Below are 119,337 nucleotides of genomic sequence, written 5' to 3'. Positions count from 1 at the left end.
GTTTTTTGAGTAAGAGGAGGATGAGGATGAGGAGTAGGCAGTAGGAGAGTAGTAGGAGGAGGAGGACACAGGACACAGGACAAGGAGTGGTGAGAGGACCAGTCAGAGGAAATAGAATTGTCACAGATGAGATCTGGGACGCTTTGGTCAACTACGTAATCAACCATGGGTTGAGTCTACAGGAGGCTGATCCAGCCTAATTTGAGCCGCTACACTGTAGCAGGTGTCACTGTTCTCTGTACACTGTTCTCAAATGAGAAAAGGTAGGAGGACGAAATCACCTGTTCACACAAGAAAAGGAACATCATAAACATGGTCACTTTTGCGACACCTGCAACACCACATCATCACTGATAATACAACATTCAACAACATAAACACTGGGTCGTCCACTGAAGCGGCATCAACTTCGGCTGAAACAGCTGTACAGAGTGCCATTTGAAATAAACTCTGAAAGAGTGAAACAACTGCACTATGAATATGTTCAAGTAAGTTACATTTTATATATAGGCCAAGTGGGTGGAGCAGTAGAGTTTTCTTTGAGTTTATTAGGCAGACAGGATTAATGTGTAGGATTTAGTTCATCAGACTAGTATGACAGGTCCACAATCTCTGGTCCACAATCCAGAGCAGAGGGTGGCAGTAATGCACCTAATACGCTGGTTGCCAACCGCTGTCATAAACCAAAAACAGTCCCCCCCCCCCAACTGAGTGGTACATCCTGTCAGCCATGGTGTTTCCTATCTATACTGCGGAACATAGCAGCTCCTGGACGGACTGTTTCACCCTGATGGTCTGCAGGCTCCACTTCACTTAAGCTGCCTGTCAGACTCACTGCTTCTTCCCACTTTAACCTGAATAACAAACCGGGACTCGGTGCTCTGATTGGATCCGCATGGAGAGATGTGGATAACGTTAGCTGGAAGGCTAGCTGGCAGTGCTTCCTTATGATCATGCTGCAGTGAACGCTCTGCTAGCCTCTCAGCTAACGTTAGCCCCAGCCCTGGTTTGTTATTCAGGTTAAAGTGGGACGAAGCAGCGGGTCTAACAGGCAGCTGAGTAAAGTGGAGCCTGCGGAGGAAGCACTGGGACCATCAGGGTGAAACAATCTGTGGAAGGAAGCACAGTCAAGCGGCAGAGAATGCAACAAACCGGCCTCTCATAATCGGCAGAAATGTCTGATGCCGATATTTAATTTTAGAGCTTTTATCGGCCGATACCGTTGACGTGCCGATAATATCATGCATCCCAAATAAAGAAAATAAATAAATAAAAGTATGTACTGATGAGGTTGGTTTCAATTTCAAGTTCTCCCCCTTCAACCTACTCTCCTTTCCTGGAACCCTACTTAGCAGAGGAGGTCCATCAGGGCCTACAGGTCCCAGGTGATGTCGTCATATCAACCAATAAGCGCAGGTATGTCTTTGTGCTGTGGGGCACGCAGGGCTCACGCAGGCAGGCATTGTAGAAATTAACGAAGGATGGATTTTATTTTCCAACGAGTGGTGAGTCCCGCTTTATTAATTATCTATAGAGTTGATTAAGATTGTTGTTGGCAATGCTCAACTTTGCTGCTGTGAGATATATGGGCCAGATTCTCTTTCAGAAAATCTTTCCTTTCATTGTTGGCTGATTGTTGAGCGACATAAGTGAACGTCTACCATTGGAAGACTGGGTTGGCAATTTTGCTAATTGATGTGTGGGAGAAATAATGAGGTTAGTGTAGTTTCAGCTTGTTGAGCCGGTGTTCTGACAGTTTGCGCTACCCGATCTATCTCTACCAGTAGCTTGTCCTGTCATACTAGTCTGATGAACTAAGCCTCTCACTCATGATGACCTGCCCTAGCAAAAAACATTGTTTAGTAGCTACTCAGATGAGATATGTGTGAGACGCAGTAGCTCATACTATCAGGTAGGAAATATCGATCAGAATGGACTATTATGATTATGTTCAAAAGTAGAGTAGCTTATATTGAGCACCCAACACGTACACACAAACACATTTATCACTTATTTTTATTATTATTTGCTATCTCACAAGCACATGCATTTTCTTTAGGAAATGCAACTATTTTTTTCTCTATTCTCTGCATTTTAACCAAATGTAATTTTCGTTTCCATCTGCAGGAACAGATTTCAGACAGTCATGATGTGCCCATCGGAGACAAATGTTGCACTACACCTGAGGAGAATAATAGTGGTCAGACATTTCTCAATAGAGGATAGAAGACTGAGAGTACTAGTTCAAAAATATTTCAGACAATCAACCATATACAGGGACAGAAATTATGCTGACATTGTCACTTTCTGTGTCAGGGTTGATCATGTTGCAGTCTATGCAGAAGTCTGGAAAAGGTAAACAATTTATATTTTGCATTTCATAACTCAATGCCTCACATAAAATAGAAAGTCACTGGGATCAGCATCAAAACATTTAAATAATTACCTCCAGTTTCTCAAGATTCTCCTGCTGTATCTCTGCTCATTCCTTAAGGGCTCAATAACAAGAAGGGCCTTTCCTGACATTTCACAATCTGTAACACATTGCAGTTTATCTGTTTTTAAGTCACATATTTATGTGGAATATTGTTCAATATATGAATATTGTTAGATTTACACACCACAAGAATCCAATGCCCTCCTGTGTTGTATGGACACAACCACAAATGGGGGAATCGTTGGGTCTCTGTATATTAAAGAGTACGGTTTCTTTTATTTCTTTCCCTTCCAATTTCCTCTGTTTTCCTGAACTACTTTTTCTTTTCTGGTTGCATCTCTTTTCCTTCCAACTTCCTCTGTTGTCCTCTGGCTTACTTTAGATTGAGTCCATTTGATAACTGATGGTCTACAAGGCCCATCTGACATTTGGTCTCTGGCTTTGAGTTGTATCGTTTCTGTGGTGTCTTCCTTTAAGAGGCTTCTCTTGTATGGTTTTATTTAATTTATGTTGTATGTGGTTTTCAGTAAATGTCCGTCCTGGTTAGTCAGTGACACCATCTTCCCTGATATGTTATGAATAGTGTATGGTCCAGAGGGTGATAAGCAGCTGTCACACTCCGTTTTATAGACAGCAGGTCACAAAGAGAGCTGTTAATCTGAAATGAATAAATAAATGTGTTATATTATTAAACAGCCGCCAATAGTCCAGCATTAAGAACTGCAACACAATAGTGAAATAGCATTTCCAGTAGGGCTGCGCAATACAGAATTAATTCATATCACAGCATTCATCACAATTGATTTTACAGTATACATAGTAGGACTGAAGAAATTAATGATTAGACATGAATTACTGCACAGCCCTAATTAAGAGAGGAGCAGAGCTTTTGTTTGGAGAGCAAAATTTGGATATTGGCCTCATATACCATAAGAATTGATGTATATATTTGTTCAAAGTCTCACCTCATTAACAAACTCTATTCCTTGATCAGAGAGAATTCTGACTGGGCAACTGTGCCTGTAAATGATAGAAACAAGGTTTCTAGCTACTTCCTGAGCAGTTTTAGTTTTTAATGGGAATGCTTCCATCAACTTGTAAAAATAATCTGTGGCTGTCAAAATGTAAATATGGCCATCAGATGTCTTCAGAAGTGGTCCTGTGAGGTCAATACCAAGCAATTCCCAGACCGATGAAACTTAACAAAAACAGAATTGGATATACAGTATAAACCTCTGTTTGTGGTGATTTAGTAGGGTTTGGGGTTATATGTTTTTCAATTTGCCAGCGGGTAAAATGTTTATATACTCTGATTTATGTTTTTTTTTTTTACATTCTTCAGTAACTCACGTAAACGAAAATGCTCATTTACCTTAATACTTTCCAGTTTAGCATCAATCACATGTGGTTTTACAACCCTTTGGCACTGATCACATTCACTGACCTAGAAAAATGAAGGAAAAAAATAGTGGGTTTGTTGAGGGTAACCAATAAGAAGTGTGAACAAATTCAAAGGAAAAATGTAAATGTGATATGAGGTAGTAATAGTTACATTTGATTATTAAAACTAATAGATGAACAGCTAATCAGGACAGCAGGGCATTAATTACTGACCCATTTCTCAATGTCAGTAGAGATTCCTAGCCAGTAGAATTGACTGGACAAAGCATTTCTTGTTTTAAAAATCCCAATAGGGCTGCTATGGAATTCGCAGAACAGGGTATTGCACTCTGCCTTTGTCCTCACAGCCTTCCTCTGTCCATAAAAAAGTTCCCCATCTACATCAAGAAAAAAATAAAGCTATGTTAGGTCTTGTTTTTATGTATTTATATGAAAAAATGTACTTCCAACATTTTATTACTGACTAGAAACTCTGAACTTGGCCGCATATTGCCGTAATGTCTGCCTCTGTGTTTTTGTGTATCCCTCTGGATACTGACCAAAAGCAAGAACATTTCTTACTTGGTCATACCTCTCTAGTATAGCTAGTTTACTTATCATAAACTGTTAGAAACAACTGAAAAATAAGAAATATTAGATTTTTTTCTTGCTAATTTTAGAGATACCATTTGAATCTAATCTAATTTCATTTAAATTACCTGTAGAAGACCACTCTTTCCACCATGAAGATTCCAGGTAGCTTAAAATTACGGGCGTGTCCTTTGCTCTGCACATGTACACATTGTGTTGGTCATTCTGAGCAGTAGCTCTATTTGTCAGTGTGGCAGGGTGGTGCCGTAAGTTGCCTCGACAACGCCACCAGGGGAATTTCACCCCTGGAAATTATTAAATTGGCAGTTAGCTACAAGCAAATAAGCAAGACACAGGTTCAATAATAAATTCCACTTGAGCAGAGGACGTGTTCAATTAAAAGTAATTTATTAAACATAATATGAGAAAAAGAAACAAACAAAAGGTAATTCATTAAAAATGTCAGCCACCAGGGCGTAACCCAAGAATTAATGGCACAGTAAGGGGAACCAAAAAAAGGGGTTGGAGACAGGGTTGGGCAGCAGGGATATTGTTTCGATTTTAGTTGTTGGCGATGAGTGCACTTTAGCCCCTTTTATACAGCCCTTTCAAAGCAGGAATACTGTGCCTGTAATCCGCCTCGCTGCTCTGTATAAAAGGTACAGACACAGAGCGGGGGGGCAGAGTTGCTCCACCAATAAGCTGGTTCCACAGAGCTGGATGGACTGTGTGTGTAAAAGGGACAGCATGGCAGGACATGGAGCTGACGCTGTTGTGTGAATACGGCCTAACGTTACTAGCGCTCCCTCTCTTCATTCACTCTCTAGCTCACTCGACCACAGCTGCTCTCTCACTCTCTCTTTTTCTCGTCTTTTTTAAAAGACGGGAAGCTGACAGAAAAGTCTAACTTAACTTTTATCTTTATAAAATGAAGAGAAATGTCCTCCCCTTGTCCTAGTAACGTCTTTGTATTTGCTCATGGCAGAGTTTACAGTTCTGATCAGTCTGATCTCCGTCACACCTCTGAATACGGAACGCCGGCATGCTATGTAAAAGCACACACGGAGGTGTCTTTATGCTGGCTTTGTGTTGTTCACTGTAAAAGGCAAAGGCGGATCCTCTTTATGTATAATGTGGGTTCTCTGTATAAAAGAGGCTTGTGTGTTTGTGTGTGTGTGTGTGAGAGACCACTGAAGGCCCAGTGCAAGACCCCATGGTCCGCTACTGCTATTGATAAGTTCTTTGTTCTTTTCAGAGTGTCACTGGAAGGTATATAACCACCAAACCTACCGATGCACAACTCTCCTCCAGGCGATGGAAGAGGCCTGTGGTGACATGGATATGGAGGCATGCCAGGGCTGGATACGCCATTCAAGACAGTACTTCCTCCAATGTTTGGACAGAGTGGACATTGCATGTGATGTTGATTAGGTGCTGTGGCCAGATGCACATCGAAGATGGGATGGACTGTAATTGCAATATACTGTATTTCGTTTACAGTACAATAGAGTAACTGTGTTCGTCATCTTCAGTTAAAGTAATTATGTCTGATACTGTTACAATTATGAGTATTGAGGATAAACAAATTTGTTTCCCCATTACATTTGTGTTCATAGTCTAGCCTGCTACAAATGAAAATGCCAAAGACTCTAGATGATAGTATTATATACTCAGTACATCAGTGTGCAGTTGGCATGTAGAGAGAGCTATTTATTTGGTGTTTGTGTGTAAAGTTGCAATGCAAAAATACTATTTTTAGAAGAATTTATATAGTTTTGAATGAAGTGTTGCAAGAGCTGTACTCTATGTTTTTGGTTTTCGACAAAGAGGGCCCTAGTTTCAGAAATTGTGTTTCAGCAATAGTAAAAACTGTAATTTAACATGTATTAGCTACGGAGGATGTCTTCAATGTGCTCTAAGAATGCATTCCCAAATTTCTGTGTGAAAATTTTCTAACTGGGAGATATACACATACTGTAGACTTTCAACAGTATGAAATGTTTCTTCTTTTTTCTTGTGTTTGAGCTTCTGCTAGCTGCTATTTTCATCTGTCATGTATGTTAGCTGGAAATATCCCATACAAATGTACTTGTGAAAAAGACCAAGTTGGGCTGTTTCTATGCCGACCATGTCCATAAGCTATTACATTATAACATTGTACCAGTTTATTGTCTGTTCTCTCACAGTACATCTTCAAATACTGTCACAATGGTTTTGTTTTTGCTAACCTCTAGTAGTTTAATTTCTCACCTTGCTGCAGTGATGTAGAGGTGTACTGCAGGACTCTGTGACATCACTGTTGGATGTGGTTACAGTGCAACAGTGCACACTGAAACGGACTCAATTTTTGTTTTTTACCAGATAGGGCAGTGCAATACTGCTTAACAACCTGGTGTTAAGGTACACTTCATGACTTGAATGAGAGAGGAGAAATGCTAAAATTTCATCGCCTTGCCTGTAAGTAAACCGAAATCTCAAAAAATGTAATGCTTACTGGTGCCAATATTTTGTCTTGAAGAAAACACTTGGAAATGGGAGCTAATGTTAGTAAGACACCAATCTAATTTAACTTTATGTTAGCCTTAGTAGGTCTAACTCAGCTGCCAACACAAACCTCTATATTTAATGTGCGGTATGAAAAGGCAGTTAAACTAACTAGCTAAGAAATGTTTCTGCTGTGCCAGCTAGTTCTTACATCACCTATCGATTGTTTATCTGCCAATCTTCAATTTACAACACAACCTTGAATTTACAACTCTTATATAATTAGCTGGCTGCACTGTCAACATTAAAACACCTGGCCAGTTACTTATGATCTATCAGACTACGGGAACACAGAAACTCATAAATAAATTAACATTAATTTGTTCATTTATGCTCTAACACTAGCACGTGCAGAGAGGGGGCATGAGGTGCCCGAGCACCTGCCCCTTTGCCCCTTGATGTCAAAAGTGCCCATTTGTCAAGGAGTATTTTATGTTTAGCTTTACGCAGACTGACCATCACTTTACAGCCGTTAGCTCAGACCGGCTTCCTACCTTTCTGTTGTAGCTTTCGTTTTCCGTTTGAACATTGTATCCCCCTATGACACACAGAGATACTGTTAACAAGGAGCGACCATCAAACCACCGCCCATTCCTCCTAAGCGTTTAAAACAAACGAACCTTCCGTGCTGACGCTAGCAGACAGACTGGAGCTGCTGTCATGAGACAGACAGTGCAGACGATGAAATGTGACATTAACTGACATGTGCGCCATCAAATGATAATAATGTGTTTGACAAAAGACAACGAAGTAAGTAGCTAGTAAAAACTCTTTAGTGAAGAGTTTTTTTTAAATTTGTCATTACTGTTGTTTTAACAGTCCAGTTTATCTGCTGCTCCTGCTGCTTTACATCACAGTAATGTTAATGTAGCTTTATAGTTTGGATAGCTTGACTGCTGATGTATTCCCACTGTGTGTCGTTTTGTCCAATTATTGTAATTAACACCATACAAGTTAAAGTTCTGCTTCATGCTCTGTCAGACTTTTAAAAGGAAGACTTTTTACATTTTCAGAGTGAGTGAAGGAATCAGGAGGGAGGAGACAGAAGTGAGGAAGAATCACAGGATGTGATGGTGTTGAAAGAAAAACAAGAAGGAAGTAAAGAACTGATTCAAAATTTAAAGAAACCGTTAGCTTTTAATACAGATACTAACACTACACAACAATTTTATTAACATGTTTTCTTAAGCTGTTAAAAAGTTGTTCACCTCAGTAACTGTAGGTGAGATGCCAGCAAAGCAAACAACAAAGCACCCCCCCCCACCCCCCCAAATCTTTACTTTACTTTTTTTCCATTCCTGAGAAAAAGCATGTTTGGAAATAACTGAAAATGACAAATCCCAGCTCAGTGGATGTTTCTTATTGTTTTAAACCTTGACGATGTGCTGATTAGAAGTAGAAGTAGCAGAAAAGTACACGATATATCTGAAAAAATCCAGTGGGAAATAATCACAATTCATTTTGTTCTCATTTTGGTTGGCAAAAATTGGTCTAACTGTCTCTTGCACTACTTTAGAACTCTGCCTCTTCATCATTTTTGCCATATTTAATAGTCTATAAAGATTCTCCCCTTTTCATTCCAGTTTTTGTATGTTGTTTTTGTAAATATGGGATTTGACAAGCTAAATGTTATGCTGTGGATCAGAGACTGTCACCGTATCAAAAGCATATTCTTTGTTTAGAAACAATATGTATAAATGCTAAATGTCTTTAAAGGAGCAGCCTTTTCACCACTCAGGGTTTTTTGTTTTTGAAAGCAAATTATTTATATGCAGCTCAGTCAAAAATAAGAAACTGAGTTCTTTCAGACAAAAATACTTGAAGCCTTGGGCACACACACACACACACACACACACAGAGTGTAGAGAGCGAATCATAGCCCCCCCCCCCCCCCCCCCCCCGATTAGGAATGGCCTAAGGGAATATTCTCAAACCCAGTTTCTTTCCAGTCCTGCTGCTCCAGGGAAGACAGAGTTGGATGAAATATCTGAAAAATAGCTTACATATATATACATTAAAAGGGTCCTGTTCCTCTCACAATATTTATGTACAGTTTCACTGTAAAGACAGAAGATTGATTCTTCCCCCTGCAGGGCCACAGGTTAGTGGGTCAAACAATGATCAGCCTATTGGCTACATAGTAACTTCACACTGCCATGCTGCTAGGGGAAGCAAAAACTGAACAATCTGACTGAAACATGCTCTCTTTTGTGCTGGAATAAATAATAGATTGACCGAGTTTCTTGGAACAACCTGTAAGAAAAGAGGTAAGTGGAACATACACATTTATGCAGTCCTTAAATATAAATGCAGAGTAGCATTTTGCTTGATGTTAGGTTTCGATCACATTATGAGATGAAAACCTCATGTAACACTAAATGGCAACTTTTAAGGATCAGTGAAAAGAACATCATCCCCGTTTTAGCCTTACCTCCATGCTTCTTATGAATTGATGTAGTAGAGTATGACAGGGTTATAAAAGTAACTTTGAACTCCAAGTTCATTGAGACTTGCTTGCATGCTTTTTTTTTACTCAAACCCCTTCATGATAATGTGTGCCATTCTCAACTATTTAGTAATCTCTGTCTACATCATATTTTTTTAAAAGAGAATGCAAGTACAAACATACATTTAAGACAAGCTGTATGTTTAAACAGTGAGGTAAATGTGGTGATTAGACCAGATTACAGCAATGACAAGCATCTCTAAACATAAAGCATTGTTACTTTTTTCAAAGAGAGGTAAATGGGCAGTAAATTTTTGTGACATGTAGTCATTTCATGTAGTAGATGAGTCATTGATAAGAAAGTGGCCTTCTCTAGCAGCATCCTACACTGTGGTTCCGGCCAGTTTTGGTTCATGTCCAGTCTCAGTAATTAAGGTAGCCAGCCAATTCTCGTGATAATGTTGTCTTTTTAATTATGTAACTGCCTGTTACTTTGGATGTGATATCTTCAAGATAAGCCTGACTTTGGACCGCGAAAGTCCTAAGAGTGGTTGGTGCATTCTCTTTTGTCTAACTAATTTTTACAAAATGAATGCTCATGTTATTGGATATATATTTGGGTACTTTTCATTTTCCCATGCATTCACAACAGAGTCAGTCTGTGGCACCTAGGTGACACTGAGCCACTAACACAGTGGGAAAGTCAATGTTTAACACAGCTGCTGACATCTGTTTGAAAGACTATGCACCACAGCAAAAAAGCTCTCTGATAAAACAAATCTAGGACATAATCCATGGAGAGAACTTTGTAATGTTGGCAGAATCAACATGAGAGGCTTTAATTGCCCCCACCCATTTATCAAAGCACATTAGGAAGACACATGGACAGGAACACTCACAGTGGACATTATTTTATGAATATGCATATAATGCTGCAGAATGAAGATAATAATAATAATATAGTATAGTCTGTTGCTGTGCACAGGATACAATAGCTGGTATTACCCCAGTCTGACTTCATGAGGATGTTATACAGTGTGGGATAAAGTCTACTGTTTGTTTCCTAGGCTGGAAAGTGTTAAAATATAGTCTGAAGTCTGGAGTCTGGAGACACAAGATTCTGGAAAAGTGTTGTATGAAAATATAGCAAACGTAAAGTATCACATGAGCTAAAAGATTTTTCTCATTTCAACTGCTTTCAGTGGTATGGCATAGTCCTCTTTTTCCCACTGAAAGGTCTACCCACATGCTGGGAAACCTAATACTTCTGTTACCTTGACTTCAGGGCTGAGAAAGGCTGCCTCAAAGGGCATGTTCATCTAACAAGCCAGAGTTTCATTACTTGGCCATATCTTTTTCTCATGGCAGCTCCTGACCCAAATGTTTCTTCAGCACAGTTCACAAAGTTGCTCAATCCACCACACTATTGTACTTACACTATGTCATGTTTTTGACCTCTCTTGATATACTTTAGGTACTCTTTCATGCAATTTTCACATGGCAAAAAAGTGGCTCACATGTTTGTGATATAGATAGCTGCCAGGCAGCAGTATCAATAAGATAAATGTGAAGCCAAGGGAGAATAAAGCAGCCATTGATCAGTGAAAATGCTGCCTGAGGAAATGTTTTTTTTGGGGGGATTGAAGACCAAGCTCTTGTGCTGCTTTTATGTAACAAGCTGCAGTGTGGTCACGATGGCTCCACCAGTAGCAGGAATGTCCTCCTCTTTGTCTAGAATGGCGTTGTCATTCCATTGAACAGGAAACTAGAATTCATCGCAGCCAGTTTCTGTGGGATCACTTCAGCTGGGTATGAATGATACCTCGACAGCTGTTATAGGAGAGCTGTATGCTGTTGTTGCTCTGATCTAAGGACCATCTGATCTGGGGACGTCTTTTCTGGACTTCGACTGGCCAACTGTGTTGATGAAGGGGGCGTTCCTCATGCTTGTGGTCAAGGAATGCAGCACAACAATGGATCATGGATAAGCTGGAAGAGCACTCTTCATTGTTCCTATGGTAGGAGAAACAGAAGACATTCTTACAGCATGGCATTTATACGTTAGTGATTTAAAGCTTTACAATTTCAGCTCCTCGGTGACATGATGTATCTCATGTACACTATTCAAGGTAAGCACCAGGATTTATTTTCTATCACTTGACAATGACCCCTAATCATGTAGGTCTGTGTGTTTTGGCCACAAGAGTTTGAAGTTCACCGCTAGGTTATAGTAACATTGTCCTCTGAGCATACAGAGCTGCAATGTACATGCTTTTACAGAGAATTTCAATGTAATAGTTTCTGATGAAATAACCAAAGATTCTATAAGACAGAGTTTCTGAAACAAGTATCTACCCCCTTGAGACACATGGCAGGAGGACACTGTCTGCAGCTCCCTGCACATGGGCCACATTTACCCTGTGACTGACAGTCAGATGGATTGCATTTACTCTAAATAGGAGAAAGTAGGTGAAACATTGTTTAACACTTTTATTTAAAAAAACAAAACAACATACAACATACTTGTGTTTGTAGTAGGCCATATAATAAATGACTTAAAGCAAAGTTGGTGTAAAGTCCACTAAAGTGAGCACTGTGCTGTATATGAGGTGATTAAATGTGTATTTGAAATTTGAACTTAAATCCAGACTGCTGCAGGGAGGCTGACCACATTATCAGATCTGGCCTGAGACTGGTTGTAATGTTCTCTGGTGGGAAGGTGAGCTTCTAGTCTAGAGTGACCTTCATCTTCCAATCCTGGGCTGTATCCAGTAGGCTTGATTCTTTTCTTGCAGTTGACCTCTTTGGTACCTTTCCTGCTTGTACAAAGGCCATGGTGCTTGAGAAACCAGAGGTTGGGGGAGAGAGGGCATTGTTGTTAGTCCTCCTTTCTTCCAGCATTAGTGCCAGTTGCCGAAGGACCTGGTTGTGCCTCCAGGTGTAGTGTCCTTGGGCGAGGCTGGTCTTACAGCCGGTGAATATGTGTCATAAGGTTGCTGGTGTTTGGCAAAGGTGACATGATTGGTCTTCCCCAAGCCACTGGTTTTGGTTCTTGGGACTAGGAAGAACATTGTAGATGGCTCTGATGATGAAGCTAAGTCTGCCTCCTTCCATTTCCCAAAGATCCTTCCAGGGAAGCTTCCAGTGTTCAAGGTTTTCCCATCTTGTCCATTGGTCCTGTTTTGCTTGTGAGACTGCACATTGTTCTGCCTCCTCCTGCTGCTGTATCTCTTTTACCAACAACCCTCTCTTCTGGGCAGTTGTTGCTTCGTGCCATGTGGGTCTATTTGTGCCTAGCCCAAAGCTACCTCCTCCGAGGTGTCAATCAAGTTGTTGCCTTTCAGGTAGATTGCCATCCTTTGTGCAACAATGCTGAAGAAAATTTTCCCTTAAACATTCAGAGGATATTCAAGGCATTCTTCTCTTTGGGGATTAATACTCCCCCTGTTCTTCGCCATGCTTTTGGGATGTTTTTCTTCTGCAAAACGAATTCCATTCCCATCAACCTCAGCTGTACTTCAGTGTGTTTAGTGCTAATTAGAAAATGTTAGCATGCTAACATGATAAACTAAGATGGCAAATGTGGTAACATCAGCATGCTAGCAGTATCATTGTGAGCATGTTTGCAAGTTCAAAGCACCACTTAAAACAGCCTCACAGAGCCACTAGACTCTTAGTCTTCTCTAATATCATGTGGGATTTACTGTTGGACAATTGGACAGTGGACCACCTTGATGAATAAATGCACATTTTAATTAAGAAAAATCAGTCACCTATATTAAAACCTGTCTGTTAGGAGAAATACATTTTGATACAATTTGGTTAATTGCTGCCTTCATTGGTTATCACTGGTTATGTTAAATGTAATGCTGATTCTGCACAGTAGACAGTCCAGGTTCCTCTTGTTAAAGCAGTGCCTTGTTTACTCTCAGGCGAACAATACTAGCAAAATATACACATGTAGTTAATTTTTCTCTTTCCAGTCGCTGACCTCAGGTAGTCATGATGACATAAGAGAGAGAGATAGAGAGAGGGAGGGCAGGACTGATCAAAGTTAATCATTTGTCAGTGTTACTATCACAGTCATGTCTAGGTATATGTTAGGTTAGTAGACTACCTGTAAGCATTGGACACACAGCCTGTACTCGAGTGAGTATGCCCTCTTGGTCTGCTATTAATGTAGAGATGGGGGAACTTTTGGCATTTATTTTTTTACTCCATGTCATGGTCTGTTGGTATTTTACCAGGCTGACTGTACTTTGTATGTAATGGCACTTTTCCCAGCTGTCACCCACAGAACTATCTGAGTGGACATTTCTCTTACTTATGGCTATTTTTCTCTCTTCTTACATGGTCTTATACATAGAGTAGGATGTATGTAGTATTTTTTGTTGTTGTCTGTTGTAATGGAGAGCTCATGTTACAAACAGGTTGTAAAATTATTTCAAACACCTTGTTTTTTTCAACATTTTTTTATTAGGTAGTGAAGCATGACAGTAATTGAAATGTACTATAATTATATAATTTGTGGATATTGTTTCCATTTTCTGAGTAGAGGAAGTAGTCTTAGACAGATGATACTATAGAAGGATAGATTCAATAATAAGTCAATATATCATCTGCTGTCAGCATATTCTCCTCTCCAATAATTTCAGTCAATATGTTTGAGAAAAATATAAATAATCATAATCAACACCTAAAACCTTCCACTGTTAAGGCCCCATCTGTAATAATTTTGATAGTATAAATTTGAGGTATGCACTAGAGCTTGTTAGTAATTCAATATTAAAATGTATTGATTTTCAGCAGAATCATATTGTTATTATTGTTATTATATATCAGTATCTTATCGTATTATCATGTTATTATCTTATCATTCTACAAGTTTCTTTCATACAAATTAATGATTATGTATTATGTGAGTTTGATCTGATGCAGTTCACAGTGCACTGCTTTAAATATCAGTTTGATTATTTTACTGCATCATGCGATTTTGTGCACACATATATCATGATATCTAACAATATCAAAAATGATCCTTAATCAAATTGTCATAGTGAATTTAACAATATCACCCAGCACTATATACAATTGAAGAGTTTAAGTTATAGATGGAAAACTTTTGCACACATTTCAACTTATTATACACATTGTAGGTCTTTTTTGCTGCTGTATTTACAAACATTACTAATGTAACAAACCCCCAACAGCATCAGACAGCATTAATAACTTATATTTAGTTGTTGTCTAGTGCTTAATTGAGGTTGGGAGTAAGCAGCATGTCCTCTAGCATGCTTTGGCCAGACATCATTAAGACATCATGAAAAATTACAGCAAACTTTTTAACCAATAGCATGAGAGAGTAGATAGTTCACTTTATATTCCTAATGTAGCCTTTCTGTCTGTGTGTTAGGTTATCTTTAAAGTAGCATTATGGTCATTGTCTAATCACAGAGATGAGAGGGAGGTATCAAGGTCAATGCCCATGGCTCCTGATAACTAACCAAAATAGATTTTAGTTATTGGATGTTACACAGACAGAAATACAAGCTGACTCTTTTGATGAGCATCTTCTTCTACTGCAGGTAATGTTTGCTGATACAGTCACATTATACAGTACAATCATTGTACAGTAGCTCATCAGCAATGTGCAGTTATAGTCCAAAGTGGGATGCTAAAATACAGACGAAATACAAATTTGATGCGCAACCATCTCCTCTGAGTAATTTGCATGCATTTTGTCTCATCGTTATTATCAACTTTATCAAATACTTACTGTATTGGATTTTTATTGTACCCAATGTTTGTGCTACAGATATGTTAAATTTGACAAACACAATTCACAGTTTGCTCAATTGTAACACTGGAAGTTTTCCATGTAGTAAGTAGCCTTTGAGTTAAGATTTTCTTTTTAAAAATGACTATTTCCAAGGACAATACTACAAACATTCACACTCAACTATATTCAATAAGTTGATAACGGGGCCTCAGTAGTCACAAAATTGTCACAAATGTTAAGACAAACTGTGAATGGATGTCTTGTGTGTTGGTAAAGTACTGACACTGTTGTCCCATTGCACTGTGGTTTTATAGCAGTTAAGGCTGGAAAAGAATCCCTGAACACTTTGGACACACACCCTAAAATAAATAAAAGATCCAATCTGAGTGTAATTGGTACAAAGTGTACTCAACACAGATTTCAGTTTCCAGATTAGTGATGGGAGTTTTACTGACCCTTAAATCAAAAGATTTTGTCAATCATGTAGTTTTAATAAAGCGAGATTTGATGACAACTATTTGATCTGTCAGGCATCTTCACTTATTTTTATGAATTCCCTCCACAGCTTGTGGCTTTCAATCCTGCTCCTCAGGACTCAGAGTCCTGCTGGTTTTCATTCTAGTCATCCAATCAGGGACTAATTTACATTCCGGAAGCTGAGTGAAAGCTATTAAATGTAATTAACTGTGCGGTAGGAGGGGAAATCTGCAGTACTATAGGACACTGACTGAATTCTATCAATTATGTGTAAAAGCCTTTCTTCTGGATGTTGGCTTGGCTTTGTCACTGAAGAAAGTGAAATTCACTTAGCTTGAAGTAAATCTTACAGTCCAATGCCCTGCACCAACTGTGTTTAGTAGGAATTCTGCTTATAGTGTTTACATTTATACTGAGATGGACACTTACCAGTCTTCATTTAATTTTTGCATTTTTTGTAATAACGGGCAGTTTCAATGTTCAGTATTTTTGCGTGTTTCTGTTTTCATGACCACTAGGTGGCAGACTCTGTCTTTCCATTTGTTATCTAGTACACTTTGCCACCATTGTGGAATTCAATACTGTGGTGCAGTACAAACTCAGACCATTGTTTCTTTATGTTGTTGAGTAATTGGGCAGAAATCCAATGCTTCAAACTATAGTCAAGGCTCTTCTGTTGGTAAGATGTCATGTCATGTAAGGCAAAGTTTTTGCATGTTGGAAAACTGATTTGATGTTGTTTCCTGTTTTATGAGTAAATCCTAAACTTGTGATGTGTAATCCTGTGCACATGTACTGGCCGTATTGCCTGTCAGCACATAGAGGCACTGTCATTTCCTTTTCAGCAGATGTCTCTCTCAGTAGTTTCTATAATAAATTCCACTTCCCCCCTCTTTGTTGTGAAATATGTCTTTTCTGCCCATGGCTATTTTGTATGAGCTTGATGGCTAATACTGTATGATATGACCTTCTCATTTAAGGTTGCTGAAACATGAAGATGGACAAATCACAGAAGGACGACCCGGCTGACCACAAGATAAACGACTCTGGGAAAAATGCTGGAACGGTTAGTGTAATTAGTGTAGTAAAGGCCAAGCCTATATCTTGCTGCCTTAACGTGCACTAAATGATGCTATATTTTGAAATGTTTGACTGGATTGACAAAGGTCACAGCTTTTTTGACGTTATTGCTATTTGCCTGTTTTGTCATACATGAGTTCATTCAGTTTATATAGGTTTGGACAGGATGTATTTGTGAAGATACTGCACTTCCGTGAACATATATATGACCTTTGTAATTTACGCAACACACATTTCTGTTGTGTTACCCAAAATCCTGCCGTTGCTTGAGGCTTTGACAGCTGCTGAAACAGAGGCCCTCTCTGACTAATGACTACACAGCTAAAACTACACCGAAATGATTCAAGTAAGAAGAAAAAGACATATGTGTTGATGTATGTATTGATGAATTAAAAAAGTGAAAGTGATCACCTTTCACTGCTTGATATATACCTCAAAGGTGATTAATGCAATATAACAATCAACGGAATAGTTATAGTTCAGAGTATAAAACATTAACTGGTAGGATTATCTGTTTGCATGCCACATGGTAAATTCTTGTTACTACTCTGAAATATATCAAATATAATAAGATTTATTTATACTGTGGAGAAAATCACTTCTAAGAAACTTATTATTATTATTATTATTATTATTATTATTATTATTGTTACTTCTGTCTCAACCCAACCGGTCAAAGCAGATGGCCGCCCACCTAGAGCCCGGTTCTGCTTGAGGTTTCTTCCCGTTAAAGGGGAGTTTGTCCTTCCCGCTGTTGCCAAGTGCTTGCCCATGGGGGAATTGTTGGGTCTCTGTAAATTAAAAAGTACGGTCTAGACTTTCTCTATGTGAAAAGTGCCCTGAGATGACTTTTGTTGTGTTTTGGCGCTATATGAATAAAATGGAATTGAATTGAATTGAATGTTTATTAAGGAAGATTTTCTTAATCCCATTCCCTCACAACTAACATTAGTGTTACAACTAGTGTTTTGATCCCGCCGCCCAGGGTGTGCCAATTTTATTGACAGCTCCCTACCAACAATAAAACCACTCCTTAAAGATAACACAGCCAGTTGGTTTCCAACCTTCCAAAGTATGATCCTGGACTACAGGTTTCAGTTGTGCCAATAGAGCAAGGTCCCAGAGGTGATATTTTCATACAGCTTCATCTGTTCAGTTACTGCCCCCTCTCTTTCTTCACACAATTGGACTGACTCAGCAATAACAGCAAAGTATTATTGTTGGTGTTGGTGGTACCCAATGCCTTCACTTTCATTGGTAGCCTTCTAATCTCGTCCACTCATCTGTCAAATGTAAATGTACTGTTGAACACTGTTATTACAAACTCGCATGGTGAGTAACATTCACTAAAACAAATTTATATCTAGGATTAACACTGTTAGCAGAGATAGGCTAGAGGAAAAGTACTGTTATTTCCTTACACCTCCATTTTTCCATTTTTCTGGACCTGCACTTTAACTTTTTTAGCTTTTCTTTTTCTGCCAAAGATCTCTAACCATGATTTTGCACATAGAGGGGCTACTTTTCTTTTTATCAACTCAATGAAACATTGAAAGAAATTGTATCTTGCTTGTAGTTACATTTTTTAGGTGCCTAATAGGGGCCATTTTCCCCAAACCTGAAGAACACCATTAATATTTACATTCATTTATATAAATCAAAGCTGAATATTCATACTTGTGTTCCTGCCTACTTTTTGTGGGATGTGAGATGAGGGGAACATATTTCCTCTCTCTACGGGAGCCTTAGGAGAACAAATGTCACAAAGAATCTATCTGATGAATGAAAAATATAATTGGATATGTGAATAAATAATACAGTGAGTTATGAATATTAATTATTAATATTAGTAATCTACTGATAAATTGATGGCAAAAATACATTTCCCTTGATCTCCAAAGAGTAATTAAAATACACGTATCATGAATTCATTGTACCTTCCCTTTTATCTTTTGCTGACTCTTTATTTTCTCCATCCTAGTAAATGTTTGATATGTCATCAATTTTACATTTTCCCGTCACACGTCACAATATTTTCTTTTTTCCATGTCGCATATGTAATAATGAGAGAGACCAAGAGGCGTCTCCAAAATGCCAGATTAATATCTCACTGGCTAACCACTGTGTCCAACAAGTACTCACCCTCATCCCCATATTTAGAAATGCCTTTCTGTGTATCATAAAAGCAACAAGGAAAAATGATAAAAAAAGTATTATATAAAGTATTATAAGGAAAATAGAAAATGTTCTAAGAAGAATCCAAAATGGATCATCTTTTCAAAGATGAAATGTGTGTCATATCCATTTGGAACCACTTATTTTAGTGAAGATGTTTGAAGAAATGTCCTCCTTTGCCTGTGGTGTCCCTTTCAAGAAAGTGACATCTTCTCTCTTCGCTGGTATGGAACCTCCCTCGGGTTCACATGATAGAAGAAAAAAATGTAAGGAAATCCTTGTGCATGGATTGCTTAAAGACCCCCTCCAGACATGTTTTAAAACATGTAAAAATATTCTGCTTGGAATAATAATTTGTGTCTGAAGTGGTTTTCCACAACAAAGCTCAATTACCTAGTTAATTATTAAAATGGCATCTCCTCCTTCTCCCACATTGAAAAATACATAATCTATAAATAGGCAAATATTTTTCATTTCAAAAGTTTAACTGCTGGACACACGATGTCTCTTACTTCACTGAAGAGTCCATTCTCAGGCTTCAAGTTTCTGCATCACACTTGTTCAAAACTAGTTGTGATATCACAAATCATAGTTTTAGGTGCACACCTTAAACTCAAACTTATGGTGAGCATAGAGAAAGTTTCCTCCTCTAGCAAATGAGTGTTAAGTGTGTGCAGGGAATGCAAAAGAATTGCTAAATTGAGCACATTGATGTATATATGTATGAAGTATCACTGTGTCCTGTTAATGAAAGTGTGCGAGTGTTATTATTAAGCATTGCAAATCAGCTAAAAAGCTGGCATGCAAAGTAATTTGTGCATCAACAGCTGAAGACAAATTGAACAAAAATTGCACAGTAACCAATCGGGAAATATAAAGTGTCCACTTAAGTTTCAAAAAGTCATTGTCATTTCACTGTGTAGCTGGCTTTGAGGGTATGAACCACTACAGAATCGATGATAGTGGGAGGATAAAGTACAGGTCAAGAGGAGTGTAATACCAAATAATATGTGTATGAATAATCAAAAGGAACTGTCCAGTGTCTACTTTAGACTCTCTACTTTAACTGGCTATTATGTGCAACCTAATAATATAAAATAATAACCTAATAATATAAAATAAACCTATTTTGTACAGATTTCTTAACTATGCGCTCAGTTCACCAATCTGTGTGCTTGGTTTAGTAATCAATGTGTACACATTTCCACATCATTTTTTATGCCATGTTACCCTTAAAAGGAGGAAAAGGTACCCTGTCAGGTCATCAGCTGTTATACAAGCAAGAGAGTGATGTGCTGTGTAGTTCAGTCACTCTGTGGACTAGCAAACACTTTTTATTGCCTGAGCCATAGTGAGCCGTGAGCCATATTGCCTTGAGATTGGCATAACAGCTCCATAGTCTTGGTGCTTTTCGAACATCCTGACACACACACCATCATTTCTTTTTCAAAGTCTGTAAGATCACGCTTTAAACCAACTCCTGGGAATTCATTATCATGCAAAGCAGGTGTGGTGAAGGAGATGCTGTTGCATTGGCCTGTTTATGCGGTAACATATGCAAATAGAGAAGAAAGGACTCTACTGGGGCTGAGCACTTCTGGGACACATGTTACAAGTGCATATTGCAATCATACAGTGAGCTCACACCTTTTAAAATGGAATGAAGATATATTGGCAGAAACAACATTGATTTAACACACCGCCTACGCAGCACTAACTATTAGTGGGTTGCTTCCAAGTTTTCTCACTGTTAAAAATAAATACAGACACCCCGCTACTTCCAGCAGCCACGTTTTTTCACCTTCACTTTCAGCTCTTGCAAACACTTTTTCTCTGTTTTGCTTCTGTTTCTTTTTGGTTTTACTCTGTTTTGCCTTGTAATGACTAATTACTAAATCTGTTTCTTTCACTCAGACGTTGATCCTTTTATTTCAGCTTTTTCAGAAAGTAATTTAACAGATCAAATCACATTTTATAGGCTATACAGTGTAAGCCATATGCCAAACTCCCACACAGAGCCTTTTCATAGCTGTAAGGGCCTAATTTTGTGCTTTTACACAATCAGTTTCACTTTATCACTTATTGCTGATGACTGCAATATCATCTGATCACAAATGTGCAGAGGGACACAGGTTGAATGAACTGTACCTTCTGTAGCTTTGCTTCCGTACATTTTTACAGATAACATCCACTGCTCATCATTATGAGCTCTTGTCCTGAACTTTGTCTTCATCCTCTCCTCCTGTAGCCTTAGCCTCAACCTCCTGTACTCTGTTCTCCCTTAACCCTCCCACTAATTACCCCTACTGCGTCCTGTGTATAGCTGTGCCTCCAGGTTGTTGCTTCAGCCTGGGGCCTGTCAGTGCAGGGTATAGGTTGATGCTGTACATACAAATAAACATTCTTTGTCCTGAGTCACACAGGTGTTGATTTCTCCATTTTTTTTTTTTTTAATGTATTTTTTGTTCTGCCTGGCTCATTTACTCTCTCTCTCTCTCTCTCTCTCTCTCTATATATATATATATATATGTGTGTGTGTGTGTGTGTGTGTGTGTGTGTGTGTGTATATATATATATATATATATATATATATATATATATATATATATATATGTATATTCACAGCATACTTTTAATCTAATAATAGAACTATGTATTTGCAGTTTCACTCACTTTTTCTAAATGATCAGTTATGTGTCTCCCTAGTAGCATAAAAGGTTTGATGATAGCCACAGAACATACATTTAGAGTACAATTCATGCTCCACTATTATTTTCAGCCAGTGCTCCTTCCCTCACCCTATGTCAAACAGAGCATGCACACATCAGAGTGAACATGTCATGTGTTGTTAGTATTGGTTGTTTAAGTAGTGACATGCTCAAGGGCAAAGTGAAGGGAATAACCCAGTTTCCTGGCCCAGATACCTGGCGCTATATGAAACGTGCTCTGTTGAAATTCCCCTGATTTGGTCTGAACTTTACATTGATCCAAAGCAAGGTGACTGACCATGAACGGGGCCTCTAACATGTGTTTGTATGACTAATACAAACCTCTGTGTGTGCTCTCTCATTAACAGCCAGTCACAGCGTGTCTGTTGAGTGCAGCCTTCTTCAGTGCCCTGGGGTCATCTTTCCTTTACGGGTACAACCTCTCTGTGGTCAACGCGCCAGCTCTGGTGAGTCAAACTGTGAGGACGTCTTGTAAGCCTTCTCATGGAGAACCATGATTGATTTCTCATGTTTTCTCTGTTTGTTAGCAGCATGAGAAATCAATAAACATTCATTTAGATGGTGCCTCAGAACCAGGTTTTAATTAAGTTACGCCTGAATGAGAATACTGAGTTGTCTCCTATTCTCAATTGATTGTCCAAAATGCACACATTCAATCAGATTTTATAGACACTGTCATAGTTATAGTAAACCCCAGTACTAAGCTTTTTCACTGCTGTAGAGTCGACATTTACTGTAATTCTATTGGTTTTGCAGTAATTTACTGCAATTCTTGTCCGTTAATTACTGGATTAATGGTTTCACAGTTTCCCACAGTTTTGGTACACACACAGAATCCAGTGAGCCTCAACTTATTGCAAGACCAATTGCATAAACTTCAGTTCCATAAAAAACAAACAAAAAACACCAGATAGTCTTTTCACATAAAAATGAAATTGCCCACCCATCAGTTACATACAGCCAGCTCAGTAATTGTAACACTTTGTTGTTCAATATGACTTTCATCCCACATGAATACAAACACTGAGAGGGAACTTTTAATCTTAATAATCTTAATAATCACTTCCAAAGGTTTCATTTTATACAAATACGCTAGCTGCTGGGTTTTGATTGATTCACATTTTTATTGTGATCCCACTTTTACTCTCAGGATGGAGAAGAGGGAAATGTAATCAAAGAGAATAGGAATATGTTTACTGGATTTTCATTGTTAGTGCGGGGCCTTTTATCAGAGAAAAGACAAGACAAACATCAGCAGAAAGGCAGTTATGTGTATTTAGCATTACTTACACAAGACTAAATATTTTCATGGTGTGTAATTCCTCTTTGATTGGTGAAACTGAAATTGCAATTTTTATGTATCGGTCTAGTTGAGTGGTGCCACTTTTGGATGAGAAACAGCATTTTCAGAGGTTACACTTCAGTCTGGCCTTGTGTTTATTTGATGGTAATTAGAGGCCCCAGGGGTCATTTCATTAGTATTCAAACATTATAACCCTCAGCTCTGCAGCTGCCAATACAAGTACAGGGAATGCTGCAGAATATGCAGAAAGTGAATTTTAGTTTTTACTTAGAGCTTTATTTATGTCACTGTTTTGGTCAGAAGCTGTTATTGATACAGTAATTGGTAAAACCTTGAATAAAATTAAGCAGTAAAACTAGCCTAATATTTAAAAAAGTAAATTTGCATGATTTATTGTTCAAAAAAACTCTTTATTTATCTTATACTAGCCCTTCATGCAGCCGCTCAGCTCAGCCTCTGTCTGAAACAGTTTTAGCCCCCCTCTCCCCCCCGCCCCTCGGCAGACTTCTGGATCGGGAGGCTACGTAAACAAACAGTAGTACTAGGATTTCACTTTTTTTTTCACAGAACAGTGGGGTTCTTCTTTTAATTAGGGTTTGTGTATATACGAATTGAGCAAACCAGACATCACAATGCTGCCCATGATTGGTGAGGTGAATCTAGTGAGCAAGAGGAGGATGAAAGTGAGGAAACCTGATAGTTCTGACCTGTGAGCCTAATTGTTAATTGGGTGATCTCCGGCATCAGGGTTGCCCTAATGCTGCACTATGCAGTATTTGTGGTGCAGAAGAGTACAACACCATACAATTTATGTAATAATACCCAATACCTACTGTTTATCCTCAACCCATCACCAGCAGTAAGTGAATGGCAGAAAGTACAGGTTCATGAAAGAGGCCATTTATCAAACAAGCATCAATACGTCGCCAACACCTCTGTACTAATATGCCCCCCTTCTTTAGCGTGTCCCTTTCCTTTTAGCCTTGGCATCCTAGCTTCATTTTGCTTTTTGAGAAATGGCCCGATGAAAAACACACCCATCTCTGTTCCGTATCTTTTTTCACAGGACACTAGACACTGAAACAGTTGTATTTACACCTAGAGGGATGACTCTCACTTTGCACCATCAACCTGGTAGCTTCACTTCTAATAAATAGCTCACTTTTGTCTCAACTGAATCCCTCAAAACCTGTTCATAAAACCGATCCTGCAGATTTTTCTTTGCTTTCATTTTTCCCTGCCCATCCAGCTGAAACAGTCTGATCTATGTGCCATCAATAGATGTGAGTATTCAAGTTGTTTCAGATTGAAAATTTGACATTGCACAGATATGAGAATGCAACCAACTATAAAGTTTCAAGAACCTAAAAACTTCCATCCACACTGTTCTTCAGCTCAGTTTGCAAACTTTTAATCACCTTTTAAATGATTAAAGACAGTTTAAATTAGTTCTTTCACTGTTCTTATTTCTGTTTGCACAAAATCTCTTATCTGTGAAATTAGTTTATCTACTTCCAGGGAATTAGCAAGGTATTTCGTCCAGTAATTCTGGTTAATTCAGTGGCTCCTGTCAGAGTCCCAGCCACTGCACTGCTGCACATGCAGCTAATTCTCCAGTTCATTTGTATGTTGAGCTGTTGCTTGTTGTTCATGCTCTTCCAAAGCTTCTGCTCACCAGGAACACAAGCTGATTATTAAGCTGGTGCTGGCTCCTCTCTACCGCTGCAGGGGTCCACTACTTCTCCTGCTGTCAAAAATAAACAAGCCACTTCCCTCATTTATGTTTGCCAACTATACCAGACTGCAAAGATCAATCAGTACTGCACTGTGTGCTCAAAACATTAAGTACTGCACTATGTGCTCAAACTGTCCTCAGCTGTAAATGAATGACAGAAAAATTACAAGTTCAGCATGCCATTACGTTAATCTGTCTGAATAAGAGCCTGAACCACTTTTACGTGAAAGTAAGACTAAACAAAAGGTTTAAAAAGGTTTAATAACAACTAACTAAAGCCTCAATAAATTGTACATAGCATACAAACATTGCATATACAGTTTTCCCCAGGCACGGCAGGTCTACCTTCAACAGTGAGCCCCTTACATGTGAAATATTGTGTGGCTGCAATGTGTACTGCGAATGTTAAAGAATGTTGCATTCCCATTCCCATTAAAATTCTAATAATCTTGTGGCTTTTAAGATCTTTGAGACTATATATGTTTTCAGATGACAGACTTCTTCGCCAGCCTTTCACAGAAAAAGCAGCCAAAACTAACACTTGCTATTCACCTACTCATCATTCTAGTCTCCCCTCTCAGTCATTGGGAATGTGATGGAAATCTAGCCAGCAGGCACCACTGGTTACATTAAGATGCACTTAAGAAATCGGGTCAGCTGCCTGCAGTTTTTTTTTATGATTTTTTAAACATCATGTATATGAGAAATCTGGTTTCTGTAGTCAGGGTAATTCAGTTAGATTTCCCCTGAAGCCCTCTTGGGCATGCACATGTACATGAGACACCAGGTTTCCAATCGGCTGTTTTACATATGCATGACAAAGGCTGCAAACACGGAAAGTATCTCTGTGACAGAAACACAGAGGGATGAAAGGAAACATAATTACACAAAGAACGAAGTGATGCATCCATGTATTCAAAATAATTCAAACTCCAACATTCTTTGTCCCCTGGGAAAGTTCCTTCAGAGGATTGCATTATAAAACTGAAACAAAGACAGAGTAGCCTCTAGAATAAGTTGTTTCTGCAGCTGAAGGGAAGTTTGTGTCCCTAAAACGCATTTAAAATATGTAAACCATGGTTTCAAAATATGGTTGAGGTAGGGGAGAAATGTCATTACTGAACTGCTGCCTGCATGTGTTTTTTTTTAGTAATCAGGTTACTGCAGTACAGTGCATTTAAATCTGATTACCTGTGAAACCTGATTTCTCACGAACCTGCTTTCTTGTGTGCATGTAAACACAACTGCTTGTGTTTAGAGGAAATGGTGCGGGTGAAGGACAGGAATGAATATTTGTAGACATTGGTGATTGCTTTAGTACACAGGGAAGAAGAGGGTAGGCACATTATTGACTGAGCATAGTGTGTATTTGCAGGGAACGATTAAGTCGGAATTTGGGTAATCATTAATCTTTTCCATGTGAGATGGCGGACTGATCTGTGATGAAAACAGGGAGAGGGATGATGAAAGTCCTGTGGAAACCTTAAAAATGTAAATGTTATCAAACTGGAATACGGAATACCAAGAAGCATTCAAACAGTCAACAAATCCTCTTAAATACTATCTAAAAGGTGTAGGCTGAAACCAAAGCTTATTATGCCTACCTTTCTACATTTACCAAGACACTAAGTACTTCATTATATTCCCCACTTCATACTCATTCAAAATAAAGTAAAGTTGAGCAGTTTTAATAAAATAAAAATAAATAATTCAAAAAATAACAGGAAAAATCTTTAAACAAAGTAATTCAATTTCACTGACCAATGTAATTATATAAATACACACACACACACACACACACACACACACACACACACACATATATATATATGTGTGTGTGTGTGTGTGTGTGAATATATATATATATACATATCAACTCTTTTTGGAAGTAACTTATAGTGAGTTTTACACAATATCTGAGCAATTTTATAGTCTACAGTATCATCAAATTTCTGTATCTGTAATTTGAGAAACAGGGCTGGAGGGTTCTCGATAAGTACATCTGTTGATAATTCGTATGGCTCTCTTCTGTAGAATGAAAATTTGATTAGTATGAGTTTTACATGCAAATGAATGATACATTTGAAAGGTCTCTCTCTCACATGTTCCTCCTCTGTTGCAGTACATTAAAGATTTCTACAACAAGACATGGATTGAGCGATACGGGAAGCCTGTTGCAGCAGAAACAGCCACCCTCCTCTGGTCTATCACAGTGTCTGTATTAGCTATCGGAGGTCTTCTGGGAACGCTGTCTGTCTCTTTTCTCATCAAAGTATTTGGAAGGTGGGTTGAGTTTCATTTATCACTGCAGCATTTCTCATGCAGTCCTACTGGTCTGGGACCTATATCATGAAATGCTAATTGTGGGTTAGCCAGCTAACTTTGGGTTTAACATTTACATATCATTAAGCTGGCTCTGTCTGTGTTGTGGCTCATCACAATGTTAATATGTGCAGTTAACTTTCATCTTTGATCAGTTAACTTTCAATGTTAGTTAGATCAGAAATGCAATATACAGTAAGAAATATTCTTACTGTATCAAATCATCTAAATAGTTTGCTCCTCTTAGATATAAAAGTAGAAATGATCCAGTACTCACTTCTAAATATGAAGTCTGGGACCCAAATTGACCCTTGTGTTCAGGCAAAACTAGGTTTACCTGAACTTTTTTGATGAGATATACTTCTCTGCCAGACCTGAAAGAAATCTTCCTGCGGATACACTGCGCTTTTTCTCTTTTGCTCTTCCAGTCTTGGTTCAAATGCAAGATTAACCTTTATCCCAGCATATGACAGGCTGTACATGCATTTTTCATTGCTTTTGCACTAAATGCAACACTGTCTCTTTGGAACTAAGGAGACAAAGCCAGAGTATGTTGTAGTCTACTCCCTTGTTGCTTCTTTTTCCTTGTCAGGCTCTCAGCTCTCACTTTCTTTCATTCACCTCTATACCTTATGCACTTTCCTTCTCCTTTCTCTCTCTCACGAAATCTGTCTGCGAGCATCAACTCAATGCGGGAATTGTAGTTCTAAATATACATAGGCACTTATACAGCCCTGGAAGTGGCTGAGTGGCTTTACTTGAGGGATTTCCACTGGGGTTATTCGTATCATAGATTTACTTATGTGGATTTGATTTTCTTGTCAACAGCTGCTCGTTGCCCCTACCAGCTACACAGCTAAGATTCAATACAACAGTCCTGCAAAAAAAGCTGTGAATCTTGGAATGTTCAGTGTTAATTGAGATCTTCATAGAGGCGTTGATTTAATGTGCTGATCCAACATATTTTTTTATGGCCTAAGTATGGTTAAAAATTGGACATATTTTTTTCTCCATGCCTTTTGGGGCCTCCTTCCATTCTTCAGTTGTTTTTATTATTTTAAAGGTTTATTGTTTTATGCATAATTAAGGGTTTAATGGCACACGAAATTCACGATTCGGTATGTACCTTGGTTTTTGGGTCGCAGTTCAATATGTTTTCGGTACAGCAGAAAAAAAAGAAAGGTAGAAAATAACATGTTGGTCTTTTATTTTGAAAAATGTGAATGTCCAACAATTGCTCATTGGTCAAAACTATTACTGAAACAGTTTAGTTAGTTTAGCTGCAGTGGAAAAGGAAAACAACATTTCTGTTTCCTACAAGAAGTCAGGACACCTGCTGACAACTGTTTTGTGCTGATTTATGGTCTAACTGTATATAAAGTGGTTGAAACTAGCTCCACCTCCAGCAGCTACAACAATAAAATATGGAGAGCCCTTTCATTCAAAACCCCACCTATGCAGTTACCAGACACCACCTAGTCATCGTGCGCTGCCACCCAGTGGACATTGCACCACCCAGCCAGGTAGCGCTGATATCCAATTCAACATCGTGCACTACCCAGAAATTCAATCACCTCTCTTAAAACAGAAGTAGAGCAAGAAAGGCCAAAACAAAGTTTGGAAATAAGCTAAAATCTAAGGCGGAAGAAATTGGTATTATTAATATTAATGTGTGCCCACCAGTCTGTTGGTCAATTGTACCGTCATAGCTAATCTCAGAACCTGAAGTTGAAAGTTGAAAGAAATCAAGAGATATAGTCAAGGAAGTTAACCACCTTGTCATCTGCAACAAGAATGGAGTTCATATTTACAGATTTATACAGATGGATCAAAGGATCCAGAGAGTAGGAAAGTGGCATTTGGTGTAATCATTCCTGAATTAAGAATTAAAACAGACATAGAATTTCAGATCAGATGTCAGTATTCACAGCAGAGATTCTGGCAATATTATGGGCACTGCAGTGGGTAGAGGACAATAAACCAGACGTCACAGAGAGGGCAAGGAATGGGGAGGCACAGTATCGTCTCACTACAGAGATAATGGAGCATATTTTAATAATAGTGTTGCACTCGGTCAGTGTTATAGGTCTCTCATTTGTCTTTCTGACAGCAGAATCACTACAGGGTAACCCAGGTAACCAGGCTACCTTGGCTAAGCTGGCTAGCGTACATCCATGAGCATATTACAGCTAAGTGGTGCGCTGCCAAAACGCACTCTAGAATTATTGTCCTGCACGTCGGACTAAGTGGATTATTAAACTATTTTGAGGGTAATTGTTTGGGTCACGGAGCGTATTCTTTGTACGACTGCATGCACAGATGGGATGAACACACGTACTGTTACACCCCTATGCGTAATGTATAAATATTCTACATCTACAAAAGGAGACCTACTCAAATAACCCAAATATGATGTTTTTCTTTATTGTAGATGATAACTATTTTCAATAAGGAGCCATTTGCTTATGTTGTCACTCAAGATTCCTCAAATTCACTCAAAAGGAAAATACAGCTCTCTCACATTTTCTGTATCGACAATGCACTTATAGACACTTAGGATCAGTTTACTGTGCTCATTATAAAAGAGTGCACTTTGTTTCCCTTGTCTTTTGGATGGAGTGTGATATGACAGAACAAATGTTAGTTGTTTTCCCCTCATCCATGTGCTCATCTCACCTAAATGCTTTGTGAATAAGACAGCTGGTCCTATGAAGTACCAACAATGAAGAAAATAGATCGGCTTCATTTTTCAGCCCCGGAGGTTGCCGCTTGGATTTAACACAATCTGAGAGTGACAGAGCGCTAGGTGCTACGACATGATACGCGCCACTAAAGGCACATTCAGCATAAATACATAGGCTCGACATTAAAGCACACAATAAATAATAATACAACAGCTCCACCAAAACATGAAAAGAACACTGCACAGTCACAGTACAACATTATAATAATAAATAAATGTGTCTTGCCTTCATGTAGTTAACAAGCTTACTTACGAAGGAGTTTGCTTTTCTCCACAACCTCTCAATCTTTAAGAAAAGACTAAAGACCCAGCTTTTTCGCGAACACCTCTGCACTTGGTGGACTGAAGGTACAGAAAAAACTAAAATACAACAACAAAAAAAATCTGCTTCTATGCAATCTATGCACTCTATGCATTGCCTCGGTGCACCGCCTGTTGGCATCTATGTCCTACTGGACTCAAACTTAGCTTTATGGCACTTACTTGTGTTGTTCTCTCCTGACTAGATCCCTGCTTGTGTCGTATCAGCTCTCATATGTACGTTGCTTTGGATAAAAGTGTCTGCTAAATGAAAATTGTAAATTGTCAGTCACATCATCAGAGTCCAGCTTCATTAGGATCTCTTTCTCCTGAAAAAATCGTATTGAGCATCCTTTGGAGCCACACATGCACATGCTGCTCCGCTCCCCCCTCCTGCTTCAGTTGCCTCCAGCTCCGGTAAACCTTTTTGTTGTTTATCGTCAGTTTCTGCCACAAGTCCTGTGTCCAAGTCTGATTCTTCGGCCTCCTCTTGTTTGTCTCCCTGGTCTGGCTCTGCCACAAGTTTAGTGTCTGTGTCGTCACCCACGCTAACGTTAGCGCTGCTAACTGAAGCAGCACAGTCGGTGACCCCGGCTACACCTGTGGAGGCCTCAGCGGTGGCATGTTTCGAGAATAAATCTGTTATTTTTGCACATTTTTCATCCTCAGCCAGCAGAGCTTACCTTGTACCTTGCATTTCTTTAATTCATTCATTCATTTTCTTTTAACTTGGCGTAAATTTCATACCCGCTCAATTTCCGATTTCTGCCCTCTCCTGACCTTTCCACTAGCTACATCGAGGGGATTGTAGGAGAATTTGTTTATTAAAAGGTACAATTTGGTCAATCTCAAACTGCTGCATGCATAGAATATTTTTTTGAATCAAAATCATCACAGACAATTTATTATTATTTTTTATTATTATTATCATTTTTAATCAATGCAATGACCCATTCTGAGCAGCCCAAACAGCTCATAGTCAGCCAGCCCTGCTGGCATATGCCCAAATTCCAGATGGCCAATCTGTCACTGCGCAGAGCTGTATGTCCTTCTATCCTCCAGGGCTGGACTCTGGCACTGACAATATCACCTCAGTGCTCTGAAATAATATATGTTCAAAGGAATCTATTATCCACTAATGATGAGAATGTCACTCTCGGAGCAGGAGAAGACTCATGAAGCTTTTATTCTGAGTCATTTAAGAAAATTAAGATGCCCTTAAGATTCACCTTGGATCTCTCTGGTGGCAATCCACACTATGTTGATTAGGCTAAAATTTATTATTCATTCTCTCTCCATAATCTCTGCTAGTTTTGCACAATGTCTTGGAAAGGTTGAAATTCAGATGCCAGGGAGAAGAGTTGAATTTATATTAGCAGATGAGGACAGGTAGAGCAGTCTCAAAGAAAAGTACTGAATAACTGGTTCATTAAAATTTTGCCAGTGTAGCTAAGGTTAACGTTTTTTGTTTTTTTTTAAATATGTAATGCCTGAATATTTGAACACAGAATAATCTTTCATGATGAAGACATCAGAAAGGAATAACCAAACAAAGTAAGTCAACGAATAAGTGTTTTTCTTTTTTTTTTTGGCACAGTAAATCAGAGTTTTGTTAGATTTAAATACAATAAAGAGACACAATCAACTCTCTAATAAGCAAACAATTGTGATTAAGATACTGCTGCTGTAGTGTGTGACTGATTTTGACATGCATAAAAAGGGCTGCTTTAGTCATGGCTGAGTGAAGATGCTATCAATTCAGACCAGACTGCTCTTGAGACAATCTCAAGTGTGTAGGAGTAGACCTCAGTGTGAACAGCCTCAACCTCTAACATCAGACAATAAAAGTTTTCTTCATAATGATCCTGCAACAAATCCTAAGTTTATTTTAATCACCAATGGACCAGTCACATCCTGCCAAGCTCCAGAGCCCTGTCTACTAAGACATGGTGTTCCCCTCAAATTCGCCTGCAACAATAAAGTGTTAAAGTAACAGTAAAGTTTATTGCTTACAGGGAAAGGGGAACCAAATAATTACCAACACATAACGCAAGCCAGGAAGCTGATCAGTTTCTGTCCCCCAGGACACAAGCTGAACCCCTCTAGAGATTTCTGCAGACAGACGATTCATCCCCGCACTAAACTCTATAGTCCCAAGAAAATTAAACCTGCAGACAGAAGAACGAGCAACATTAAATATGTGCACACCCAGATACACACAGACTGTCATATGAATGATTATATCTTTAAAGTAATAGTTCAACATTTTAGGAAATACACATACCAGTTTTACACTTAGGGTTTTGTACAAATTAAACAAACTAGATATAACATGTTAGTTAGTGAGCTTTAGAGGTGCTGGTGGGTGGATTTTGTTACCTTCGTACAGAGTCAGGCTAAATGTTTCCTCTTGTTTCCAGTCTTTACGCAAAACTGGCACCAGCTACATATTTACCATACAAACAATGGTATCGATTTTCTTGTCTTACTCTCAGCTAGAAAGCAAATAAGCATTTCCCAAAATGTGGATCTATTGCTATCCAGTCCTATTTGATAAATCATCATTATGTAACATTGATATAACATTAACACTATGTCTTCTTCTTTCTCCACACACCAACCTGTCCAGGGTCACTAAACATGGATACATATCACTGCCTCTCATATAAACATCCAAACATGCACACACACACATTACCCACACATACCCTACTTAATCTAATCTAATCTCTACTCCCGGACTCTTATCATATCATCACATACATTATCGTAACTGCTTTATGTTGTTGTCTGTATGTCTGTCCACCCTCTGTCCATCATAGTCTCTACTCTTTTTTTTACCACACTATGTTATGTTATGTTTCAGAAGTTGGATTACTAACCCTAACTACAACTTTTTTTTTGCCAGTATGATATTTTGGTGAAGAAAATTGGTGAAGTGAATAAATATACTGTACTTTATAATATACCTATATGGCATTTTGTACAGGGATTATGATTAGTTTAAAGTGTGTGCAGGATCATTTTAACCTGTGCCTGTATAGTTGTTTTCTTATTGCTTTTTCTAACCAATTTCTCTCCTCGACTTTAGAAAGGGAACCTTGCTGCTGAATAACAGCTTTGCTGTGATAGCTGCTGTGCTGCTGGCTCTGGGCGAGAGGGCAAGATCTTTTGAGATGCTCATCATTGGCCGGCTCATTATTGGGGTGAACTCTGGTAAGTGTTTCTTTTACTAGGCTGGAGAAGCAAAACAAAACAAAACAAATGATTTATCTGTCAGTGTGGAGCACAACAGTACAACAGTGGAGGGAGAAACAATCAATGGAACAATGTAATCATGTAAATGAAGTACAAACAAGACAGTATTTGGACTGTATTTTATGTTTAATAAAATGTTAAACAGAGAAAGTTACCTGTATTCAAATTTGTGTGGGTGTGAATTTCTGGGTGGCATTCAGATTCTTGAAATCACTCTTGTTTGTTTCATGAGACCATGGTTGCCCATGTTTTTGTTCTGAGCATTATGGGAATGAGGTTTTACAGTGTATCAAGATCTGCTTGTTCCCTTTGAAGGCCCAGCACTCCCACACATGCTGCTTTCACTTACTCTGGATAATTAGACCTCTGCTCAGGTTGAAGGTTGTCGGAGGTATGCTCTTGACTGTAATCAGTTTTGATTGTCATCGATCAGACCTTGTTACATAACTATTACATTGCCGTAGTGCTGTTTGCATTAGTCATCACTGACTGACACATCACTATAATACTCTTGGAAAGTTGAATGTTTTCCCTGCATTGTACAAGTTCCCACAGCGTAGGTATGAATTTAATTTTGGTTAGCTGTCTTTACTAGCTTTGTCATAAAACTGAATTCACTATAGGCATGTAATAGCCTTGGCTTTGATCACAGCTAAATAGATCTAACAGCTGCCAGACAAATAAACACACTTTAACCTGAGTTTATTAACACCTCCTTAGAGCAACACTGTCAACTAAAAAAAATGCAAGCAACTTTCCTACAGCTTCTAATGAAATCATGACATTTACAGCATAGCTTTGTAAAGTAGTTTATTTATCTAATGTCCTTATGGAAAAGAAATCCTGAAAGTGCAAATTATTTAGATTAATTTAGACTTTAGGTGTACCCAGATGCCCAAGGAAAATAAAGAGATCAAGATAGCTTACTTATCAAATCTGAATACACTATTTTATGGGCAGTAAGCAGCAAGACCCTGATTACAGGTCTAAGTTTCACTTCTAAGTGCACATATACAATCACAGAGGATGAGCAGAAGATCAATGCTCATTCATCCCTGTCATGGTAGGTTGTGTTGCCTGCAGATACAAATTTTAGGGGGATCAACTTGTTACAGCAAATTGTCAGGCAGTAGGGATGTGAAGATTCACTGATTTGCATCAGTGCACCGGCATTAATGTTAACAATGCAACTGCCCCAATTGCAAAAGTGTGCACTGGATATAATTTGAGATGAACTTGAGAAGCAAGATCATTGGCAATACATCGAGATGCATAACGCATTGGTCTCAGTGATGGAGGTGTACATCCCTATCAGGCAGTAGCTTGACTTAAACCAGCTACTGGCAGAAATTCAAAACAAGTCTGCCTAAGTCTTCTGTGGACATAATAGTGACATATAGTTCAGTTTTGGTAATGATTTAGTACTTAATTAAAAGATCACTTGAATTGGCAAACATTATATTTGCTTGAATTTGTAAATTGTCATATGAACAACAGTAGCCACCACAGCATCAATGTCCATAAGATGTGTGTTACCTGAAAAAATATACACATTCACTGCAGAGCACGATCAATTGTTTACAATTTCTAAACCATGGAAATTGATTTTTGCAAAAAGCTTTCGAAGGATGAAATGTTCTATCAATCCTGACCATTTCTAATCTGCAGACCATCCATGTAAGTAGCCATGGGATTGCCCCATGCCCCATCCTGAGGAACAAACACACCACAATCACGTGCATTTCCATCACTGACATCACTGACAGCATGGACGTCATGACAGCTCCCCAAAAGTGAAGCTAAAACATCTTGATCGCCTCCTGGTGGCTGGCTGCAGTATAAGACATAAATCCCCCCTCCCCACCCCCCCCTCCCGCACATGGCCTCACTTTTGCAGAGATGCGTAATGGAGACGCATCATCCATATTTATATACAATAATTTACCTGGAAAAAAACAGACAGACTGAGCCACTCGTTTTGTTTAGGCCAGTTATGTATCACATTAAATGTAAATCTGAAATATTCATATCTTAAAAGATTTTAACCTTTTGTTTTTTTCTGACAGGTATAGCTCTCAGTGCCCTCCCCATGTATCTGGGAGAAATTTCCCCAAGACATATCAGAGGCTTCATTGGCCAGTTCAACTCCATCCTGATCTGCTTGGGAGTGTTCACTGGGCAGGTGCTGGGACTGCCAGAGCTGCTGGGCAAGGTCAGTGTTGTTGGAAATTATAGAGTGTAGGTAAATAGCCATGTAGTATAAGCCATATCACCTTTATAGTTCCCCTTGAAGACTGTTTTGAAGGCTGTTTTGTGAGATTTTTCTATTACTGGAGTCAGACAAATTCAGACAAAAACTGGGACAACTAAGTGGAGCTGGGTGGTGCAAATGAGGGTCAACCATCACAGCAACCACCACATTTTCCTCCACAAGATTTATTGACTTTGCATGTCTAGAGAGACTTTTTCTCTTGACTTTAATGAAGTCTGCTTTAGAGACAGCATTCATTGATCAAATAGAACCTGCATCTCAAGACATTTCTGCTTTGCCTTCAACATTCAGCCATTGTGGATGCTGTCGGTGGGTTGATTTGCATTCATTCAACATTATGTACTGTCAATTAAAAAAATTGTGCAAATTCACAGATCATGACACATTGGCGAGTTTCACCAGTAATGCCCGAGCAGCTGTCATTAAGCGTGACCATTTTGCATGGCTGTGACTCTTTATAATGTACATATTATTCGTTTATCACATGTTCCTGTAAACCATCATCAGCAGTGATATCTCACACATTAAACGTCAGAAAGGTAATGAATTATTTAGTTTATTGTGCCCATATTGAAACAGACTTTACAAGGTGCTTCACGATGAATGACAAATGCAAAGAACATTTACACAGTGAAATAAAACGACGTATAAATGAATAAAATGACAATAAAAGAATAATAAGTGTGATCACACAAAATTAAAATAAAGTTTACAAATGCACCCTTGATTAGCAAAAATTGCTGTGTACTGTACACAGCAAAAAGACAATCACCCAATCAGTAAAATTGGCAAACAATGTTGTATTATTTAAAGTTCATCTCTCACCTTTTTTTTCATCTCCACAACATCATATCATGTAGACAACCATGTGTACTCCTGGTCTGAAGTATGTGTGAAGTGCGAACATTCTCCCCCTCTTCATTTACAGATACATTACTGCTGTTTAGGAAACGGTGTATTATTTTTGTGCATATCCATTGTTTATACATCTCGCTCTACCTGTGTGCTCTATACAACACTGCTTTAGCACGACCTCCTCTGCACTCATCCAACAAGCCTGGGTGTTCTTAATCTTATCAGCTTCCAACAACACCATCCTGACATCCCCTTGGTTTCACACCAATTCACACCTTAATTCCTCTGACTCTGATGACTCTCTCACATGGCTGTCATGTGACCTCAGTGACTCTCATGTGACACTGAGGTGTGAATTAGGTTTAATTGGCAAGGACCTTCCATACGGAACTGATGAAGTCTCATGGATGAGTGTCAGAGATCTTCAACTCTACAGCTCCAATCCAGCAGATAGTTTCAACTTGACATTCAAGCTTGAGCTGGTACCGGAGAAAAAAGAAAGCACCTAAGGATTTCCCACCACTTTTTCCTTTCCAACTGAACAGTGCAGGCTGTCTGACAACACTTTTCCCATCAGCTAAACGCCTTCCTCGGCCACTTGAGGAATAGACTCATGTTATTACCTTGCACAGTATATGATTGGTTCTATTTGTCCCTCGTTTCAGTAATACATCTGCTGGAATTATCAATCACACCTTGTTTACCATGGAGGAAATGTTTAACACATTCCTACTATTTACCTTAATGCCCACCATACACAAGTTTAGCCATGTTGACGGGCCTACTGCTGTGGCGTTTTTCACAATCTAATTCCCATCTATGCATTGGCAATGCATTATGTGCTAGATTTTCAGTTTACCCTTTTAGAACTGAAAACAGACATTAGCCTAATTCACATATGCTTTGAAAGCCAAATTCAGTTGTGTAATGTGAAAAGAAAGCTAGTGATATAAAGCTTTCTTCTCCTGGCACATTCTGTTGACTTAAGCTTTCTGCTTACTTTTGGCACCATATTAAAAAAATAATGAGTGAATGCATCTCCTCTAAATTGCTTTCTCAAATTCTAAGCATTCAATTATATCTTTTGGCAGTTTAGAAGGTGTGAGGATCATCAGCGGCATTTTGTGACTTGTTGCCTAAAGGGTGATCTTGAATACCTGTTGCTGCTCATTGAGGTTCGGGCCAAATGTATATATCACTAATCCAGACACTGTCATGGAGAATGAAGAGAGATGCCCTTTCACAACCGACAGTGCAAGTAATGACTGGTAGTGCTGAAGTTTGCAATATAAGTAAACCCCAGTAAGCTAGTTATTTATGTCAAACAGAAAACATAAGTTGACAATGAAAGAGAAACATATAGTAAAACTTCAGCATAAATGCTTTTTATGAAATTAAATTATTGGTAATTTAGAGGCCTACCTTTTAGCTGCTAAAGTGGCAGGTAACGTTAAAGCTAAAAAAGCAGAGGGAGAAAACACTGAGCCATCAATTTAATAACTTTATTTCTTTACTTTATTTGATTTGTAAATGTTTTCCAATGAAAGGCACTGTAGATGAGGAGAAGGATGAAATTACTTACCAGAAAGATTGTGGTATTTTGCAACTTGGATTAGGCTAAGAAAGATCTTATACAAATACTTGCAAAACTAGTGACATTCCCATTGGCCTCAGCTGCACATTGTGTTTACTGCTAATTAACAAATATAAGCATGCTATACTAAGATGTTTAACATGCTCAACATTACACCTGCTTAACATCAGCATCCACATTGTCATTGTGAGCATGTTAGCAGGCCAATGTGAGCATTCGGCTCAAGCAGAGCCACTAGTTTGGCTGTAGACTGTTATACCCCTTTAGAACAGCAGACTAATGTGTGTTGGACCTGCTTTGGGCCCATTCCTATTAGACAGCTGTCACTGGTTTATTAATCTTGTTTTAGTAACAATTTGAGTTTGTCCAGTCGTAATGAAATGTGTCCAGGTAGGCCCGGACTCACTTGATTGGAAAACATGGCAGAGAGAGAGAGCCGTCATTGCTGTCATACACATAACGCATCAACACAACATTCAGTCAGTGTCTGGAGTGCATGGTTTAAAGAGCAAGCGCCAGGTAACAACAGTCTCAACAAATATCAGGACATGTTTGGTTTTCCTTGAGGTTTGTCATTAAGTAAGTCATGTAGAAAACTTTCTTCTTTCGCTCATAAGGCAAATTGTGGTTTGCTAACATCTCCATTGAAATTTTGTAATAAAAATGATGGACAATCAAGTGAGTAATGCTAAGAAAACAGAATACCTTCATAGTGAGTAGATCCTGTCTTCTTGACAGTGTATTGGTAGATGAATGTGATTTATAAAGTTCTGCCGGTACATCAAACACAGTCACTGATATTTCTGCATATCTCCTGAGACAAGATGGCGTAGGACTGTATGGCATCTGGATTTGTCTGTGCAAATGTTGGCACACCAAATCACACTTCAAAGCCACAAACAACTACTCTGCATTCACATCCTGTATTGTTTGAGGCTTATCCTTTGTGCTGTAACATATGTGCATTCCAGCAGTGCATTTGCTTTCATTCCAACAATAATTATTTAAGAGCAACAGACATATTTCTAAGCCAGTGAATGTCTCATTTTGGATGAAACGCTCCTTTTTATATAATTTCTATAGACAAGTCTATACTGCATGAAGGCTTCAGTATTTCTGTGATTAATCTGTTTTCAGTCTCTGTTTCTTATCCATTCTCTCTAAATCCAAGACCAAACAATTGGAAATATAATTTTCTTTTGACCTAAAGGGAATGGAACAGAAACATATTGTGTTTCTGCTGCGCTTCCTTGTTTCGGATTAAAAATGATTGCCACCTTTTAAGCCACTTTGATGTCTGACCCTTGAGTAGATACAGAGTAAAACCTTTCCGTAACCAAATTTATTCTTTCCTGAAGCAATCTGTATTTTCAATTTCAAATAAAGTGAAGGAAGAAATCAATACTGTTTGGATTTCAATGTATGTCTTGAACTGTGAATCAACTCGTTCTTGCTGTTTTGTTCAGAAGATCTGACCAAGTTGCGCGAATGTTCTCATCTTCTATTTTTTTCCACTGTCACTAGCACTGACATTTACACATGGATGTAGAGGCTCAGCTTCTCGCAAAGCAGATCATTTTTAATTTATAAGTACTGGTCTGTCCCATGAATCATTTCAACCTGCAGACCACCTTTATAAATATCATATGGAGTTGTGTGTCTTCACGCAGCCACTGTTATGTATTCATATCACCTCCGCAATACCCTTCAGGCCAGCCTGTTTCCTTGTCATTTAACAAGAGCATCACAGACATACAGTATGTGACATATCTGATGATAATGCCACCATGTATGGTCTTTGCTGCCCTTTGCTTATGAGACTCAAACAGGTTTCCTCTCAGTGGAGGCTTCTGTTAATAGGATTCAGTCTAAGATGTCAGTTGTTGTGGGGTGCTAAATATTGAAAAGCTTTGACAAATGATTAATTACTCTAACATTCATGCTTAGCGACCGACCTCCCAGTAGGGAAACATGTTTATTCCAGCATTACAGCAAGAGCAGAATTTTAGCCAGTTCATCACTGAATGCCCCTGAGACACTGAACTCATCAGCATGTCTCAAACGGCAGCTTCCACCAGCGTGGGTAGATTCAGTGGCCTTAATGGGGCCTCATCTATACAATATCCTCAATCCAAACCATATGTGGTTTCAGAGAATTGTGTAAATGGACAAAAAAATCAATGGTCACTCTAGTGCAATTAATTTCAGTTGGTATGGCTGTCACACATGGTGTCAAAGATCATAGTAATGTGGTCTTGTAAATTACTTAATTTGCCTGTAGGTACTGTGTATGTGTATGCTTTCAGCTCTTGGTGTGCACACAGCGAGGTGCAGACCAGTGTGACCTTCAGTCCATCATCAAAATTAAAAACACAATCTACAACTCATCTCAAGAGTCTTCATCAAGGTGAGGTTGTTTCCGGTTTCTTTATAACCATTTATTATATATACATATATATGAGGAAACTGGAAACAACCTCAGACACCACCCAGATAAAGGCAAGATACTGCAGGTGAAAACAATTAGAAAATGTAATTATTAAAACTGAAAATATAAAGTCATTATTTGTAGTTATGTAGTTTATATCAAACTGCTGCCTCACTTGAAATATAAGACTATTAAAGATATGCTCAGGTTTCTTTTAAGTACGTTATCACTCCATATTAGCTATGCCAGTGGAATACCAGTTCCCCCGACTGTAAGGAGGACTGCTTTGATATTTTAAGAACGGGACAGCACACATCTGCAAAGGCCAACTGTCAGTTTGCTCTTCTAAGAGAGCATCAGGAAAATAGGCTCATAGAGAAGGTGACATTCATCATAAACAGCTACAGGCAGAGGGATGATGGGCTTTTGATTTGCTGAGATTCTGGTGTCATGAGGTTTTTACCAACCAGGCTCTCATTTTTTGGGAGAATTCACTGTGGAAATAGTGTTGAGCTTATCCTATTTACAGACATACAATAACTGCAGAGAGATTTTTCTGCCCCATTACCTGAGAGATTTTTATCTCTCAGGTAATGGCGCAGACTATTCAGCCATGACAAAATGCATGGTGCCACTGCAGAAGGAATGTTCTTAGAGTGGTTTGAAGCCATTCTCATACTTTAAGTTTTATATCATTTGGCATGCTTATACATCACTGGATTGATAAAAATGCTCTTACATATGTACTATTTTCCAGGAAAACAGAATATTTGTATAAATATCAAATAATCTTTAGGTGTCTTCCTGTAATGCACCCTGTAATCCATCATGTGTTACTGTAGTCTCCAACCAGCTAATATTAAGTGACAGCCAATTAAACCTCACTGCCTGCTGTGGAAATAAAGATCTGCAATTAACTGTTGCTGCCTTCACTAAACCTAGTAAAGATTATTAAGGAGCAGGTTCATTTATCACCTGAGAAAAGGTTTGGCTAGCTAAAGTAATTAAGACTGACCTAACACAGATAATATTAGTTTGTATAATTGGAAAAATCTGAGATGTTGTCCACCTGACATTTCCATTATCTCTATCTGAGAAGTTACCTTCTCACTCTAACCCCCCTCTCTGGTTTTTGCGGTGGTCCTCCTGCAGTAGCCGTTGGGGGATGCTACCATGAAATGAACATTCTCCTCTGCTCGATCCTCTCAGCTCCCGACAACAAAGATGTGTTTCATCCTTTGCTTTTTTCTAATCACACGATAACAACGTAAACCCTCCAGCCTGCATTCTCACAAGAGATAACTGAGAGGAAAAACTGCAAGGCTCTTGGAACACAACAATCAACCATTTGTCTGCTTTGTTTAGTTTACTGTAAACCACTGTCACTCCAGGTCACAGCTGAGCTGTTTGAGCAGTGATTTGTTTCACTAGGGATGATGGGATCAAGGCCCAAGAGGAAGACAGCTTGGCTCACCCAGCTTATCCCAGTTAAAAAAAAACATTTGATTGAAACCATAACGTGTTCATTTAGTTCATACTGTAAACTGTACTGTCACTGTTTGTGTGTGAGAGAAGTACATCTATGCTATGTGTCATGACCCATTCTGCACCTACAAATTATCACTCTTCAGTTGCCTTGCAGTTGCCAAGTCAACTGTAGATTTCCATGTATATCCCAAACAGGCACAGTCCAACCTGATTATTAGGTACGGTACAATTTGGATGGTGGTGTGAGATGCATTGCCTCTTGTCAATTTTCTAGCTTTTTGGGTTAAATAATTAATTTTCCAGTGCATTAAATATCATATATCCTATATTATATTTATATCTATATATATACTATATATATTTTTATATATGTTTAACAGCACAGACCACACAAAGTGTGTAGAATATGAATTAGATTTTTTTTGTCTGTCAGAGCAGCCTCCAAAAGGTCTAATCTATTCGCCCACTCTCATCTCCAGCTGGGATAAGACGACCTGCAGCTCAGCATCAGTGAGACCTAGGGTTTGTGCAGCATTCTTACAGAGCTTACCCAGGATTTAGGGCACAGAGGATTATAGACAAGTATTGGACTGTTACCAGTTAAGACAAACCTGTTTTATCAGTCAGATGAAAAAAAGACATACATCTTAGATTTTTTAAATGTTCCAAGAAATATCTCTAAATGGCCTTATTGAGACAGTTATGTTTAAATCCACAAATAGTTATCACATATTAGACTCTGCAGTCCTTCTATAGGCCTTTGGAGAATTTAAGCATCTTTCAGCTCACTGTCTTGGTTTTACAGCCAGCAACTTTACTGTTTTGGTTCACTCTGACTGCCCCTAGCAACCTTATTTCAGCAGTAGCAGGCAGTTATTTACAGAGCAAAACTGACTGTACACTACCCGCCCAGCACCAAAAACAGAAACAAGTTAGTAACTAACAGCTAAAAGGAGAGTGGACAGAAACATTACTCCAAATGAATGCTAATGTTGCTCAATGCCTGCTGGATGTGTTCAGGCAGCTGTTAACACATTCACCATTTTGTGTTTACAGTTCGTTTCACAGCCCACAATTGCCCCCCCACCCCCCACTATGTTTGAAGGTGCATTATACAATCGCACATGGAGTTAATTAAGGGCTTAGGCTGCACTGTAGTTGTTAAAGAAAAGTTAATTACATGAGCTGAAAAGTTTAAAAATTTTATTTCACATATAGGTTATGCAAATGAATCCCTAACTGACGTTTTATGAGTTGAGAGCTGACATTTAATCTCAAAAAAACACCTCCTCTCACAGTCTCTGCATAACTATTAATATTCCCCTCCCATTTACTCAATTGCGGTCACGAGGCATAGAGAGTTTATTTACATATTATTGTATAAAATAAATAGGGATTGTGCATTCTGTCATCATTTCTAAGGGGAATGTTTTGAATGGGGTATTCTTGTACATTATACCTGTGTGCTGTATGTGTGACACACCATTAGTGGTGACAGTGTGATGTCAGGTCAGTGATCTTATCTTTCATCAACACAGACCAATACACAAGCTGCACTTAATTTTAACCACAAGTCCAGGAAGATGAACACTGTTTGTAAAATTCTTATGATGCATTCAAGGAATACTTTTATATTAATAATAACATATGCTAAACATTCAGTAGAATGGCATTACTGAGAAAACTGTGACATTTGTAGTAAAAACGTGATAATGAATGAATATTTTCCAAGATGGGCAATTTAAAATGCAAATCCTGAATGACTCAAATGCTCTTTACTGTTGTTATGTATGTTCTGGAAAGCAGTCCACTGAGAAGACTGTGTTTCATATCTGCTTTCATAAATCTACAAGGCTCTGATAAATGTTTACCCTCCGAGGCATTTTGTGACGAAATCATTGCATAATGGAATTGAGACAATCTACATGGCCAACGTCATCCTCATGATTCCACTCATGTTTGCTTGTTTGTCTTCTCTGCAGTCTCTATGAGCACTTTGGAACATAGATGTGATACAGAAACAAAATAAACAGTTCCTGGTGTTTCTAAGTTGGAAGATGTTTGGATCTCATACATTTTACTGTATTGGCTTTTTAATGAGCAGATCATTTTGTTCTTTCCCTGTCATGGTAGTTACTGGGAAACTGGCCAACTCAGTTTTTGAGTTTATCACAGCTCTTAAAGCAGGAACGCCCTTGAACAAAGTCACTTCCAAGACAAGAAGGAGGTGCTACTTAAAAACACCTCTTTGAGTCAGCTGTAACAATCATACTCTAAATGAACCTACTATAGATAGTGATATAGGTTGAAAACTGATTTTGAATGTCTATTTAGTTTTATTTAGGGAATTCACATGTTCCTTTAAATTGCTAAACATTTCTCATATTCACCCTTTGAATACACTGCATAAAATACTATTATTGCTTTTCTAATGCTAACATTGGCCTTATATGTCTGACAATCTGTTAACACATAGTACAGAAGCATTTAACTCATAGAGACGTAGAAATGTCTTACTTTAAGGAAATATATGCATGAAGAAATGCATTATTTGAAGCCCGCAGATCTTACACTAAGCTTTCATGTTTTAAGCATTGCCATAAGCATATGCCCCTTTTTCTACAGGCATGGTAACTCGGTGTTATCTTGCATTTAAATGATAATCACAACTGCTTGCATAAAATCTCAATGAGATAATGATGTGCATCCAATTACACAACAGCTGTAAAATACATCTGTTTTGTACAACTTTGTGGCTCTTCCATGTCTGAAGCTTTGATGTAGATCTTTTGTTGATGTTTTGACTGCAGGAGTCGAGGTGGAACCACCTGTTTTCCTTCTTGGCTTTACCAGCAGTGCTGCAGCTGTGTGTGTTGCCCTTCCTCCCAGAGAGTCCTCGCTACCTGCTGATGGAGAGGAGGGATGAGGCTGCAGCAGAGAGAGGTATTGCATATGTAACAGAGACACATGGGAAAACCCTCTCACTGAAGTACATCTGCAAAATGCATGCAGGCCGCTGCACTGGCTTTAATGTTATAGCTTATTTGGATTTGTAATGTCTGTGTGTGTAACTTTCTTTTCTTTAAAACAATAATACGGCCAATGTACCATTACACAAATTACCATATGTATAGGGTGATAGAGTTATTGATCAAAACCATTGACTCATTGTCAATGTTTACAGATGCTGACCCATGGCCCATGCTTTGTGTTTGCAACACCCTTTAACCCTTAATTTTTCAGTTACAAAGCAGTGCGGTCATGAGTGAATGATCAGTGTAGTAACACTTACAGTGCACATGACTAAACATAAAATGACAAAGCAGCCAAAGTAAACTGCACATCAGCGCCATTGCAGTGTGCAAACAAAAGTCAATAAAAGCCACTCAATTAATTTCTCTTTAATACTTCATGTCTTTAAAGATCTCCTCCATACATGTTTACCACATATAAAAATACTTGGAATAATGATTTGTGTCTGATATGGTTTGGTGCAGTGAAACCTGATATGGTGCCGCTACACTAGAAAAATTGTAACCAACCTACAGTATATGGTCTAAATGTTTAGTTATTGTTCTGAAGTTCTTGAAGTTAATCCAAAGACATGGAACTCAAAGAGTTTGTAAATCAAACCAATGCAATGTGCATGTAGCATGTATGATTTAGGTGTTTGCTCTTATACTCGCCTAGTCTATATGCATCCACTCACTCAACCAACATTTTTCATTTCATTTTGAGACTTTGTAAGGGGATGATCTTGTAGAAAAATGTGACGTCAGATATGACTTTGATCAGCTTGGTCTCTGGAGTGTTTTGAGAGCTTTGATGTCTATGTCCATACATTATAAATGGATACTCTCTGAGGGTTTGGTTGCTTATGTTCTTTGTAAACTGGAACATCCTCGTTTGTTGCCTATGAATTCAAAGTTGTGCAAGAGTTCATCAAGGTCAGAGAACTTTGTGTGAAGCAGTACTTGTGATGCTGATAAAAGTCATGATAAAGTAATTGAATTAATTTGAACACACAATTTTATTCTGTGGTACTACTCATTTTATGGCATGAACTAGATTTGGTTTGTCTTAGCGTAGCTATGGACTGTAACTTTCTAGTAGTACCAAAAATGCTACAATGCATCCAAAACACAACATAAATGTAATATAGACTGAAAAGCCAAGGATGAAACATCATTAACAAAGAGTGAAAACATTTAATGTCTGACTAAATGTTGTATAGTTGTTGAACTTGTCATCACTGCACATGGCACCGTATGTGAGACATTATTATATCTTGGTGGCATCTGTTCACCTGTCTCATTTATTCAAAGAGAATAACCATACCTGATGGAAACATAATAAGATATGAAGAACAATACATGGTGCTTAAACCACAGGTGTCCCATATAGCAGGTTTCTTGATCAAAGTAGGAATAGAATTAATGAAGAAAAACTGATTTGACAGAGAACTGATTGAGGCCAGTGTCTATATAGTAGAAACTACTGTAGGAAATTGGACCAAATTTGAGAGCTATACACAAAAACTTTGTTAGGCCAGAGCTCATGTATCTACAAGAAGCAAACAAAAGAGCTCAAGAGGCATCCAAACTAGTTATAAGCTTAAACCAGTTATTCTGTAAAAGAAAGGATGCTTTAGAAACCCAGGAATGTTTTTATTGACAAAAATAATCTGGCGTATCCCCTCTCTATCTCTATTGACAATATATCTGATACAATCTTGGCAAAATTACTGTATTTTTACATTTGCATCTCAAACAAAAAAAAAAGCATCACAAAATATTTGATTTGCAACAAAAGCAGCAGGTTCATAATTGAGAATGAGCAGTCTTTATTATTATTACTATACTTTTCTGAAGTTTTTGTTTTTTGTTAATTTTTCAACAAACTGAAATTTAAAATAGGTTTGATCTGCATAATCAACAGAATAGTCACAAGGTCCAGACCAATCTAATGCAAACAAAATAAAAAGCAAATTGCATGAACAGTATTTGAAGTTCTTGCTGTGTACACTGTAAATTAAGCATTCAGTCATTGTGTGTTGTGCAGTAGCCTGTTTTGGTAACTAAACTGAGGTTAAAGGATCATCCCACTCCTTCCTGTAGAGTCCTAGATCTAATGATGAAGGGTACTACACTGTTGGCATGTTAATGCCATTGTTATTCACAGTAGGATGTGTTTGCTTGTTTTGATAAATTCCTGTAATGGTTTCTTCTTGAAAACTAATTTTCATGTTGTGCATTGCAGTTGATCTTCAAACTTAATTGTCAGTTTTTGGAATTCAAGGACAGTGCTTGTACTTCGTTTGATGGACTCTCTCTTTTTGCCATCTGTCTTTGTTTAGAGCTTCTTTCACCAAATAAGTATTTCCAACTTTGATTCTGTTCATTAAATTTGAATACATGTTTTTCCTCTTTTTTAAACACAAAAGCCCAAAACACAAGTGATCAAGTAGAGGTCTTTATAAATCATTGTTAAGTGTTAAACAACCATAACAAAAATATTCTGTTAACATAGTGGAAGGCAATACAGTTTGTAAAATTGTCCAATTACCTTTAAAGGTCATGCTGAGTTCTGAATGTCTTTAACTGCCTCTGTGTTGTGTTTAGAAAAATGTGATCCTCCTGCCTGCTGCTTTATCTGAGCATTAGTCAATCACTGGCTGCGAGAATCACTCCTTGAGGAAATGATGAGTGGTTGGTGAAAGGACATTTTGCCCAAACTCTCCTCACATCTTCCCTACTTGTGGCAGCCAACATTTTGCTGGCATGAGTGTGAACAACGCCGCAGATCCACGTTGTTGGCTTGTGTTACAGCGCTGCGGTTGGAGATTGTTGTCAGTAACACAAATCTTGAGGGGTGGCCCTGTAGTGTCCTATTATCATCATACAGTGTCAGACAGGAACAGCATGTTCTCTTGCACCCATCTCATCCCTTGTCATGTTGTATATCTGCAGTGGTCCTGCCCTCTATTTAAAGGTTACAGAGGTTGAAGATGAGATAGTTTTGTGTACTAAAGGCTGTCAGTGCGATTGCCAAACCGCTCTTAATTTTAGGATTGCCTTGACTCAACAGTATTATTTTGCTGTCACTCCCATTTTTGCCCCATTGCTATCCTTTCTACATGATATGAAATAATATAAAATATGAAACTATAAATTTCTGAGCTATTTTTAAATATTTACATCTTCAGTAGGAATGAATGAGCTTGGGGCTGAGTGCCACAGGCAGTGTAGGGAACTTGTAAGTATTGAGAGACTGATTAAAGCACTGTTTGCTTTTATCTTTTAATGGGATTTGTTGACAATATGAAAAATATACCGCCAGCATTATTCTTTCAGTTAAAGCAAAAAATGCCACTACATTAACCCTCATCACGTTCAAATGTTCTTTGAATATTGAACAAATTAATGTTTTTTTAATTCCCTCAATGACCTTGCAGAGTCCTCTCTCAAACATTGTGTCAGTCAGGCTGTCTGCTCCTTTAAAGGTTCTTTGTTGTGCCACATCCCTCCATCTTGTGGCACTGTGAGGGCTCTGGACACAACGGTGATGTGGAGTGGAGCCCCACTGTCCCCCTGCCGGGAAAATAAAATAGGTTCCCTCTATAGGGACAACGCCACAGTTGCACATCCCACCATCATCATATAAACATCAATATCATGACATATCTTGCCACAGGCATTGACAGCCCCAGTATGATTCTGGCTTGAAGCTGGTTTCCATATTTTCTATCAGCAGGGAGACTCTATAGAATACTCATTTACATGAGATAATCTAGATAATAATTAGTATTATATTGAGGTAAGATGTCATGGTGGTTGACTTACTCAGGTGACAGGATAATTTCAGTATCATGGGTGTCTTCTTGCCTTTTCTTTATTACCTTATAGTTTTTACATCACTGTAGATTTTCTTTATCATGATATTAGATTTGCTGTTTTCCATTATCTTTAAAATATACTATATACGCAATAGAATTACATGAGTAAAAGAGAGTTTCAATTCATTCTGTGATCATCTTGTTTTGGTTTCTCTGATTGTTACTGAAGTGCTAAGCATGTCTCAGGTTCAGGGTTGGAATCATTAGCTAAAAGGGAATAGAAATGTGGCTCATCTGTCTACTTAACAATAGTAGTGAGAGACATTTGTGTCAGACATTAATTTTGATGACATTTCACACTCATGTAACTTCAAAACTGCATGTCGAAGCCTATAACTGTGTAATTCTTTCCACCAGGGGCCACTGAAAAGGCAAAATATCAAACTTTTTCTGGACTTGCAAACTGTTCAGGAATTATGTTACCGTAAGCAATGTATGTATCTCTTGTTCATTGCTTCTCGTGGGTGGGTGTCTAACACAAACATTTTCTGAGACATGTTGCCTAGTGTATAGCACTAAATGTCTTTGCACCAAAACACACTCAACAGACACTCTCTCTGTCACGCTCACACTCACACAATTTTCATGCCTTACAAAAGCTGCACTGTGCCACCCCGTAGACCTTGGAACAGGATTTAGTTTGGCCGGTTTTTCTACCTCCTGTGTGGCCGCTGTCCACACAGCGTGCTATCCAACTCTCACATCCTAATGACCTGCTTTTAGTCACTGTCTGTGTGTAGAGATTTGCTTTTCTGGGTCGTGTTCTTAACCTGCTCCCACCTTCAGTTCACATAACCCCAGGGAATCCCCTTTACAGGAGAAAAGATTAAAGTGAGGGAAGAAGTGTTTTAACACCCACAGTTCCCCTCTAGTCTGTCACATTCAAGTGGCACGAGTTCAAACAACCTTCAGCTGGCCAAGCTGCAAAGGACTGCCAGAAACATGGTCAGCTACTCGTTGCCATTCTGTGTCATACAGAAATATAACATGTGCACATAATTGTGGTGTAAAGCCTTGGCGAGAGAAGAATATAAAAAATTACAATAATCTATCTAACATTAGGGGTGTACAATATATCAACTGCCTTAACTTGTTGCAGGTCAGAGTCATAAACCACTGTGAGAGTTTAAATACTTGTAAAATTCATCATTTTCATCATAAGGTTTACCTTGAATAACAGATTATATTGATCACTGAAATTCAGTGCATTGATGTCCGTGACCAATAAAAACAATGCAACTTTGTCTGCATTCATCTGAGGGGAAAACAATATAACAGAACACTGACTTAACCTCCTAACAGGTTAACCTACTGTGGTTAACAGATAGTCAGAGATGAGTGTCATCAGTATTGCAGTAAAATGTATCTTTAACATTTAATTGTTTAGCTACACTTATACAATATAACCTGTGGAGTTTTCTTGTTAACTGTTATGTTTACCATTAGCATTTTTCACACCAAAAGACATTGTGTGTATCCTTGAGGCATTTCCTTTCTCATAACACATTTGCAAAGCTAGTAGTCTCCTGTCTGCCTTGGGTATTGCTGCATTTCTTGTTACCATGACCAGTTGTAGATCAATCAATCAAGAGTGTGTATTGGGGAGACCAAAAAAGATATAGAAATAGGTGTTATTCAAGGTTATATTATAGACCATTGATCTCAAAGACAGGAGTGGGGCCCACCACTGGTATGGAAGCTAGATAAAGCTTCTGGATATAATGCTAGCTTTGTATTTTTCATGAGACTAAGTGGGTGTTCAGTTTCATTTGCTATGAAATAAATCCCCAAGTTCTTTGATCTCAGCATGATGGTTGTTTTTTGAAGATTCTTAACCTCCTTTTTCATGTGTAGATATTTTTAACAGTGTGTGTGTGTGTGTGTGTGTGTGTGTGTGTGTGTGTGTGTGTGTGTGTATCAGCCTTTCAGAGGTTTCTGGGGAAGAAGGATGTGTCCCAAGAGCTGGAAGAGGTTCATGCAGAGGCTCGAGCTCAGGACAACCTTCATACCGTCTCTATGTTACAGCTGATAAAGACCCCAGCTGTTCGCTGGCAGCTCATCACTATCATCATCACCATGTCCTGCTATCAGCTCTGTGGCCTCAATGCTGTAAGTTGCAGCTCTTATTTCACTTCAGTCTTGATCTTTAATCATATTCTATATTGCAGTACTTTATATTTAGGTTTTAATGTTGTTTTTTAAAAAAATCTGGAATTAATTAGACATTTATTTAAATAAACAATGATGAGATGCAGTTGACAAAAAAAAGTAAATATTTGATTTACACAATACCCTTTTTTAAACACTTTTTGCAGTGCAAACATAATGTGTATCAGCCAGAGACTCTTGAAGATGCTTGTCACGCCTCCAGTAACACCTTTAGTTACACTTCGCCCTTGTCAATCAGTTTTTAGCCCACGGTTGATAGATTTACACAAGTGTGATGGCAGGAAGGTGAAAAGTGTTTCCTCTTCTAGTCGAGTGACTCAGACAAGAGAAACTGCAAGCTATTCTGCTCTCTTCTTACCACAGCATGTAGAACAGGCCCAGATGACAGTTTCCTTGACTTTAAGAAGTGTTTTCTGTCTCAGGCAAACAACGGAATTTAGTTAATGCTGCATGGCAGTGGAACAAGCTGTAAACACAGCATTTACATATTGTCACCTTAATAGATAGTTAGCAGATAGCATTCAGTGGGTTTGGAGCAGTGAGATCAAACCAAAACAGTAAAGTTGAGGGCCGTAATGCCAAAACAATGAGGTGAAAGATGCTAAAATGCTATGCAGAAAGGAGGGGAACTGCAGAGTTGGGTGAAAATTCTCTGTGGGTTTGACACTTTGAGTGGCTCCTTTTACATTACAACTAGTTATTTGCTCCAGTGGCCTGTGCCACTCACTCATTGGAGCTATAGTTTTGTTAGGTGAATAATAATACTTTCTGTTTGTGGGGGATGTTTGACAAAAAATGACAGGACTGGCAGTTAGCTGCATAACTGCTGGGATGTGCTGTCCTCTCATTTGCAAAAAAAAATATCTACGCCATCACAGCCCTACTCGTCAGTGGATCAGGTGTGGCAGCACTTTGCAAACAGTGTTCCTCCCCCTGGGTCTGTGTGTGCGTAGGTGTGACCTCATATGTGTGGTCTCTTTTTTTCTTTGTAAATGTTATGTTTTAAAATGATATTCTGCAGAAATATATGTTTTGTTGTTTAAGAGGTAAAAGAAAGTTTAAAAATATGGAGCACAAGATAAGAAAAAGAGCAGCCGCCAGTTTCCCGCCCCACTTAGTGTGGCTCAGTCTCTCGTATGTGCTCAGCACCACTGTGTTTGAGAACCCGTGGGCATGGAGAAGTCACTGTGAGTCACTCTGTCCTGTGCACTTGGTTGACGGGAAGAGATGTTTAACCATCCTCCACCTGCTGTGTCGCAGTGCGCTTGGTGGGTGGTAATGACTGTTGTCCAATTGCGAGACCTTCCCTCTCTGTCTCGGGCATACAGATGCCAAGAATACCCCAGCATGAGCAGAAGAGTTGCTGCTTATTGCTGCCATCCACCATTTAATATAAACAGAATGACAACAAAAACTGACTTTAGATGATTTAAATTCCATTATAATGTGGAATAATATAAACAACAGCAACCTAAACATGGCAAAAACCTAAAAAAATGTGAAAAATTAAAACAGATCATCTTGAGATTAAAGCCAAAATTCCTGAATTACTGGCAGAACACAATAGTTCTTTGACTGACATACTATAGTAGACTTCATGCAGTGCATGCAGATGGATTGTTAGCTTATCTCCAGTTGAAATTCATATTCGTTTAACATCTTGAAAAATAATATTTGTGCTCAATTTTTATATCTGATAGATTGATGGGCTTTTAAGTTGCAAAGCTGGAAATCACAAAGCTCTACTGAATTATCATAGATATGAACATGACTTCATTTATAAATATTTTCATTTCAAAAAGACAGGAATGTAATTTAGATCACTTTAGAGGTCTCTATTTTGATTGTTGTATTCACTACCCCGTCACCATAAGACCCATCATATGATCTCAGTAAATATTACAATCTGAGAAGCTCAGACCGCTGATGTTAAGTTGACAATTTAGAATTATTCCTGGAAGCAGTGTCAGTGCTTCAGCTTGTCAAAAATCATGATTTCTTGACAATTGCGTACATGTTTTGTATTTAGATTGTTACCTGTCAAAAAGAAGGTTACAGGAGAGAATGCAGAGAAAAAAGACTAATATTCAAAATATTGCCTTTAACTGTGGAATTTTTCAAACTTTTGTCCTCTCCTTCACGTTACTGTGATCTGTTGGATCTCTTTTGGATTTTTATTATTTAAAATTCATGATTTATGAGGTCTTCATCCACAAACAAAAACACAAAACATTAATACCAGTGTTTGACTGGTTATGTATGCATTATGGGTCTGCCTGAGTAATCCACCTTTCAACATCATGTCATTTCCTTGAGTTGGGACCTGGCATTACCCGTCATCAGCGTTTAATTGGAACTTACACCATGTCCACTCAGGCTGCGTCTAAACCATCACATCAGCAGCAGCTTCAGTTAATTCATTGTCTACATGTGGTGCGTTCAGGCACAGTGCGGCTATGTAGGTCACCTGTGTTTTGGTAGCACTCAGAGCCCAATACTCACTGTGGTTACATGCGTAAAACTGAGGAAAATAGACTTGAAGCCTAGAAAGTGACTTCTGAGAGGAATATGAGCCATTACGCATCCTGTGTAGATGCCTGATAAACAATTTTCAAACACCTTCTGTAGTCACAGACCCAGTTATGTAGGTAGTAAATCAGCCAACAAGGATTCAGCCTGAAATTAACTTTGTTTAAACTGGATAAGAACACACATTCAGATGTATGTCTGATGCATGAAAGAACAGTGCAATTTGATTTATTATTATTCTTTTTTTATAGATATGGTACTACACCAATGGGATCCTACGGGAAGCAGGCTTTGCTGAGAACATTCTGCCCTACGTAACCTTGAGCACAGGGGCCATAGAGACTTTGGCTGCCATTGTCTCAGTGAGTATTTCTACTTTAAATCAACCATAAATCTCTGGTTCTGGGTATAAGTCTGCTCTTGGTATGTGTTACTTTACTTGTGGTCTTGACAGTCATGGGCTGCTCGCAGTCAGAAGATTCACAGAAAGGTTTAAAAATGCTGAATAAAAAGCAGAAATTACATTTAATCCTCTTATTGTCATGCTAATTCAGCTATTTTCTTATACTGAAGCTGAAGTTTGATTTCACTGCTGACTTAAAAAACATGGATTATTTTTGTATTGTGTTTAAAAAAAAGCTCAAGGTCAACAATATGCATGTACATCTGAGGCAAGTTTGTCTTTATACTGAATTTAGATGGCACTAAGCAGTGTTTAGGAAATGTCTCTTTTTATAATTTTTATGTTAAGTTCTCCAGAAATGACTTAGTGAAAAAATCAGCAATTTCACAGTACAGGAAAGTAACTCTACACCACTAGCAGCTGAGTACTGCATTAAAGATTTATTTGACTGTCTATTTGCAGTATTTTTTGTAGTGCAGATGTTTTTGGTCTCCCAAAATATTCCCAAATGGACCAGCAAACATTTGCCCTGTGCATAAAACATTTTTTTTTCCATCATTAAACATTATGCAGAGGAGACAGGACTATAAATAGGCAGTAGTTGACACTGAAAAGCAAGAGCCTGGTGGTTTGGGGTGGATGGACGTTTGCCTTTATCTTCCACTGTAAATATTGTACATAGATAGACTCAGCTGTAATTTAGTTGCTCTTCAGGGGTTTTTCTAATCGAACTATACCTCAAATTATCCTCTTATAATATAATACTTGCTGTACCAACATTTTAGTAGCCAGCTATGTTCTTGACCACAGTCGGTTGGTGTGGTGGAATTGTGAGCTGGTCAGAGATCTTCAGCTCAGTTGACATGGAAAGGCACGGCTGTCAGCAGGAGTATTCCCGCTTTGGCAGCAGACCTGTCGCTAAATGGTTGAGCAGGGAGCACTTTGCACCAAACAGTTGGCATGTGTATGTGATGATTTACTGGCAATGATCACTGTATCCAACACACCAATATAAAAAACATGTAAAACATGTAAAACATGCTTTGAATGATAAAGCTAAATGATAAAACCCACAATAAAATGAAATCACTACATATATAGTACATTCTGACACAAAGCAGCATTGTGGACCCAAGAGATGACTCTTGTAGCAGCTTGAAGATATCATATCTTACACATTCGTCCTCTGTTGAATCATCAGTGTGTTAGAAAATCTGGGATTACACTCAATTTGCGCACAATGAATCAGTGTGAATGCTCGGGGGGTCGATATATAGGTGTTTTTATCTTATTCACTTTGTTTATCTCCATCGCATCTTCTGTCAGCAGGGAGCAAATGGCAGCGTATGATTTGTACTCCTGAGAGTTAGAGTGGTGTAAGACTATCATGAATTGCAGCTTCGACACAAGTTCTTTCAGAGAAAAGGATTTGATAGTTTGCTGTACTCAAATTAAATGCTCTTAACTGTTGCTTTAGATATGCTGGCCTACTGATGGCAGTCTGCTATTGATCCAGAGTACACTGTAAGGCAAGGCAAGGCAAGGCAAGTTTATTTGTATAGCACATTTCAACAACAAGGCAATTCAAAGTGCTTTACATAGAGCATAAAAGGCATCAAAACAGAATATAAAAGCAACACAAGTAAAAAGACATATAAAAACAATTAAAAAATGTTAAATTTGGAAATAAAAAGAAGCCAAAAGGGAATAAGACAGATAAAACAAGAGAATAAAAGTTACAGTGCAGTGTAAAATATTAACCCTCAAATTTGGTTTAATAAAAGGCAGCGGCAAACAGAAAAGTCTTCAGCTGTGATTTAAAAGAACTGAGAGTTGCGGTGGACCTGCAGTTTCTGGGAGTTTCTCCATGTTTAGTTTTAAGTCTGGGGACAGAAAGCAGACCTGTCCCAGATGACCTGAGAGGTCTGGATGGTTCATAATGTAGCAGCAGATCAAAAATGTATTTTGGTCCTAAACCATTCAGTGCTTTATAAACCAACAGCAGTATTTTAAAATCAATTATTTGATTGACAGGAAGCCAATGTAAAGATCTGAGAACTGGAGTTATATGATCCACTTTCTTGGTCTTAGTGAATCAGCTGCAGCTGTCTGATCGATTTTTTAGGGAGACCTGTGAAGACAGCGTTACAGTAGTCAACTCTACTGAAGATAAATGCATGGACAAGTTTTTCCAAATCCTGCTGTGACATAAGTCCTTTAATTCTTGATATATTCTTCAGGTGATAGTAGGCTGACTTTGTAATTGTCTTAATGTGGCTGTTGAAATTCAGGTCTGAGTCCATGACTACACCAAGATTTTTGGCTTGGTTTGTAGTTTTTAATATTGTCGATGTTAATAACTATGTTATTCAGCCAAATAGTAATGCCAGGCCCATGATATTCATTTAAAAAAAAACCCTTCTGGAGTGAAGAAATTCATTCTAAAACGTTCCTAGTTTTTGACTTTAGGAATATAGGTCAGTTTGAGGGCTTCTCCCCAAAATGTCCCTGCAAACTCTTCCCATGTCTGCTCTGTATTTAACCTCATTTACCGACTGCTTTTCTCGGCTACTGCAACTGATGTCCAGCATTCATTCAGACTGCAAAATTAGGGAATGTCCTTTAATGTCATTGACATTTAATTGACTTTTATGTAGCTGACTTCCTGTCTATTCAAAATTGACAAGTGAGCAAAAAAGGACAAGTGAGCGAGAGAAACTGAAACTTAACTTTATTTTGTCACTGTTACGTATATGTGCTACTAAAGAAGAAAAAACTTTTATTGTTGCTGCTTTTGAAACAGGAGTCTTACTTTTCTTACATTTTCTATCACCAGAACAACACCGTGCCTCTGTGTTTTTTTTCTAGACAAAAATAGGTCTTCAATGAACATGTCACTTTTCTATTTGTTATTGATTTAATTGTCCTGATCCTCTGTGTCCTTTAGATGCAGTGGAAATGAAAACAATAAAGCAAATTTCCAGCAAGTTTCCAGAAACCAAACTCTAGGTTTTGTTAGATTTAGGGATAATTTTGGTCAAAAGGGCCAAATAATTTACCAGTATAATACGAACACAGCTTCTGGCAGAATTTCTGTGCATCTAACTCTACTTTTTCAAACAAAAACATTGCACAAAGCACAGTGGGAAATGCACTCTGTCATCCCTCTTCATTGAATTAGTGTGTTAATGCCCTGTTTGGGTTGCTATCTATTTCTGTGATTCCTCTCAGCATGAGCACATGAAAGATCTTTGATTTGCAGCAGTGAGAAGACTCCACTGAGTGACTTAGCTGCCAGGTGACTGACTTCAAACACCAGCATGTACCCTATAGATACCAGTTTTTCCTCTCGCCTCACAGCACCAACCCCAACAGCTTTTACAGAACACCACCCTTCTTTTATCACTGTAAATAATGAGCCAAGGCACATTCAATGAAGTTGGAAATTATCAAAATTAAACTCATGTATTCATTGGACTAACTTAAAGTGCTGATATCGTGAAAAACAAGAAATTAGGCTTTGGGGTGTATTAGGATGCAAATTACTCATTTCTATCTCTTCTGTTTTTTTAAGTTATTTGAAATTTTGAAATTCGCTGCTCAAGAACTAGCGGTGTTGAGGCTGAACTCATTAATACGTCACACCAAACAGACAAATCAAATATGCAGGAAGCTTGAGCGCCAGGACACTGCCTCACAGTGCTACACTGAGTATGTAACTTCTGTTGTTGAATTTCAGCTGGATGATGAGCAAAGCAGGACACTGGAAGTGTGCTAAAGCTAAGCTAGTGACCTCCTACTTTGTTAGGAAATCTAGACAAGATCTTACCGTTCTGAAACATCCTTTTGAAATCTCAACTGTGCAAACCCAGGTTCTTCCCTTTCCCATTCAGGATCAGACTCTGGTTCATAGACCACTATATACTGTTTTACGTCTGCAGCCATTACTCCAGGTAAAGATGTGCGGTAAGGGAAATTGCATTATTCATTAGGTTGTATTCTGATTATTCTCATTCTGATTGATTGGGGTGAAGGTGGGGGCCACACCTTCAGCCAGTCAGAGTACGTGGTCATTAACATACGATACGATTTTATATGCTGGTGTGTGCTTGTAGATTTGTCTGTATAATTGTTAGTGTGATAGAGACTATGTAATGGTGTTGCATGTAAATGAATGTTTTTAGTGTCTGGTGATTGTTTTGTGTGTACCTGCCCAGGGACTGCAGATGGAAATTAGCTAACAGTTAAATCTGGCTTAAATCATCTCTTCTCATTTTGAGATTAATGTTTTTTGTGCATGGTCCTTGTTAAATAAAGAGATAATAATTAATAACACAGAGCTGCTAACACTGAATCATCTTTTCTGACTTTCCATAAATGGGAATTTCATATTCCACTTCAAGAGTGGAAAGAAACAGCCACAAAAGAAACCTCAATGTATGGCTAGGGCAGGTCACCTGCAAAATCTGGCCCTTTTCTGTAAACACTGAAAATATGTCAAGAAAGATTACATGTCTTTTGGCATTCCGCAATTTGGTGTTAATGAGTTTTGGGAATACCCAGGCCTCGGGTGCACCATGACGACACCATCTTTCATAGTATTCCTCTATAGGGAAATTAAGATTTGCTCCGTGATCACAGACAAGACAGAAGAAAAAGGCTGTCCCTTATGGTTTGATGTGTGGAAAATGAGAATGTTATGTGACATGATGATATGATATTATTTGGAAGCCAGGAATTGTTTGTACTTGTACTGTCCAATGCTCATTATTTTACATTGAAAGAGAGTGATTCTATATTATGTATTATGACATAATATAACATATGTCCATGTGTAGTGGAAGTGAGCATGTTACCCACTGTAACTGTGCTGCATTTATGATTTATAGTGAATGTAGCTGACAGTATTTCCCACTGGCTTGCTATTCTTGTGCATTGTGTTATATTAGACACCCTTCCATGCTAGTTATGAGATCCCTTTGATTTGTGGTAGCAATATGAGCATACTTTGTACTTCATCGACTTTGAACCTAATTCTTATGTAAAGCATGATATTATGAGGAATTGCACTTTATTTGCATATCAAAAGTAGACAGAAGTGCACAGCACAAAGACATTTTTGTGGCTTTAACAAGTCATGCATGCATAAACAAATCCCATTCAAAAACATATGACATATATCTCTTTTATGTGTTCTGCAGATTTTTTTCCTAAAATCATGCAGGAAAAAACAAACTTATCCACACCATGTTTTATTCAACACATATGCTGTCATCCAGGTCTGTCATTAATGCACCATGATCACAGAAGACAACATGGAACGGTATATCTTACTGACATAATGCTGTAATGCAAAGAAACCATAGATAACTAGTTCATGCAATAATTGGTTCAAATTTTATGCTTTAATTCAATAATGCCCTACCTGGAAGTGTAACATCATTGAACTGTATGTAAAGGCAATGGTTGTCCTTGGACCAGAACATCCAAATGTGTTATCTCCTCCCAAGCTAATTTAACACCTTCTGTCTTCAGTAGCTTATTAAAGGAATCTTATACTTGCTTGTGGCAGTATTGCACCTCGGAGACATTCATTTCTTGTTGAGTGACACTTGTATGGTGTCATTATCAGAACAGTAGTACACAGGATTTTTAGGGGATGAAAATGTGATTGGTCTCAATAGCAAGACCTACTGATAATGTATTCTTTCGTTTCCACCCACCTACTTTGCTGCAGGGTCCATTAGTCACCATACTCTGTGGATTTAGGGATGTTCGCTTGCAACATGGCCATTGTACTAATGTGTTTTAAATTTCCATATAACTCGTCTGTTTTTTTAGATGTAGTGCTGGAAAGAGAAAGGTGAAGGTGACCACTTATTCTTACGTTTGCTGAAAGTGAGGTGATATTTGTCTTGACATTCTCGTCCTGCCACCAGTTTGTCCTTATGACTGTCACAGTGGCTCTGGGGTCCAGACCTGATCTGGCTGGAGTCTTTGAATGTTGTGTGTTAGCAAGGATTTCATTCAGCTACTCTGGTTTCTCCCAGAGTGCAAAGACATGAAAGTGCAAACTGAAACTTTTAATGCTGACTACTGTATGTGTGTGACAACCTGTTCCTGTTGCGCTAACAATGCATGCTGGGATAAGCCTTAACGACAATGAAAAAAAATAAGCAGAGGTAGGAAATATGTGGGATGGATGGATGAGTCAGTCCAGCTTTTCTATTGAATTACTGAATTTTTCAGCAACGTGGACACATGTGGCTGGAGGAAGGTCACTGATAAAGTGTATCATTGTGGAAGCTGCAGGAAAAATGCCTTTAAGAAAAGGGATTTCACTGTGTGCTAGTAGCCCAGCGGTCTAAAGCACATATAATGTAACCCCATTCAGACCAAAACTAGAGATGCTCTCTGCATGTCAGCATTTTCCTCCTACTCGCTTCAAATTTCCTATCAGCCTCTACGTTCTGCACTGTAAAAGTGTCATAAAAAACAGTCTTAAAAAGTTGATGGACAGCAGGGGCAGAGCCAGACATTGTAAACATTTGGGGCTTAGCCCAAACCTATTTAACATGCTATATTCACCATTTTTCAAGCCATTTGAGAGATCAACATGTAGAGCCTACATCCTATTTTGTGTCTAATTGTTCTATAACTGTCTTCATCATTCTGAAACATAACACAACAAATGTTGACGATGACTAATTTTCACTCCTGCCACCTAGAAAGAGACAAAAATTGTCTGATACAACTACTGCGTACTATTTTAAGTTACATAATATATGTAGGGTAGAAGTTTGGTGTAAGCAACATTACTAACATAACTAATCTTCATTCTGTCCACTCCTTTTCTCCTTTCTTCACTCTCCACTCTTTCCCTCTTTTTCTTCTTTACACTCCTCTCTAACTTCTCTACTTTCTGGATGGTGGCTGAGGTTGACTCCTCATGAAAAACTTTATGTTCCTAGTCCATAAGCTAGTTAGCTAGCTAGCAAATTTGCTCACTGAGGTGACATGACTGAATGAAACGCGACACACACAAGACAACAACCCTCCATGACAATGTTAGGGCCGACCTAGATTGTGAAATTTCCCCAGTAATAGAACTTTTGTTCCATTGATTTGCCGGCCCAGTCAGAGAGACTGAGGGGAAATGACAGTTGAAGGCGAAGTTATTTTAGAAACCTAAAAGATTCGGGGCTTTTGAGAAAACATTCAGGGCTGGAGCCCAAGAGGCCATTGTTGAAAAATGTAATTAGATTCTTTATTACACCCAAGTGCAAATACTTGTCTATAGCACAACCATGTTGGGGACAATTTGAGGCAATACATGTAGATCATTCCCATGTATTTTGGCTTTGTCCTGAAATTGTACAGTTTTGGGAGGAGTTTCATATGGCTATATTCAAAATTCTGTGCTATGATATACCTAGGTCATGTATAGTACAGTATTTTGGTAATATGACAGGAGACATTGTGTTAAGAGAAAAGAGGTATTTGCTGAATGTTTTGTTGGCAGCTTGTAAAAAGGCTATTACAAAGAGATGGTACAAAGTGGAACCACCAACACTAGATGAATGGCTGAAAATTGTGAGTGAAATATATGATCTGGAAATGTTAGCTCAAGATAAGAGCCAAAGAGGAACGTCAAGAGGCACGGGAGAAATGGACAATGATGCATGTCAACGACAAGATAAGAGAATGAATTACTGAACATGTCACATGAATAAATAGGTTTTGTGGAGACATATATATATATATATATATATATATATATATATATATATATATATATAAACATTGTTAAAAAGTCATAAAATCTTTTCATTAGCATATACTATATAGCAGAACTTCTTTTCTCTATATCTGGTGGTCACTTGGAATCCCTCAGTACAAGACAAGGATTTTGCTATAGTAGAACTGAGGCTTTGGAATAATATGCCTCCTTGTTTAAGATTGACTGAGCTCTTTAGGTTCACACAGACTGAACACAAATCAAATTTCTTCTTTCTTCCAATTTCACCACTCTGTTGTTGTAGCCTGAAGTACAAATGTTTCCTAACATGTGCTGACTATGTGAGTGTTGGGAGAGTGTCTGTGTTTGAGTGTGACAGCTTAGACAGACTGATTTTAAATCTTACCAGTAACCCCATCTCTTATTTTCCTCCATGAATTTTCCCTTAGTGTCAAGATATTTTCAAGTTGAGCATCCTCACCACAATCCACACTGCCCGGAGCAAATATTTATCTGCTTATGTCCATTTGCATCTGTTCATATCTTTCCATTTGCTTTGTATGCATTCATGCTGCCTTTGAATTTAGCATTTCATTAAATATGAACGCATCATTAAGCATCAAACAAAGACTTATTTACTCTGCCTTTTTAAAGCTCTGTTCAACTCATTTATTCTATTTTATATTCTCTTTTGTTATTTGGTGTTTTCTGATCCTAACACACTCATTAGAACTTCTTTGTGAAACATGTTATGAAAAAATATGGACAATATATGATTACTTAATGCAAAATGCTATCCAGTGACCTCCTGCTCCCTTTTCTAGTGCCCTACTGGGCCATCGCCCTTTCACTGCAGCACAGTTGTCACTATATGGCTGGCTAACAAACAAGAATCGTGGAGTGTGTGCCAGCCCACATTAAATCACACATATTCGGCTGTGTCGTCACACTCTGTAGCCCTTTGGCAAACTGAAGTCTAAACACAAACAAATTATCAACAAATAAAAAAACGGACATTCTGGTAGGAAAGAAGCATTTAAAAAGAGAACACTTTTGTTATTTGGAGTTATAGTCAATTTAAGTCTGCCTATGCATTTATTTGTTTTTGTGAATTTGTTTTCCATTATCTTTCATTTTCAGGGGAACAGGGTAACGTACAGATATGACTCATGCCCATTGAAAGAATAGGAAGATATTTCATGTTGATTCCAATGGATTTTCAAGCTGGTGGAAGTTGTTTTTCCATGTTGTACAAATATGATTATCTGCAAATGATATCTCCTGAAGGGAAGAAAAACAACACCTACATACAATATATGGCTGGCACAATGTCATTATTGTCCTTTAATCTCTTTGTCCTACATGGTAATTTGTGGGTTGATTTTCACCAGTGTGAAAACAATCAAAGCGCCATTGTCAGTATGTGTTTATGCGACAGATTTCCTCATTCACTGCCTCTCCCGAGGGTTTTACCCGGGACGGTGCAGAAATTACGGCACATGTGAAGGGCCAGTGGTGCCTCAAGCTGTGGCCAGTTGTCTTTAATGGCTCATCTGCTTCTTGATGTGATGAATAATGACCAGAGAATTTAGTCCCGCCAACCGTGAGGGCTGAAGTTGCCATTCTGACCTCTAATGAGTCTGCCAAGAAGCAGGCTGTTGGATTGTGTAGATTATTCACATTGTCCGAAAATTGTAATTTAATCAGTATCATCAGCAGTTCATTATGTTATCTATGTCAATGAAATGAATAAGACCTGGAAACACATTTTTGCATTCTGCAATTGCAAGTCATTAAAGTGATAGGTGTGATTTGTTGTCAGTAAGTGGTACGAACCTAAGTATCCCAGAATGCATTTTGCACCATCCGACAGCAAGCAGCAATGGCAGAGATTAAGCTGTTGTAATTTTCGCTGTAGGACTGATAATATAAAACCTTATTAGGTTTTAATACTTTTTCAGGTGAGAATAGTGATAAATGTCATAAAGTGACATTTACGTGAGAAGAGAGGATCTGTGCTCCGTTGTCACCAGTGTAATTTCCTGTCAATTTCCACACATTACATGCGTCTAGTGTCTTTTGAAAATAAAGCATATTCATATTAATAAAATAAAAGCCATATAACAAATACATTTATGAATGCAAACTTTACACACATGAAACACACTTACACTTAGCATTAATGATTAGCTTGATATTTACTGCATTAAAACTATTTTTCAGGTTGTGAGTAAGTGAAATAATATTGAAATGTAAAAAAAAATAGCCTAAATCTTAAATCAACCCTTCTTACAACTGCATCATATAGTCTATACCCAAAATCTGGTGCAGTGTATTTTAAGTATTTTTAATGTTTTTCTTATGTGTACAGCACCTTTAGTTACAACTACTGTATGAAAACTACTATACAAATAAATAAATTTAAACTTGCATGACAACAAACATGTTAAAAATGCTGCGATGTCTGATGGTAACCAGGCAACGTACAAATTAAAATCCCTCTAGTGTTTCATACACGGTCCAGCCATATACCAGGTTTGGACCTAGTGTTGTTTTCTGTCTGTCAGGTTTCGTCCTTGACTGATAATAACATGCACATTCCCATAGTCAGCAGACACTTCACTTATGTCCCCACTCCTCATTATACAGGCTCATAAACACATAAAGCCTCATACATATTCAGCCTCTTACACCTTCAGACATCTTAATGAGCTGCAGCTTTGCTGGTGGTTGGTGTGTGTGTCTGTGTGTGTGTGTCTGTGTGTGTGTGTCTGTGTGTGTGTGTGTGTGTGTGTCTGTGTGTGTGTGTGTGTGTGTGTGTGTGTGTGTGTGTGTGTGGGTGGGTGGGTGGGTGCAGCATGGGTAGTGCCTGGGAGAGAAATGTCCTGTGCCTTCAGGGATCAGTGGGGATGTGTGGAGACAGACACACAACACAGACACACAACTTCACACACACAGTGAATTGCAGTGCTTTTGGAGGCATTCAAACTCTAAAGTGGATACATTCTGGGGCATAACCTGCTGCCAGCGGGAAACAGTCCAAATTAAGCAAATAATAGTGGAAAAACCATGGAACAGTGGAAAAGTCTATTTTAATTGTATTTTCTTGTAGTGAGGTAGCCCAGCATCTCCGCTATGCACACATCTCCATCTCCACACACACATAGAAAAACACCTTGTGTTGTCTTTTCAATCATGTCTCCACTCAGAAGCCCCTTGCTGCAGAGATACATACTGTACAAATACCAGTGACCTTTTCCACAACCTCATGAAATCCCACTGGTTAGGCGAGGTTAGAGTAGCACCATGAATACTTTAATGCCTGTGAGGCCATGATAGAAGAGGGCCTGCAGCTCTGGCTAGAGCTTTTATTGGGCTTGAAGGTGGCTCTAGATGAGTTCGGTCTCCATCTTATGTCTCACACTGCAATCCATGACCCAAATAAAAAGACAACTGGGTGGAGAGTGAGCAATAAGTGCCTGTGGAATTATTGATGAGCCACATGCAGCATTGTATATGAGCAAATCTTTATATATATGTCATTCTATGTGTGCCATACGATGCATTATGTATACTGCATTCTCCACTGCCAACTTTATTTCACTAGAATTTACTGATGGCGTGAAGGGGGGTTAAAACAATTAAATGAGTTATGCTCCCTGCTTCCTATAGCAAATCTTTACTTTGATATTAGGTTTTATTTTTGCGTGCTGGACTGCGTGTCATGTCCAATCAATATAACTTAACGTTAACAAGGAGAGGAACAAAATTTTAAGTAGACATGAAAATAGATCTGTAATTATGTTTCAATGGTCTAATTTCATAGTCAGAAACCCCTGGAAAAACTATTAATATTATGCTGTATTTTGTCCTCAGGGTTTAGTGATAGAACGAATCGGGAGGAAACCCCTCCTCATATTTGGTTTCTCTGCCATGGCCGTGTTCTTCAGCATGCTCACAGTGTTCCTCAATTTCCAGGTAAGCCACTCTTCCCACTGACCTCATTCTAGACACACTGTAAGTGAAGTGCTGTCACAACACACAGAAGTGCTTGCTACTGTGGTCCAATTACACTGTGAACAAATGACCATCAGGATTCCTGTTCTGAGGAAACCAGGTTATCATACATCATCTCTGCAAAACAAGAATTTGCGTAAATCCAAAGCATAAAAATATTTAGTGCACTCACTCACATATGACATTGAAAATATTGAACCTCATCTTGTCTATCATTCGAAATTATCAATATTTTGCTTAATAAACACCGATCAGCAGGATGTGCACAAGGTGAAAAAAGGAAATGTAATGTCATATAAATGCATTTTCCTGACTTTATTATTTAAACAGAAAAAAACATAAAACTTGGGATGTCACTGCTCATAATTTATCTCCAAATATATTTGCTGTGACAGTCTAGCTCAGAGCAGAGAGTTGTAATTTAGAGATTTTCAGACAACATAACGATTCTGGTCATTGAAATATCATCTCCCTCTCTCTCTCATCCCAGGACAGTGTGTCATGGATGCCCTACCTCAGTTACATCTGTATACTGGCTGTGATTGCGTCCTTTTGCTCTGGGCCAGGTAAAACCAATGACCTACATTATGGGCTGAGTTTTTCTTTTTTTGATTTTTCCTTTTCTGTTCTACAAACCTTTCTCTCTTTACTCATCAGCACTCCACTTCTCTTGAAATGACGCTTAAAAGAGATTGAGTAAATACAGATTCTATTAGAACAGCCTAATTCATGTTTGACTGCATTCAAGTAGTTGTTGAATGATAAATGCGAGTGAGCCAAGTGACAAGTCTGGTAAGGCCCTTATTTTTTAAATTAGCAAAGTTCTATTTGTGGAGCTTTTAGGCTACGTAAACAGTTGGAATAATCAGTGAAACAGTGTGTCAGTCACTAGTCACGACTGTGGAAGACGCTGTCATATATTAGCATACTAAGTAGTACCCACATATATATGACATGCCACAGCACAGCAAATGGACAGGGGACAGTGTGAGTGCACAGTGGGCCTTGGACTTTGAGTTTCAAGGTGAGGCTGTCGCTGTCATCACACATACACATCCCTTCTGAATAATAATGTCTCCAGGGAGCGTTGATCCAACAAAGTGCCTCAGTATATCAGGATGAGATGAGAACATTGGACTGGTAGACAGTGTGGAAAACTCTTCACAATTATCACATACATACAGAATACTGAAAGATACACATTTGACTCTCCTAACCTTTCTTTGCCAGTTATCCTGATAGAGATCATGTTCTTTAATAAAGTGAACAAAGGGAGGAGAGATAAGAGATAAGAGAGCTAAGAAGATAAAAGATGTGAAACACACACACACACACACACACACACACAACTGTCCCCTGTTACTGTTCAACAACTCTGCTTTACCTTTTTATTGTTAAGTGCCTTGCTGAGGTGCACTTCTTAGGTAATCGTTGTGGGAAGAGTGATCGTTTCCCATTTATTTCCATTACACATTATGATTTATGGCCCATGGAAACAAATGAAGCCCCTTCACTGCTTAGCAATGGTGAATGACTGGGAGGGGAAGACAAGAAAACTCACATGAGGGATGACCCCAGTAGTGCTTTGAGCTTGTGAGTGGATTAATGAGGAGCCACAATTTCTCTGAAGTCTTTTCGCTGTGGAAACAGTGGCCCAGATATTTCAAAGAAAACATAAAGATTGTGTGGCTCTATCAAAGCAAAAAAAGTGTGATTTTTGTATTTAATATGATAAGTTAGAGGGTATAGTAAGTCTGTCATATACTTAGTATTCACCTGCAAATACACAGATGATGCCATGATAGAGATCTCTGTAAACAACCAATGACCTGTTACAATGTTTAGAGAAGGAAATCTCACTTTCCAATTGCCAGCAAATCCTGCATATTTATAACTGTATTCAGAGAAGGCAACATATCAATATATCAATTAGTGAGGTTTTGTTACACTCAAAATTATTAAATATAGCACTCAGTTGACAGAAAGCAGCTACAATACTATATGTATATGATCTGCAATTTTGTTAAAGGGGACCTATTATGCTTTTCCTTATTTTCTGTCATATATATATATATATATATATATATATATATATATGCTGCTAGCCTACCTCAGCATGAGTGAAACCGCAAACTCGAGTCATATCAGCTTGGACGTCACCCAGGTCAACAAGGTCCACATCAGGTGTTGGGGAACCAGGACACTCTGATGAGAAATGGGCTACTGGAACAAGACATAGATGGAGTAGAGCAGAGAATAGGGATCTGATGGAATGCTACTATACAAGTAACCCTGATGAGAGGGGCTACATGCAGAGGTTGTGGGATATAGGGATGCTTCGAAACCCAACATCTAAGCTGACAAAGAAACAACTACTAGCTCAGTGTTCCAACATCCACAAACAGCAACTGCTATCACAACTAGAGATTGATGAGGTACAACGAACATGCTACTGCAAGGGGGAGCTAGGACGACAGGTCAGGGGGGAGATATCATCATCCCCACACTCCGAGATTGGGTACCAAGCCTCAACAAGCCCTTACGACATAGATTCCCTTACCACAGGGGCGACTGACCTGAGATTGAAAATCATGACTAAGTTGGACACCTGGCACCCCTGTAGCCGATTACCAAGGCAAAGTGACAAAGTATCCTCTGAAAGTCTGCTAGAGGATGTGAATGCAGCACTATGCACTATCCCTACTAGGACCATAACTGAGAGAGGGGGATTTTATATATATATATATATATATATATATATATATATATATATATATTTATAATGTTACAATGTCAGATGTTCATGGTAAATGTGGCCAAAGTGTCAAATAATGAGGTAAATGTACGTAGTAAGTAACACATTTAATTTCCAGTAAATTCTTCACAATAAAAGTCTCTCAGTATTTAGTCATTTAAAAGCAATCAGTGGGCTCAGTGGGAGAGGGGCCTTAAAGAGACACGAGCTAAGACTGCCTGAACTGAGGGGCTGCATAAAACGCCAGTATAAGATAATATATTGCAGTCTCCTAGTTGATGACATAATATTCAAATATTCAAATATTTGAATATTATTTTTTTTTCATTTTTCTCGCTTTCTGTCTAGGCTCTATTGATCTTGATATACATGTTGTGATATTCAATGAGTTTATGGTGTTTCTGTCATATGGTACTAGAGGCTTAATTTGTATAGAATCCTCCTGGCATTCATTGTATGTAATTTCACAAACTTTGCACACCTAATCTGGTCTGCAGTCCTCCAAACTAGAGGCCACAGTGTGCTTGTTTGCATGGTTTTGAGGGGGCAAAACACCTGATTAAAAAGAAGACCTTAGAAGAAGACCATAACTACCAATCAGAATTTTTCAGCTACCATTTGGCTAAATCTGGGTAATGGTTATGTTTACATGATGCTCAAATGGATAAATACCATGTGTATGGGTACACTTTATACAGTATATATGTGAAGCCCTGTACAGGCTGTGGCAACAAATTACCTCTATCTATTTGCATTGCAGGGGCTGATTTGCTCTATATACAGCGTTTTCCACTGTATGCTGTGTATTATCTATAGTATGCATTAGGACTCAGTTAAGCTTTACTTTCATCACACTTCCTTCCCTTAGGCCTGTGAAATTCACACTGCTGTAAATTAGGTATTAGATCTAGGTAGTAGGTCTTTTTCAGTTTCCCCAATAGCAATTTTCCAGAAAGCAATGTGTGAAGGACAAATGGCCAATTTTCCATCAGTTTTAATTATTTTGCTGTGTCTCTGGACTCTCCTTTGAAAGGCGTTACCAATGTTTAATGTTTCTTTTCTCTAACACAATTTGGCAGGCTAACTGGAGTTCTTTGGGCCTGTGACTGGCTCATTTGTCACCTCCTGAGATGATTATAGGCTAGAGTGAAATAGGTTAGATTAAAATCTTGAAGCTGAATTCTGTAATTTGCTGTGAATTGTTGCCCTCTTCCACAGTAAGACATCTACAGCAAAGATCAGGAAGTTTTTGTTGGATATGTGGATGAATCAGCCACAGTAAAACTTAAAAGGGGATGTTTAAAGTCCCCTTCCACCCAAACATATGTATTTTTCTTCTTGTTCTTACAGTTGGATATTTGAGCTTCACTGTGCAGAATGATGTACGTGCAGAGTTTGACACTAGAAGGCTGTTTTCACATTCATCTGCTGAGAGTGAAAAGTTTCTCTGTGCTCATTGAAAATCTGATTTTAAGGGGTGGGCCTATGAGCATGATTAGTGACATCACAACTAGTTTGGAAGTCAATCCTGGTTCAGTATTCAACAAATGTGATGTGGAAAATTGAAGCCTCTAGTGCACTAACGCTGAGGATGGACTTTTATAGTGAAGTAGGAGACATCTTGTGTCCAGCAGTTAAATTTCTGAAATGAACAATATTTCATATTGTTTGAAATATCTATTTGGTATCTTTTTAAGGATTTTAAAGTGTTAATTATATTTTTTTAGGTATGCTCAGTCTGTTGAGAAATTTCCAGTACGATAGAGCAGGGTTGGAATCATTTAAGTCCCCCTCCAGTAAAAAATGTGTTTTGCTTCTTGTTTCTACAGTTGGATGTTTGAGCTTCACTGTGCAGAATGATGTATGTAAAGAGTTTGACACTTGAAGGCTGTTTACACAGTCATCTGTGGATAAAAATATTTGCATATTCATACATTCTGGAGATTTTAACGAGGGAGAAGGAGTAGATAGTATTTTAACAAAGTAATTGAACTTTTTTGAGGGAAAAAAAAAAAATCACATAAAAAGAGTATTTTTACAAAAGAAGTTCGGAAGGGGTCTTTAATGGTCTGAAAATTCAAAAGAAGTGCATGAATCTAGTGCTGTTGCTTCTGATCCAAGAGTCTAAGAAATTTCCAACTCCCTGCATTAAATACTCTTGAAAATCTGTGAGATACAGGGAGTGAACAACTTTGTTTCTCTCTGAGAATTGTCACATTTTGACAGTTCTCCTCCTTGCTATCAAAGCAGCCACGTTTGAATGCACGCTGATTAAAATCTTTGCATGTCTGAATAACATCTGCTCTGGTTACTTATTTTGCTTATACATTATTATTCTCTTTGCATACTCCCCTCTCTCAATATAAACCCAAATGCAATGAAGGATAGGCTTCATATTTTACTCATATGAATGACTCAATTCTCTGAACACCTTCATAGGTCATGAGATTTTTTTCTTTTACTGTAGTAGTTATTTAGACAGATACAGTTTAGCATGTATTTTTACTTGTGTAACCTTTACTTAGTGTGGGACAAGAGTGTATATATTTCCCTCTTCTCCTGTGACTACTATATACACAGTAGACATGCAACATACAAATATGTGTAAAATGCAGTTGTTATAGAATACTGTAATATATAATAATATAACTATATATATTATTTTAATTAATTGCAGAACCCTATAGATTTTGAAATATGTTCTTTTTGAAAAGACGAAACCAGGAGATCCATTGATATTCAACACATAAATGAGAGTTAATGCTCAGCTTTATGATGTACAGCACCTGCAATTGCTGTGATGAAGTAATGAAAAATCTCCCATACTGGGGCAATTTCAGCTTGCCTGATTCTTTCAGAGGTAACACTTTACTGCTTTATTATGTTATTATTTTTACATCCTCAGCATTGCCCACATCATCCTTTCCTTTTTCACTGTATGCAGTTTTTAATTTATCTTTAAAATATATGTAATGGTTGTGCGAGGAGACAAAAAATACTTTGGGCTAGATGAGCTCTGTCAAAGGCCTCTGCACCTGAGGTTAACATTGCTGTCACACCCATCACTTGATGATGGATGATGCCAGACATGAGGAATGGGGGCAAACAGTTGACATGATGGAGCTGTTATTATGGTGATGCAAACTAGCAAACCCATTCACATAATAGTGGAGTAAAATACAACAAGATGTAAGGCAACTTGGAAAATAGGCAACTCGTAAAATTGCAGCCTAGTGAAAAGTTTAATGAAATCATAATAAATAAATAAAAGTCATAATAAATTGTTTTTGTCAGCAGCAATTTTCCTATCTGACAGACGTTTCAGGCTGCAGTTTCTTATTAATAAGTTTCTGCTTACTATTTGAAATACTGTTTAGGTGAAACGATAGGGAGCGTAAACCCTATAAAATCCAACACAGCATGCATCTATATGTGGCACCACTGCAACAAATTACTGCAGTCAGATAAAATCCATGTATCAAAGAGTCAGCAATTAAAAAAACTAAAGGCTGTGTTATTCTACATTTTTATTATCAAGAAATCCTGTGAAAAACAAAAATGTATCTTATTAACAGGTGTTATTTGTGTAGCCAAAACCTGATAGAACCCGATTCCTCTGTGAAGTAGAAACTCCACTGTTATCCAAAGGCAATGAAAAACACATCAAAGCTGTAACTTTGCATCAGGGGACGTGTCATTATAATGCAGTCGCAGAGTTGTTTCAGAATGAAGTACACTCTCTATTCTCATTAAAATGAAGGAATGTGGCACCAAAACGGTCTCAAACAGATTTGTTGATTAAAGATAAAATAACATTGGAATTAGCCTTAAAGAAAGCAATCTTATTGACAATTTGAAGACTGTACATAATTTATTTTTATAGATTTTGAAAAGGTATCTACGAGTGTGCATTTTTCTTTTAATACAGTGTAATACAGTATAAAGGACCAAACTGACCCTTAAAATGATACTTCAGTCAAAATCTTTTAAGTATCAAACAATCACCACCTGTAGGCTAGAAAGCTGGCTGGAAATGTTAAATTTTTTTTTTTTGCCAAAAGCCCTGGAGCTTCACCAAACGACAGTTTGACAAGGAAACATTATGTTAAAGCCATAATTAGGTGAAATGACAAGTGGAACATACAGATGGACAGCAGACAAATAGATGATACTGCAGGAATTTCTACAGACACCTGCAGCAGAATATTCTATATTTGTATACTATTTGTATACTTTTTACAGGGGAAAATAATTGGAGTCCATTATAACTAACATGAATTCAAGCTGACAGCCTACAGGGGGTGAGTGACTAATACTCAAAACATAGATTTTGGGTGGAGTATTGCTTTCAGTTCAAGTAAAAAAATGAGAGCCACAACAACAGAAAGATAAGAAGTTTTTTTCCACTTTAGTGACATTCTAGTTCTCGACTTAAGTTACATCAAATGCCCAATTACACTTTCCCTGTTATACTGAATACTTTTTTCCACAACTTTTTCTCATTTAGGACAACCTGAAAACTATGTGCAATTTTTGACACATATGACTTTTAATTGGCTTGGGCAGCTGCTGATGCTCCAGGTGAGAAATGTTTAGCACATTTTTCACAAGTAGACAGATTTTCAGATAGTTTCAGTCAGATGACTGACAAGTGGAACTGCTGTCTGCAAAAGCAAATCCATTCTTCTGCCAGACACTACAGCTAGTGAGGAGCACCCATGGTGCAGATATATCTAGTCAAGATTAATTGGGTTCTTTCACTGCTGGAGGGTATAACTGGGACTCACTGTATAGGTTCCTGGAGCTAGCCATTTGTTCGACTGTCACCATAGAGACGGCTGAAGAAATGATATGGAGACAATACTTTGAAGTTTTAAGGCATGGACATACTTATATTACAGTTTCAAAAGAGTCCCTCTCTTCCCCACTTATCTCAAGTGTGCTGTTGTTACTCCTCTACTGAAAAAAAATAATCTAGACCCATCCGTGACTAGCAACTATAGACCAATCTCCAACCTTCCTGCCATTAGTAAAATCCTTGAAAAGGTTGTCTACAAACAACTGCACAGTTACCTAACCCTCCACAACCTGTTTGATGTGTGCCAGTCAGGTTTCAGAGTGAATCATAGCACTGAAACGATTCTTGCCAAAGTAGTCAATGATCTTAAAATTATTAGTGATGCAAACAAACTTTCTATTCTAGTATTTTTAGACCTGAGTGCTGCTTTTGACACTGTTGATCATGACATTCTACTAAATAGACTTGAAAACTGTATTGGCTTATCTGGATCTGTTCTTCAATGGACTTTTTTTGTATCTCTTGGCAACTTCACATCTGAAGAAGTCAACATTTTCTGTGGGGTTCCATAAGGGTTCGTTCTTGTTGCACTGCTATGCAATCTATACATGCTCCCTCTTGGTACCATCACACAGAATCACAATGTATCCTAGCATTCCTATGCTGATGATACACAACTGTACATCTCACTTTCCTCAGACAACCGGAGGCCTGTAAATGAGCTTATCAGATGCATTGATGACATCAACTACTGGATGTCTCAAAACATTCTACAACTTATCAAAGAAAAATGTTACCATCATTTTCTCTGAAGTGAGCATGTAAGAAACCTGGGTGTTATTATTGATACCAATCTTAACTTCCAGCATCACAAAGTCAGCTTTCTACCATTTAAAAACATTTCCAAACATAGGAGCTTCCTGACCCAGACTGACTCTGAAAAACTGGTACATGCATTCATCTCCAGCAGATTAGATTACTGTAATGCCCTTTTCGCAGAACTTCCCAAGAAGACAATAGGTAGGCTCCAGCTCATTCAGAATGTTCCAGCCAGAGTGCTAAGTGGGACTAGGAAAATACAACACATTACTGCTTGTGTACAAGGCCCTAAATATATTTTCGACTTTTTTCCTTACCTGTGTATGAAATGTGCTTTACAAATAAAATTGACCTGACCTGACTTGTATTTCCAATTCCTGGCTTTCCATTTTCTGTAAATGGAAAAAAGATCAAAGATGTGGATTTACAGAGGCCTTATACTATATTTTTTAAAAAGCTGACATTTAAACTTTGTTTTCCACACTGAACTCTGTTGCTGTTTAAAACAAAGAAATCAAAACTGTTTTTGATTTGAACTCTATTCATAGATTATCCTCTTTTTGCTCCCCCTAGGATGGTGACACTGTCATCTCATTAACTTGAAATTGTTTATTCTCTCTTGCTGACTCTCCCATCGAGTGTGTCAGATTTTGCTACCTTGTCAAACCAGAGAAAACAACTCTCCCCGAGCCGTTTCACAACCTTTGTAAATCTGGTGCCTATATATGAAAACCAACAAGACCCGATATAACAAACTAACTAACAAGACCAGATACAGCTGCATCACATTATGGATGTGTTTTTGCATTCAGTGTGAAGAGTGGGATGACAGTTGGCATTTTGATAAGTGTTATATACATTATAACAGCTGGAGCTGTTGCCGCATAAGAAATCACACTGACAGAAGCAAGTCAATAAATTTCAACCTCCTGAAAAGTGAGAAGTGGGGGAGTAATATTTTCCTATAGGTTTACCTATAATCCCCAGAGCGCTGTTCCTTCACTCCTGTCGATAAAAGGAAATCGCATCAACATTGAGCAGGTTGTTACTGTTCCCATGTGGGACAGGAGGGACCGACATATTCTTAAAGATGCACTGATGCATTCATTATCAGGATCAGCAGCCTCCTCCCATGATATTGGTGTTCCTTTGATTGGCAGTGACATCCTAGTGTAGGACAATTTTAAATCAAACCACGGTTATCTGCAAGAATGTTATGACAAACCTGCAACGTGATCCCCTTCCATATGTTCAGTATTTATTCAGTCATTGAGGCACTAAAGTCCTTTTTTGCTTTCTTCAATGCCATTTCAGTCCAGAGATTTTGAAGATGAGGGCTCTTGTTTTCCTAATAAGAGCTGGGTCGTAACATTATGTCTCTGTGGCAGTTCTATTATGTAAATTCATGATAATTAATGTCCTATTTCCCATTCATGCCGTGATTGGGTGTCATCTACATATGTGCAATGCATACAGTTGAACCCTTTTGAATGTCTCCAGCATGAGTTTGAGTCAAAATGTTATGTGCAAATTTATTCAGAAATTATGAGCATTTCAAAAATTAGGTCTTCCTTGATTTATACTGTATGCAGTGTCATTTTCTGGTATACAAAAATAATGTTGTGATGAATATGAAGAGTATTTTCTGCTTGTGTCTCACTCTAACATTTGGTGAAGCTACAGCATGCTTTATGGTCCTGCAGCTCCATTGCAGTGGTTGATTACAGCATGAAAGTTTGGTTTAAATCTCAGCCCTTCCTCTGTGGACTTTTCACACATCATTTGCATGTGTTTTTCTCCCATATACCTAAGACATGCTGCTTAAGTAATATCTACATTGTCCATAGGTGTGAATTTGAATGTGTTTTTCTGTCTAAGTGTGTTTGTGTGTGTGAGGGTGTGTGTTAAGACATGCTTTTGTCATGCTCTGTTGACAGTGCAAATCTAGTGTGGAGATGTCTGGCAATGTGACACCAAAATCACATTTAGCACATTGGCCCTCATTCATCAAGGTATCGTAATATCATAATGTGTAACTGGTGTGTGTGTGCTCATTTTGCAGCTAAAAAAATTATATTAATTAATACCGGTGACTCATGTATCTCATAAAACAGTGATTAAACTGTTGCCTCAGATGAAAAAATGAATATTTCACATCCTTGTTGCCATCCCTCAAACCTAACACTTAAATCTGTGTATTTTAATGTTGGTGGGTTTGCAACTTAAGGTAGCCTGTGCAGACAAGACAATATTTTTATTACATAGTTCACTGACAAAAAGCATTACAATAGCTCATGTTCTCCCCCACATCTCGGTGACCATTTTAGTGCCAACTCATCTTTTCTCCTCCTTGTTTCCTCTTGTCTCCCTCACTTGATGTCTTTGCTTCAGTGAACCCACTAGTGATGAAATTTGGGGGTGAAAAAAAGAAGTGAGCCTTTCTTTTCCTCCACAAGGGATCAATGGAAGCTGAAATTGAACAGCCCTCACAGCCTATAAAAGAAAGTGTTGTCACAGTAAACTTTCCTCAGTTTGAGCAGACAACACAATGTACTCTGAAAAACACATGCTTAATAGTTGTTTGAAAGGAGTGACAGTGATGTCAGCAGTGTCAGTTAAGCAGTTGTAATTAAAAATGAACTTGTGACCATGCATTGTTTGAGCTGTCAACCTGAAAAGCAATCATCCTTGTTTCCATGTTTTTTCATATGTCCTTAATTAGAATAATAAAAATGCTTTAAGTGATACTTTGTTTTGACTGCAGCCTACCCACAGGGCTGCATTAATGATAACTGAGTCCATGAAAGCAGAATATTCACGCATGGAAACTTTTTAAATTGAAACATCAAATTCCATTTGTAGTCAGGGCTCTTTTGTGATGGGGCAACTATTGTGTGCAACCCATGCAACCTCCCACTGCAGTGAATTGTGGGATACATAAAATGCTGGAAGCAAGCATTTTGTACCCCTGCTGTGAAGGAGGAAAAACTAGACAGGCTATTACTACCCTTGATTTATATATTGTAAATTTGAAATGAGTTTAAAATTGTTTATCAGCTACCTTCCATCATGTAATTTGGGGACTCCCTGCTCAGTTTGAGGGAAGATGACATCCAGGAGCTAACATTTTACTTATACACCCCTTGTGTCCATACCATAGACTGTAAAAAATAATGGAAATAGCTACCATAATGTCACCCATTGGTGTGTGGACTCCTGTTTTAAAGCCTTGAGTTTGCATTTTGATCGTCACCATCTTGTATTTTTGGAGCCAGAAGTGACCATATTTGGACGAGAGGGTGGAGCTGACTCTGATGCTAGCTGCTAGCTTGGTTAGCACCTAGCATTTACACTCTATGTACAGTTAATGGTTTGTGATAATTCTAAGGCTAACTTTCGCCAGCATTAAAACAAAATGTACTTACCGACATCATCTGACTCCTTACAGGGTACAAGCGAACGTTGAACAAGACTTTTTTTGGCTACCAAAATGTTACAGTGAACTTTCATGAACTAAAAACACACTGAAATGGTCCAGACCTACTATGTGTATTGCTCAGTCTTAGATCATTACGACAAAAGAGGAGGAAGAAAAAAGATCACCATAATCCAACCTCCAAGGCCTCTTAGGGTGTTTTTCGACCTTCGCTTTTTAGTCTGGTTGAATCTGACTCTTTTTTCCCACTTTGTGTGATGCGTTTGTGCAGGTTGGCACGTGAATGAGTATGTACTTCCGCTTAAGCAGAGGACGTCAGTTGAGTAGGCAGTCCATCACTGTGGCCCAGGAAACATTTGCATACACACTGCTAAAAGAATGTATCTATATGCTATCTATATGCAGCCCAGACCACCTTTGAATGTGGTCTTAGTGATCAGATCTTTATGCGTCCTCAATGCATTTTGGTTGTGTTCACAACTGTACTTAGAGCTCTCCACCTGGGATCAGATCACCCAAAATGCATCGTAATGCCAAGTGTAAACAGGGTGAGGTGTCTCTGCAGTTTCTCCTTCAACATCTCTCCTATTGCAGGATCTGGTTAGGGTTTAAACAAAACCATTTGCTCACTTCAGAACAAATAAGCCTACCTGGTGTTTCTGAATTTTATTTGTAAGATAAAATGCAAATGATATTCTTTTGTGCAGTATACTGAGAAGCTGCTTGGAGTTGAATACGGAAAAGCAACTGAGGCAGTAACTATGAATACACATTGTTCAATGATAATAGGAAAATAATTGTTGTTCACTGTAAAAATCACACTGAACCCTTCATTGTCCTGATGTAAATTGTGCAACAAGTGCAGAAAATGGCTCGGTGTGCACTGCTTACAGGCAAATCACAAATAACAAATGCTCCCCTGCCTTTGTCTATGTTTAGCTCTTCTTGAATACATTTTCCATCAAAATATTTGTCCCAGGATTAAAATAAAATACTTGTACACTGATACTAAAGCACTTAATCGGTTCTGACATTTAAATGATGTTTGTTGAACAATTCAAGAAGAAGCTCAAAAACACATTATTTGCTACTGCCTCTCAATCACTTAACAGTAAAGCATAAAATATGTTGAGCATTTTTAATGAGCTCTTAAGCTGTGTTAAGCATTTTTGGCAGTATACCACTATATAACAAAAAGACTCAAAACAAACTGCAGGGAGTCTTGACACTTATGCTCTAAAAAAAACAATAAAAGTGTAGTGATTTGTGCCAAGATGAAACACAGTACACAGTGGCTTATCACATGGCCAGTGCTAGCAAAATGTTTGTTTTGGTGTCAGGTGTCAATATCAGGACTCCTCTGTTCTCAGGAGTCACACCTGCTTCATGCCAACACTAGCAACTATCTTTAATATTTTTTTCCATTTCCCTTTACAAAAAATGGAAAGCCAGAAAATAAGAAATACAGGAGAAATTCACAAAATATGGAGTCATGTGTCCTTCCTATCATCATGTAGTTTTTACATGGATATATGCCATACAATAATATAACAATACAATGAAACATTTGTCTTTTTCTTGTGTATACAACGTGCAGATCTAAATGCAAGTTTCAATATATCACACAGTATGCAGTGATCTAATGCCAAATATCAACATATGACTTGTATGTAATGCTCTCAAAGTTTTACTAGGAATAAAAATACTCCTCCCTCAGAGCAGGACTTGAGAGTCATGTGTGGCACTTTATACATTCTCTCTTAGCAAGTGGTACAATAGCAGTCCTCTTTTGAAAATGAACTGTTTTACAACACCAAGATCTGTGAAATGAAATGAGAGCGACATTTATTCACTACATCACACCATGTGCTAAATCTTTTTTTTAATTGTGATGGTGGAAATCATTTAATATGCATGTTATTGGAGCTTTGAGGATGCCGTGTCGCAAATAATCAATGTTGTAGCTGTAATGAAAGTTTTCAGTTTAGTCTAAATTAAACCCTAAAACTAAAAGTTGGATCAAATATGTATCACACTAAATGGACCAATTTCCAATAAGGCGATAAATACATGTTGTGGTTTAAACTTGAATAGTCATTGGATGTCTTGTGAGTTTGTTCAACAATAAATGTTAAATGTTTGGTGTAAAGTTGTAATAAATATGTATGACTATTTTTTGTATTAACCATTTTGATAACAGCTTGCCTGTGCATTTATAACATAAAGCTAGGATGAATCACTCATATGCAAAACTCTGAGCTCTCTGCAGTTCATCTGCAATGCATACTAAATAATTGTGCAACAGATTAGAGTTTCTCCTCCTTTGAACAAGTGAATTTTTGCTGGAAATGTAAAGACCCTGTGGTCTCATTATAGCTGGACAGGGTATTCACTCAATTCAATTCGGGGGAAGAAAAAAGACCATTGCTGGTAGAAATACAGCAAGATGGTTACAAAGTGCTGCCAGATAGGCCATAGTGGATAATCCAGAAGACTGTTGAAGAACATGAATCACCTTTCATCTGGGGACACTCTCTGACCAGAGTGGCATCTGCTGCTTTTTAGGAGCCGCAAACAAAATATACAGGGACACAAGTGATGAGAAGAGACTCTCTGGAGTGAACTCAAGTCATGGTGAAACTTAATGACGTGTGACAGCCAGTATTAGAACAACATTTAAGCAGAAGAGCAAAAGAAATTAAGGAAAAGGTGAAGGCTGATGGATTATGAGTTTGTGAGTGAGATAGCTTCTGTACACCTGAATTTATTTGTGTGTGGGTATGTATGTGTGTTTGATCATCTTTCTTTTCTTTACCACCTCATTTGCTTTAATGCTATATAATTTAACTTATCTTTATGCAGTAGCTACTTTTTAATATTCCTGTGTTGCCACACTGCATGAGCTCAAGCAACCATTTTAATATGCACCTTGCCACAATACCATTTACCATAAAAACATAAATCATAAATCTCCAGAATTCGCTGTAATTCTAGTTGTCATTGGTTTGATTGCATCCTACATATAAGTGGGGTTTCCAGAGCAGCAGAGCCCTGATTGTTGTCATTCCTTGCCTAGTTTCTCCCACAGATATTGCTGTGAATCCCAAGGCTGATTTCTCCTTTTGAGATTGACTTATGTAATATTCCCTCTGTGTACACACACCCCTGAGAGGTGTTTACTAAAAAGCAGAAAAAATGTTTTCTTTATATAAACCATACAACTGTGACATTGATCTTCTGCCAGTGACCCGTCCTCCGCAGGGAAGGGTTTATTCATAATCCTTGGGGTCCTCAAACATCGGCTATATAAGAGTGCACTTGAGATGCCCTCACTTCTGGATTCATCCCTTGCTCTACATCACTAACTCATTAGCTGGAGTAGTTCTTTTCTTTTTCATGGAGCGAAAGACTGAGAGCTCTGTTTTATAATGACTACTGTCCTTTCCACAACATCACAGTCAAGAAACCTGGTCCCTTTACCTGCTCACCTACTGTATAAACATCATCATAATGCCTCTGTATTCACCAGACTGCACTTTAGGAATGGCTGCAACCTTGTGCGAATTTGAGAAGGGAATGAAAACATCTTATCACACCAATTAGGCACTAATGTAATTTTTCCAATAGGGGCGGGGATAGTTACGCAGAGTTGAGCCATGAGCAACCCCAACCATCTAAGACATGGTATCACGGTGCTAATGGTGTTCCACTGCACAGCACAGCAAGGAAAAAGAAGCCTTGATGACGTGTTGGAGATGTATGTGTTCACACAAACACTGTAGTGCCTGTCCTGCAGCGCTTTATCTAACAGATGACTCTGGTTGTTCATTCTTGCACTAATTCTCCCTGCAATATATAAGATTAATCCTCTAGCCAGATAGCACAAAAAATGTCCATATGTTGTTGTGTAGACCAGTTTTTATTCATTGCTATCAAAGTTTGGCTAGCTTACATTGCATGTTCCTGCTTAACTATGAAAGCCTCCTGCTTTTTCACTGATGGAAAGGCTGAACAGACATTTTCAAGAATTAAAGTTCAGCTGAATAACCCTGACCCTTTACAGCCATTTATAGTGAAGGACGCCTCTGATGTGGGACTTTCATTCCTTTGTGACTGCAAGCTCCACATGTGCTCAACATAAATCCTCCAAACAGTATCCTCTGACTTACTGTGCCCATCTCCACATAACCTTGGTCTTATTTTCTCCTCCCTTCACAGTTCGAAAGCCTTTATTGTCATTGTACAGAATACAACGAAATTAGGAGCGCTAACACCGCTATCATGGTTATTGTTAACAGGGTCTTAAAGGCTGCTTTTTTATCCCACAGCCCAAATGACTATCTGCAGGTGAAACAACCACTGCGATTAATCTTCATGTTTTTTGTCTCTATGGACTGTCATGTAATATTGTTTCTCATCAGGGCCACCAGTTTGCGTCATGACTCTCTCCTGGGCAACTCTTTTCTCTGGTTTCTGTCTGCAATCTATAGTCCAACTGAGAGAGCAAATGAGGACCTGGAGACTGTGCTGCAGTCTTTTTCTTTAGCCAGTATTTTTTTGGTGTGTGCACAATGTGAGCTGAACTCTCTGCAGTCCTCTGTCAGAGTCCGTTTCGCCTTCTGAGTGTCAGACACACCTCAGAGAAAAGAGGATGAATTGAGTCTTCCAGCAGAGGAGGGATTTGTCAGGTGCTGTTTTAGGCTTTGGAAAGGGCACTACCAGTTTTTCTCCCTGCCAAGTTGCATCAGGTGCATCAGGTTAATCAAGGAATGGCTATCACTGTGGCACTTTCGTCTCAGTATTACAGAGACTGTCTCATCTTTGTCATTTGTGTAGAAGTTGTTTAACTTGTATTTGTGATAAAGGTGTATCACAACCTTGCATTTCTGCCCAAAGCACCAATTGAGTGTTGTGTCATGGATTAAGGTTGATTGGAAATGCAGCTGAATAGGAAAAATCTGTTAAAATAACATATGTAGGTTAATAAGTTTGGGGTAATAACAAGTCTGTGATTTAGTTGTGGATACAGAGAAAATAGTTTAAAATTTACTGTCAAAATGCATTTTTAAAAACTGGCTTTTATGGGCTAACAATGTACTTGCATTCTCCACCAAAGATGCATGTTGAAAAGAAAGAATAATGAAAATGCTAATTAAAAAAAACACCAGAGCAATTAATTCAGGACACATGGAAACTCACTCATCCCCACCCATACTGTATATGTGCCAGCACGTTTGAATTCGATGCAACTGAAATAATGTTTAAAATGTGTCCTGTGTCAGCTGGTTTATAGACCTCATAAATAGATGCAATGCAGTTCTAAGTTATATGAGATAATTATATAGAGAATAAGCTTGTATTTACTATAAGCATGACTTGATTTGAGAATTACATTCAGTAATAGAACTTGATGCTGTAAAACGTGACAGTTTCCCCCACAGCAAACGTATGATTTATCCCTCAGTCTTTATGGATGGATGAACATTTCTGCAGCTTTGTTATTTATATGAAGATGATTTATCACTCTGTTTACATAGAGTGCTGGTTCAATAGAGGTTGATGTGGTGTAATTACATTATTTATCTGCTGAAAATCACATGCAGAGAGCAGCAACACCCCGATATCTATCTAACCTGGGTTGCCAGTTTCTCAATTTCTATATTCCCCACTCTTATCGTTGTTGTAGAAGTTAAGATTTTTCTTTTTATCACATTTTGTCACATCAAAATGAAAAAAGATCATTCTCTTTATCCCTGCAGGTGGTCTGTGGATTGGCATTGCACCTGTGCCATAAATACTCTGATGAGTTTTGATTTACACTGAAAGAATATTTTTTGTACTCTACACCTACCCATACATACAACTGACTGAATGCACACTGTAGCTTATTACACCTGCTGTCCTTCTTTGTTTTTTCAATTGTTCTGTAGATTAGTTGAAAAGCTGTATTTTTGTACATAATGTAATATTTATACAACATACCAACTGAGGATTAAAACCCTATGAAAACCCTTAAATATTTACACCACTCTTCCTCTTGGAATGAGCTGTTTCATTGTAAATTAAAACACTGAAAACTGTTTTTTGTAAATGTCAGATAGTATAACACATAGTTTGTTTCCCAATATTAATAACCTTGAAGTGTGTGAAGCATATAAAAATAGAAATGCACATGAACTCTGGCATGTTGCTTAAGATCCTTGCCAAATTTTTACATACCGCTTGTTTGTGTTTCTGCATGCATGTCCAAGTGTATGTCACTCTTCATGCTGTTGTATGTGATTGCCTTCATGTGTTTGTGTGGGAGGGCAGTATTCTGCTAGTTTGACATGATTATCCTATTATGTAATTAGTCTTTATTTATAATGTGTGTGCTGTTGTTAGATAATATCACAAGCATACATCTGAGCAGTGGGGCAAACCACATGAGTCACTACAAGGGCAAAGGTAATATGTCACTAGAAAATCCTCCAGATTGAGAGAAACAATATGAATAATTTGCTGCTATTCCTCTACAGAAAGATGTGCCAGCTTAACACAGTTGATTTATAATATCATATTTTAATAATTAATATTTCTATTTATGGCCACTGCTCACGGTATTAAAAACGTGGTTCATAATCCTAACCTCCTCTCAGCCATCAAGTGGGATTGCTGCTACACTGATAAACTTTACAGATGAGCTGGTTAAAACCCCTGTCAGGACCAATCGCGAGTGAAAAAAACTGTGGCCTCTGGTGCTGCCTTAACACTGCTGTCTTGTCATCTGTGGCTCCATGCCTGAGGCACAACAGATCAAGGCTCTGGCACTGGTGGAGTGTGGCTGACCCCGTGATGTCTCAGGAGGTCAAGCTGAAATAGAAGGCAGTACACTAGCTCTTGTCTCAAATCCAAACCGAAAAGAACTGCTGTTTAATTTCTGTCTGATCAACTTTCGTGATTTAGATCTCCTTTTTCTATCTCCAACAATAATGATCTAGTCACCAGTGTTGGACAAGTTACTTTAAAAATGTAATCACTTAGGCTACACGTTAATTACATTACTTTACTAATTATTCAGCAAAAGTAATTACATTACATTACAAAGTAGTTACATTACTTGTTACTTTACTTTCATTACCCACCGGGAACAGCACGCAGCGCTCTATGTGCATTGTTGATGAATGGTCTAGCACAACCGCTGATAGACAGCGACAGGCCAGGTGCACTGTCTCAGTACCGTGTCTTTCTTACATGGGAATTGCAAGATAAAATAGACACAGCAGTCTACATCACTGCAAGGCCTATTCAAATACAAAGTGGACGGTCTACAACACCACAGGGAGTGACACAGACAGGTGCCGAGATGCAGCAAGCATGGCGTTAAACATTCTGACTGATTTCTTCATAACCAAAATTTAAGTTAGTAAAGACTAATTATGGATGTTTCGCTCACCAATTGTTGTTCCTGCTCAGCCTGCTGTAGTTTAATGTAGTCCATTTTTGTATTCCACCATCCTCCATAGAACAAAGTAATCCAAACAGGTTAACAAGCTTTGTATGTGTCACAGTCCCTTTTTAAAACCTCATACTCTTTTCCTTCACGATGGCAAACCTGCCAACCATGCAAATTGCTCATAATGAGCCTTAGATGGCTGAAACTTCACTCAGCACTGGTGCTGCTAATGGTTTTGCAAATTCTATTGAGATAGTCAGATGTGGGTATGTTTGATCCCTGTTGTTGGCAATGAGGAATGGTAGGACTGCATCAGTGTTAAGATCCATGGCTAACTCGGAATACAGTGCATGAAAAGAGTGGAACTCATCCACAACTGTCCTCTGAGTAGAAACGTGTGAGCGCCAGCATTTTCTCTTCAGCATCAGGATGCTTTGGGGTTAGTACTGTGAACAGTTTGAACATTTCTTTGAAGTCGGAAAATTGATTCTCAAACTGAAATAATATGACTGCTTAGGTGGAGGTACAAGGCAAAAATTCAGAGATAAAACAACATTGTCTCTTAAATTTCATCCAGCTCCACAGAGTAGAAACATCTGAATAAATGTCAGGAACAAACTTACTGAATCCCAGCAGATGAATATCAGCTCAAACAAAGAAAAGTCTTGCGACTTTCATTCACCACAAACATAAAAAGACACAAATATCTCATATTCTGGCAAAAGTTTTCAGCAAAGTCAATCATGTGGAGTCAATGAACGGAAACACAGACAGCACCACTCTGCCAATGCAACCCACATTGTGATTGGAGGGGGGATTACATCCGCAGTGAGAAGAACTACCATAGAGAATGAATTGAAAAGGTTACGTAAGTTAAGCTCTACTATTCCCACAGCACTGCCCAGTTGGGCCGCATGCCACGTCCCCAGCAGGGCCCCTACTGAGCACGGGCCCTGGGGCGGTCGCTCTGCTTATGACTGTTACAAAATAATGTGTTACTGCCCAACATTGCTGTTCACTGAATAACCAGATAGCTGTCCTTTTGTTATCAGTTCTGGCCTTAAAACCCCCAGAAATGCTCTTCTATCATACTTGATAGTTAAATTCAGTTAACTGAATATGCTTGTAAATTGTAAATTATTACTGATTTGATTGCAAGAATGAAAGCCAGAAAGGTTCCCAAGGACTGGGATCAATAACTCTTTGCATTGAAATGATTACTAATGTATCTCCCAATATTGACTGTAAACATTTTAACTTCTGTATTTTGTAATGTGGATGTTTTAGCTTTGTACCAGCAAAGCACTATTTGTGTGTTTGAGCTGCCTTTAACTTAACGTGTGTGTGTCAGATTATGGGAATTTATGTATGCATTGTCCATCTGCTCAGTGTGGCACACGCAGTATGAATAGATTCTAATCTAAAATTTTCCAGCTGTTGTAAGGGATGATGCATTAGCCAATTTGACTTTGATATATCTAAATCCCCCCACATGGAAAAAAATACATGTATTTTTCAGTATAACTTGGTGGAAATTAATCTTCAATACAAATAGGCCTTCATAACAGCATTTTATTTTACAGGTTGTGAGGATTGATGGTCACAAAATTAGGCAAATCTACAACATAGAGGAGATTGCAGGTTATTGGTTTAATAGGGATTTTTGCAACAAAGCAGGCTATTTGTTTAATTAGTCTTTTACTCTCTGCTTGAATGAACACTAATGAGTGAGCTGCTGTGGCGTTTGGCTGGAGGAGAAACCTTCATACTTTGATCCCACATCATTCAACACATGCTGTTTCCTCTGAGGCCCTTCACAAACATATGCTGGCCAAATAACATACATAGCCTTATTGGTGTGCAGACCTTTGGCTACAGCTGTGATTAAAGGGTGACAAAGATCAATTTGGTTTGCCATGGAACATGTGGTGGCAACAAGTGCACTCAATTAGTAACCTCAATTCTCAAGCTGAATATACCCTTACAACATTTATGACCATGATGTGTAAAAAATGTGACAAATACAGTATGTAGCTAAAACACATTTTTAGTGCTATGTTTACCAAAAAATATATATTTCTCACCCAACCAAAACCTGGCACATAATTCATGAATTCTCCCTCTCTCTTTCTCTCTCTCTCTCTCTCTCTCTCTCTCTCTCTCTCTCTCTTTCACACACACACACACACACACACACACACATACACACACTCACCTTGTACGCTCTTTTTCTCTTATCTTTCTTCCATGTGCACACACACAGGCCTCACGTATTATGAGGTGCAAAACTCCTTGAAAACCACTATTTTGTCCTGAGCCGATTATCTTGGAACAGATCTAAACTGAACACTCACAAACCAAACACACACCCACACACATACACACATAATTCCCATGCTGGCTCTGCCACCCCTCCCTGCTTCATGTGTGAAGCAGATTTATCCTTCCCAGGGAGAACTGAGATCAGTGTTTTTGTGGCTGCAACCAGAAAAAAATCTCTTCCTAATGTTTCCTGCTGCTTGCTTGTCCTGCTTATGTCATTAATTTCATATTGAATAGAGTTGCTGCACTTACAGCAGCATTTCCTTTTAAGAGGGATTTCTGAAAGTGCCACTCTGGAGACAAGTCCTTTTCACATAAACAGTCTTTTCACATTTATCCGCCTCAGTGTGGGTGTTGCCTCAGGGGATCTTGCATTTCTTGTTAGTGACCACTAATTTAATTTAAACACTTTGGCAGGTGATTGGCCTTTAATATGCACATGATTGCTGTGTAAAATATGTCCCATTCGGTGCACACATGATCACACACAGTCACTTTTAATCAGCTGGTCACATTTGTTAAACAGCAAGCCATCTTTATTCAAGTAATGGGATAGTTAATTATCACAAGTAATTAAATCTAAGGGGATGCTAAGCGCTAATGTGAAACATACCTCCCTTATTTGGATGAAATGAAAATGCACCTGTGGTGGTTTGTATTGCATTAATTGTCTTCTCAAAGGGAATTATGTGACAACAAATAACCTGCTGTAAGGAAAAAATGCAACATCCACAGTTATAGAAGTATACATTATGCATTCATGTAAACTCAGCGGATGCTTTTGTTCAGATTGTACAAGATAGCCTGCAGCCACATTTACAGTACATAATGTTAAAGAGCAAATGTCCTGAGTCATTTATACCAATAACAGTGAAGTTAAGGTACATGAACAGGCGCAACCAGGTCAATACAGTGTATCTACGTTTAGCAAAGGAACACCATGGGGAAAAACTGTGAGATAAGTGGCTACATAGCCAGCTTCCTAAAAGTGTTACCATACACAGTTTCATTTATGGTATGCCCCAATCTGAACACTATCTCCACCTACAGTATATACCAACATTCTGTCAGGCTGCAGCTTATTCAAAAAGAGCCAGATAACACAGTCCAGATAAGACATAACTTAAGGTGTCTAGGCTGTGAGTAAGTCATTTGTAGCCTGAACCTCAGTGCCACCTCCATCTGTCTCGGTTCACTGCTGGAGAAGGTGGTTGGCTCACGTTAGCAGCTTCTTCTTGCACAATCTTTGTAGCAGGGGTGCCCTGTTCATACTGTATAAGAATGCCTGTAGGGTAAGCTCTCTGATGAAATACAGTTGAAAATGTCACCGTCCATTACATTTTCAACACTGGCATTCCTCCTGCATATATAATCAAGGGGACAGAAAATTTGAAAATCCTGTCTACTTATGTGTTTAGAAAAAGTGTAGACCTGAGGGGTATTCTATCAATGCAGCTAAAGAAAGCTGGGCATACTTGAAAAAGCCTGGCTTGAATTAACGTCGACTCTCACTAACACAATTTAGCCGTGTCCAGTCAATGTTAACTCTTCAATGAGCTTGCATTGTGTGCGTATGTGGAGAAAGCAGCCCAGAACAGTCGATTGTCGAAAAGAAGATACTATGTCGCAAAAAGAAAGGAAAACTAGAGCTGTGGTCTTCTCAGCAGCAGAATAAACCCTGCTGATGGAACTATGTGAAGAATATAAGGGAGTCATCACCATAAAGGGCAATACTGCTGCAATTAACAAGGCGAGGGAGATGGCTTGGCAAAACATTGCTGACAGATTAATGTGTAAGTTATACAAGCTTACATATGTGGGCAGTGGTTGTCTAAAGGTTAGAGAAGCGAGCTTGTGATTGGAAGGTTGACGATCTGATTCCCTGGGCCAGTAGGATATATCTGTGTCGGGAAAGTGAAAAGCAGTGAAAAAAGTTTATTTAAAATAAACACTGTAATACAAAACACGCAGTGACCAAGCTCAAAGCTGCACACCCTGATTTAGTCATATATAAATATAATACATACATCTCAAAAATTACTTTCACATTGCTTTAATTTCTTCTGAATCTAAAAAAAACACCCACCACCTCATTGCTGTTGCTTTGAAACTCAACTGTTCCCCGATGAGTTGCAAAATAGCAACATTGAGGCGGAAGGTAATTCTGCAATGTGCCAAGTGTAAATCTTTAAGATTTTGTTGTCCTTGCACACTTGCAAGTAAGTTGAGAGGATGTGTTACTGAGTGCAACAACAGACTGTTTTGAGTGTGCAGAACTGTAAGACATTTGTCTGAAGATGAAAAATGAAAGATGAGAAATGAATCTACCACAGTTAAACAAAGCAAATTTTGCAGCAGCATCTTTTTTCCTTTAAACTAACTATTAGATTGAGACTAGTGTTTTGCATTGTTCTCCATTGCTCTCCACTGAGTTAACAATAATCTGTCAGGATGAATTACTACCATCTACATTTGAACACAGTGGGCCAAGTGTTCCGATATCTGCTGTCCAGTTTGACGTCATCACACTTCAAAGCATTTAAACGTCAACATCTGCTCCTGGGTTAGGGTTTAGAAATGCTGGTTGCACATTGTACTCAGGGATAGGCCAGAGAATCTCCCGACTTTCAACAAGGGAGCCACCATTTTAAAAAGGATTAAACTGGGATTGTGTCAGCCCTTATTTAAAGACAGTCACATAATTTATGGCTTTATTTATTTTGTATTTATTATTACATGTTTTTTTACACTCCGAAATTATCATCAGGGCCTTTAATCTAAGGCTTGTGATGTTTTAACATACATTTTTACATGTAATTATGGAGGATTAATGTGTATGTGTATGTTTGTTTTGTTCTGGAGTGAGGAACATACAGTACACATTATTAGTGTTAATAGTGTAAGAGACTTTGAAAACTCAAACTCTTAGGTGGATGATCCCAAGATTTCAATTCTGTGAAATAAATTGTTGATTGCATCTTCAAAGTGGCCATGAAACAATAATATTATAGAATTTTTCTGATAAAAAGGGATTGTGTTTTTGAAACTGAGCAAGAGGATAGAATGTGGTGCAATAGTGTCAGACATGCACTGATGCACAACAGAAAACAGATATGAAATACAGATTCAACAGATTATTTCACTATGATTATTCTACTTTTGTGCAATCATTGTGCCTTTTCTGATAGAGAGCAATAAATAAACTCCTTTTTTTCCTTTTATGTGGTCTACAAGCACTTAATGCTGCTCAAAGCAAAACTGTTTGGTTTGTTGTAAACCGATGGTCTATCTCTCCCCCTTTCAGGTGGCATCCCATTTGTACTGACAGGGGAACTGTTTGAACAGTCCTACAGACCCGCTGCCTTCATGATCGCTGGCATCGTAAACTGGCTGTCCAACTTTGCCGTTGGCCTCTTGTTCCCGTTCATTCAAGTGAGTCACCCCATCTATATGTGTACATGTGTAGGTGTGTATGTCAGTTGATGGTAATATCCTTGTGAAAACTGAAACCTGCATATAAGTACTGAATGAAATATATTTTAGCTACATTTAATTTAAACAGTCAACTGCTGATGCTGAACATAATAATTATTACACAGTATATCTTTCAAATGTATTTCAGTTTCAAAACGTGGTCAGTGTCTGGGTTGATGTTGGGGTCTGGATCAGGTTTTGGAGCTCAGTCAGCTCAAGGTTACATCATCATCAGTAGAGATGCTTCAAATAATCAAGCCACACTTTTCTAAACTAAAGCAACAAATACACACTACACCTTAGCTAATTGTCAGCTAAACCAAACGAACACCAGCTACGTTTGTCACTTCAACCTTTGCAGTCCATTAAAGTCATGAGCTCCTCATTAATCCCGGCAATGGCTACCTGCCACACAATATTGTTGAGTGGTTGAGTTGCCTCTTCATCAGCACCTCCTCCCCCTCCTTTCTAGACCCTCATTAGTCAACCCACTTGTTATTTGATGTCTCCTTAGTTCTATCATTTAGTATTATGTATTCCATAACTTAATTATATACTGGGCTAATGGTTGCCCTTGGAAGGGTCGGTGATCCATGCTAATATGATTTTTTTGCAATAGTGGCTGATGAGAGTGCACTCTCTGTTCCTTGTTAGTAATTTGAGTCAGTCCTGGATTATACAGATCGCTGAATCATACCTATTTAACCTAACTGTACCTGAAATAGGGAGGATGATGGAGTAAAGTCTAAAGAAACTATTGTAACCAATGGTATAGCAATGCACACCATTCTACTGATTTTTACAAGGTTGCTTTCTTCACACTGCTCTGGCGCTCTCGGCATTGGTGCAAAATGCTCTGAAGTTCTGCGATACAACTGACACAACGATATTGGACAGGGAAATGTAAACTCTGGTTCCACTTCCTTTACTGCTGGCCAGTGTGATGACCACCTCGGCAGCCATAGCACAGCAACTATGTAACTAAGCTACGAAAGTTGCTCCAGTAGCATTTCAACACTAAACATGCATTTGTTATTTCCTTTCATGTTGTGACAATCAATGAGATTCATACCTGCAAGATAATGGCATTGAAACATAAGTCTTATCTAAGATGTTTTTTAGTCATTCATTTATTCGTTCAAGGTAGCTGTTTACACTAGCCACACAACAGCTTGTGTGTAACGGCATCTTCAGGCTTCAGATCTGTTTTTCCCCCATTTACACATATACTGTAGGTACGTAGTCTGTGAGTTCTGTCAAAACACCTTTGGGTGCCCAGCAGTACTGGAAAGATGTGGACATTGACTGCTGCTGTTGTGCTGCTGACATGCTGCTTTCACTGCTTGGCCCTTGTAAACAATTTGTTGTGGGTGAAATGTGATACATGACAGGAATGCTGAATGTAAAGTCTGAGAAAATAATAATAGTATAGTAATAAAAAATAATAACAGACAACCATACTGTCATGTTTTTGGCTTTTAAAAATGACCTGGAAAGAAAGAGTAACTGCAGTGAGCAACAAAAGCTAGTGATATAGATTTAGTGTGCAAGCATATAATGCACCTTTTCTTGTATCAAATTGCTAAAAAAAAAAGTTGAGAACAGTCACTTGATCCTTTTTGGTTATGAACAATGAACATCTTTGAAGAGCTTCATATGGAACCGGAGGCCTCTACTTAGAGGCTAAATATGTTGTTTTAAGAGAGTAATAAGCAAATGCTACCGTTTCAGACAGAATAGCCTATTACTGTCGGAAATTTGAATGTTTTTCTGGAAATTGCAGGGTACTCTTTCAACTTCTATATCTGACTGTTGCTCCAGGCGATTCCACATCACTGCCTCCTCTCATTTTACCTCCTCTATTACTTTCCCTCTCTTTCTGGCCTCACAGCCAGATTTTTCTTTCTCTCACTCTTACCTTCATTAACTTTAATGTTTTTGCAGCCTCTTCCATACAATTTCTTCACTGAAACACCTCGAAACATTGCTTTTGTATAGTTTATAATTGAGTTTGGTGGTGTTAGAGGATATTGCTTGGTAACTGTTTGGTCTTTTGATGGATTAGCTGTGTTCAAGTTGAGTTTGGTGTACTGATTCATGTTCAATTGAAAAAAAAGGTTTTTCACTTAGTCAGTTCAGTCATTAAATGTGTCTGAGATCTTTCCCTATTTATTTATTCACCATCCGCCATTTTATTCGAGTGTCCGAATCCTGAGTGTGATTTGTGCTACAGCAGAATGAAAAAAGTAATGTCCTTGTCATGTACACAACTTTATGCTAATAATCCCACAATGCAATGTGTCGCATTTTATGCAGTAAATGCGAAAATAACCATTGTGTGACCATACATGTGACACTACACTTGTTAGTGACAATGATTGTCCTACATTTTTATCTACTGCTCACTATGGAGTGAACTTTTAAGTGTCTATTACTGTATGTAGGCAGGAGTGAATGAGTCATTTTCCCAACATCAGTTCTTCAGGTTGTGTGCTGTTGTGGGGAGAAGTGATTGTAGAAAATGATATATATGATGACAAGAGGGCCGCCGATGTCAGACAACTACAGACTACAATAAATCTATGTATAGTACAATAATTTTTCCATGTTGTGTTCTGGTATTTAAAGTTTGGGCTGAGTCTTTACATTTTCTATTGAGGCACTATCACTCAGAGTCTTAGTCTTAATACTGCAGAGAAAACAAGGACCCTAAAATACCGGCATACAGCCTCATTACAGACTATCTTTTAAAGGTATTGCCTATTTATATATAGTAGGCATTTATTTTTACCATATTCACATACAGGTAATTTGTGTATAGTACCTATCCTTAGTTTAGAGGAAGGTTAGCTTATCATTTAATCTTATAAATAAATGTTCAAAATACAGATACATAGTGAAGTAAATATAGTAATATATACTTCCCTAAAAGTAGCTGGAACCAGATCAGTGATTTGAGCAGATATTTGTCAGGGAATTATACAGTAATTTGAGTAGTGTAATTACCACTGCCTTTAAGAGGGCACAAATATGTCTCACAACAACAGTTGCTGTAGATAACTGTGGTGTAGATAATATGTAATATATGTATGATATGTATATATAACTGTTGCTGTGTGGCCCTATATGCCACAGTGGTGGTTGTGTCAGAGTGACAGATGTGTGATCTGGTCTACAATGTTCCCACTTGCTCTACAGGACTCAAACCCACGTCCAGGTAAATGTACTGTGCCCTTGGTGCCGTCTTCTTATCCCATTAACACTTCCCGGGCCACTGCTGCCTGTTTGCATTTCACTGATGTGACAACACATTAGCAAACACACTGATACACACTGAGAAGAAGACAAAGCTGACTGCTTTATTCTTGGCACTTATATTTGTCGGTCAGTAGATCTCATAACATGCACAGTATAGAAACTCAAAAACTACTTTTTCAGACTCTTGAAAAAGTATTCTAAATATAAGTGCAGGTAATTCCTCCCTTGTTGAAAGTACAACTATATCTAAGTTAATTCAGTATCTATGGGAGATAGTGTCAGCTTCTGTATTGCTGCTCTCCGAAACCAACCTGACAGAGAACCCTAAAGAGTCTAAGTACCCAAGGTAATCTGCTCTGAATCTGAGGAGTCAAATGTCCTGAAGTGACAGCCCCTTTAACAAGGGCTTAATGCGACAATGCCCTGAGTAAAATAGGATCTGTGGCCCAGCTCTCTATTAAGAGAGGGAATATCTGTCTGTATGTCTGTATGTATGTCATTCACATATCTCTTGAACTGTTCATCCAATCGACTCCTCACTTGACAAGTATATGGCTGAGGACCCAAGGGAGTGCAGTGTCAAATGGTCGAATTGGTGTAATTTGGACACTTGATATGTTCAATATTAATAAACTCTGAATAAACCAGCGATCAGCTAGCCACTCTGCTCTGTGCAGGGGCAGGGTGGAGCTTCAGGGCTCTGCCAACTGACACCAACATGTTTTGGAGAGATCAGAGATGATGTGTGACATGAGTCAGAGTAAAGTGCTCTAAAAAAAGAAAAGTAGACAGCAAAAATAGAGTTTTTAATCAAGAATGGACACTCTTACCACATGTCTAGACAGAAAGCGTAGTGTTAGCAGCATGTTTAGCAGATCAGTAGCAAGTGACCACACAGGAGGCGTTAAGGTACATTGTTGAGCGTAAGTCACCCGCGTTTTGGAAGCGCTCAGAGCCCAATACACAATGACTGTAATTACGCACGTCATATGTTCCGAGACTGTGGTGATATTATAATAGAATATATATATTAAATATATAGATATAGATCTATATAATAGAATGTTAGTATACTCATTCACACCTCACATTAACTGTATTAATTTTCTAGGTGTTGAAGTAGCAATCAGCCCATTCCGAACAGGCACATTTTGAACGGGCACTGCACTATTAAGGACAATCACCCTTTTACACCTGTAAGCCAACCCAATCGTCTCCACAAGTCAGTGGGAGAGGCACTGACAAGAAATGAGCTTAGCCTTGCCACGAGCAGACCATGATCAGTGAGATTAAAGCAAACACACTGGACAGTCCGAAAATAATTTACATTCCTCTTAAGAAGAGAATGGAGAATAATGGAGCACCGCCAGCTCTATTACAATGCAGAAATGGGATGAATTTATAACCTTGGCCACTAAAGCAGGCTTGCAGGCACACCTTGGACAGCTCTGGGATAAAGTGGTGGTGATTTATTCTGATATGGTCTGCGGTTTGCTGGCCAAGGCCAATGCCAGGAGTTGAGCTGTTTTTAACAAAGACTTTCTTATGCACTTTCTCTAAAGGGTTTTGAGTGAGGTTGTCAGACACCAAGGTCAAATAGATCAGTCTCAGAGGGTTAGAGAATATGAGTCTGTAATATGCCCCTTACACAAAACAGCACAGCAGAGGGTGCAGACCCCAGTGTGGACCAGTGTGTGTATAGATGAAACCCATCTGGTTGCCAGATAGCCTTTGACAGTGGAGGCGGGTTTTCCTTCATCTGTCATGTCCTGCAGGAGGGACAATACATCAGAACAAGAACACTGATATGGGATAATCTGCTTGTTCTTACATAATTTTTCAAACATGTGCCACTTTGTGCAGCAAGTGTGAATACACTGAATGGCTTCCATCATGCTGGGGGGCAGACTGGCACTATCCAGACTCAGCCTCTCATGGGCCAGGCCTAGAGGAATAACTATTCTGAGTGAAAATGTTAAATTCCTCTTTGTGCCTGGAATACAAAGCTTGTGTGCAACAGGGGCATCCATGGTTCTCCCAACAGGAGCTGGACTAGCTCCAACACAATTATAGCCAGACTGTGACTCTGGGTATGGTGGAGGGGATCAGGCTGAGGGGGGAGTCACACAGTCAGTGCATCATTTTCTGCCAGACAGAAGGGCATGAGCATTGGTTTGTGAGGAACAGAGATCTACAGTGGCCTGTACGCACTGTGTCTCTGCCAAATCTGGCTGACAGGCGCTGGGTTCAGAGCTGTTTCTTGGACAGGAGGTCTGCGCGTGTCCGTGGCTCCTTGGACTAGAGTTGTGTGCAATGACAGGAGATGTGTGCTGCTCCAAACTATTAACCTGGATGCCAGCTATAGTTAGCTGTGGTAATGAAACCTGCTGTAGGGACATTCTTTTGGGATTCAAAATGTAAACTAAATTAAATTGTAATTAAAATGTGTAACAAATATGCAATTTATAGCACAAAAGTTACAAGTACTGTTTTTTGTTTTTTAAATTACTTGGAGACTCTGGCACATAATCAGCAGCTCTTTTGTATGATCTGCTCTTTCTCTGCTCTGAGCCATGCTCGTCACATACGGATATTGTTTACTTTAAACTGCAGTGAACACTGTCTTCTTATGGCAAGGAACAACTTTTGGATGTGGAGAGCCATTAAAAAGAGTTTAATACTGCTTCATATTTTTCTGTGTAAATCTGTAAAACAACAGAAATGATGACCTTACCATTACATAACATGCCTTTTGTGATTTTGTGTCATTTTTTATACGGTTACAATGTCAGATGTCTATGTTAAATATGGTCAGAGTTCCAAAACTTGAGGTGAACGTATGTAAAAATGCAGCCTCTTGAAGCTAACCAATCAGAACACAGAGGGCTCATCGGGAGGGGGGGGCTTAAAGAGACGGGAGCTAAAACGGCCCATTTCAGACAGGCTAAATTGAGAGGCTGCATATAGCGATAGTATAAGATAAACAGGGAGTTTTTTGAACCGTAAATCATTCAAAGATAGTCCAGTGGAGCCCCAGAATATAAATATAAATATGTCCCCTTTAACAGAATATGGTGACCCAAAAATCCACCAGCAATTAAATCAGTTTTGTCTCTTCATTATATTTTATATATTGTAATTTGTAATGTACTTACAGTATATCATAATGTACATTACAGTTCTCTCAAGTCCTTCATGCTGTGTTGCAATATCACACATATTGGGATACAGCAAATTCCTTTCCATTACCTTAATAAATTCCCTGTGCTTTTATTGATGAAAATCTTATTTTCTCAGATTGATACATGTTTCATGGCTGATTTACTTTGTCAATAAACCAACCATTCCCAAGACATACTGAGGGGCTCGACTCATTAAGTCCTGCTTCATGAGAGAAACTGAAACAATTGCTCTTTTTAGCAAGCTACTGTAAACGAATTGCATGAGCTTGTTGGGAGGGATAGAAGATTTGAGCAGATGCAAAGTAAGGACAATATTACCAACAAACAGCCTAGAGGATTCATCTGATCTACAATGAGACTCAGTTGTGTTAAATGAGTTTTACTGGGAAAACAAAGTGCACCATAGCCTCTCTCCATCTCTCTGTCTCGCTCTTTTTCTCCCTCTCTCTTTGATGTTTTGTAGTAGTCTTTAATGTCTCTGCAGATGTCCTACATGAGTACCTTCTTCATACTAACTGCACCAAGTTGGATCCAAATGGCAGCGACATACTTTGAAGTTCCATTAACATGTAGAAATGCGATGAATTTCACAGATCTGTTTCATCTCTGCATGATGAATGATGATGTGTATATATATATATATATATATATATATATATATCATATACCTGTAAAGATGACCCAATGACAATGCTGTTAGATGAATGATCACACTACACACTAAAAGTTAGATTTTTATGCATACCTTGACCTATAGTGTACATCAGCTCTATCTGTTTATAAAGTGAAAACTACACCATAGACAGATATATAAGTTGTTATTGAATTTTAGGTTGGAGAAATCAATGTGACATCTCAGTTAAGAACTGGCTCCTCATTTTACTGCCTGCATACTTGTGCCCTATTCCTCTGCAGTGCACTCGCATCTCTTTCCCAAGGACTTTAGCTAAAGGATCACAGATGTAACTTCACCTGCTCTGACCTCTTTTACATATTCAAGCAGCCATAAAAGTTGTGCCTTTCTGTGTCTTTGTCCTTCTTTGTCTCTTTTCCCTTTAACTCTCTTTCTAACACACAAATCTCCCAAGGTCACAAATATGGTATTTTGGAGTTTGAGTAGTGTGGGTTTTAAATCAAATGTGTTAATTAGAAATGATCTGTCTCCCTTCCAGTTTACATGCTTATGTTGAGGCTTTTACTTCTACTCTAGACCTTGTACATGCCTTGGTTTCAAATGAATGGACGGTGTTGCTTAATTTGTTGCTAGTTTCTGTTTTCACAGTGTCAGATTTAAAGGAACAGTTCTGCATTTTGGGAAATACACCAACATGTCTCTACGTTAAGTGTGGAGCTAACGTTCAAGAAATAAAAAAACTCTAATTTGTAAAATACTAAGCGTGTTATCAATACTTAGTTGGACAATGGACGCCACAGTTATAAACTGAAATTGTCTGCTTTGTGACCGTCTGCAGTAGCAGCAGAGTCGCAGCACAGAGTAGTGGAGTGAGACGTCTGTTGTCCGTCCTGCTCTAAACACATGTAGCTGTTAGCGGGCAGCTGCTCTCATGTCTCCCCGGGTCCCATTGCTTGTTTTCGGTAGCTGCAGCCTCACCGTCACACACACGCTCTCTCTCTCGACAGCAAACTCGTTACACACTGAGCTTTTCCTAAAAGGAGCTACGCTACTTGTATAAGACTGATGTGCTATGCTAGGCTAATCGCTGTCCAGCTCCATACTTAAGGCCCAGACAGGATAGTCAAATTAATTGTCTCATCTAACTCTTGGAAAAAAACAAAGTATAGTAAGTAAAGTAAAGTAAGTATAATTCAGACAATGTTGAACTATTTATTTTGTTGATAAAACTAAGGCACACTCCACTATAAAAAAATATGCGTTAACATAGTATTGTCTTTAAATTGATAAAATGTATGTAAGGGACTTGGAGAAATACTTTCTGCCTTATACTTGCCCTCTGTGCCGAGGACGTAGTTCAGCTCTGCTTTTTATAGAGGCAGAACTTTGCCCTTGGTCATAATGTCCCACTTGTCCCTCATTAGATCCTAATGACATTTGACATTTCAATCTTCGAGTCTTGAAAAAATATAGATATGTACGCTGAAGTTCATGCCCTCTTAAACCTACAGTTTCATCAGTTTATTCAAGCACTTTTTTTCACTTTTCTATTCTGGCTTTCATTTGCAGAAAAAGCCAGGGGCTTATCTTTCAGTTGTTTACAAACTATAATTAACTGAAATACTTGGTGTAGGTTTAGAGGTTTTGCTTAAGGCATTCAACTTTCATAGAGAGATTTTGGTAAAGAGAGATTTTCTTCACAGTCATAATTGTTTTGAATGCCACAACAAACTACAGGAAACAAGAAATATCTTCATATTATTAAAGTTATGGCTGAATGAAAACATAAGCCACACAAATTACATACTGTGTATGGAAGCATACCTTATTACATACGTCATTACAATCTTGGGAACATAGAGAGTAGATTGCTTTGTTCAAATGCTATTTTCCAGGATTACACTTTCAAAATATTGGCTGGCCTAAACTGAATGCAGGAAAATATCCAAGTTAATGCTTCAAAGCTCTGAGAGGCAGGTCAGTTAATTCTGGTGAATGTACACATGTATATGTATTTCCTTAATAAATACACTTAGAGTAATTGTGTTTAATTAGCTTTATATTCTGTATTGAGCAACCAGACTACATTATTTAATCTGTAATGCATGAGGATTTATGTGGGCATGTTGCACTCACCTGCTCAATCACATGTTAATCATATAGGCTTATAGAGATGTTACATGAAGCCCAACATGCATCATGTCATACATCTTGTACCTGTATCTTCACTTAAATGATTCTTACTGGTGGGAATTTGTTTAACCCAGACTCTCCTTATCACCATTTTGTTTTCCTTTAGTCTGATATTGGATTTTACAAACACTCCTTTGTTCCTGGAAACACTGCAGTGTGCATACATAAGTATCAGGAATGACTCTGACCTCCAGTCGATGCAATTGGATGCAGGGCATTTAGCTCCAGGCGTTCAGTGGGACTTTTTCAAGCAGGATTCAGTTCTAATCACTCTGCTGAGGATAAGCACCAACGACATGGGCACAGGATGTTTCAGATATAACCCTGTTAGGTTCTGAAAACAGGAACAGGGACTCAGAAATTCATTAACATACTACTACACTGTATCCAACAATAAACCTAATGTGACGGAACTACACAGGACTACACCTATCTCCATTACAGCATGACTTTATGGGCTGGACAATATGTCTCATTTCTGTTCATGTACAAGTGCACACACACATCTTCCACATTACAGCCCATGCCATTCCATGGCATATTCATACTGGTGAATTATATACACAGTATCATATAAAAACGCTAAACCACCATAACTGTGGTATAACCTTCTTAAATTACACATGTAGTTAAACAAGTGTCAGAGAAAAAGTAGTTTGAGAGAGTGAGGATAAGGGACTATAGAGTGGCAAAATTAAATCTGTGCCGTTGCTGTGTATCTTGTGTAAATATAGTCGTCTTGGAGCTTAACTATACTTAAAGTCCATGGCTATAGATCTACAACTCTCACAGTGCAAACAACGTCCTGTCCACTGCTGCCGCAACCTTCACTTTTTTGGTGAACTATTAAAATAATATATATAATAATGTATGCATAATTCCAGCCAAAGACGAACATTCGGGCACACACACACACACACACACGCACACACACACACACATATACAGGCAAGCCGGTCTCTCATACTGGAACTTGAAGGACATATTCATAGAGAGAGAAACAGAAGAGTTAGACAAAAGTCAGCTCCAAAGTTTCAGATCAGAGTGAAACTTTGCTTGCGGCATGCTGGACATTGTAGTGACGTCAGGTTGACCTTCTGTCAAATGTTTTCTGCCTGTTTTCTCTGCAGCCCCTGCAGATAAACCTAATTTTGTCCTTTCAGTCAGCTGCACCAGTGTGTCATGAGTTGGAGGCAAAGAGTGAACTGAGAACTATAATAGCTGAAAAGGGCATATCAAACACTCGAAGAGTGGTTTCTTAGAGGGGGTAGTTGTTATTCTTGCAGAATCAGTCTTTTTTAAATTTTAGTCTCATTGATTATAAAATGAAACACAAACACAAAATAATAAATAAGTAAAACAACATAACAGATCAGATCACTGAGTGCAACACATACAGTTACATTCATTCACACTAATTACAGGTTTCCTGTATCAGAAAGGTTGTCACAGGAGGAACAAATCAGTGTTGTCATTACTAAACTATGCTTAAGCATCCATGCACATATATTTCTCGACTTTTCCCCTTAAAGCATGTGGATACAGCACATATTAAAGGTTTCCTGCAGCTTAAAAAAATTAATTTGATGAGCGTGGCCCTGTATGGTTTTTATCTATTTTTTTACCAGCATGCACAGAGAGATGCAAATGCATGCCACAAGCACAGGGGTGACACATTTCTGCGCCAACAGTGGCAGTACACACTGTTAAATGTAACCTGTGGAGTTTTTGAAGCAGCGCTATGAATCAATGTCTCAATGAGTAAGTCCCTGTTTCGTTTGTTATCATGCCAATTTGTTTTTAAACAAAAGACTTGGAGAATATTCTATGAGGAAGGAAATGGAAAGTTTGTTAGACCTCAAACATACACACAATGCATTCCAACTTTTGTTTGTTTACACGAAAGCTCCACAGGGCACCTTTAAAACAGAAATGACCAAAAAAAAAAAAGTAAACAATGCAGGTTTCAACACATTTGAATAAAGCCCAGAAATGTTCTATGAGATAATAAATTAATTTAACATGTTTCTTTGGACTATAGGATAATTAAATTGCATTATGAAAAGTATTAAATATATAAAGTTTTTTATATAATCCAAATACTGCCAAATCCTCACATTTCAAATAGATTTACTTCATCATTCTTTCCTAGATTTACACATTACACAGAGAGAATCTTCGGATCTAATGCTTAAGAAAAGTGTTAAAACCAGCAAATTAGGTATGCACACTGACATCTTGAGTACACTATGTATATACACTATGTGTATTCTTTGTCACTTTCCCCTGTAATTTAGTAAAACTCACTCTACAACCATGCAGGAGAGATCTGCTACCAGGAGTAGAAAAGTGGTATTGTGGAAGTCATTTTGAAACATTTGCAGAAATGTATCGTCATTCAGGCTATCAGTTTCAGCATGTCAGAAATGTATGGTATGTGTAATCCTATAAGAAATCAGTGTTCATTAGTTTTCATGATCACATGGGGCTCAGTGTGTTTTCAAGAAGGTGCCAGATCCACGTTGGTATGTGGAACCTCATCTAGAGAGTGTCAGCGGATCCACGGGATCTCACCATTGTCTCTCCGCACTGTCTGCTCAATCCTTAATATATATGTGTGTGTGTGTGTGTGTGTGTGTGTGTGTGTGTGTGTGTGTATTGAACTTATATATATATAGTATGTCTGCCAGGCTGTGTCATTGACAGATAGGAAGACAGAGAGGAGAGATGTAATGTGATGATACAATTGATGGGTCCTTCAATTTGATGGATATACAATGAGATTGGCGGCAATAGATGTCAGTAAGTGGAAGGCCAAGTAGAATTGGAGCTGAATATGTAATTAAACAGATAATAGAGGCGTACAGCAAAGAGGGAGACCGGTAGAAATGGATTTGGAGAGGCAAAAGAGAGGAGCACGGGAAGATAAGGCTGAGCAAGGTGAGGAAGAGGAGGGGACATGTGTGAGAGACAGAAAGTGACAGAGGGTTATTTTTAGCCAGCCAATGCCACATAGCCTATATTGCAGTGTTGGTTTTGTTGGCTAGGGCTGTGTTGGACACACTTACTCCCAGGCACACACCAGGCATCCAAATCACAGCAGTTACTCACTGGTGGTGGACTGGCACCTGAAACCAGGTCTGACCCCTGATTAGACAACACACCACTGCACCAGCACATACCTTTACCTCCACGACAGCCTGCCACTGCTTTGGGGTTGCACGGAAATCTCTGATGTCTCCCTTTAAAAGATCAGTTTGCTCTGCCTAATATTAAACACACTTTTGAAAAGACCAATGATCCATTCAGATAACCAAATTAATACAAATCAAAGGTGAAGCAAGCCCACAGTAATCCCTGTAAGATTATTTAAATGGTAAATTTAAACTCTCAGTAAAATGAAAGTGGGTAATTGGTGCGGTAGTCATCATAGTTTCTTGGCACAGTAACCTGTCACATTTTTCTTATTATTCAACAGCAGCTGACCTCTCTTAACCACAGTTGAGGCAGTTTTTGATGTCACAGCGTTGCGCTGAATATCAAGCACTTTCAGTTCATTTTCAGTTGACACACTGTCTGCAGCATGTTGCCGTTTGCTACATTGATATCCTTATTTAAAAATTCCTCAGAGCTCTTTTTTTAGCCTACCCTTTTATCCTTTTCTTGCTTTTATCTAACCCATTTGTTTCCTTCTCGGGGCACAAATCCACATTAAGGAGAAATAGACTGGAAATAATGGAAGCAAAAGATTGTTGTGCAGTCTATGAATTACAATAAGAAAACTAGGAAGGCAAACATGCTGCAATTCTTCCTCAAGATAGAGCTGATGTCTGCTGGCAGATTCACATGTCAAGACAGATTCTTAATAGTTAAGTAGAGACCGTCCAAAAAAGGTCATTTGTGTCACGCTGATGCATATTCTGAAATATATTAACCCACTTTGGACACCACAGGTATCCAAAGAGTACAGACAGGTGAAAATAGTGAAAATATGTGTTGGAAAGGACTATAATTGTATAAAGGAGCTACAAATAGTCCTTATTAAAGTTCATTCCACAGGACTACTGAAAGCCACAACCTCTTCTGAACCTAAAGGCTGTAAAGCTTTGGAGTGGGTTGTTCCTTTGGCTAGAAATAATATTCTGATTGACTGACAAAACAATCTCATTACAAGATCTAATTAGTGGCTGTTCTGGAGCTTTTGATCATATCACATCATTTAGGCATGAACTTTCAATCTCATTTTTTAAGCCAACATAGATGAAAGGTCCATAAAGTGCTCAGAAAATCTTTATTTTGAGGATGTACGTTTACATGACAACTGTGATACAGTCGAAAGCTCCAGAACAGCTACTAAATGGACCTTGTGTTGAGGCTGTTTTCAAGAATGGGCTTTCAGTCTCTCCTAGACTCTGATTGTCTTGATGCTGTTTCTCAATAATGTTTAGCTAATCAGGAAATGGATGTCTCGGGATTGTAAGTGTAGATGGTCATCGTTAGCGATTTAATGAGATATTATTGTTTAATGAGCTCTCACAGTTGGTTTTGAACATTGAGCTAAATTGCTGATTTATTGACATGATGAACTTTAAAATGGGGCTATAACAACAAACTCAGTTAGTTTATGACATCTGTAAAGACTAATAAGGCACCACACTCAATCACATTGATCAGTAAATTGTGAGTTTGTATGGATTTGTTCATGTGTTTGATTGTCATAAGTATTATGTTCTCATTGTTGGGCTCGCAGGATGTGACAGTACTGACATACAGTAATCCATAAAATCTACACAATCTGCACAGCTCAGTCTTTCATGCATCACAGACACTGTCCATGAGTGCGCGTCCTGTTGAGAAGATGCAACACAATCCATAGAAGCCCCCTTACACACAGCTCACACCCCTAAGATGACTAAATGTTGCCACAGAAACCAGTTACCATGTCAGTATATTTTCCAGCAACAGACAGTTGCTGGACCAGGACTTTTTTTTCTATGCCTTCCATAGATTCATGTCCACATAGGGTGTTTAAACATTCTCCTCTCGCTTACCCCTGTCCTGTCCTGTTTTGTCCTTTTCAGTTATAGACTGTACCGTTCTGTGTTGTTCTGTCCCATCCTGCACTGTCCTGTTTCATCCTGTCCTTTTGTCCACACACAGGGTTCCCCATCACTCTTTAAGTCACTCTGCAACATGTGTTTGAACATGAAACATGAGTGTATGATTAATGCATGTGCCTTCATTCATGTGTGTATGTGTCTGCAGCCACTGCTGGGTGTTTGTGTGTGTGTGTATGCCTATTTGTGTGTGCATCAAACTGAACCCAGCTGAGCCAGTGCAGCAGATCAAAGGCTTATCCCTGTGTCAAAGACGGGACTCTCATTCCCCTCAATCCAAGGGGCTTGCAAAAATTCAATTAATGACAGACGGAGTGGACGCAGAAATGTCCCGTTTGTACCATGAGTCATCTACTATGACAACTGGGAGAGCAAGGCAGTGTTTTCAGAGGAACTTGCTAACTTTGCAGATGAGTGTTACGTCACAGAGGCGGCATGGAAACTGGGTCAGGCCCTTTGCACGATGCTATGTTTTTTCTTTTTTTTTTTACTGCTATTATGAAATACACTCAACAGAGGAAAACAGTGTTAGAGACTGACAGCAGTGGTGATATAACTGCTGAATTCAAAGCAGTAAGTAGTTCTTTGTTGAGGTCATGGTTGTTTGGACACTGCATTTCTAATATCAGGTATATACAGCTGCATTTGAGCTCTGTCCCCTCATGAGCAAGAGATTATAGCTCAGTGACACACTGCCGAGGGTCAGTCAAGTTTCTCCGTCCCACGCAAAATCTCTCTCTCTGTCTCAAACACACACACACACACGCACACACAAATAACCCCTCTCTCCATCTCTAAATCTCCCTCCTGGTAATCAGTCAGTGTGTATTTTTAAATCTGTCACTAATCTCTATTATTGGCATAACTTACTGGACAAGGTTAGACTTCATACTTTGGTAACATATTTCAACACACAACACACATACATATTGTTCTAAAATGTGTGCAAGTGGGCAATATTCACTGACTTGCACATACTCATACATACACAAGCCTGTGGGACCTTTTGAGTGGAAAATTGTGGGGATGTTACGTCCTCCGCATGACACACACAGATGACAAAGCAGATGCCACAGATGACATCTCTCTGGTTTGGCAAGAGTTTAGGGAGGCTGAAAAATGGCAGGATTCAGCTCTGTAAAAATGGGAGAATAGTTGAAATGCTGAAATTGGAAAATCAAAAAAATAAAAATGAGCATCATGTTTTATATTTGACTCAAGAATAATTGATTGTGTTTTCTAGTAATCTTAAAAATAAAATTGTGTCTTTCAGAAAATATATGCTGAATAAGATGAATTGGATCTGTCTAACTCCTGCCTGTGTGTTTTCTGTTTGTGTAGGAGACTCTGCAGTCGTATGCCTTTCTGGTGTTTGTGGTGGTCTGTGTCCTGGGATCTATCTACCTCTATGTCATCCTCCCTGAAACCAAAAATAAAACATTTGTGGAGATCAGCCAGAGTTTTGCCAAGATCAACAAAATCCCTGCCCCCACCCCCGCCCAAGAAATGGAGCTGGTTCTGTCCATTGAGCCTGACGTGAATAGAAAAGTCCAAGATAGCGTGAAGACGGAGAGTTCCTTCTAAGTGAACAAACTACATTAATTATGGAGAAGCAGGGTTGAAACATAACTGGAAGTTCTTGTTTGTACATATTTATTTAATGACTATGATCAGTGCAATTGATGCTTTTGAGCAGTTTCAATGTGCTTTGTATATGTTTTATATGATTGGATTATTGTAGGAATATTGCAGTCTTATGGTTTACAATAATGCTTTGTTTATGTGTTTCATCAAAATAAAAAAAATCATCTGTTTATTTAATATACTGATTTTTTTGGCAGCTAGAACACGACACTGACAAATGATCACTTTATAAATACAGCTGATACAGAGCAACATTAGCATTCATTTGGAGTCGTGAGCTCCAGCTGAGGTGGTCTGGTCACCTGGTTAGGATGCCTCATGGACGCCTCCCTCTGGAGGTGTTCCAGTTACGTCCAACTGGTAAGAGACCCTGGGCGGACCCAGAACACACTGGAGGGACTACATATTTATTCTGGCCTGGGAATGCCTTGGGATCCCCCAGGAGGAGGTGGAGGGCATTGCCGAGGTAAAGGATGTCTGGGTTTTGGGTATGGATGGATGGATGGATGGAGTCGTATTTCTGGCCATCTGATTGATGTAAATCAGTTATTCACTCTTGTTTTATCTCTGTTTTGCTCTCCGCCATCTCCAGAGGGAAATATCTGTGGCTAACTTTGTCCATCAGTCGTTTGATGCTGGGCAGGTAATATAAAATAGGTTTTTAGGGCTTTTTTAGCTGCCTGTTGTGGCCAAAAATGTTGCTGAGAGGGAACTGAAACCGAAGATGCAGACTGGAAAACCAAAACAAGAAGCTAAAAGACACTCAAGTGCTCCGTAGAGTTGAGGAGAACTGTAAAATCAGACAATAATTCCCTGTGGGTATGACTGTGAGCCCTTTCACATACACCTACTCATTTGATCCTTTGCTAATATAAAAATATTAATTATAGCAGCTGTAATGAAACACAAACTTTCTTAGTTTTGAGGCCAGACAGGTGTACCTGAACAACTGGAAGCTGCTTATTCTGAATGAGCCTGACAAGCTGTAGCAGCATCTCTTCATCTTTGTCATCCTTCCAAAGCAGCTTCATAAATAAGAGTGAGGCAGACATGTGTCTGAGGAGAGGCATATTTTAAAGGATTATAACCCTAATACTGATGTCATATTTAACTTCCTAATATAGACAACGAGAATGAGAGAGCAAGAGCCCAGAAGGCATAGTAAATCTGACAGGGACAGTTTTTTGGAGCCCCTCCAAATCTGAAAGGAGCCAGGGCTACTTCCCACCAGATGGCGGGAGCCAGCAGAGGAAGTGATCTGAACAGAGGCAGACAAGCGTGGCATTGGATAGCAGTCACAGTTTGCTCCACAGTAGGGTGTATTCAACATTTCAAAGTCCACTGCCTATGAGGTTAATGCCCCAACGTCTCATACACACACACACAAACACACACAGAAACAGATATAAAGGTGTGTGTGTCATGCTATGATAAAGGCGTGTCCAAGAATTTCAATGGCATTGAAAGGCGAGGTGGGGAAATATGACTGCGTCATCATTCTCAGCTTAATTCCTGATCATATCCAGCACCAAAGAGCGCATTTATCCACTGGCAAGCAGGCAGTGAAGTGACAAGAATAATAATTGGAAGTGTTGGTTATCATAGCGCCAGCATGTTAGTCTCAAGGAGTTATATCCTCAGCAGCATTAGTTAGCAGGTAATTGACAGAAAGGTTCTGTGATGATTGCTGGTGGGAGAGTAATTATGTTACTACATAGCTGCAAAGCCATAAATACCATACGTTTAACAAGATGCACTGTAGAGGAATGCTATGGTTGATAAATTACCATTTGTCCTTAGATAGCCTCTCAGGAAGTGTTGTTAAATTAACTTCTCATTATGCAAAGTGGTAAATGGGTGCAATGGGGGGTGCTGTGTAAATCCTGCATGTATAAACTGTGAGGAAGGTTAACTGGAAAAGGAAATTCTTGAATCAAAATATTATATTTTGTGGAATCTTTTGAAAATCTGATGTGGGTAAAAGCTGTTTTTCATCTGGCATTCAGAATATCTCAAGATAATTACTGGCCATTTTTCAGTTAACTTGACCATTAAACCTTTAAAAAAAATAGTTATCAAATTATCAAAAGAAGGTGGATAATTTTATGTCACACCTCACAGTTTTTAAGAGTTCTCTGTGTGTAATAATATGAAAGGGAACATGAAAATCACAACCCATAGCAGATTTTCTTTCTTTCATTCATTCTTAACCACAGTTGCAAGTGTTCATCTAATTTTAGAAGTGCTTAACAGCCCCTTTGATGAACTCTGTCCAGCGCCTCTGCTGGCCTGATTCCAGCAGCATGTTTACCCAGTGAGGATACTCTGAATGAAGTGTGCGCATCAGATGCTAAAGTAGGCCATTGGAGCTAAAGAAACAGAAAATAAGAAGCAATAGTGTCCTCTCAGTCTGGCCAACGTCCTGCACACATTAATGACTTGATACAGCTCTTGGTGGCTTTTAAATATATAGTTTACTGGACCTGATGGTTAAAATTGTGATAATTCAAACAACAGAAAATTCAAACTTTTCTGGGGGCATATTGTGACCTGCATGGCTGTGGCTGTGTTTGCTGGGGGGGCTGGGTTTATACTGTGACAGGAGGCTGGGCTCCTCACTCTGCAGGTGTGTCACTTCAGTGATGAATGAGCCATTTTATGCTCATTTTTATTTTACTCCATGTAGTCTGCCTCAGTACTTGAACTGTGACAACCTAACAGGTGTCTTTGCTCTGTTCATAATGTGGAAGGCTGCCCGTCAGAGTAGATCACACGCTGTTCACGCAAAGTAAAAAAAAAAAAAAAAAGAGTTGATGCTTTTCTTTTTTTTGTCTTTTTTCCTGAACAGTCATTGCAACCACAAACATTATTTATGCTCCATAACATTTTCTACCTCAAACTAAAAACATGTCATCATGCAGTCAGTGGGTGCTGCATGATTAATAAGTGTAATTCATCTTTACCATATTCATCCTCAGTGATTACATTTACATACAGTAAACACATAAAGTAATATATCAGCTATGACTGCAAGTTTTGGTTGTATTCAGAATCCGATATTTACTTGGACCAAACTAATCATTTATCTCCCCGCATACATGGTTCTAAAATTATCCAGGTTTCTGCAGCCATGTATCTGACTCCTCAACATCCTTGTCGTTCTCTGTCATCCCTGCACTGAGTGAGTTACTGCAGCAGTGGAGGATTAACCCACTTTGGTTGCTGCCTGTGTGCCGCATTTACCACTCTCTGATGGATTTGGCTTCACCATCTGATCACCAGTAATGGACAACAAAAGTGATAAGCAATAATCAGTTTATCCTCTGAATTACCGGTGTCAGACCTTTAATTTCACTGCATTGCTTAGATCATCATTACATTGTTTGTCATCACTTCTGTTTTTCTTCCTGTCTGTGCAGGTGCACAGTAATCAGGTGTTTGATACACTCACTTGTCAGTTTATTAGGTACACCTCGATACAAATAATGCAGAACAGTTTAAAATCAATGCTTCATAAAATCTATAATTGTCTGTTAAATACCGTCTCATTTATATGAATTAGGGAACACTAATTATTATAAACGCCTCTCAGTTCAACCCAATACAGTTGAGTGCATACACAGAATACATCAAAAACCCAATAATAACCAAGATACTAGTGTGCATGTAAACACATCCAGTGTCACACCTACTTTCTACAACATGATACAGTCTTTTACTTGCAGTTAATATTACAGGCAAAACTCTTGTTGCAAAGTAACATTGACCTGTTGCATCTCAGTCTCCCACACCTGCGTCTCTAGGCACTTCGCTGTTTGCTCTGTGTATTCATCTTCTGATCCTCTTTTGCAGACTGACCTGAAAGTTGATCATTTGAACCTTGTGAACCAGCGGGGAGGTTTGGGGGTGTTTGTGATACTGTGAGAATTTCCACTTTGTTGTGGTGGCTGTAGCTTCAAGACCTGTCTTGACATTTGCACTTAATAAAACAATGATTTGGCTAAAGGGCCCTTCTACTGGCAGCTCCATTAGAAGTCTGCTGCGCCCCTGAAGCACCTGCTTTCTCCTTCTGTCTCAGTGGTGCTAGTTTACCACAAGTGAGCTTGAGTACTTTAGACACCCTAAGGTAAATGTTGAGACAGTAAATGTGTCTGGATATTTTGTTGTGTGTGTGTTTAAGTGCGCATTAAGTGAGCATCTAAGAGTGCTAGACAGGTGCTGAAGAGAGGAAGATGATGACCTTACCTAAATGAATATCTCACTCTGGTTCATTACAGTTGAATTTATATAGGCACAATTTTAAAGGTCTTTTTTATCATTGATAGTTATGAACACAAATCTTGAGCTGTCAGTGTTCATTAAAAAGATAAAGAGATAATTATCATTACAACAATTTGCTGATTTGCTTTTGGATTAAAACTGCTTTTCAGTGGAGTGATGGCCCTTTTATCACTTCACACTGTGCAGTGTGATACAGCGAGAATAAATGACTCAGTTTATCAGCCCTATTAAATTCTTAAACCTCACCCCAAAAAACACAAAATGATCTTATTAAATACAGTGTGTCTTACACAAATACAGACAATTCACACAGTGGAGTCTCATCTGTAACAGCACTGACATAAACTACCAAATGTGAATGTACAGTAAGTACAGTAAGTGGAGGCCATCAATAGCACTGGGGTAGGGTGAAGTTATCCTATTTGCTGTAAGGTAGCATAGTGGCTACAGCTTGGTGAAAATAAAATTGGGATTGAAAGGGAGAAGATATGCCACAGTGAAAGAAATCAAGAAAGAAAAACAAGAAGCTCTGGACATGGTGACAAAAGATGAAAGGAAATGTTTCCAGGAATGGGAGAAGTGCATTTCAAGGGGAGTACTTTAAAGGGAATTGCAAAGGTACTAGTGAAATATTTATAAAACACTGTTTTTAAACCAACTCCGGGATTTTTAGGGTCCCCTTCGTAGGTACCATTCTCCTTAGTGGAGCAGCATTCTGAAATTTACATTTTTTCCCTCGGCCAAACAGGACAAGTTTGTTTTCCAGCATTACAGCCCTTAATAAGGAGCAGTATGATCTGCTTCCACTGAGTCAGCAACTTCTTGAACAACAAATTGACAAGGTGGCAGGGCTCCATGTACCGTAGAGACTACTCATAGAGCCAGGGTTATAGCCAGAGCTGCCAACTCTCACGCATTGACTGTGAGACTCACACATGCAGTGAAAAACAAATTCATAACTGATAATGTGTCGTGAAAAGAGGACACTGGAAGTGCACAGACAGACAAGACAGAGTGCAACAGTAGTGGGGCAAAGTGAGAAATATACACAAATATATATATTGTAATTTATTCCCATGCATGCTGTTCACAGTAATCTCAGCGGCTCTTTGGACAGCAGCACAGCATCTCCTCTAGGCGTGGAGCCAGACCCGAATACAATATTTGGAAAATCACAAATAACAGGTTTTTATCAATATTTATTTCATACAAATATTATTTTTTTAAACATTTTTTTCGGGAAGAAAAAGAAGACATGTCAGAGAACAGTGTGCAGGTCAGGACTCGGTTCCATTGTTGTCTATTTCTCTCTCCTCCGCTCCACTTTGCTGTCTGTCTCTATATCAAGGATATATAAATAGCTGCAGGTCTGTGTGTCTAACAGGGCTGACCTTTGGTTGAGTGGTTGGCACAGTCGTCCATGGTCTGGGGCACTGGGGTTTGAGATCTGTTGTGGGAACCCTCCTTTGCAAAATAGTTCATTGAAGAACAATTATTTTAACACTTTAATATCCTAAAATCAGAAGTGTTATAAAAACAAAAACACTTCCACTTTTTGAATACAAATACAAATACTGTTTCATGCCAAGCTGAAGTCAAAATATTGCAGCCCTGGTTATAGCACATAAGCACCGATCTGTTTCACAGTGTCTTCACCTTCTAATGAGCTCTATAGGCTTAAAGATGGGCTGAAAGCCAGCCACTTTTACTCCCTGCCGTGACACGAACACAACATAATTGAACATGTATGCATCAGTCACCATGGTAACTCGCCACCATTCTAGGACCCATAACTTTGTGCGGAAAGGTAGAATCTGCTGCTCCAGTTCAAGCCTGATTGACCTGGTACAATATTGGAAAAGCAACTCAGTCAGGCAGCAATATGCCACCTCTCACTACTGTGGTAGTAGAAGGAGGGGGTCGTCACACTAACGAACCAGTCATGCTAATGAGCATGCTGCTAGTGGCAGACAACACTGCGGCTCTTATTGTACAGCACTGGTGTGTTCAGATGCTATTTAGTGCGATTACATACAAAGTCAATGCAAAGACATGAATAGACATGAATTCACGCCAGGCGATGTGAATAGACGTAAATATATGTCCATGCAAGTAGAAAATGTTTCAACTTCAGCAAAAAATTTGCATGTGTCATGGAGCTTTATGAATGTACTTCATGAATGCACAGAGAGGAGAGGGGAAAAGGAGAGAGACTGGAGGGAAATAACAAATAACTGGAGCTCCTGGTGAGTTCTGAGTTCAGTCAGAGGCTGAACTGAACACAAGCACACTCCCTCACACAGGGAGTGCCTGCCATTGCTAGCTAGCTTACAGCTAATATGCAGTAATGTATTTTGGCTGTTTGGGGTGAATAAACACAAATGGTCCAGTGGTCACACTCGCACAAGTAATGCAAGGAGAAAATGTGCTTTGCATTTGTTCTGAACACACCATAAGAAACATCAGCATCAAGACCTCCGGCCAGCAACAATAAAACCCAGGTCTGTAGGTTCAAACTGCACTTAGTGGGTATGAAGAAGCTCCCACAACAGCCATCAATTGTGACCAAATGCCTGCCTCACACAGTGAACCATGTAGGAAGTTAAACCAAGTATCCGTCATCGGTGTCATCAGGTAATTTTGCCAGGGCTTAAGCCCTGAACGTTTTGAGTGTAGCCCAAATATAATTTTAAATATATGCCTACATGAAGCTTGACAAAAAAACGTAATGTGTGTGAAGCTGTTTAGCCACCTCTCAAATTCAGAAATAGCGTAACTTATGCAAACTGTCATCACTCCACAGCTGTTGGCAGCTCAGACTGGCTTCCTACTGCAGTTTCTGTAGCTTCTTGGTACACTTGTTTTTTTCCCCCATTTGAACACTGTATACTTGTATGAGACACAGAGACAGCTGTTACTGTTAACATGGATCAACAAACCACCATCAGCTCCTGCTACGCAGGTGTTTATAAGGCCTACGTTTATTTATGTGTTTACAATTTATGTGTACTCATGTGTACTCATATGGACAACCGCTTTACTGTGCGCGTCCATGACAACACTATTGACACCATGTATCCATATCCATCACATGCCCTACTGTAGTATGTCAGTATATGTTTAATAATAGCAGCTGTGAAGTATTCTACTTCTACTCAATACTAATACTAATTACTAGAAACTAATAATATTTTTAACATCACAGTCATAATTAATCTGGAAAGTAAACAACAGTTTTTGAGATACACATTTAAATCTTGTAATGATTAAGATATGTACTTTTAATGTCAATAAGGTGCCAGAGTGCATAAAAAGCATCAAAATAGAGCATGTTTATCAAAAAGATCTTCTCCCCTACAGAGGTCCGAGCTAAGCCCCGAATGCCCTCAAAACCTAGTAGTGCCCCTGTCCATAGTGCACCTCATAATGTATACCCAATGCCAATGTTCAGTCAATGCAGGAAGTGGTGAGGCGGAAAAACAAGGTGTGGATATTGGTGTGGAAGACTTTTTAAAACATCTACATTGGACGCAAAAAACCCCAAAAAACACTGGTATTGAATGTAATCAGTTTTGCAGAATCATCCAATATCGATGTCAACACACACAGCACATATAGATAGTACACACTTGTGGCAGCCCCATCAAATCCAGGTTAAACAACCATGACTTACCCTCTGACCATCGCCCGATGAGGATAAAAAGCTTAGAATACAGTCTTGGAAAGCTCTGCTGCACAAGAATTCAGCTTTGACCTTGAGAAGCTACGAAGAGATAACAGGTCAAGGCAAAGACCAAAACCTGCTGTAACAATATCCTCCTCCCCTGTTGCCCTGAACATTGTAGAGTGCACTTGAAGCACTGCAGGACAATCTGAGCCAATCCACTCTTACACATGTGAAATATTTTCACAGAGACAATGTGCCACCCTGAGTTTGGGAAGGAGCTTGTCATAAGCCCCATTGTTATAAGAGATGAACGGCTGCTGTGAGCGTCTCGGGGAGGCTGTGTGGTCTCACTTAGTATGCCAGGACATGCACAGGATTCAGTGTTACAATTTCTCCCTTCACTCCATGGCTTTATCAGGGAAAGGCATTCAGCTGAGCTGTCCTGGACCTAAAAGAAAACCTGATTTTTTTTAGGCACATAGCTGATTGAGCAAGACAAACGGTCAATCCCATTTTTCTCAAAATGCTTTGGGCAGCCCATCTATTCTGCATTATAGTCAGAAATGGAGGACATTCTCTGGGTCATGCACACTTCTGAAGAGGGGCAGCCTGTTCCACTTTAGGACCAAGGTCAAGCTTATTAAGCCCATTAGAGGACCAAGGCTGTGTGAAATAGACAAAAATGAACAGTTAAATAGACAGTGTTGATAGAAATTGACTTTGCTGTTTGTCAGACAGAGATGTTTTTTTAAAATCACTGTCAAATATGAACTGGGAAAATTATTCTAATGGATACCCACATTATAACAAATTATACATTTATATGTCTATAGCTAGGGAGCCAATATAAAAGATAAAGTATTTGTTCATGCCTTAATGTTACTGTTATCGTTATATCCCAGTCTGGCCCTGTGTCTCTCCACCAGTCCACTAGATGCCCTCAGGCTTTTCTGCCTGTTTAAGACTGGACTAAGTGGGAAGAATGTCAGATAAGAGAGGTTGCGGATTATATTTAAGGACCACTTGAGATACTGTTGCTCTCTACATTGACTCTCGTTGGAACTAAGTGCTAAAATGACCCGAAACACTAGTTATGTTATTCAGAGCTGCAGTTGTCTTTTAGTTCGGTTAGTTCGGTTTGTGTTGTTACATGTAGCCTTTGTATGCAGACCACTCCACTTGGCAGACTGTCAACAGCAAAGTATGTTGTGTGTGCTTGATGAGACTTGTGCACTTATTTAAGTTATGGGATGGTCTGTGCATGGTTATATTGTGTTTTCTGGGTCTTTTGGTTTTCTGTTTGCTCTGTGCTTTCCTTCTGTGTTCCTGGGCCCCACACCTGCCCTGCATCAATCTTGTTAGCCCTGCTCCCTGTGTCTTCCCCAGCCAATCAGCTCACAGCCTGCCCTTGTGTCTTGCCACCTGTTCATTGTTGTTTCATTAGTTCAGTTTGTATTTAAGTCTTGGTTTTCAGTTCAGTTTTGTTGGATCCTCTGCTTTGTTTGTTCTGTGTTGATTAGTTCTGTTCAGTTTTACTTTGCCTGCGCTCAAGCCAGAATAAAGACGTTATTCTTCAGCTTGTAGTCTTCTGCATTTGAGTCCACCTGCTCCGCTCCTCATAACTGTTATCTCAAAAAACACAGAGGAATGGTTGAAAAAGCATACACTGTCTGTACGCTGTAGAAAACTCCCAGTTAATCTTTAAGAACTCTGTTTTCCCAGCAGCCCTAGTTTGATCATGTCCGCTGCTCAAGCTAATGAAGTTTCTGTCCTTTTTGTGAAGACCACTGTGTGTCTATATGAATGTGAATCATGGCAAATTGTATTTGTATCATTTTTATATTGGCGCAAATATTTGGAACCATCAAACTGTTGGATGATGTTAACCAATTGAGCCAATATGGTTCCAGGTTCAAGCTAATGATAATAACCCATGTAGTGGGCAGTAGCATATAGTACATATAGCCCTCATTAGTAGCTTGACTGTGGATTTATCAATTACTCTTTCTGTTGTCTGTTGTCTGGAGCATTATTGAGTGCAACTTAGTAATTCAAGGCATCATGTTTGTACATTAAGAGTGTGCATTAGGGTACAACAAACTCTCAAGGCAGTTTGTGAAATGGTCATGAAATCTAATCTATAGATCAATGTACATGGACATGAATTTTCCAATTTTTTTTCATGACACTCATCACAACTTTCAAATTAATGTATTTTAATTGGAAGTATGTTCCGTGCCTGCACTACTTTTTTTTCCCTTTCAGTCGAGACTTGTGAGCACAGAAGCTATATTGGCTTTTTTCTCATTTGTTATTTATTTTTTAACTATAACTGCTACATTACTCAACATTTAATTACAAGATTTTAGTCCTATTTTTACTTCTTTATTTTAATTTTATCAGTAGCCTACAGTCAATGGTCTGCATAGAGTCTGGTGTGTGGACCAGATGACCCGCTGCCTTGAAGTAGCCTATTTTCCTCACCTTGTTCAGGTTTTCTTTTAATGATATATAGGTTAATGTTAAGACCATCAGTTTTAATTATTTCTCCTTCGATTCTGAGAAATAACATTTTTTTTTGATAGTGGTAGGCTATGGAAGAGCATTATGTTGTGGGCGGATCTAGCTTTTTCAACTACTGTTTTGGGTTGTCTGCCGTTAGTGGGCTTCATTCCATTTCAAATTGCAGGCGTCCGCCACAGAAGGAAATGTCTTTTCAGCAAAGAATTGAAAAGAATAAGACTCTACAGCCACGTTACACTGTACACACAGCAATGCTTTGAGCTAAACATTATTGTCAGCATGCTAACATGCTCACAATGACATTGCTAACATGCTGCTGTAATACGCCATGTTCACCATCTTTGTTTAGCATGTTAGCATGCTAACATTTACTAATTTGCACCAAACACAAAGCTGAGGCTGATGGGAACGTCACTAGTTTTGCAGGTATTCAGTCATAATCCAAAATGGAGAACTTAAAAGTTTGTAATGGTGATGGCGCTAGAATGGGGATCACCAAACTTATTACAATTCATACTGAGGGGAATATGAATGTCTGTACCAAGTGGCAATCAGTCCATTAGTCATCTAGACATTTCAATCAAAACCACAAATGTCAAGTTGCGGTTTGTGCTAGAGAAAAAGTCAGGGGATCAGCCCTGAGCAGCATGGTTGTCAGTACCAAATGTCATGCCAGCTCATCTAATAGTTATTGATATCTCAGTGGTGGACCGACCAAAACTGCCATCCTTAAAGCCATGTGTAGTGTCGCTTAAAAACAAACATTAAAACAATTATACTTGTTCATTTTCAGTGAGTCCAATTGTCAATGACTTTGTGTTTAAAATAAAATAAGTAATATGCAATTTCAGCCTTTTGTATATTTCATTCCTAGCAGACAAAGGTCAACCTCTGTACAGACTAGGGATGTGCAGAGAACACAGTATTTGTATTTGTATCTATATTTGTTGAGGCAGCAAAATTATTTATATTTGTATTTGAATAAAAGTGGAAATAGGCATAAAACCCAGTTTTTGTTTTTATTATGCTCTTAATTTTAGGATATTAAAAGATCATCCCAGATCATAGACGACTGCGCTGACTACTGAGCTAAACCGAGTGCATTACCATCTTGCAGACAGACCTCTACTTATTCATACACCCATAACACAGAGACAGCACACTGTGTAATGTGTAGGGAGGAACTTCAAAGGCGATTATTGCTTTGCACTTTTCATTTATTGCCTATTTTTTACAACCTAACTTTGTAGAAAGGAGAAGGGGAACAGGTTATGGAGAGTCCCTTGGGAGCACTTCGAGTCTGTCAGTAGCTCAGCTTTATCTCTGAGGAACACCCCCAACTCCAGGAGTGATGTCCAAATAAGGAAATGTATGTCATGTATGTATAAATGTAGCAGGTAAATGTGACTCCCCTCATTGAGACTTGCTGATAGATGTAACAGCAGAGCAGAGGACAGAGACTGAAATAGTAATGTAACAGACATGCACACTGGTGTTTTGACTTTTTTTTTTTTTCTTCCCGAAAACAAATAATCTTTAAAATATTCGTATGAAAGAAATGTTTGTAAAAAAACCCACTATTTGTGCTTTTCCGAATAATGTATTTGTATTTGGGCACACCCCTAGTACACACCTTTGGAGTTCTGAGAGGAAGTTTGGTAAGTAAATATGAGTAAAGCTGCAGAAGGATACACTGTAAGTGTGTTTGTCCATACACTGCAGCGCTCTTTCTCATATAAAACTTAGTGATGGGTGTAAGTGTCACAGCCTGTTATAAAACAGCAGAGATGCTTGGCCGCCCAATAACTGAGCTGTAAACTAATGACTGGAATCAAAGAAACTGTGACAGGAAATGATTGATAGCAAACTACAGCTTCCCTCCAACAACAAAATGTAACATCAAATCACTGTCTGTGATCAGAGTTCAAATCTATCTGTACATGATCATTTTTAGCAGTGTAAAATTATGCTGTTGGGCTACACTTAGGGGAAATGTCTGGATTTATGTGTCACTTCTCCTTTGCTCACAACATAGTTATTCTGAAAAAAAAGGTTTTGACAGCTTGTTCAGTAAAGACACAGAGTAATCATTTATCATGTTGAGAGAACTCC

General features: G+C 38.6%; 1 protein-coding gene and 1 long non-coding RNA gene across 11 annotated transcripts; one reads left to right on the top strand and one right to left on the bottom strand.

The window, feature by feature from the left end:
* Positions 1-1,918: 1,918 nt before the first annotated feature.
* LOC121893853 lies at positions 1,919-4,838 on the bottom strand. 3 transcript variants are annotated; one of them, XR_006095434.1, is made up of 7 exons: positions 4,537-4,838; positions 4,052-4,215; positions 3,810-3,881; positions 2,622-3,095; positions 2,447-2,534; positions 2,297-2,346; positions 1,919-2,182 (listed from the first exon to the last, which is right to left on the bottom strand). It is a non-coding gene; the product is annotated as an uncharacterized LOC121893853 (long non-coding RNA). The 3 variants fall into 3 exon arrangements; XR_006095435.1 differs by lacking the exon at positions 2,297-2,346; XR_006095436.1 differs by lacking the exons at positions 3,810-3,881; positions 4,052-4,215; positions 4,537-4,838 and adding an exon at positions 3,403-3,647.
* Positions 4,839-8,879: 4,041 nt separating this feature from the next.
* On the top strand, positions 8,880-106,931 carry slc2a9l2 (solute carrier family 2 member 9, like 2). Of its 8 annotated transcripts, XM_042405961.1 has the most exons (15): positions 8,880-9,053; positions 9,182-9,219; positions 11,160-11,416; positions 16,635-16,720; positions 21,986-22,084; positions 26,799-26,959; positions 33,133-33,257; positions 35,366-35,511; positions 44,747-44,879; positions 50,753-50,940; positions 53,781-53,891; positions 65,547-65,648; positions 66,178-66,253; positions 90,557-90,684; positions 106,452-106,931. In XM_042405961.1, the coding sequence occupies exons 4-15, from the start codon at positions 16,646-16,648 to the stop codon at positions 106,692-106,694; spliced, it is 1,587 nt and encodes a 528-aa protein (XP_042261895.1). In that variant the 5' UTR covers positions 8,880-9,053; positions 9,182-9,219; positions 11,160-11,416; positions 16,635-16,645; the 3' UTR covers positions 106,695-106,931. The 8 variants fall into 8 exon arrangements, with proteins under 8 accessions (XP_042261895.1, XP_042261897.1, XP_042261896.1 ...); XM_042405963.1 differs by lacking the exon at positions 11,160-11,416; XM_042405962.1 differs by having other exon boundaries at positions 8,880-9,219; positions 11,271-11,416.
* Positions 106,932-119,337: the final 12,406 nt, after the last annotated feature.

The sequence above is a fragment of the Thunnus maccoyii genome, chromosome 3 (assembly GCF_910596095.1).
Source record: "Thunnus maccoyii chromosome 3, fThuMac1.1, whole genome shotgun sequence".
In the NCBI taxonomy this organism is placed as follows: Eukaryota; Metazoa; Chordata; class Actinopteri; order Scombriformes; family Scombridae; genus Thunnus; species Thunnus maccoyii.
This window is presented reverse-complemented; position numbering and strand designations above follow the sequence as displayed.

Bases quoted from the DNA above. Each gene is read 5' to 3' on its own strand.
- slc2a9l2 (XM_042405963.1), top strand. From the start codon at position 16,646: ATGAAGATGGACAAATCACAGAAGGACGACCCGGCTGACCACAAGATA. The intron at 16,721-21,985 runs GTTAGTGTAATT...TCTCATTAACAG, and splicing joins CTGGGAAAAATGCTGGAACG to CCAGTCACAGCGTGTCTGTT. The intron at 66,254-90,556 runs GTAAAACCAATG...TCCCCCTTTCAG, and splicing joins GTCCTTTTGCTCTGGGCCAG to GTGGCATCCCATTTGTACTG.